This window comes from Coloeus monedula (genome assembly GCF_965178545.1).
Source record: "Coloeus monedula genome assembly, chromosome: 3".
Classification (NCBI taxonomy): domain Eukaryota; kingdom Metazoa; phylum Chordata; class Aves; order Passeriformes; family Corvidae; genus Coloeus; species Coloeus monedula.
Window position 1 is genome coordinate 117,219,154 of NC_138783.1, and position 142,819 is coordinate 117,361,972.

The following is a 142,819-nucleotide window of genomic DNA, read 5'->3' on the forward strand; positions in this document are numbered from 1 at the left end:
TTCTTTTTTAGTGATTTTTTGTTCTCTCTTTGTGTCAGCTTTGACTGATTTGCCAAAAATCTGCATGGCCATAAAAATATGACCTTTTAAGAGTATTTCTCGTTTTGTAACAAAGTCATTTATTTTAGGTCTTTAATTTTTAATTACTGAGGAAGCTGTGGATCAGAACTGATAATTACAAGATCAATCCAGTGAACTCTCTCAGAGAAAAAATTCCCAAAAATTACATCCCAGCACTTCACAGATCAGAACAGAATCTTCAATTCCCAGGGTTTTTTCCCCCTCACATTCCCAAAATAAATTAATGAAGCATTTTGCTATGAGAACAAATGTTTTGTTCATCTGGAGACTTCCTTGAAATGGGTTGAAAAAAACCATTTTTGCTCAACTTTGCAGATAATGAACAAATTCAGGCATCAAATTAAATCAGTTTTCCTACTGCAGAATGGAATAGGCATTAATTTTTGTTATTTTAATCAAATACTCTGCTGGAGATATCTGGAAATGAAGAAATTTGCCATCAGCTCACCCTTGCAATGAGTCAGTCATTGCCAGACTTCGATCACAGATAAAATTAAACTATTCCCAATCTGACATTCTGTACATTTTCATCCCAAAAAATGGGACTTGGGAAGGGTTTGGACCAAAATGTCAAGGACCCACTTGGGATTTAGGAAGTGCAGGCTCAATTTCCTGCTGGTACTGACTCAGAGAGACTTTTTAAATCTTGGATTATCTTAAATATGGAATTACAGAAGCTCAAACCACGTCTCCTTCCTCCCCTGGCAGGTTCTACCCAGCAGGGTAGAAATTCTCAAAGTGGAGGAGAAAAAAGGAGAAAAGAAGGAAAAATGGGGGCAAGGGGAAAGAGAGCAAAAAGGAAAGAGAAGAGGCAAAGGAGGGGGGAAAAGGAGGAAAATTTAAAAAGGGAGAAAATGAAAAAGGGGGAAAAAAAGGGGGGGAGGAGGGAAAAGGGGCAAAAAGGAAAATTCAAAAAGAGAAATATGAGAAAAAAGAAAAATTAAAACAAAGGAAAGGGAAAGAAGGGGGAAAAGAGGAAAAGTGCAAAGAGGGGGAAAAGAAAAAGAGGGGGGGGGAAGGGGAAAAGTAGGAAAAGAGGAGAAAAAGAAAAGGGAATAAGTGGGAAACAGGAGGAAGGGGGAAAGGGAAAAACGAAAATAGGCAAGAAAAGGGAAAAGAAAGAGGAGAAGAGAACAAAATGAAAAACTCATTCCCAGAAGAGTAAGAAATAATAACATCTAGCCAGATTTCAAACTCATTGTTTCTGCATTTCTGCCTGAATCCCAGAAGTTGAATATTAACAGGATTAGGTTAAAAAATGAGTAAATTGTATCTGCCTTAAAATACTCACAGAGAAGTTTAGGAATAAAGCAATAAAACAATATTTGCTCAAATCATCTCAGTAAATAAGCAGGAATGAGCAAAACCCTTCCAGGAAAGGTGTGGTCACCTCCTTGCTGTCCCAGCAGTGTCCCTGGCACTGAACAGCCAGGTAAGAGCAGATATGAGGCAGAAATAATTCCAACACACCTGGCAGTGGGTAAAGATCAGAGGATTTCATTTAAAAAGCACATAAAAATGTAATTAGAGAACCAATAAAAGAAAAAAATATATGAAAAGGTGTTCTAGGAAAAGAATTTACCCCCTTTAAAATGAGATGATCTCAGTCTCTGGGACACTTTGAAAGCTGCTTTTCCACAGTTTCAGGGAGCTTTTGCTCACATTTAATCAATGTTTATTTTCCTTCACACCTTCTCTAAATGTTACACCACCAGATTATCATGCAACACGCTGCAATCCGTTTCCAAACGAGGAGATATTTCTTTAAATGTGCTTTATAATTGGGAAAAATTTAATTTTAGTTTACTCATTTTCTCAGTGAGAACTCAGCCTTTTACTCTATCCCTTGGCCCTCGTCTCTCTGGTCCTTGTCCTACACTAAATCCTGTCCATCCTTTGGGCCACATCCCAAGGCCAATCCCTGCTCCTCATGGCTCAGATTCTTTAGAATTGACCTCTGAAAAGCCCATAAGAATGAACTCTAAACCTCATTTGATCATTATCTGGAGTGGAATAAACTGAATTGAAGCCATTTAAATTTTGAGTGAAGTGCCACAAACTGATTCTGTGCAATCAAACAAATCCACTTCAAATTACTCCAGCAGCTAATTTAGATAAATTTCCTAAGCAGACAAGTCTCAGCTACAAAGAGAGGCAGAGATTACAGAAAAATATGAAGAGAAAATGCAGTAATGCAGCATTTTGGTTAAATTAGATAAGGCTTCGGTATCAGTGAATACCATTATTTAGGGTTTTGTAACAGCCACCAAACAAGTAGAAGTTTCAAGGAGGAAAATTAAATCTATACATAAAACTATAATGTTTATTATTTGTGGAGAGTTACTCCCCAATGCAGAAGAGAAGCAGGAGGAAGAAAAGAAGACTTTGGATAATTTACACTTCAATTTATAACGTAGAAATTTGCACTTAAATATAAATTCAATTTAAATTTTCAGGCCATGAATCTGAGTGGAGCTGTAGGAACAGACAAGGCAGGGCTGGAAGAGAGAGAGGGAGTTGAGATTTTCCCGTGTCAAAGGATGGGATGGGACAGAAATGGGGACAGGTGGGGAGAAGAGAAGGGATCCAGGAGAACAAAGAAGCTCCCACAGCTCACTCTGGAGGGGGTGGGAGAAATCCTCTGCAGAAAAGCTGAAGGAGCAGCTGTGGAGGGAAGATCTCCAGGAGATCCCAGTGCAGCAATGCAGAGGGAGGGAGAATCCAGGTGGTTTGGTGTTCCAAAGGCTCCAAGGCGAGGCGGGGGCACACGGAGCACCATGCCAGGATCTTCCTGCAGGGAAAGCTCCCCACATCCCTCCTGCTCCGGGGGGAGCAGGGGACAAGGGACAGCACGGGGAGGAACAGGAGGAGGGAGATGCTGGAGAGCGCTTGTGCTGCGATGAAATGTCACAAATCCCACGCAGCTCAGAAGAAAAGGAGGGAACAGAACAAAAATGTGGCTGAGGGATCAGCCAGGAGCCCTTCCAGGGGCAAGGGAAGGAAGAGAAGCAAAGGAAGAGCACAAAAGCAAAGGTTCTTTTCCTTTTCTGTGAGCTGTTTCTTCTGTTCTCCAAAATTCTGGCTGCTTTTCAGCTTTTTCCTAACGTTGCAAATTGTGGGTTATTTGGAAGTTTGCTAGACATAAGAATTGTAGGGGAGTGTTGGGCAAGGCAGAGATGGACTGGGGAGAAACCTGGAGCTGACAGCCTGCTAACCAATAATTGTCAGAGCAGACAAAGCTGGGGGCTTAAATATTACTTAAGAAGTAACAACTGGAGAGAGTTGGAACTGGGTGATCTTTAAGGTCTTTTCCAACCCAAACCATTCTGTGATTCTGTAGGAGTGGGGGTCAAACTCCTACACAGCACCATATCCCCTCTACACTGAATATTCAGATTGAAGGATTGGATTCAAACTGTTCTTGATAAAAATCATGAAGAATAGGCAAGAATTTAAACAAATCCTATGTACCAAAGATCCCCTCAATCCTGGGATTGTGAATCATTTAAACACAAACCAAACCCCACACCTGAGGTCTAACACACATAAAATATAAAAACCTGAAAATCAGGCTCTGAGATTTATTTTTTTGGGGGGGCAAAAAGAAGAGGAGAAACAGCATTTTTTTATTATTCAGTCCCCTGCTGATTTTAAAGAACTGAGAGCACTCAGATATAGTTTTATATTATGCCAACAGATTATTAATCCCTTCACACCGAATTTGACATCACGTAAATTAACTCCTGGGAAAGGACCAAGGATAGCAAAAAGAATTTTTAAATCTTCATGGAAAATTTATTATCTTGCACAAAACTCAGGGAAAAGTTGCCTTTATACAAAGAAATCATGAACCCACACCCTCCAAACAACAGGAATGTGTTCTTTGCATGAACACAGGGATGTTGCTGTTCAATGTTTTGCTAAAATGTGCTGGAAGAAGAACAAGAAAGCAACATTTTTTTATCAGCATTTTATTTCTGCTTTGGGTTGGGGGGGGGGTGCCTTTTTTTTTTTTTTTTCTCTGGGAATTGGAGTTCTCATGACACCAAATCAGGCAATTTGGTGTTCAGGATCAGGAGCGGAGTCGTGCGTTGAGGTCAGGGGTGTGCACGGATTCCTTTCCCAAATTAGAGCCTGGGAGTGCTACCAGAGCTGCTCAGCACTTTGTGGGATGGCCTCAAACCCTTCTGGTTTGGTGAATGACACATCCCTGAATTCCATGGAGTAGGGTGGGCTGCAGAGCTGCTCTGTGTGCTCCCCTCTGAGCAATTCCAGCCTCATTCCAGGGCCAGGCTGCTCCCTGTGCCCACGGGATCAGCCAGGGCAGCCCCTGAGGGAGGAGGTTATGCAAGGAGCAGGATCCACCAGCAGAGGTGGCTGAAATAAATCCGGGTAAAATTGGTTTATTTGGAGCAACAGCAACAAAAAAAGAAGGAAATTGTGCTGGTTTGGGAAAGTCCTGGTGGTTCTCAGTGAGCAGCAGAAAATCCAAGGAGATTTTAAGTGGAACAATTTATTTCTTGGGGGATTTTTTTAATGTTTGGTGTTGTCCTGATCCATGAAAATCAATGTTTTCCTCTAAATGTCTTAAGATTTGGAGTACCTGGAAGTGACCATGCTGCCACTGGTTCATAATTTACCATTTTCACATGGAACCATCAAGGCTGGCAGAGCCCTCCAGGATCACCCAGTGCCACCCCAGCAGCACCAGCAGCACCCCAAAGCCTGTCCCCAAGGGCCACATCCAGACTCCTCCTGAGCACTCCCAGAGACAGTGACTCCACCACCTCTGTGACATCCTGGATTTTTATATGAACACTGAAAAGGAGAGAACAGTGGGGTTTTTTGGTAAATCTTTCTCCTATAAAGTGCAAATCAGGTCAGAGAGGCTCAAATCATGCGAAGAGATTTAACTCTGACTGTGAAGAAAAGAGGGAGATCTCAGCCCAGCACTTTTCCTTCAGCTGCACTTCATGGAAAAATCCCTGCTACCACCCAGGCCAGCCACATGTTACCTTTTCCACTCCTTTTCTTCCCCCCATATTCTTGTCCTGTCTCAAAGACAGGAAAACCCCTGTCCTTGCCTATTAGAAATCACAATTGCATGAGAAGAGGAGACGAATTTCATGAGGGTTTTATTCCTTTCTTTTTTGTGGCTCCCTTACACTCTTTACTTTCTTTGAGCTTTATCCCCTCCGCTCTCTTCCCATCACATTCCACTCTTGACTGACATGTCCAAGTGCTCCTGCTTTCCATCCTGGATCAAATCCAGTCATCTGATCCAGCAGCTCAGCTGTTTCTCCAAGGTTTTTCCTCTGCTGTGGATTTGGTCAGCTCCAGAAATCTTCACTTGCTAAGGGACCTCCAGCTCTAGAAAGTTGCATTTTATATTCCATTCCTGCAGTGGCACGACTGAGAAGCATCCCCTGCAAAGATGCCTTTGCTATTTTTGCAAATCCTTCCAGCAGCATTTGTGCTCTCAGGTTTCCCCCCCGGGCGGCTGCAGGATTTTTTCGATGTCTCCTCATTATTAATAGCTGCTCCTCCTTCATATCCCTTACCTCAAATCCACTCTCAGTTATTTCTGTGTTGACAGTTGCAGCCTCTGCACTTTATCTGATCCATCACGTGTGGCTTCCCCTTCTGGAACTCTGTTCTGCTGCAGCATCGTGGTCTCAGTTAGAACTTTTGCCTTCCTGCCCCCAGAAACAGCACAGATTCCACCTTCGCTGCATTGGAGCTTTTTGAATCCCCTAATGAACATCAAAACATCCTTTTGGTTTTCTCAAGTTGTGGAATCCAGCCTTGTGAAGTTTCTCTGCCCATGGTACACCCAGACAAAGAACTGCTGAACTCCAGCTTTCCTGTTCTTCGGCAGAGGCTTGCGAGCTTTTCCTTTGTCTCTATACTTGAGACAAATCACAAACTCCTCAGTAGTTCCCTGTTTCCACAGGGAATGAGTAGGGACACCCATCTAGCAGAACTAAAATATTTTGCCTTATTTGCTGGGTCAGTTTGTGCCCATAAATCATTCCAACACAACCAAGAAGATGCAAGGCTGAAACAACCTTCTATGAAAAGCTCCCTTATCACAGATTTTCACAGCAGGGTTGGTAACTCAGGATGGGAGAAGTGAAGGAGTTTGTCTGAAGCTTCATTGTCAAGAATCAGCTCAGAGCCTTGACCCTCCTCCCACACACACAAATAAAAATCAGGGGTCAGCATCGCTCCAGAGCAGAGGGAAGGGGCTGCACACCCTGAATTTACTCTCCCCTGGCAGAATGATGAGGGGATGTGTCCCAGGACATTTCCTTTCATAGAATCCCAGAATGGTTTGGGTTGGAAGGAACCTTGAAGGTCATCAAATTCACCCCTGCCATGGGCAGGGACACCTCCCACTGTGCCAGGCTGCTCCAAGCCCCAATGTCCAGCCTGGCCTTGGGCACTGCCAGGGATCCAGGGGCAGCCCCAGCTGCTCTGGGCACCCTGGGCCAGGGCCTGCCCACCCTGCCAGGGAACAATTCCTGCCCAATCTCCCATCCAGCCCTGCCCTCTGGCACTGGGAAGCCATTCCCTGGCTCCTGGCCCTCCAGCCCTTGGGAATTGTCTCTCTCCAGGTTTCCTGCAGCTCCTTCAGGCCCTGCAAGGCCACCCTGAGCTCAGCCCAAAGCTTCTCCTCTCCAGGCTGAACAATCCCAGCTCTCGCAGCCTTTCCTCCCAGCAGAGCTGCTCCATCCCTCTGCTCATCCTGCTGCCTCCTCTGGCCTCTCTCCAGCAGCTCCACGGCCTCCCTGTGCTGGTCCCAGGGCTGGGGCAGCTCTGCAGGTGGGCTCTCACCTGGGCACAGGGGCACAGGGGCACCATCCCAATCCCTTCCCTGCTGCCCACGCTGCTGGGGATGAAGGCACAGGTAAGAAATATTCTCTCCTCCTGAATTAATACTTGAGGGGAACTCACACGAGGTGTGTGCTGGACCAAACACCACCCACGTTAATAAAAGCACCGTCAGTGTCCCAGGCCAAAACAGATTTCATTAAAATCTCCCCTTAAGAGAACACCTTAAAGTGAAGTTCAACCAACTAAAAGTGAAAAGAATCAAATGCTGAGGCACTTGTTTTAATTGGCCTTAACTCCTGCAGCCTCAATGCAAAGCCTGAGGCCCATTAGTGTTTGGAAAGCTGCTGCTTCTAAACTTAGGGTCAGAATTTGGGAGTGATGAGGGCTGGCAGAGCAGCAGCTAAAATTAGCCACGGACAGCCCACGTCAGATGCGTCAAGAACCCACTGCAACTGAAATATTTTTGATCTCTTTCAAGAAGGCCCTTCCACCCAGCCAGACTGAAGTTTATTTCAGATAATGGTGAAGAGTTTCTGGTCAGAATTTTTCCAAACTCGAGGGAAAACAAGTCAGGAGAAATGTGCCTGCTCAGATCTGCTTTTCCCTGCTTCTCCTGTTACCCCTCCTAAATCCTGCTCTCCCTTGGCTGGATTTTAAAACACTCCTGCTCAAGCTCCCAGCTGTGGGATTTTGGCCAAAAAAAGAGAGACAAGGAGCTTTTTCTGTGATCCAGCTGAGGCTGGAGGTGGATTTGGGATGAGGGAGAAGCTGCAGCACGGGCAGGCCTCAGTAAGCCCCACATGGCCACAGAACAGGATCATCTGAGGATCTTCTCCCCAGCCACAGCAGCACCCAAATTCTCAAGGGAGCAAGGATGGCTTAAGCAGCTTTTAATGATCTTTTTGTGCCTGGAAGTAGCCAGGAAGTTTCTCCTAACCTCCAATAATTAGGATTGATGCCTCTAGGGCTGAGGGTGCCTGGTCTCTTCAGTGTGTTCATTTTGATTTACCATTATCCATCAGCTCTCCGATGCTTTTCCAACCCTTGGATCCAGTGGGACTCACAGGAAAGTTACATCACATGGAAAAGTTTTGATTTTCCCACTCTCAAATTCGATTCCATTTCAACTTTTCAAGCAAAACCATTTCACCTCACAGAGAGCAAGGTGTGTAGAAGGTCTGACTACACCACACCAGGTGGATTTTTGATTTCTCCATGGGTTTTTTTTTTCTCTTTTCTCATTAATCAGCCTGAGTCTTTCCAGTCTTCATCCAGGAGAGCTTTTCCCATTCCCTTCATCCTTTCTTCTCCCCCCCCCCAGGCCTTTCCATGGAGCTGCAGATAGCTCATGTGCCATTCCCTGGATTCCAGCCTTGGGGAGGTGCCTCTAGGGTTTCTCACAGCTTTCATGAACTTTGTCCCAGTTTGCCACGTCATTTATGGGATTTGCCATCACCCACTTCCCAAATGTCTGGTAAGGATGCAGAAAATGAGAAAAGTCTGGATTTTATCCCTTCCCAGGAGAGAAAATTCCAGCTCTGCTTTGCACCAGAACAGGTTGTGTCTCAAGTTTTTTTCCCTGGGCAACCCTTTTTGCTTAGGAAATTTCCCTTAGGAAATTTAGGGAGAAAAGCTCTCTCAGCCATTTTCACAGCTGTAAAACAAAATGTTATAAAGACAAAAAACTAAACAGAAAATGGGGAAACAGTTGAAAGAGAACTAAAAAGAATTAATGGAGCATTTATAGGTTTGGTAGAATCTAATTAGAATTATATAGGGGAAAAAAAGGCACCAAAAAAAAAGGATGCTCCTTCCTTCCTCAGAAGTGAGAATAAAGAAAAGGGTGGGGGGAGAGAAAGACCTGTAAAGGAGTGAAAATAAATAGAGTTACAAGGATTGAAAAGAGAGAGGAAAAAGAAAATCAAGGAAAGCAGGGAAAGATCAAGAAGGGAATCAAGAGGGTTTCAAAAAGGAATCTTTTTATGAGGGGAGAAGAAAGAAAATACCTGAAAAATCAGTGAGAGTGAAGTCAAAGCACTGCAGGCAGTGGGAATGGGAAAGGAAAAGTAGGGAAAAGAGAAGAGAAGAGCAAAGAAAGGACCTGAAAAGCAGAGAAAAGTCTCTTTAAGTACTGAAAAGGATGGAGGGCATGGGAATAACAGCATGAAAAGAAAGGAAAATATGAGAATAGAAAAGCAAGGAAAAGGCAAGAAGGAAAAGAAGAGGGAAAAATGAAATTACCCAGAAAAAGCATGAAAAAGATGGGAGAAAAATGGGAAAGAAGTCAAACCAGGGAAAAGCAAGGAGGGGATGGAAAAATGAGCAAAGGGAAGAAGAAATACACCTGGAAAGCATTTGGAAAAAAGCAGAGAAAGAAGGGGGAAGAAACTTGAAAGGAAGCACAGAAGCACCTCAAAAGTATTGAAATAATGGGGAAAAAAGAGGGGGGAAACGGAAAAGATTGGAAAGAGGGGGAAAAGAAGGAAAAGCAAAGGGGGAAAAGCAAATGCAAATCAAGGTGGAAAAGTGGGGAAAGACAGGCAGTGAAAATATAGGGAAGAATAATGAAAATAAAGGGGGACGGTGTTGAAGGATCCTGAAAAAATAATGGAAGAAAAGAGAACTCAAAGGAAGGGGGGGAAAGTCAAAGCAGGGGAAAAAATGAAAGCACCAAGAAGAAAAAGGGGAAAAAGGAAAGACTTGGGAGGAAGCCAAAAGGGGAAGAAGGAGGGAGAGGAAGGGAAGAGCAGGGGAGGGGGAGCAAGGAAAACAGGGAAAGAATGGCAGGAAAACAAAAGCAAGGAAAAAAGCAGGGAAAACAAGAAAAGGGAAAGGGAAAGGGAAAGGGAAAGGGAAAGGGAAAGGGAAAGGGAAAGGGAAAGGGAAAGGGAAAGGGAAAGGGAAAGGGAAAGGGAAAGGGAAAGGGAAAGGGAAAAGGAAAAGGAAAGGAGGAGAAGGGGAAGGGGAAGGGGAAGGGGAAGGGGAAGGGAAGGGAAGGGAAGGGAAGGGAAGGGAAGGGAAGGGAAGGGAAGGGAAGGGAAGGGAAGGGAAGGGAAGGGAAGGGAAGGGAAGGGAAGGGAAGGGAAGGGAAGGGAAGGGAAGGGAAGGGAAGGGAAGGGAAGGGAAGGGAAGGGAAGGGAAGGGAAGGGAAGGGAAGGGAAGGGAAGGGAAGGGAAGGGAAGGGAAGGGAAGGGAAGGGAAGGGAAGGGAAGGGAAGGGAAGGGAAGGGATACAGTGAGAAGAGCAGAAAGACTGGGAAAGCAACAGGGGAGAGAAAGCAGGGAAAAGCAGTGGGGAAAGCAGGGAAATACAGACATAGAAGCAGAGGGAAAATTCAAAGCAGAAAGATGGGAAAAGGAGAAAAAAGCAAAATGTGAAAAGGGAGAAAAAAGTGTAGGAAGGGGGAGAAGGGTCAGAGTGGAAAGCAGGGAAAGGGAAAGGGAGGAGCACTAAGAAAGGACAGGAATTTGGCAAGGAGGTGAAAAGGCCTTGAAATGTTCCTGAAGAGGGAAATGAACCAAAGCTTCAACCTAAAAGCAAACGCAAAGAGCATTCAATTCCTTTAGCCAAGGTTACAGTGTTGGACTTTTTCTTCAGACAAAACTCTCGCTGTCCCCGTGAAGGAACCCTGTGACATCTCTGCTTTTCCAAGCCCTGGCTCCTGAGATCCCTGGATTTGTCCTCACTGAGGTTGTGACACTCAAGCCTTGAAAATTCCCAGGGAATGGGCACGGCCCCGAGGCTGCCAGAGCTCCAGGAGCGTTTGGACAGCGCTGCCAGGGATGCCCAGGCTGGGATTGCTGGGGGGTCTGGGCAGGGCCAGGGGTGGGACTGGGTGATCCCTGTGGATTCTTCCCAGCCAGGATATTCCATGAGTCTATGATTGAATTCCCCCAGCTCATTCCGGACTCCAAAGGTCTCCAAAATGGGAATTTCCTTCCAGCACAAATTACAAAAGGCTTTGTTGAGTTCAGCTCAATGTGCTCCATTCAGGACGAGCTTTTCTTCCTGCCTTGGGTAAAGGGAACTCCAGCATCATCAGCATCATCCTCCTCCTCCTCATCCCCGCAGCCTCAGAATTATTAGTTCCATCTGCCAGCTGTTGATACTGATGGGAAGGAGTCCTGGATTCCTGCCTGAGCTGGTTGGCAGGAATATCTGAAGGGAAAGAGAGCTTGGAAACACAACAGGAAGTGGGAAAGATGTCCCCAGCTGGGGATGGGGAAGAGAGATCCTGAAAAAAGATTTTTTGGGGATTTTCTGCTTGAGATCTTCTATAAGTTTCTTTAGAACAAACAAATTCTGTATTGAATTTTCTATCTATCATTTTCCAGTCATTAACTCCCTGGTTTTTGACAATCACCATCCATCAAATCCATCTCCTTTCTCAAGGGGAGGCCTGCGGGAGGGGGATTTGGTTATTAATTTCTCCTGCCTTAGCCACGCTACTCTTTTATTACTCAACACCACAAGCTGTACCCATAAAACCTGAAGTTTCAAGAAATTGTTACAATTCCTGAGATTTTTCAAGAGATTCATAAGCCAGGGCTCAGCAGGACTCAGTGATCACACAACACTGGATTTGAGAAGTTTTTAACCCATTCTTAACATAATCAAAGAAAGTTTGGGGTTGGAAGGGACCTTAAAAATCATCCAGTGCCACCCCTGCCATGGGCAGGGACACCTCCCACTGTGCCAGGCTGCTCCAAGCCCCAATGTCCAGCCTGGCCTTGGGCACTGCCAGGGATCCAGGGGCAGCCCCAGCTGCTCTGGGCACCCTGTGCCAGGGCCTGCCCACCCTGCCAGGGAACAATTCCTGCCCAATCTCCCATCCAGCCCTGCCCTCTGGCACTGGGAAGCCATTCCCTGGCTCCTGGCCCTCCATGCCTTGTCCCCAGTCCCTCTGCAGCTCTCCTGGAGCCCCTTTAGGCCCTGCAAGGGGCTCTGAGGTCTCTCTGGATCCTTCTCCAGGCTGAACAACCCCAGCTTGTGATTAACTCCGATGCTCCAGGACATCAACCATAAAACATCATGAATAGCAACTCCAAACCCCCTCAGGTTTAGGCAGATCCCATAAATTTCACAGGGCTCCTGTGGAGAACTGCTGAAATCAAATCAAGGCATCTTCATCAGTGAGGAACAGCTCAACAGTTGCCAGAAGGTGGAGAACTAAAAACAAGCTGGAAATTTCTGACATGGAGTTGTTTCTGTAGAACCCCACAAAAACAGGGATATAGAACAGAAAACCACTGAGCAGGTGCCTTCCCTTGCTGGGCAAGTATTGTGCAGTTTAAAGGGAATCATTCAAAGTAAAATATCACAGAATCCCAGGATCCCTGAGGCTGGAAAAGCCCTCCCAGCCCATCCAGTCCCAGCTGTGCCCCATGCCCACCTTGTCCCCAGCCCAGAGCACTGAGTGCCACCTCCAGCCCTTCCTGGGACACCTCCAGGGATGGGCACTCCAAACCTCCCTGGGCAGCCCCTGACAAGGCCTGAGCTCCCTTTCCATGGGGAAATTCCTGCTGCTGTCCACCCTGAGCCTGCCCTGGCCCAGCCTGAGGCCGTTCCCTCTCCTCCTGTCCCTGTTCCCTGGGAGCAGAGCCCGACCCCCCCGGCTGCCCCCTCCTGTCAGGGACTTGTGCAGAGCCACAAGGTCCCCCCTGAGAGAATTCCAATAAATAAATTATCCAAAAATCAGCCTAACACAATCCACCCTCAGGAGACCAACTCTCACAGTAACTCTACTCTGCAGCCACTTCCCCATGGAATTTTGACCAGAAAGACACTTCCTTTCTATCCACAAGTTCCAGACTGATCCTACTGGGTTGCATTTGTTCTAAAAACCAACACAACACATTCTGTGTCACCAGGCTGGAGTTCTCACTCACTCCCTCATTAAAAAGGATGTTCCTGATGGTTTTCAACAGGAATTCTTCCACAGAGGATCTTCAAGTCTTTTTTTCAGTTGTCCAGAATAAAATGCAAGCACATAGATGGTGTGATGAAGACAGGGATGGCAGAGTGATAAACAGTGGAGATGAGTCACATTTCCAGGTGAATCCAACCCTTCTGGCATCCAGGCCCCTCCAGACACCACTGTACTTACGGGATGGAAGCCTAAATCCTGGCAGGGCAGCCATTCCCAAAGGACTGAGCAATCAGGATGGAGAATCATCTAAATTTACAATCTTTTAATGCAGAACTGAGACTGAAAGGTTGAAAACTGCAATCCTTGGAGGGATAAACAGACAAGGAACTGAGTGAGAGGTTCAAGCATGTACCTGCACCTCCCTGCCTGCACACAGCAGGACTGGCACCAATCCCAGGGGCTGGGTGCAGCAATTCCAGCTTTTAGAATGGGTTTGAAAACACCTGAAGTTCCAGAAGAGCCATAAGAGCTTTACAGTTAACATTCTGACATGGAATAGTTTCAAACTGGAGTTGTTACCCATCGTTCTGCCAGGCTCTGGCGGCCACCAGCTGTAACTAAACAGTCCTAGAACCAAAGGAGGGCTGGGAGCATGGAAATAACCTGGCTGAATCACTCCAGAGACATGGAAAAGTCCTCCCACTTGGCACAATCTAGAGGAAAATCAGCTTTTTCAGAACTATGTCCTACTGCACCCAAAGACCGGGAGCTGGTGATGCAGGAGGATCTAGGCTGGGTTCTAGGGATGATGGCATGCCAGTCCCAAAATCCCATTCCATGGCCTCAAAACCAGCTCGTCTGGGATAAGGAGGAAGCTGCAGAGCACGTAAGAACACTCAGACTAACAGATGAGGATTAAAGAACTCAAACTACAAGCACAGTCCATGAGAACCAAGCAGAGCTGTGTTCACACATCAGGGATTTGCAGACCTCGCTGGTTTTCAATTAAAAACTCCAAATTAGCTGTTACGCCTCCAACTTTTACTTTCATATTTTTAAGTCTGTTTCAATGTATCTGCTATTTACATATTATAGTATAATTATACCTACCATACCATGGCTTGGAGTAGGTTAATTGCATAGGAAGATTTACTACGTTTACATTTTTTTTGTTGTTTGGTTTTGGTTTTTTTCCTTAAATTACTTTTTTTTTTTTCTCTCTCTTTTTTTTTCTTTTTAAAAAGCACAGTAAAGAGTCTGAGGACAAATTATTCAACTGTTTATCATACATAAGACTGCATGACTATAATACAAAGGGCTTGTCTTTTCATTTAACGTTACAATATACACAGCAAGTCCGGACTAGATCTTACAATCTGAACACAGGTATTTAACCTTTTCCATGCTGTTTATGTTTACAATGCACAGAAGTCCTGTAACCAAACTGTGTAGTAAAGCACACAAAACTGGACTGTAACATAACACAGTATGCAGAAGCACTGGATTTTATGATGGTTTTTTTTTGTTGTTTTTTTCTTCTTGATGTAGAGGTTATTTCTTTGAACTGCTTTAGGTTTGGTGGGGTTTTTTTTGGCGCTTGCTAAGGGGTGGCAACCGGCGCGCTCGGTGTTACCCAGATTCCATATTACCCTTATATTCCTAGACAGCAGTAAGAACTGGATTCCTTTTTTGATATTGCTAAACTCAGCATCCTTTTCTAAGGTGACAGCCTTCCAAATCCTGTAAACTTCTCTGAATTACTGAGCTTTGAAAGAAAACCAAAAAAAAAAAAAAAAAAGAAAAAAAGCGGGGGGGGGGAAAAATCAATCCACTTTCATCCACAGGGTTGATGTGTCGGTACAAAAAGAAATATTTGATTAAGAGAACCATGATTTACAAAAAAATGATAATCCCAAGGATTCGTTCCCATTTACATGGTAGTCAGCTGCTGTGTTGCCACTGTGAGTATAAAAAATTCCACCTTTCCGGCTGAAAAAATGGACTTGGCCGCATGGAATTGACCATTTGCTGCTAAAATTAACTTTTCCAAGGGCTTACTGGCAGAGGTAGATCACTGCTTCTGTAAGAGAGGATGGGCAACACTGTTCATCTGGGATGGGCAATCAAGGAATTCACCTTCATTCTTTCACCAAGGGGTTTTTTTTTCTCACGCAGCTTTCGGGTTTGTTTTTTTTCCTTTTCCCACAAAAAAAAAAAGATCTCTTGGATGGGCCCATAAATTTTGCAACTGCCAAGCTGACTGTGTTATATTAAGGCAGCGTTACCCAAAAATTAGGCACCTGTTAAATACAGCCTGCTAACCTCAGGTCTCCCGTGAGGGTTTTGCTTTACTCAGCCTATTATTTTTGGACCTGTTTCATGCAATCAAGGTCTTGCCTTCAAGTTTACAATTATGTTAATAAGGAATACAAGAATCAACTGCTGGTTTCATAGCTTCTGGATCTAGTGTCCCTTTTAACCTTCAGAAGCCTGAACACATTGATAATGTAACAGATGTTATAGTCTCCAAGTAGATGTCAATCTATTATCTTCAGTACACAGATTGCTGTAAATGTATTGGCTATGAATTCAACAACAGTTCCAGTTTTGTTTAAGCAATAGTACAGCCATAATTTTTCAACTGACATTTAAAAATGGTCTAGTTACACCTTGTGTCAAAGTGCAGAACTGCTACATTATTGGTTACAGACATCTATGTGCTATAAAAACAGCTTTGGTACAATAAATTATCAAAAAAGAAAATAAATTTTTGTAAAATTCACAGCATAATTGTGAGGCAAAAAAGCAGTCACATAAAATTCTGCATTTTTTTTTTTTTTAAAAATGTTCAGGATGAACAGAAGACGTCTTTGTGCAGAAGTAATGGTGGAGAAAACCACGTGCTGAGAAAAAGCAAAAGAAAAAAGTAAAAAGCAGGAAGGGACACAGTTGTAGCTATTTCCATCAAACGCAAACCACTACTCCTGTGACCTTCAACCAATAAGGAAGTCAACTTTATGACACACGCAAAGTGACCTTGCAATACCTTACAATAAGTGGGTCACAAAAGTCTATTTTTAAAAGAAAGGCCTCTTGAATTACCCATTCTCTGTGTTTTCAGCATTAAGGACTGTCTGCAAAAGCATGTCCAAAAGTGATTGCATCTGAAATGGTAGGCTCTTCTAACTTAAGAGTCCAAATCCATAAGGCCAAAGGTTATCCCAAAGACCACCACTTAGACCTCCCCAGGACTGGCCAGGACCGACCCGTTGATTGCTTCTCAGTGCACCTCAGTTATGAAACCAGTCAGATTTCCATCCTAACTGCCCGTGGGCTCCAAAAGGTGGCACCCACAGAATTCCCATCACAATTGCTGCTTTGATCCTCAGTAGATTCAGAAAAGGAGAGTTCTGCTCACCGCCACTTCGCATGCTCAATGTGCCTCACAAACTCCGTCACAACCGTCCCTTTTTACAGCTGAAGAATAATATATTTGTGTAATCTGAAGGTCCCTCTTTCTTACAGTACTGCATTTCTGTGCCCATGGTTGTTTGGGGAACTAAAAAAAATATATATATTACTCACTCCCCCTCCCACCCCAAAAACTTCAAAGGGCCTTTTTTTAGAAATCATGTGCAATGCCTTTAAAAAGAAACTAGCTTGCAACTATGACTAACATTTGAACAATAACCCCTGTTGAATGAGAGCAAAAAAAAAAAAAAAATTAAAAAAAAAAAAACCAAAACAAAACCCCGCCCCAAAAAAACCAAACTATGACTAGGTTGTGGCAAGTTAAAATGGGGGAAGCAAAAGGTGAACACCACTAAGCTATCCGTTAAGGTGGGTCCAGACATGGCTCTTAAAAAAAAAACCAACCAAAAAACCTCCCCCCAGCAAAAAACCAACAACAACAAAAAAAAAACTTCATTGTCCCTTTGCAATCTTTTCAAGTTTAAAAAAATAGTCAACTTTGCCCTCCTGTAGCGGTTCAGTGAGTTTATCTCCTTCTGATTCAAGCAGCTTTGCACTTTGTTTTTGGAAAAACACCACTTCTATAAAAACACACAAGAAACAAACTTAGTTTCAGTTTAGTCACGAGCTAGCCACAGGACTTTGCTGAACACAAACTCCTGTCATGGGAGACTCTTCTCTATCAATGCCTTGCCTCATGGCAAGGTGTCCTTCAGTCATGTAATGAGCAGGACCTGTATTAGCAGAAAACTGGTACGTGGGATGTCCAGCTATGCCAGTTTCTTGGCGCGGATTAGAGTAGACTGTTAAATTCATGTCCATAGCTCCGTTCTGTCCAAAGTCCAAGGTATTAGCAGCCACTGGGCGGTTCTGATAGGCCTGATTGCCTTGGTTACCAGTAGAGGAGGAAGATGTAGAGGAAGAAGTAGTTGAGGAAGACAGGGATGTCATGGAGTGGTGACTGTGGCCCACCTCCATAGAATCCTGGGTGGAGGAGCTGTTTGTTGGAGAATTGTAGACTCTCGGCCTGGTCCGGCTGCCCAAGGCTTGCTGTCCATGGTGGTGGTGGTGGTGGTGGTGATGGTGGTGGTGGTGGGAGCTGTTGCCGTGGTGATGGTGTAATGCATTCTGTTGTTGAGGGTTTACATGGAAGGTGGTTTCTTGAACCGGGTGGTTCTCGACAGTGACCTGGGTGGGAGCTTCGGTGGCTGTCCAACCGATCGGAGGAGGAAACTGTTGTCGAACCTGCGGTCAGGAGCAAAGTTACAATTAAAATGCTGACTCAAAGCTGTGATTTCACTGAATCAGAGAATCATAAAGGTTGGAAAATACTTCCAAGAGCATCCAGTCCAACCTTTGACCACCCTGTCAACTGAGTGTCACATCCAGCTGGTTCTCGAACAATACATGAGAGATTAAGTTATTCGTTATTTTGAAATGTTACCCAGGCCTTGCAGTTGCACAATTTTTCTAGAAATGCAGGCATGTAGTTAAGAGTCATTTCCAATAGTTTTCTATATTTGCCTTAAGAAAAATGAATGCACATCCTGGATGTTTTTCTCAAACAATTTAAGAAAGTCTGGTAAGTGACTCAGCTGTCAAAATTATAGGAGCAGCTTTACATTACAGTAATAATAACAGCATTTGTACAACACTTAGAAAAATAAAGCCCTGACCTCTGGCTGAGGAGCCTGGAGACAATAAGCAAAGCAAATTAAATTAAAATGTTGTAGCTCATACCTTGAAAGGTGCCAACAGCATTAGAGGAACCTCTGGAACAACACAGCTGATTAAAGGTTACTAAAAGAGCAAAATCTATCTCCACATCAATTTATAGTCACATTTATAGGGGGAATTGACAGTTTTATCTGTTGTATGCTAAGATATCACTGCCTCAGCCCCACTGGAGCATTACCTGTGGGCTGTGTGTTTCACAGTCCATAGCTTGAACAGCAGCAGTGAAGTGCCCACCACTGTGTCGATGCTGGTGTGTGGGGTCCGACCGCGCCCTTCCGCTGTTGCTCGTGCCGGAAGATCCACCTGGAAAACCCCAACATGACAATAACTAAAGGGACAAGGAATTTACAGCTATGAAACAATGGCAGCATCAAGATTTATGAAGTGCTGCAAGGGAAAAGTATAAGATCTGTGGTAATCACTCACATTTTTGCTCATCTAGTTGAGTTTTGGGGTTTTTCTGTTTACCTGCTCCAGCTGATTAAAATAATTGTTTAGTGATCATGATTGATACATTTTTTAACAGGAGAGGAAAAAAAAAATCAACATTTCACAGAATCATGCAATATTCTGAGTTGGAAGGGACCCACAAGGATCATCCAGTCCACCTGCCCAGACCCCCCAGCAATCCCAGCCTGGGCATCCCTGGCAGCGCTGTCCAAACGCTCCTGGAGCTCTGGCAGCCTCGGGGCCGTGCCCATTCCCTGGGGAGCCTGGGCAGCGCCCAACATTAGAAAGCAGAATTTTGTCATCTGTTCATGACCAAAACCCACCTGAGCTTGAAGATGTACTAGAGGTGGTTCCTGAAGACTGGGACTGCTCCATGGCAGGACTCGTGGACACGCTGTTACTCGTGTTGGTACCTTCGTCCGCTGTTTTCTTGAAGAAACTGTGCTGCAGGGCGTAGTAGGGCTGGATTCGTGTCTTGGGGTCATAGTCAAGCATCCTTAAGATGAGGTCTTTGAACTTCAAGTAGTCAGCTACAGTATGACCTGACTCCCCAGCACGGCGCCCACCCGGTCCTCCTGTCTCAACTCCCAGGATATTGTGGAGTTTGCGAGTTGCCGGTGGTTTGTATTCCTGTGGGAAGGGAGGAATTGCTTGGAATCAATGGGTGAAGCCTTGGGTGTGCACAGATTCTATATCAGAAGTCAAATCAAGTAAGGAAACTATTCAACACTAAAGGAAATGTTATTTAATTGACAAGATAGAATGCTAACAAACAACAAAGCTGCATTTTCAGTAAGACAAGATGTAAAACAAAGTAACAACTCACCATTTTATGTATTTTGATATATGTATTATCATCCTAATTATTTAACCTACCCTTTTTCCATCTTTGGTCTTCTTCAAGTTCCAAGTGCTATCTGGCAACTTCTCAAAGAACTTTCTTGCTTTGGGTGCTTGGTCGAGGATGTGGGTTGGTGGTATCCCCAAAACTTCCACTATTTTATTCATCTGATCCACCTGTCCCAAATAAAATGTGTTTGTGAAGGACAAGTGACAGCCAGCCCAGCTGGGGCACAAATGTCAGCAACTCACACAAGTTCTAAATTAATTAATTTAAGAAAAACTTAATATGTAGAAAACAAGGAGTAAGAGGGAGACAGAGAAAATTATGAACAGGCAATTTTGTGTCCTGACAAAAATCATGATATTGATGTTTAATCCTTTCAGAATTACCAGACTTCCCTCATTTATGCATTCCAATTAAACAGATGAAAATCACGATGGTAATTAACAAGAGAAAAACCCAATTACTGGTACATAACTTACCTCATTTGCCCCACTAAAGAGAGGCTCTCCAGTGTGCATCTCGACTAAAATACACCCAAGGGACCACATATCAATTGCAAGGTCATAAGGCATTCCCAGTAGCACCTCTGGTGATCGATAAAAACGACTCTGGATATATTGGTATATCTGGAATAAAAGCATCTCAAGGTCACAATCACACACAGCATCCAAAGGGAAAGAATGACAATTCCACGTGACAAAATACAACTGCCATAAACATTTCGGTGGAGGAAAAGACAAGGTATCAGAGATACTAAAATCTACACATTCATGACAGTAATAAAAATATCTTATTGTTGATTTTTAGGAAAATATTATGCTCACAAAAAAAAAAAAGCAGGAAGTTCAGCAATGTTTTCGTAATTGTGATTCTTAACACTTCAAAATTATCGTATTATTGATGAATAATGGATTTGGATAAATAATCCAGATGTGATTTCACCTCCTGCTGTCTGCCTTCAGCCCTTCCTTTTAGTTTATAGCAAAAAGTCCTTTTATACATCTAAATCTGTGTCTCATTGCTGCTTTCAATACAATATTCAATACTGTGATCTGCTTTTCCTAAGTTCATTATGGGAAAAAGCAATGGGGTGCTACTGGCCAGTCCCAACTCCTCAAGAGAGAACTGGGGCACTTTTGGTGAAGTTAGTTCCTGAGTTCCTGAATTCTTTTCCTAATGACCCAAACTGCAGTGTCACTAATTGTGAACAGGGAGCATGCTAAAGGAGTGCTCGTGGAAGGAAGAGTTAGGTGGAATAAGATAATAATAAAGGAGTATTTTATTAATTAGTACTGCAGATTTCTACAACCAAGTGTTGATACATTCTCTACTGACAAGGCACAAAAACACAGCCAAAAAGAAATAAAAACCATGGAAAATTTATCATGTGGTGGATTTTTATCTACTGGGGCACTAAAGGGAAGTGGTGGAGTGTCAAAGTGTTCAAAGAATGTGTGGATGTGGCACTTGAGGACTTGGTTTAGTGGTGAATGTGGTGCTGCTGGTTCATGGCTGGACTTGATCTCAAAGGTCTTTTCCAACCTTGACAACTCTGGGATTCTGAAACTCATATTTAAAGCTCTTGTGGACTGTGGATCTCTATTTAAATGATTGTTTTAAAATCACCATGAATGAAGTTCCAATGAGCTAGATGAGTACTATGACTTAAAAATCTCGCATTTTCCAGCAGCACGAACAGAATTTTCGCCGATTTTCCCCCAAACTCACCCTCTGCCCAAGCTGACACGAACTGCCAAAATCCACAATCTTGATGGCGCTCCTTTTGGGGTTGCAGAGCAGGATGTTCTCTGGTTTTAGGTCACAGTGAATGATGCTGAGCTCGGGGGTGGCCAGGAAGAGCAGGGCCGTGCACATCTGCTGCGCGAACTTGCGCGTCAGGTTGAGGGACACGCCGCGGAAGTTGGTGTTCCTCAGCAGGTCGTACAGGTTGTAGGACAGCATCTCAAACACCAAGCACAGGTGGTTCCTGAACATGAAGTGGCGCTTCAAATGCACTGGGGAAAAGGGGAAAATATCACTAACGAACGCTAAGAATTATGGGTTAATTACAACAGAGTACGTAGGAAGCAGGACTATCATTAAATAATAGAGCATCATTTATTTTTTCCTAGTTCTGTCTTATTTACAAAATATTTCTGCCATGCTTGGAGGACAAGAGGACATTTTACACATCCTCAGGTGCACCTCAGTAAAAAACTGCAAAAACCTGTGGAATCTTTTAAATATTTCAAGCAATGTGTGAAATAAGAGCATTTTTTTTCCTAGTTCTGTGTTATTTACAAAATATTTCTGCCATGCCTGGGGTACAGGGGGGCATTTTACACATCCTCAGTAAAGCTGCATTAACCAAAACCTTACAAAATGATAAGATTACCAAAATAAGTTATCACTCCCTTACATTGACAGAGGAAATATTTAATAGTGAGAATAATTTAAAATACACAATGACATCAAGGCAATTAATAAGCTGTGACTTCAATTGATTACTTGAATTAATAAAACTGATCGATATCCCATAGGAATTGGATTTCCTATTCATTTCCTTCAGGTACAATGTCAGTTTATGAAAGGAACCAATCCAAACCTTTTTTTTCATTAAATACGTGAAATATTTATCACATTGCTCTGTTCAGAGGCCAGCAGGGTTTGCCACTGTCAAACCTTCAGGCTGCCACAAGAAAACTGAAATAGGGAAAACATTCCAGAGAAAAAGCAGCACTCTCCCCTTTCTGGCAGAATAAAATCTTGAATATGAGCACCATGAGAATTCAGACTTTTAATTAAGGTGGATTTTTGGTCAACTTAGTGTCCATGGATTTGTTTTCTCTGTTATCCCAGACCAGTTCCTTCTGTGTCCTTTACAACTTACCTGAGATGCAACCTTCTGCTCCCCCCCTGCTGCCATTTCCTGCCACACATCCTTGTCCAAATTCCTGTTCTCTCACCTTTGGAACTCTCCTCCCACCATTCCATGTCCTGGTGGGCTTCCTACACTTGATTCCAACTCCTCCCCACCCTACCTGAGCTCGCTGGACCCACCAGCTTGGCAAGAACCACCAAATATCATCACAAATGTTCCCAAATAGATGTGGAAATCAGCTGAAAGCAGCCTAAGCTCTACAGCAAGATCTAAACCATTCATAATAAAATAAAAATAAAGTAGAATTATTTCCATACCTATGTAGTACTTCATCTCAGTGTCATGTTTGTTCATCAGCTCGAGCAGTCTCACTTCAATCTGGGCCTGGTTTAAGAAAGCCTTCTTGTTTTTGATGATTTTGATGGCCACCCACTCCTGCTCTACTCGGTCATAAGCCTTCACAACCTGCAGGAGAAGCCAAATCCATCAGGAAACTCCCTCCAGTTTTCAAAAAAACCCACCCAGACTCCCTTTCTCACCTTTCTGAATTCGGAGGAAATGTTCTCCTTTTTAACTCTATACAACAATAAAGCTACAACTGACTGTGTGATGTTCATTGCAGCAATGTCACTTTATATGCAAATAAAATTATCTAAACCAACACTGTAAAAGGACTGCTAAGTCTGAGAAAAACTAAAAACTACAAAATAAAAGCTCCATCCTCCTTCCACCCTTGGCTAAAGCTGCAACCAGTCAAAACAAATGTTGCTAATGACATTTATAAGAGGTAAGATCCAGCACTAATTATTGTTTTAATTTAAAAACCCTGTTCCAACTAAAAAGCTAACTCAAACCAAAACTAAACTCAAGCTAAAAATGTGAACTGATGGCAAAAGGTGGAGGACTTCTCATTATAAAATGCAACACACACTGAAACATAATTAAAAGTTTTCTGTAGTAACACGAAATAGCACAAAAATATGTGTCTGAACAGGAACTCAGGATAACAGGACTGAGAAAAAAGAGTTTTAATTTCAAAATGAAACAGCAATAGCACTTCCAATTAAATACAAATGTGATCCACATAAATTACATAAATACATAATGAGCCATTACCTGTCCAAAGGATCCTTTGCCTATTAAAGAGTCGATTTCATAGCGGTCCATCCACTTCTCCCCATTTTTCACGATGTAGTCGTAGTTGTCATCATCATAACCATCATTGTAAACTTTCCTCTCCTTTTTGTGACTGGAATCATCTCCCTGGCCCTGCTGATGCCGCCGTTTTTTTTTTGCATAGTAAACCTGGAGGGGAAAAGGAGCTTCCTTAAGAGCCCTGCTTAGAACAGCAGCTCAAGAAAGAGGAGAATCAACTTTTATTCAGCATCCTGTGGCTTTAAAGTCAACTTCTCCAAGTGGAAAACCAAGCAATCCTCTCCTCCTATTGCTCTGTTTGAAGTCAGGCCATTATTCCAAAGGAAACTCTGGGTGAATAATTGAAGAACTGGGAAAGCAGAGCTAAAGGAATGTACTAACACTAATAAATAATAGTAATAACACTGATCAGTGTACTAACACTAATAAATAATAATAATAACAACACTAATAAATGCAGTAACACTGATCTCTGGAGTTCACAGGTGCAAAAGGAACAGACACATCCCAGCACACGGTGCACACAGCAAAACTCAAAATGCTAAGGAGCCTGGAAACAAGAATTATCATTTGATCTTCCCACAAGACTGGGAAAGAATTCCAAGGAAGTCATTAATCACCATAAAAATCCCTTCACATTCCCTATAATTTTCCAAGTTTGAAACCAACTGATGCTTTCCTGTATCAACCACAACAATTTTACATTTTACATTTGTCAATAATACTGAAATAATTTAGGGGAAACACTTCAGCACTTTCCTTAAAAGATCTTAGAAATATTAATAAAGTTTTATTGAGCTCAAAGTGTGCTTGTGGCACTCAGGTTTCCTCATCCTGCAAGCTCAACATTTGTTTATAAAACAACAGAAAATAAATCCCAGCATGAGAGAGTTCCTGTGTGCTGGGCAGAAAGCAGGACCATGACACCCATGACCTCAAACAAGATGTGAACAACTGAGAAAAAACTTGATTTTTTGGATCTCTTGATGAGATTATTCGTAGAAAATACATTTAAATCATGTATTGTAACAAACATCAGAGCACATTAAAGACATCTGGAGCCATTACCTCATTAATATGCTTGTATGTTTTGATCAAATCTACAGAGAGTTTCCTCAATGGAGCAGTGGCTGGATCACGAAAAGTTTGGGGCATCCGCCTCTGGAATAGGAAGATGGCAGAAATCAGAACAAAAACCAGGAATTTAACGGTATAGTTACTAAATCAAATTGTGATATTCCTCACAGAAGTGAGTTCTTTAAATGCAAGGGGGTTTTTTTAACTGGTAGTAAAAACCCCCCACACCTAGTTTAGTTAAGTTACTTTTTAATATATTGATAATTTTTAATTTTTTTTTTTTTTTTAAGGAGTAAATTCTAAGATTCCTACTCTCCTCCCACTACACCCAACAGGTTTCATCGAAATCTCCTCTCATAACAAAGACTCTCCTCCATCACTCCTCCACCTCAGGGCTGACACATGGATTGTCACCATATTTAAGGTACAGTTCCAAAGGAACTTTACAGGAGGTTCCAACGGAAGTTCACAGGAACTGCTGGACAACTGGGCCAGCTCAAAACATTCAACTGCATTAAATTCCAAAAAAAACCAAAATCCAGGACTACCAAGAGACAAACCATCTCCAAAGGCCCAGTACTGCTGCCCTGCTTGACAAACTCTGGGAATTCCCTGTCCCACCCAACCAGAGCCCAAAAAAGGAGTTTGGAGAGTGGCCAGTCCTTCAGTCTGCTCCTCTCTCCATCCCCTCACACAGATGGCTCTGGAATATCCCCAGGGAGGAGAGCCCAGAGCCTCTGTGGCCAATGTGCTCAGGGCTGGCCCTGCCCAGGGCAGCAGTTCTGCCTCCTGTGCAGGGCAATTGCCGGGCTCAGGCCCTGCCCGTGGCTCTGGGGCCGCTGCTGGGCCCCGGAGCAGAGCCCGGGCCCTGCCCTGAGCCCTCCCTGCAGCCAGGGACACCCAGGGCTGAGGGCCCCTCTCAGCTGGGGCTCCTCTCGAGGCTGAGCAGCCCCGGCTCCCTCAGCCTGTGCTGGGCACGGAGCTGCTCCAGGCCCTTCCTCAGCTGCGCAGCCTCCGCCGGCCCCGCTCCAGGAGCTCCCTGGCCCTGCTGGGCTGAGGAGCCAGAGCTGGGCACGGCACCCCAGAGGTGCCCCCAGGGCTGGGCACAGGGGCAGGATAACCCTGACCTGCTGGGAATGCTCTTCCCAATGCACCCCAGGATCCCATTGGCATTCCTGTCCCCCAGGACACTCTGCTGGCTCAGGGACAGCTCATTGTCCCTCAGGTCCTTCCCCAGCAGGTCACCCCCAGCCTGTGCTGCTGCCTGGGGTTGTTCCCCTCCAGGAGCAGGACAGAAAACCTCAGAGTGAGTTTAAGCAATTCCATTGGAGAAAAGCTTGTTCCATGTATGTTTTCCACCAGTATTACTTAACTAATAAATGAGCTGGAAAAGTCTAACTGCTCCTCTATTTTTTATAGGATAACTTAATACTTATAATGGTTGCTGTACAAATAACTCTTTTTTTTTTTTCTCCGCAATGACAAAATAAAAAGAATCACATCAAAGTGACCCAAAAAAAGAAATTATAGAGAGTTTGTGATTCTGAAACAGAACCTGCACTGAGGTACCTGAGGGACCACCCTAGAAAGCCAAACTCCCCTTCTCCTCCTGTGTGGGCAGGGGTAAAGACATTAATTCTATTTTATTACAAGGACAAGCACTTTGTAAACATCAGGAAACTGTTGGAAAGTTTCCTAAACAAACTATCAGACATTTACAAAACATTTTTGTTTCTTCCTTTCATCTGGCAAACAAATGTGGCCCATGAAATAAACCCCACCTAAAGAGGATCTCTTTTGGTTCCCTCCCACAGCTCTGAGCAGCAGCAAGTCCTGATCCAGCTGTCACTGTTACAGCTCTTCAAATCCAAGGATTTCCTTCAAATTCCTTAATCTGACTTAAAGAAGGTACTGGAATATGGGAACACTGGTGGGTTTTGCTGGTAAAAGAAACCAGGGTGTGGCACAGGAATATCAGGAATATTGGCAGGGCCCCGTCTCTGAGCTGGATCATCAGCACAGGGACTTAAGTTCTGAGGGAAGAGTCTCAATATGGAAGAATTCCATACTTCAGACCAATTATTCCCACAAAAAATTGCTCTAATTTGGAAAGGGAGTTTGTAGGACAAGTCTTCATATTAGTTTTCTACTTTGTAAGTCAAATTTCTACTCTGAAATAAATAGCCTGATGAAAAAAAATTATAATCTGATTTGCTGCCATTCCCTAATTGTAAATAATTTAAATTCTGCAGACTACTGCAGCCAGTCCCTTATTTAAAAACTGCATTTTGGCAGTCACACACCTCTGGGCACACTCTTGAACCTGTATGAACCTTTCCACAAGTTCTGTTTTGCTCTCCTGGGTTCATAAAGTTTTGGGTTGAATTTTTTTCCTCACACTTTTATATCGAAAAATTTTTAATATTCTCTTCTGTTTCCCAGAGAGATTCTTACTCCCTTCTTCCTGATGATGGAAGACCATGGAACAAAGTGGTCTTTATCCATTTTATACAATCTGGAATTCTTTATTGTTGGGGTAACACTGATTCCTGTCTTGGCTTCAAGGAATGCTCAAGCACCAAAGAAAAAAAGGGAAGGGGAAGGAGAGGAGAGGGGAAGGGAAGGGAAGGAGAGGGGAAGGGAAGGGAAGGGAAGGGAAAGGGAAAGGGAAAGGGAAAGGGAAAGGGAAAGGGAAAGGGAAAGGGAAAGGGAAAGGGAAAGGGAAAGGGAAAGGGAAAGGGAAAGGGAAAGGGAAAGGGAAAGGGAAAGGGAAAGGGAAAGGTCCTATTTCACAAGCTTCAGTCTCTATCTGGTGGCCAGACTGCAACACTGCAAGCTCAGATAAATCTCCCTAAAAACACAACACAAATCAGAGATGCTGCATCTCAGGTCTGAGAGACCAGAAACTAATTTAATTACAATTATAAATGTCAGGGAATACCCACAGAAAAGGCCCCATTTACGTATCCTCAACACACTGGTGACAAAACACATTTTATGGGAACTGTGACTTTTAACTCAGGTGTGCTGTTTGAACTCCCAGCCTTTGGGGGTGGAACACACAACAAATGTCACTCTTTTTGGACATTTTCTTTTTTGTCCAACCAGATGGCATTGTTCCTTTTTAAATGATTTTTATTTTGATTATGGAGAATCTTGAGCTGTTTATGGGATGCTTTAATTCAGATTTTATGAAAAAAACAACCAAGATCCACCACCATCCATTATCCACATTGATTAAAAGAAGAGAGAGAAAAAAAATAAATTCAGCATGTGTGTAGCACATGTTCCACTTGACAAACAGAATAAATAATGAAGATTTTATTGTGTAAGGGCAATTTTAGCAAGAATTCCAAGTGTAAGACCTTATTTAATTGACCTGCATGGCCACACTGATGACAGGGACTGCTGAAGTTAAACCATCATTAACAGTAATGTTGATCAGGTAGTGGGAATACCTGAATTAAGGATTTTTAACTGGTGCTGCAGCGTGAACTTGGCAATGATCTTGATGTGATCAATAAAATCTCTGGCCAAGATCTGGTCAGTAAAACCTCAAATTATGCAGAGTGATCTTAGATAAACAGAGATAGAAAGGTGTCTAGCAGTCAGCCTGACCTTCCCATTCCAGGTGTTTCATGAAAGCTGAACTGCTGGAATTTGTTACCAAAATCTCACCTCAGCTCCTTTATCAAGTACATCAATTTTCTAAGCATTTCGTTATTAACTGAAAAGAGTTCCAGGCAATCTGAGCATCCACAATGGAGATAAACAGAGCCTCAAAAAAAAGAGACTTTGAAGTTGTGACAACTTTTAAGCTCTTATCTTGTATTCCCATCAGGCTGCATTGAACTCACAGGATGGAACCAGTTAAAACTGGACAGAGAAGTATTAATTTGTTACTGGTACAGGAGAAAGATCCCAGAGATCCCAACTTTTCTGTTCACCCTGGACCATGTGCTCCCAGACTTCCCTGAAACTGAAGCACTCAGCAGCCACAGCCAAGATGAGGACCCATCCTGCCAGCACTTTTTGGGGAAAAAAAGCCCTAAAACCAACTCCTGAAGGAAAAAAAAATTTAAAACAGAGCTGGAAGTTTTAAACTGTGATTTAAAACCTCATAAATAAGTGAAAAACAAAACAATCTGGCTGGTCTTGGAGTATCTTCCTAGAATTCTTTGATCCTTGTCAGTGACGGGTTTAGGGACCACAGCCAGAAAGCACTAAGTGCAAGAGAAGATTGTAAATAATCTTTTAAGAGCAACTTATATGTAATTATTTATATTATTTACATGTAACATAAATACATATATTTTATATCATTTTCATATAAATTGTCCTTATTGTTTCCTAAGCTTTAATCTGAAGCTGGGAATGATTCCCAAAATAACAGAATATGGCCTGCGAGCCACTACAACCCCAAATCCTAGCAGGACAGAGCAGGAATAAAAGCAATAAATTCACATTCAAGGCCTGGCTTCCCCTTTGTGGTTATGAATTAAAATCATTGCAGGAACCTGAACCAGACACTCCATAAAAAAAAAAAAAAAGGAGTCAGTGTGCAGCAAAGACGCAAAAATAACCTGAAGAACATCATCAGGTAATTACTGAAGCTCAGGGAGTTGGAGGCAAGGATGGCATATTTGGGAGAGGAGCTTTCCCGGCAGCAGCACCGCGGCGCTGCGGCCAGCAGAGGGGGGCTGGAGCTCGGGAAAGGCTCCACCTGGAATCCCGGCAGCGCCGAGTTGGGAAAATCCCGATTTCCTGATCGCTCTGGCTGCTCAATCCACCAGGGAACGGGAGCAAAGGGGCTGCAACTCGCTGTCAATCAGCTGCTGGGTACTCACACCCAAACAGGTCGCTTCTAGGGCACCCAAATGGGGTATTTTAGGGCACCCAAATGGGGTATTTTAGAGCACCCAAATGGGGTATTTTAGGGCACCCAAATGGGGTATTTTAGAGCACCCAAATGGGGTATTTTAGGGCACCCAAATGGGGTATTTTAGGGCACCCAAAGAAGCTGCTTTTACGGTACCTAAATGGGTTACTTTTAGGGTACCCAAACAGGTTATTTTAGGGCAACCAAACAGGTTATTTTAGGGCACCCAATTAGGTTACTTTTAGGGCACCCAAATAGGTTACTTTTAGGGCACCCAAGCAGGTTATTTTTAGGGTACCCAAGCAGGTCAGTTTTAGGGCACCCAGACAGTTACTTTTAGGCTGTGGAAGGCTGTAGCACCCAAGCAATCCCAATGGTCCAGGCTGCTGATATCAGGCAATTCCAGGAAACTGAAGCTCCTAGACCCAATCCTTGTCTGTTTGACTGCATGTGAGCCACTGCATTGAAAGGATCCACTTAAAAAAATTTAAAAACTTCCTGAATCTGCCTGAAGTCACCTTTTCCCTCCTCCTGTTTTTATGGCTATGTTAAGATCAAACTATGAAACCATCTCCAACAGCCAATTCTTTTTGCTGCACGTTAAAAACAGGATCTTCTGGAAGATAACCACTGGAGCAAAGGAGGCTCAGGGGGGACCTTGTGGCTCTGCACAAGTCCCTGACAGGAGGGGGCAGCCGGGGGGGTCGGGCTCTGCTGCCAGGGAACAGGGACAGGAGGAGAGGGAACGGCCTCAGGCTGGGCCAGGGCAGGCTCAGGGTGGACAGCAGCAGGAATTTCCCCATGGAAAGGGAGCTCAGGCCTTGGAAAGAGCTGCCCAGGGAGCTTTGGAGTGCCCATCCCTGGAGGTGTCCCAGGAAGGGCTGGATGTGGTGGGCATCGGGCACAGCTGGGACTCGTCTTGGAGATCTTTTCCAACCTAAATGATCCTGGAATTCTGTGATATGAACTTACAAAGGCAGAAATTACCTTTTGTGACCAAAGAGAGTTTGCCATTATTAAAGACTGGTCTGTGGGGCAAGACTTTTGTAAGAAAAAAAAAAAGTTATTTTTTAATCAAGATGAACAAGAGCTGAACAAGATGAACCAGAGCCGTAGAAGGGCAACTCCAAGAGAAAGATCAGCAAATTTGTTTAGCACAGAGACCAGGTCTAGAGCAGATGATCTGAGCCACCAGCATGAAGATCTCAGCTGGATCTGGCTGTGCAGATAAAATCGGAATTGCAGTGCAAAGACAAAAAGCCACTGAGTCCCAACAGAGGCTCGCAGAGAACTTCCACTCCAAGGAGGAACCTGGTGAGGAGAACTCTTGGTGGGACTGGGTGATGGGAGAAGCACAAGAACTCGAGGGAGGAAAGAGGCACAGGAGGCAAGTACTCAGAAGACTTCAGAAAGCTGGCCACCATCAAAGCCAAGAACATTGATTCAGTAGGATTGTGCTGGTGCTGCAAAGACTGCTCGATTGCCATGATGAAGGTGGCCAGCTGATCATTTCCTCACATGGATAATGTCCATACAATCTAAAATTCCTTGAGTTTGTTTCTAAAGTGCCTTAAAAGGTTTAAGGTGCAGCTTTTCTTGACTGACCAACCTCATTGTAGAAGTTCTGGGAGACCTTTAACCCAAAAAAAACTCGCATAAAATGCCTTTGAAGATCCTCAAGCTAAGTATTGTTATATAGGAGCAGATTTCCTCTTCCAATTGGATTGGCTCTCAGGAAAGGAAACCCATCCTTGGCCAGCTCTATTCACTTTGCCCCTGTCACTGGAGATCTCCAAATCCTGGCATCCAACATCCCAGCACTTGGTTTGACCATTCTCATTCTCTCTAATCCTTTCCTCTTCCTGCAAAAGTGTCTCCCTACAGCACCAGAGCATCTCTTGATAGTACTGAAGAGTTTTCTACCTAAAACATCTTGAGCAGCAAAACACTTCACCTCCATCCTCTTTAGTGAAACATTCCTCATTCCTCATCAATCTAAACCAAATTTTCAAGTTCTGACTTAGGGGCTTTGTTGGAACCAATCTGCCCTTTTGTTTCCACAACTGGACTGCGGAATTTTTAAAAACCAAGAGAATTCCCAGTTATCCAGAGCAACAGCAGCTCTTGTGGCTCCCGGCACTCTGAATTAGGGAGCTCTTTCAGCAGTTCTACCTACTCAAGTAAATTATCTTCTGTGCAAACTATATTCCATTTACACCAACCAGTGACTCGGCAGTAAAAAACTGTCCATTAGAATAAAAAAGCAATCAGATAGTAACAAACAGCACAAAAGTTTAAAGAAATAGTTATTAAAGAGCTTTTTACAGCTGTCCACTTGGCCAATCTTTTTCTCCCCCAATTTCAAAAAATGTTACAAGCAGAATAAGCATAATAAATAAGTTCCAGAAGTTTAGAAACAACTACAAAAACTTACTTTTGAAGTTAGAGTGTATAATATATATAAAATATGTGTTTCTGAGTATGTAGTTGTATATTAACTCCTTCCTTACAGAGTCAGGAGTTAATTAGTTTAAAAAACCCCAAACCTACAAGAATAAATGCCCTGATCCTGTAATTTATGGTTGTATAACATATGGATGGAGATGGACTTTTCACAAAGGGTTTAGAGTGACAGGATATGGGGAAAACTACCTTAAACTGACAGAGAGCAGAGTTAGATGAGATATTAGGAGGGAATTTTTCCCTGAGGGTGGGCAGGCCCTGGCACAGGGTGCCCAGAGCAGCTGGGGCTGCCCCTGGATCCCTGGCAGTGCCCAAGGCCAGGCTGGACATTGGGGCTTGGAGCAGCCTGGCACAGTGGAAGGTGTCCCTGCCCATGGCAGGGGATGGAACTCAATCTTTACAGGTCCCTTCCAACCCAAATGATTGCACAGTTCGACATTTCAAGAATTCCCAGATGTAAAAGGAGCTTTCCCCCCATACCTGGTTTGTTAATGGGAGTGGCTGCTCGAGCTGGTCAGCGTAGGATAAGGCCGAGACCTGCTGGTCACTGATGTTCTGCTGCCGCCGGTCACTGTACTGCTGATGCGAATGGGACATCTGTCCAGCCATCTGAAGGCCAGCAGCATGGAATGAAAACGATGGTGCAAGCCGAACAGATGAAGGTTTGCATGCTGAAGTCTCTCCTCCTGCAAAGACAAGGTGAGGGTTAAGCAGGTGATGGGTTGAAAATACTGCCCTGTGGTCAGGATCCCAGAGCTCATCAGCACCGAGTGCTTGTCACACACGGGAGATTCCATAGGGAGTGATCCCAGATACCATCCTCAGGGAAAGGTTATCTACAGGGCTGGACAGGAAGGCTGGACAGGGACTTCTCCCAAGGACATGGGGGAATGGCCTTAAGCTGAGGGAGGACAGGGCTGGATGGGATCTTGGGCAGGAATTGTTCCCTGGGAGGGTGGGGAGGCCCTGGCACAGGGTGCCCAGAGCAGCTGGGGCTGCCTCACCCCTGGAGGTGTCCAAGGCCAGGCTGGAGCAACCTGGTCTGGTGGAAGGTGTCCCTGACAGTCAGAACTCAATACTGAAAAGTCCCTTCCAACCCAGACCATTCCATGATTCTAATCCTGAGCGTCCCATTTCTCACATCCCCACCTGGGTGTCATAACTCAGTCAGAATTTGACAGGGTTTATTCCAAACACACTAATTCCATGCATGGATTCCACAAAAGCCAGAAAAACACACAGGTTCTGCCTTTCTGGGTTGCTCCCAGCAACTTTCTTGACTGATTGTACCAAAAGAAAGGAAAATCCTGTGTCCAGCCTCAGCAGCTCATCTTCGTTTGGGGATAAGGTTTAGGGGTGATGGTGGGACTGGATGATCCCAAAGGGCTCTTCCAACCCTGGTGATTCTGTGAATCCCTGATTCCCTGTTCTCTGTGTTTATGCCTCCCTAAAAAGTGCAGCAAACAAAGAGCAGCTGCAACATGAACGCAAAATTATCACTAAAGATTAAATTTAGAAGGAAGGTGTTAAACAGCCAGGCACCTGACCAGCAAAGGGAAATCCCCATTTCCTTTACAGTCCAAACCTTGCAAGAAAATACAAGCACTAGAAAACAGTAGATTAGTACAGCCAAGATTTGGCTTTCTTAAAAATAACTATGTTAAAAGAAAATTAAAATATTGACATTGATATTGCACCATTGACTCAACATCTATCAGGGCAAGAGAAGAACTGCATGGATGAAATCAAACACCATTTTACATTGGTTATATTAAAATATTAACCATTTTAAGTTAACATTGCACAGAAAATTACTTTTAACTCTTCTACAAAATGTCCATTAAAAACTGAGAATCAGAGTTAATCTCCCAACTCTGCAACTTGGTGAAGTTAGTGAACATTTCCTTTTCAAGATTCACTGAACACTCCTGTAAGAATGGCTGAACATATGTAAGACATCATCCAGTATCTCTACTTTCTGCTCTTTTAATTTCTGAGGTTCTGCTTACCCTGAAAAAAAATCATAATCTCACTTAGCAACATCACGGTGACTGAAGTAAAAGTCAAAACAATATTTAAATCAGAGAGTCAAAAATACCACTAATTCTAAAGTGTAGAGCCAGTTACTTTCAAAGGTTTCTATCTTGTACTTTTTTGCCTCAGGCCACAGGTTTCCAATAGACAGATACCTGGACAATTACAGAACTTAATAAAAACAGATTTTATTTTTAAAAAATTCTGCCCTTCCACAAGTTCCTAAAAAAGCAGAAAGCTCAAATATATAAAGCCAAAAATCCTGGCACTGTGGGGTTCTCATTTACAGTTTGACTTCATAGGATCTTCTGACACTCCAAAAATCACAACAAATCTGAGCATAAACTGAATAATGCACTACACACATTTAAGATGAAGTCAAAAAGTAAAGTAAAAGAGTGTTAGAAGTATAATTATCCCACAAAACAAGAGTTGTAATTTGATGTTTTGGTTCAGCTTCAAACTTTCCATATTTGTAGACCTTTTCCTCCCAAGCCCACCTGCATCCAAATCCATGAATTTTATTCTTTTAGTTAAACATTTTTTGGAATTTGTTGTTTGTGACTAACAAAGAGGTCCCTGTTGGCTTGGAGGGGAGTCCCACAACAAATGTGATGCCACGAATCCAAACTGTGTCCAACAAGAACCTTCTTAAACCAGGAACACAAATGGTTGCACAGCAAATCTCAGAAAAAAGGACAAGATTAGAGCCTGACCAGCCCGATGACGTGAAGAATGACAAGGAGATGGATGGGAATTGGCTAACTCATCCCCATGTTCCCATCCCAAATGGAAAAGCACTTTAGTCATCTCCTAAATGGGACCGACGTCACCCACGAGCAACAACCACCTGGGTCAGAAGTTCAGGATCTGTAACCACAAGGATCAGCAGCCAAGTAATTCCATCTTTCCAACTTGTCCCTGTCCCTGCAAGGAAGGCACTGGAGTTCACAGCCTCGTGCTGGAAGCAGTCCTGGCCACCAACACAAACAAGTCACGCTCAGCTCTGGGCCCTGATGAAATCCCTGCCCTTGCCACATCCCAGACTTTGCTCCTGGCACCTGCAATCCAACCCCAGGACATCTAATCCCAAGAGAACACTCCTAGAAACACCCAGTGACACGTTAGGAAGAAAGCAAGGGGGAAAGAAGGACTGGTTAGAATAGAAATCTTGACCTCCTTTAGTTTTAGGTCGAGGAGTCGCTCCAGAAATAGGGACATTTGTGCACACCCATTAACTGAGGCTCACAAAGCCTCTGGTGGCTCAGAGATTGCTTTTTGGCTCATTTGGAGAGCTCCAGACATCCAAAAACATCAGAGATCTGCTGACCACCAGAGCAGGACTAAAATCCACCGGCACTTGTTACCACAACACATCCAGAACTTCCACAGGACATAAATATCTATGAACAAGGTGTAGTCAATCATCGATTTTCCTTTTTAACCACTACAAGTTCAAGTGCTCACACCTCATAAAGCACCTTGGGAAGAAAATAAAGTAAAAAACCCCAAAACATATGCCAAGATCTCTAAGCATGAAGCCCATTAAGGGAAGAGATTATGGATTGGAAGTGGGGTAGAATTATCTTACAAATAGGCCTTACCTAATGTTAGTTCGGGGAAGGCATAAAAATACCCACCTTGCTGTGTATTTGCACTCAAAAGAGTCTCACAGCTCAGAACTACCTGAAAATAGACACACTGCAGAAATGGATTCCCTCATCATAAAGGAGAAGGTTTATTTCTTTAAAGCATCATCTCAACACAGTGGAAGAAGAATAAATTTATTTCTTTGGTGAGGATGGAAAATGCTTTTCTCATTCAAAATAGCTGTGTTTTAAATGGATTTTTTTTTTCATGGATGTTTTGGGGCCTCCCCACCCCAAGTGTCCAAGCCCAGGCTGGATGGGGCTTGAGCACTCTGGGACAGTGGAAGGTGTGCCTGCCCGTGGCAGGGAGTGGAACTGGATGATTTTAAGGTCCCTTCCAACCCAAACCATTCTGGGATTTTATGATTTTTTCCAAGCAACAAAGAAATTATTAACTCCAAGCAGAAGTAATATTTGAGATGCTGGTTACCGAGGAGTCTATAAATGAAAGACAATTGGTGTAATATTGGAAAAGTTGGTGTAAACTTTTGCATCAATCTTTAAGAACTCAATGTATTTTTTCAAGATTCAATTCCCTCCCTCATCCATTTGAGCTCCTATTATTCCCATTTTGACATCAGTCCACATAACTCATTTAGACATTAAACCTCCTCCCAGATAAAGTACCTTAAGGTCAGGTGGTGAAACACATCCGTGGCCCTCTCCTTTCCGCTACAGCGAGGCACAAACATTCACTGACTGATGGGGAAGAGCTGCAGGTGACTGAGTGACCCCAACAGTGGATCACCAATCCAGAAAAAATGTGTGGATTGTGGCCAAAGCCCAACTGGCCACAGGACTGGGCAACCTCCAAAGGTCTCTTCCAGCCTCAGTGTTTCCGTATTTCTGTGCCACAAAGTCAGCACAAAGTGAGATTTCTCCCCGAATCAGGAGTTGTTAGAGCATCTCCTCTGTTGGGTAAGACTGCACCTGCAAATCCCACCAGTAATTCCAAGGTTTCTTTGCATTCCTGCCATCCAGCTCATTAAAGATCTACTTTGCTTTTCAAAGTATCTTTGTGATTCTCTTTGTCCCTCTGTCACACTTCTACCCAAGTGTTCTACTGAGGTGCATTCATAGTGAAAGATAATAAAGGAGGCACAGTCAGACAAAAAATCATTAGAGCATTAAAAAAGGTGACATTTCCTTAATACATCTTCCTACTTCTCACCTCACAATTAAAAATTAGCCCCCAAAAAGAACCACTGTGACAGTTTGAACCCTGTGAGTGATGCAAGTTTGCCTTCAGGACTCACAAAAGCATCTCCCAAGTGCAGCAACAGATCTTGGTTCCATGACACTGGGAGATAAAGAGTTATCTTGCTGATAACAGAACCTTTGCAACAGCCTTAAAAACACTTCCCTGCCTGCTGATTCTCGTGCAAGATGAAGCAGGTAAGAGCAGTCGAAGTCCCATCAGCATTTATTCCATACTTCTAAAAGTTTAAATGCAGCAATTCCCCAATTTTGGAATGTTCAAAGACAGGTTGGACAGGGCTTGGAGCAACTTGGGGTAGTGGAAGGTGTTCCTGCCCACGGCAAGGGGTTGGAATTAGATGATCTTTATGGTCCCTTCCAACCCAAACCACTCCATGATCTCAGGCTGAAGTGTGAAACCTCCTCTGCACAATTCACTTTCCATTCTCTTTGCCTTGCTAGACCTTTTCTTCCTTTTCTTCAACACTTTCCCTCTAAAGATTCTTGCTTGACACAAAATGTTTTAAGCTTCTTTCCCCTCATCTCCCTCCTGTCCCACCCTCCCTTCCTGTGTTTGGGTTGCTCAGCCATGTGCAGATATTCCCCCTATTCCCTCTCAGGGCTATGCTGGCAGCTGAGTGAGAAGCTGCCAGAAAACACGACCCGAGAATAAAAGCGAGAAGTGTCTTGCTCCCCACAAAGGCTGTTCTCCTTTCCACACTCAGAGTTCAAGAGCTTGTGGGCCCACACCACAGACCAAGTACGGGTCTTACTGCACAGGACTGGTTCAGACTTCAAATCTTTTTATTTCCAACCCCTGGTAAGCTACCACAGGCGAAGGCAAGCACTTCTTGTTGCTTTATTCTGTATTTAAATTAGTGAATGTGAAAGCAGCCCAGTGTCCCTTCTAAGAACATCCTGTGTTAGCTGAGGAACTGTACAGCTCTCTTCCTTCATGTGAGATCCTTCTCCTTTTTTTGCAAAGTTAATTGTTCTGCGAAGTTCTGGTGTACTTTATTTTTCAAAATTTCTGCTTGGAAAAGCTCTGGGCATCCATGAGCAGTGATGCCTCAGCTATTGAAGAGTGTCTGGAAAAGGGAGACTGATCCCTGCACTGCTCTAGCATCCAACCACCTCTGTGCTGTATTAGCACATCCCAAAACAGACAGTGAGCAATTAGCAACAAGCACTTGTACCTGACAACTCTCTGTTCAAATAAACCCACACTGAAGACGAGTCAGACCTACCAGAGTTCTGCCTGAGCATCACGGATGTCAACCACAGGGGACTGGAGAGTTTAGAACAATCATCTTTCAGGCAATCAGCAAATGCCAACCTGAACTCTGAGTGAACTTCTGCAACCCTGCTCTGCCCATTGTCCCCATGCACGGGGTTTGAAGTGACTGCATGAGAACGTGGGGGTACAGGGACCTCACTCAGCTTGGTCTGGAATGGGAAAAGCTGAGAGAACCCAGGGAAAAGCTGAGAGAACTCAGGGAACAAAGGGAAATTACCTGCGGCAGCTACCGGAGAACAATCCTGTTATAAATATCCCACACGAGTTCCTCCTCTGGAGGAACTTTATTATTGTGGGGGAATTATTAAGAATGGCTGCTTCAGAAGTTATCCTACAATAACTATTCAGCCAACTTCCCTGTACAGAAATGTCAAACACTGCTTTCCCTCAGAGCAGAATGAAGCCCTAAACTAAGAAACAACCCCCCTGTCCAATCCCATTCATGGGTCAACACTCCCATGGATTCTTCCTGCTCCCAGCTCCTGCTGTTCCCCACTGGATGGAGCTGCAGGGAGGACACAGTGCTCAGGAGGTGACATCAAACTCCATGGGTGCCATCTTTTCCCAGACTGGAGAAAAACTAGGCCAAGAGCAGGTTCATGAACTGCTGGGCCTGTCTTGGCTGGTTTCTTCCCTGGATGACCTGCAGCAGGAGGTGGACTCTGGGCAGGACTTGTGGTCTGTGGCTTTTGTGCAATCAGAGGACACCAGTTCCCCTCTCCTGGAGAAAAACTGGGGCTCAGACCTGTGACAGGGAAAGATTGGGGGAAATATCTTCCCAAAAAAAGCCACTTCAAAAATCTGGTACCAGAAGGACTGAATGCCGCTACTACGTTGTAATTCTCCCACTACAAGAGAAAGAAGTTTCTAAAACTCATTCAATCCACTGGCAACACTATATAAATCTGTGTTTCATTAACTTACAAATATGACTTTGAGTACACTCCAGAGAATCTTAGAACTGAGAAAATGTTGTGAAAGTGAAACCACTTTTTTTTAATACATGAAGCCCAAGATTGCCAAAATTCTCAGCTAAAATCTACAGGAAACACAAGCACTCTTAACTTTCAAAGTCAAAATTAAGCTCTGTGAGACCTCTGCTCTTCCATTTCTGCCCTGGAGAAGCACAGCTAAAAAACACCTGGAATTCCACAAGAAAACAGGGAGAACTGAACCTACGGACAGGCCTACAAAGGACTGAATGGACTGAAAAACTACTAAAATGAAAAGTACTGTGCCCAGAAATTAGGAAAGCCCAGAATCTTTCCCCAGCTTTAATTTAGTGCCTCCATGTGAATAAGTTATGATTCTGTTTAGCTCCATGAATGCCCTGTTTGTTTTAGGGGGCAGAATGGAAGCAGCGCTCCCTGAATAGGTGGCCATACAATAGATCTTTTTATTTTCATTGTGTTTAACATAATATCCCTTGACGCTCTTCAGACTGTGCTCCAAATAAAATTATTCCTGGCTGCATATATATTCTATAGAGTGGTCATTGTTTTTGCATCCTTGGAATTCACAAACAATCATTTCCTTCTGCAGCGTTCTGCATTTTCTCCTGTTCTGCAGAAAAACAGCAAGGCATGGGATAAACACCAAAGGGCTCCATGATTTAAATTTTTGTATCTTCAGGACTTTGCAAAGACAAGGAACTCATCCTAGCAGGTAAATCTGTTTTACAGAGCTCCACAGCTTTACAGGTGAGGTAAAAAAAGCTCCTTTTTGACACACTGCCCCCATGTGATCCTCCAAGAGAGGATATCCCAGGATTTAGAGAGGAAACATTCTCAACTGTGCATCTGTACACACTCCAACAGAGTTATTACTGAGGGTTTTCCCCTCTCCTAATACATGGTTAAAATTCTTCCCAAGTTTTACTGGTCAAACTCAAGTACTTTGGCTGGTGATTCACCCCAACGTGTATTTATGTATTTTATGACAAATGAGTGGGTGAAACAATATCTCAACAGTCAATACTTTATTATTGAATATTTAATAACCTGTATTTCAAGAAGAGGCCTAACATTTACTTTAAAACTGACAAATAAAAATGGTCCAAATCCTCCTTTTCCAGAGGTCACCGATGCTGGTGAAAATGTGTCACAGCTGAGGATCTGAGGCTTCTTTTTTTCCTCTCCCCCTACAAACTTATGTGCATTTAAAGATTTTATGCAGTTATTCTAAGGTTTACAATTTTTCTAATTGAATGAAAAGTCTGACACTTAAAAAGAGAAAATATAAAGGAGAGGAAAAATGGACAAACTCTTTTATGATCATGGTGAAAGTTCAAAGAAATACAGAAACAATAATGTTGGAAAATACCTCAAAGATCATCAAGTCCAACCTTTGACCAAACAAACATTACAGCTTTAAAGCAGAAACAAAGACTGAAGTGTGAATATTATTCCCTAATAGGTTTTCCAATGATTACTTAACTCCAACTACGTCTGCATATTTAATCTTGCTCAAAGACCCACACCTGTCCCTCAATTACAAGTGAAAATCACAAATACAATCAGAAAACAGAAACTTCTGTCAAATTCATTAAATAAGGAGAAAAACCTTTATAATCCATGGTAATCTCCTAATACAGCAGAAGTTTAGTGACACGAAGTTTAAATTGACATTATTTTATCCCTTAAACATGCTACAAAAGAACCTCTAAACTTACTCTTCAGGAGGCTTCAAGCAAACTCCAAGTACACACAATTTATATTAAATCTAAGTTTTTGGTTCTAGAAATCACTAAGTTTCTCTATGAAAAGGTTGGCTTTATTCAAGAGAAATTACATTTCCCTCTGCTGAACCTGAAGTTTCCTGAATGGTTTAGAAAACAGCCAGAAAATTAAAATTCCACCAAAGTAAAAATCAGATTTAATCAAAAATCTGCTGGTGACAGGAATTTCCACCATTACTAGTAAATGCCGTGTAGTATCAAACCATAGATACACATTGATACTTATGGTAAAGGGAAGGGCAAAAAAAGGGAAAAAATAGCATGGAATGTAGCTGGATTTACTCAATTAAATAATTTAATAACCTTACAGTCAATTTTACTGAGTTGGAAGGAGAGAATGTGAGCAGTTATGGAAAGAAAACCCAGGAACTGGACACTAAGGAAGACAGAGGGAAGCAGTGGGGAACAGGACTGAGGAAGGTAAAGTGATCCATGACTGAACAGGAGAAAAAGCTCGTTGGGAAAGCAGGGAAAGGGGGGGGGGGGAGGGGAAGGGACAGATACAGATGCAGATTTAAGCAACAGAATATATTTTAAGCTTAGATTCCCCAATATTCTTAGGCAGGAATTATATTTAGGACAGAAAAAAACCAGGACTCAACTTACAGCTGAGGAGGGGCTTGGGTTTTGGTGGCTTTTTTTTTGTCGGGGGGAGGGCGGGCGGGGATTGGGATGTGAATACACCATTTTTGAAAGGTGAGTGTGTGTTCCAGAAATTATGCTAAAGAATTATCAGATTCAGATCCTGATCTCGGACAGCGAGAAGGGGCTGATATGAGAGGTGAGTGTACCAGCGTTCCACAGCCGCGCTTTCTGCGGGAATCTGGCTACTTTAAGGCATTTAAAAAAAAAAAAAAAAGATAAAATAGTAAAAAAACTAGCACCAAGGTTAGTTGCGGGTGCCCCATGGCTGGGCGCGCTCAGGGGCTCGGAGCAGCCCGGTGTGAGGCGCCGAGGGTGCCCCGCACCGCCCAGGCCCGCGCGCCGTGTGTGAGGGGGAAGCCGATGCCGGCGCTCCCCTCAGCGCATCCCCGGCTGCCGCAGCGCGCCCCAGCAACAGCGCCTCATTAGCATAGCCCACCCCGGGCCGCGCCGCGCCATTGGCCCGCAGCGCCGCGGCGGCGGCCAATGGCGGCGCGCTATGCAAATGCCGGCGCGCAGTTGCCAGGGCAGAGCTGGCGCGCGGCGGCCAATGGGCGCGGGCTCCATAAACAAGGAGCGCGATTGAGCTTTGTCACATTCGCCGGGCGCTGTTAACACTTTCCAGTTTAGGGCGAAATTAGCTCCATCTCCCGAGGATCAGGCTCATGTTCTACATTTCACCCCCACAGCAAGGGCAGGGCGGCGCAGCCATGATACACGGGATTACAGATAAACGCGCCCGCGTTAGGATTTCGCCTGCCCGGCTCCGGGACGCCTTCTCCAGGGCTGGGATGCTAAAGATCCCCCAGTGCTGCCGGGTGGGAGCTCGCCCGGCTGGAATTCTTCCCGGGGCTTTAAAAAGCTCTAAAGTTCCCGGTCGCTGCCTTAGGCAGGTCACCTCCTAAAATTACTGTGTCAGGCTACTCCTGTCCTTCCCTTTTTCCTTCCCTTTTTCCAAGGATCTGAATTTATGTTTCACTGGTTTGGGTTTAACCCTAAAGACACAACATTCTTTATTGTTATTATTATTATAATTCACACCCCCCCCCCCCACCCCCCGACAGATTTTAAGCAAATGAAATTTCAGCTCATTCCACCGCCGCTAACGACTGAACATGAGCGCAGCTGAAGCATCCTACGAGAAAATAAGCAGATTTTTTTTTTCTTTTGACCGATTTTAAAGAAAAAAAAAAAAAAAAAACCAAGATTATCTGACAGCATATTGGTGTCTCTGTGCCTGTGACGGTGTGAATCCATCACTGACCACCACCGCTTGCAGGGCTGCTGGGGAGATCCCCTTCCCACGCGCACGGATGCGGATGTGGAAAACCGGCGCCTGGAAATGCAAAGAGTGACAGACTTACTCTGGAAGCCCCCGGCTGTCCCTGGAGCGGCACTGTCCCCTCTACGCCGTGGCGGCCGCAGCGATGCCGGGCATGTTTTACTGCACTTTGCCGAGCCCGGCAGCGATGTGCCAGCGCCGCTGCGAGTCACTCACCTGCGGAGGGGGTGGGGGGTGCTTCCTGTTCTCCGGGGCTCCGGGAAGGTGCCCGGCGCTGCCACCGGCCAGGACACGGGGCACGGAGCGCCGGGACCCGCCGGGACCCGCCGGGGCGGCCACGCCGCTCTGGGACAGCACCTGCGCTCGGCCGCTCGCCTGGGCCACGGGTAAAGAGGGGACAAGATCCCTGTTTTCTAGGGGGTGGTTAGGACAGCCAAACTTTTCAGCCCTGAAGCAGAGAATCTGCTTTTTTCCAAAATGTCAGTTCCAACAGAGCTTAAAAGTTTTACCGGCTCCCTCATTCAACAACTTCATTTTGGACGTTTTACCAGTAGTGAAACTACTGCAGTATCTCCTTACATGCCCCAAAACACAAGCGACTACCTCAGTGCGTGTGCATTACACACCCCAAAAAATCGGTGCCACCTATTCTGTATCTCGTGTCAGCTTTTTGAACTCAAATCTTGCATTTATTTCGTGCTCGTCTCACAGACCCTGCAGCAGTGCAGCAGCAGCAGCGTTACCTGACCAGGGGCTTACAAGATTTTCCAAGCAATCCAGGCTGGGCCAGGACTTTGCAGCACTAATCCTTCTCCTGGTCTGTTCCGCTGTCCTTTCAGGGAAATACTTTTATCAGCACTTAACCGAGAGTTCCTCGTGCTGGTGCAGCGCCTCCTCCTTCCCCCACCTCCAAAGAACATTACTCACAATTTGCAGTTTGCAGCGCAAAACTAATTAAAGATGGAATAAATTACCTGCTACATGGCAGCACGTCAAACCACACGAGAGGTGAAAAACACCCAATATTTTATCCCGAATCAATACCTGGCCTGATGTGTCAGGCATTTCCAGCTGAACATAAAGTTAGCATAAATATCGGCATAATTTTTCAAGTTCTCCTTTAATCTATTGTGCAAACAAGATATATGTTAAAAAAAAATTAAAAGAAATCTTTTCCTACGCATAAAACCCATCAAGGGAAATTACTTGAATTATTCTATTTCCCATTTGTAGTTACTGAGGCACAAGATATATTTAAACAGTTGGTAGAGAAAAAAATGGGAAGCATCTCCCATATCAATGTACAGCCAGCATGCCAAACCATGAATGTAAGAGCTAAACAAGGGATGAATACATCATGTGCAAGAGTCTCACATGATATAAATTATTCAATACCTGACCAAAGAGAACAGCTTTCAGGAGAGAGGGGGAGGATCTCAAAGTACTTTTGCAGTTTGAATACAGACAGGGCTCGGAATTGATGCAAAATCTTTTTAACTCAGTTAAATAATCCCATGTATTTTTGAACTATTTCACTGGGTGACATCCATCCAGCTCTGGTGTCTACCATAAATAAAGGTGGATTTCATCTAACCCAGTGATGACAATTTTAAAATAAAACCAACTGCAAAAATAAAATAACTTGGCATGTGGGCAAGTGTGTATTTTCAGAATTTGGGCTGTCCCCTCCTTCCACTTGCAGGATTTGCACAGCCCTATTGATATTAAAAGTCTTTTTTCCTTTACTAATTCCAAACTGCCTGTACAGTTTGGGATTTTTGGGATTGGATTCGGGATTGCTATTAACCTATCACACACCTTTAAGGACCAACACACACAGAAGCTTTTTAAGTGAAAAAGTGAACTACAAAAGAAATATCAACCATTATAAATGACCCCTCGATTATGGGGAAGCTGCTGGTGTGATGATTCCAGGGAATTCCCTCAGTGGCTGATTTCATGTATGATTTTGAACCAGTTCATGTCACTCCAAGGGAAGTTTACAGCACATAAATTGTGGCAACAAACTGAGGGTTCTGTTGCATTTGGAGACATTGCACTGCTTTGATACTCTGTATTAGTAACACAAATTCTGACAAAGTTCCTAAAAACCAGAACACTTTGTATTAATAACACCGATTCTGATGGAGTTTCTAAAAACCAGAATACTTTAAAACTCTTAGGCATGCTGTCCTTATTAATCCATATCACAGATCATAAAATAATAACATTCCAGGTTCTTTCCTCACTCCAAAGTAGCCTGGAAGCACCAGAACTATTCCATAAAATCCTCACAGGTCATGAACTGTACCTAAACCATTTTTCTGCTGCATTCTCAGTGATTTGATAACTGGTATTCTGACACCTGCATTTTACAGCAGGAATCTGAAGCCAGTCCTGACAAACTCCACTCAGACTTCTTAAGTCACTAAACAATAAATCATTCCTCAGTAAAAAGTTTCAATTATTTCCATATCCAGCCTAGTGCTCATCACAGAAAAGCCCAAAAAAATCAGAAATAAACCCAGGCAAGGGGGTTGACAAGTCCAGTCAAACCTCACAATTCCAAAGCACTCATTTGAAAGCCCAATTTCCTCCTGCCTTTGTAATAATTCCTGTATTTAGTACACACACTTTAAAGTTGAAGCAATTACTTCTTTTGATTTGTCTCACCTTGAAGTTGCAGCTTTTAAGGAGAAAAAAAACTTAAGTGTGGTTGAATCCGTACTTCCAGCTGGAAACCACCAAAACCCAGGCATGCCAGACTTCACTAATCCAAACGATACGACCCCAAAGTGGAGCTCACTGTCAACTTTATTAATTTCTCTCAAGTAACAAATTTCAACCCAGAAAAATTTAAAACAAAACAACAAAAATACCATCCCCAAAACAAACAAAAAGTATCGTTATTCCTTTAGGAGAATACTGTGATTTAAGAAAATCATCTTTGAAGTTTAACTCGCATTTTTCCTTCTAAGCTTTTACTGTTTCTAGCATAAACTAAGAACTATTAAAGCTAACTATAAAAAATGGGGTTTTTTCACAGTAATAATAATGATGAGAGCAACACTACCCAAGTATCAGAGTTGTGCAAATTAAAAAACTTTAAATTTTGTCTGCATCTTACAGAATCCTAGAATGGTTTGGGTTGGAAGGAACCTCAAAAATTATCCAGTCCCACCCCTGCCATGGCAGGGACACCTTCCACTGCCCCAGGCTGCTCCAAGCCCCAATGTCCAGCCTGGCCTTGGGCACTGCCAGGGATCCAGGGGCAGCCCCAGCTGCTCTGGGCACCCTGTGCCAGGGCCTGCCCACCCTGCCAGGGAACAATTCCTGCCCAATCTCCCATCCAGCCCTGCCCTCCTTCAGCTGATCTCCATTCATAAATCTGATTCCCAGCTTACAAAATCTCCCATTTGCCACGACTGGGGTCCCCCTTTCCAAGAAGTGCCAGCTGTTGCCCGCAGAGACACCATGGAAGATGCATAAACCAAAGACATCGTGTTCCAGCTGTAACATTTGAGCCTCTCCTTCCATCAGTCCCTGGTTTTTCTGGAAAGCCAATTCCCAGAACAAGCTGCTGAGAGCTGCCTGTCACCTGCACTTGCAGCATCCATGAGGGAAGAGATGTATCCAGGCCACCAAAAAAAGCAGGTGACTTCCAAGGGGTGCAGAAATGGGGTAGGGAGGGAAGGAATCATTGCAGCATTTCCTGAAGGATCTATAAACTACACCAAGGAAAACCTGACCGGATAATTTGCCATGGTTTGGTGTTGGGTTTGGTGCAGAGAGGTGCAGAGGGAGCATTTCACCTGAGGTAAGAGATGTTTCTAAGGAAAAGTGATGATGGAAAATTATTGACAGGATCCGAACACCAAACACACAAGGAGTTCTTCAAGGTTCAGCAAACAACTGTGTTCTGAGGAAAGATCACCCCAAGTCCAGTTCATAGCAGAAATGTTAATGACATTCAAACCCCTGAAGGCTTTTAATTGAAACAAAACTGTGCCCTGGTCTGGTCAGGGAATATTCCCAGTTCCTAAGGACATTGTGAACATGACACGACTGTCCTGCAATGCACAGGAACCACGACCTCCTACAAAGTCATGTCACCAAGGGTGAAGTGGCTGCAAGTCAAGAAAAGTGAAATAATAGCACACAAACTCTTTATTTAGACGTTTAGGTATCAGTGAGCTTCAAAGCTTCAGCACTGGGGTTTTAGAAGTGTTCTCAGGGAACAGAACACCCGGCTTCATGTATGGCACAGTCAGGAGGACTCTGGCAAACACACCCGTGAGGATGAGTCTTTGAACAGCCTGACTCTTCCCTGGCAGGCAGATGCTGAAAGAAGAGGGAAGAAGTTGGAAGTGCCCTCCTGCCATGAGTGAAAACCCACTGGAGTGAGGGCTGTGTCAGGCTGTGGTGGGAGGAGATGCTCGAGAAGGGGTGCAAAGAAACGTTACCCCAAAGAAACGTTACCCCAAAGAAACGTTACCCCAAAGAAATGTTACCCCCAGCAGGACATCAGTGAGGGCAGTTATCAAACAGTGCTCAAGGTAATGGGACTTTCTGTTACTACAATGCTGAATTAGGCTGCCCACAGAGGTTATGGCTGCTCCATCCCTAGAAGTGTCCAAGGCCAGGTTGGACATTGGGGCTTGGAGCAGCCTGGGACAGTGGGAGGTGTCCCTGCCCATGGCAGGGGTGGCACTGGATGAACTTTAAGGTTCCTCCCAACCCAAACCATTCCATGACTCCATGAATTTGGAGGAGAAAGTATAAAACAAGCACAGAATCTGCCACCTTTAAGATGTTTGAAAAGACAAGGGCCACATAACTCATCATTCTCATGACTGCCATGGAGCCCAACTTTTTACCAAGTCCATCTCAGAGTTTAAAAGCCTTACCAGAAAAGAAGAGCAATAGTGTTTCTTGTGCTCCAAAACCCCTGCAAAAAGCAGGGCCTTGGTGCAGAAGGAGCAGAAAAAGCCCAAACCACCTGCTCCTGCTTTGCAGCACCAGTTGTTCTGCCAAGCAGTGGCGACACTCGAGGCTGTGCTCTGCCAAAGCATCTGGGTTGAAAGCACCACGGTGTTGTTCTCTGGCACTGCTGGCCAAGTGAGCACAGAGCTGCTTCCAAATGTCACTCAATCTCACACAGCTCCTCAAGACTTCTTCAGAAATCTGCGGAATTGCTACGATTTCTTAGCAGTTCCAGAGAGCCCGACCGTGTCCGAACTGAAGGTGCCAGAGAGGACTTCCTTTCTTTTTCTGCCCCACAGGAGGGTAAGGGGAGACTTCCCACATCTCTGCAAACAAAAGGGAGTGGACAGACGTGGAAAAATTGCCATCATTTGTGAGAGGAAAACATGGCAGACTCTTCAGAGGGTCACAGCATTGGCCACCTTTAGCCAACACTCCAGTGTTTCAAAACATCAAGGATTAAATGATTTTGCCAGGGGAGGTTCTGACTGGATATTAGGAAAAACTTTCCATGCAAGACTGGTCAGGCATTTGAATGAGGTGCCCAGGGAGTGCTGGAGTCACTGTCTCTGGGAGTGCTCAGGAGGAGTCTGGATGTGGCCCTTGGGGACAGGCTTTGGGGTGATGCTGGTGCTGCTGGGGTGAGGTGGGACTGGATGATCCTGAATACCAATGTCTAACAACCCCTTCAGTGGAGAAATTCCTCCACTCCTGAAATTCCTCAGGTTTCCAACCTGACCCTCCCCTGGCACAGCTTGAGGCCTCCTTCTCTTGTTCCCTGGGAGCAGAGCCTCCTGTTCCACAGAAAGCTCAGACACCACGGTAATTCTGTGTTCCTACTCATAGGATCTCATTCCCGAGGACCATGTTAGGCACAGAGTCACACCTGGAATTTCCTGTGCCTGTCCCTTCCCTTGTAACTGTGCTGAGGACCCCAGAATGACTGGAAGGAAAGAGACTCCCTGACTCTCCAAACCTGAGCGCAGCGATGCTTCTGCATGGAGCACCTTGTCCAGATGCTTCCAAAAACTTCCTGAGGCATTTCTTGTTCTCCAAAACGGATCAGTTCCTATCTCTGAATGGGGAAGCCAGGCCTCTGTCAGAGGTGCCATTAATGCAAAGGTGCAGTACCTGTCTAATTACCTGGTCTTTGATGAAATTCCGACGATTCATTAGGAGCTGATGTTGAAAGGAGCCCAAATCGCTTTGTTTAAGTAGCTGCTACCCAGACTTGCTCAGAAGACACCAACTCACTTTTCTCTAAATTGATCAAAAGGCTTATCCAGGAGGGAGATTAACCATCTTCCTAATGGGTTACTGCAGCTTCTTGAGAAGACGAAGCTACTGCTAATCTGTTATTGAGGATAATGTGGATTTTTGATAGCAAAAAGATACTGCTAATAAACTGGGATCCACAGGAGACAGCATCACACAAACAACAGAATACTGTAACCAATCTGTAAATACTGAGCAAGTGTATCTGTGCAAAGTGTATTTGTAGGGAATGAGTTGTTCCCTGGGAGGATGGGAAGGCCCTGGCACAGGTTGCTCAGGAAGGCTGTGGATGTCCCATCCCTGCAAGTGCCCAAGGCCAGCTTGGATGGGGCTTGGAACAAGCTGGGACAGTGGAAGGTGTCCCTGCCCATGGCAGGGGGTGGGAATGGGATGAGCTTTAAGGTCCCTTTCAACCCAAATCATTCTGGGATTCTATGAAAGCAAGAATTCCCCTCTCCTCTTTACCAACCCCTTCCCAGAAAAAAAACAGTGAAGCAGATTTTTCATTCAGGTTATAAATGCTGTAATTCATGGAATTACAGGACACAAATGATTCCTCAGGTGTCTGAATACCTACTGAGTGTTTACTCAAATACCTGTAGCCAGAGTGAAAGACTTCAAGTGCAAAGACGTCACTACGGATCTGGAAGTGTTTTGAACCCAAATCCCTGCTCCAGACGAAGTTAGCTCCCAAGTTCTATTTAAGGAAACTGCCTTCTATTGAAGAAGTGGAGTATTCAGCTGGCTCCGTTTTGGTGGCACTTTTTCTGAGCAGGGAAGTGTCAGAATTTTTGCATTTGGATGGCAGCCTATAGAGCCTGGATTTCTCCCAAGAAAAAATGAAGTTGCGCTTCTTGCCTTCCCCTGGAGCTCCACATGCCTCCAGACATAAAAGAAAACACCAACCAAACAAAAAACACAACAACTACTTTTTGCCTTTCTCAGGATCCAAACAGTCATTGCCTGGGGCCTTTTGCTACCAGAATCTTTGTAGGGAAACAAAGCTGAACACAGAATTTAAGCTGAAGGTGCAGAATCCTAACTTGAAAGCTGACCCATTGATTTGGGTGTGAAACAGCCTCTTTTTTTCCTGAGGAAAATCTCTTTTCTTCACAAGAGAAGTCATGAAGACTCCTGAAGTCCATGAAGTCAGCCCAAGCCAGAGGACAAGAACAACTTTACAGATAAAATTTCTCAGAAGATGGAAGAAAAGCTGAACTTTCGATGGAAATCTATAGGAAAGCAACACAAAATTCTCTCAGGCTTTGTAAGTGAGAAGGAAGCAAAGGAATATTCCTGCAGCTGCAGGTCAGGAATAAAGAAGTTATATTTCTATATATATATTTATATATTATGTATATATAACAAAAGATAGAACAACCCTGGGGTTTTTTGCTTTGACAATGGGAAAAAAAGCAATTTTCTCCTGAGACATCCTAAGTCCAAAGAGAAAGGGAAAAGGATTTAAGGACAACAGTGGAATGAATAGCTGAGGAAGCATGGAAGCAGCAGCTGTGTAGCCCTGGATCCAGCTGGGCTGAGGAAGATCCCAAACAGGGCCGTGATCCGCGGGATCCACAGCATCCCTGTGTGCAGCGCTCTTCCCAGCAACTCCTGGGAATGTGTGGCAGTCAGCATGTTCAGGAATCCTTCCCAGCAGGCAGCCAGGACAGGGAACTAGCACAGATGTGTGCTGCTCCATGTGATCGGCTCCCGAGGCTGGGAATGCTCCGTGTACTAACAGGGAAACAGCTCTTTTTGTCTGGGAATTTATGTTCTGAAATCTCCTCTGACCACATCTGCTCCTGCAGCTCTCTGCTGGCACAGTTTACAAATCAAGGCTCTTACTTGACACAGCTTCCTTCCAATTAGTGAAAATGGCAAACCAGGAGAGCCTCAGTTGTGAACTGGATTTTGGAAAATCCTGGGATGTAAAGAAAGGAAAACACCTCAAAACCATCGGCCAATAACTGCGCTGCTCACACCAAGATTTTGGGCTGTGACCCCGTTTCTTTGCAAGGTTTAAAAGAGTTGCTCTTATCAAGCAACTGCCCAGGGGCATGAAAGGTGAGGAATTATCAGCTGATTTTGAGGATCACCAATGACAAAACACAAGATCTTCACGAACTGGTCTAAATTAAAGCACACAAGACCAACTTGGTGGTTTTTTTCATTTATTTATCGTCATCATGGTAATGCTGGGATCAGAGTTTTTCTTCAACATCTCAGCTTCTACAGAGCAGCTGGGGCTGCCCCTGGATCCCTGGCAGTGCCCAAGGCCAGGCTGGACATTGGGGCTTGGAGCAGCCTGGCACAGTGGAAGGTGTCCCTGCCCATGGCAGGGGTGGCACTGGATGGGCTTTAAGGTCCTTCCAACAAAACCATTCTGGGATTCCATGATCTCAACAAGCCAATTTTGTAAAATTGAATTTTGGAGAAAACTCAGAGATGTGAACATTTAAACCTAAAAAGAAACACTGCCTTATTTATATCCCCTTCTGAGCTTAAGCACCAGAAATACACTTCAACTCCACACCGTGGATATATCACTGGACTCAGGGAAGTGTCCTGGAATCACTCAGCACTGTGAAATGATTACTTGATTTTAAATCTGGAAGTTTTAGAAAGGTCTAACTTAAGAAGCAAGAATAAATCAATTACCAGATTACTGCTTTTTTTACAGTCTTTAAGGACCTGACACAGAGCCTCCCATGAACATCTGGAACACACCTAAAGTAAAGCTGTAAATGGAATTACGATGGACATCTGCTCCTTTTCAGATATTTTGCTAAACTTTAGTAAGTGAAATATTTCAAAGGGCTAATTCTCACTTTTATTCCAAACTAGCACAATGCCTCTGGATGGTACAAAACTTATAAGTTAAACATAATATAAATATTTATATAAATAATATAATCTAAATCTAAATCTAAATATATAAGGTAAATATATCCGGGGGGGGTTTAATTTATTTTCTATTTTATAAGCTAATATAATATATGTAAGCCATTATTCCATACCTACATGAAGATAAAAACAGTTTCATATTCAACCCAATTTGTGGAGAAGGATCTGATCCACTGAGAGGCAAGAACAGCAAGTCAGAACTCACATTAAAATGGCAGGTGAAATCAGAGATAGTTTTACCTATATACAAAAACTTGGAGAACCAGTTCATTCCATTCAGGCATCTTCAGGACCTTGGAGGAGCATGAAGATGTCAGTCCTATCACAGCTAAGCTAAAAAACCATGTCTGGATCTCCATGTATTGCCAGAAACAGTTTATTTTTCTGGAGTGGTGAGACAGTCCTGAGGAACTGTGGATTTTAATCACAGTATTATAATATTTTTCTCTATTTAAAGGCCTCACAAAGCCAGGTAAAAATGAAACCAACCTCCCCCACCTTTACAAACATCATCCTTCTGTTTATTTCCTGGCACAGCACATCTGCTGATCCCTCTCCATCACATCTGAGGGAGCACAAACAAGTACCAAGTTCACCCCAAAATACTGAGCTCAAATAGGCAAGATGCACAAATTTGAAATTTTCTGTGATTTTAGTAAAGAAAAGGCAAAGTGTTGGATTGGTTTAGCAAACTTGAGGTTGGATTCTCTGTTCACAAAGTGGATTCAATGAAATGAAAGAGAAGTTAAGAATATGCAGAAAAAGAAACCACTTAGAAGATCCAGAATTAACCAGTAAAAACTCAATGCTCTGCTTGTATGCCCAGGTTTTTAAGGGATCTGTAATAACCACTTTGTTAGGAAAATGCCAGCACCAACAGATTCCCACAGGGAAGGAGGAAATCAAGAACAAATCTCTCTCTCTTCCCTGTCTGGAACAGAACTGTTGCCACCTGTTCCACCTTTCCAGCAAAGATGTTCAACAGCTGGCTCTGTGTGCAATACACTCAAATCTAGATCCCCAGAGATATTTTGGGATTTAAGTCAGCCAAATGTCACCAGGGGTTAGGTGGGAGTGTCAGGGAGTGCTGAGCCTCAGGAACCAGGCTCTTCCCTTGGGTTGATGGATCCATGCTGGGCTGGGTATTTCCTGCTCTTCCCAGGACAACTGGAAGGTCAGAACCTTAAATCTGATGTGTCACTCCTAAAAACAAATTATGTTTCTTGCTCTCTAATCTAATCCCTGTCTTTAACATCTTAGCAACAAGTGTGTTTCTGAGACTGTGGCATCACAATGGAAATCTGAGAGTGAAACATTCTCAGTTTTACATTTTCCAAGCTTAATTGTGTTCCTAAATCCAGCAGGGTTTAACCAGACCCACTCAGATGACGTCTGAGCTGCTCCCAGTGACATCAGAGGGCTGACAAATGTGTCCTGAAGCTGCCTTATGGAAATATCCAAGCTATCCATGGATAGCTGACTGCATATTGAGGCATGGAAACTCTGGTAAAACCTGGTGACAGGAACCTACTCCTCAATGTATAACCTGGAAAAAACTCTGTCATCAAGCTGAGCATATCCTGTGTTGCTCTGTAAAGTTGGGAATCCACCAGTTTGATCCCAGTCAGGCATCAAGCAAACACAACATCTGAGCACCACTGCCTGCAAGAGCATTTGATAGAAACATTAAAAGCCACACATGAAGGGATGAATTGAATAGAACAGGAAGCAGCAGCCTGACTAGAAAAAGAGAAATACAAATCTTAAGAAGTCAGAATGTCCAGTTTCATCAAGATTTAGGAACAATATTTGCCCAGTTCTTGCCTCCACCTGCCTGATAAAGTATTATAAATGGGATTCTTACCAAGAACTATTCAGGCCTGGCTGTTGAGAGACATCCTATGGTGTCTCTGTGTATTGTAAAACCTAACCCCAAAGGAACAGAACTTCCAAGGATGGGGGGAGAGGTCATTTCTGCCTGGCTCCATGATGCAGGATGCCTCCTACAGACATTTGCTGCCCTGTTTATGGATGCAACCCAGAATATGCTCAGAACTGAAGTGGCACCAGTTTAAGTTAAGGCACTGTCAAGCTCATCTAGTGATGATGAATTTAGGGTGTTGTGTCCCCAGAAAGGGAGCTCAGGCCTTGGAAAGAGCTGCCCAGGGAGGTTTGGAGTGCCCATCCCTGGAGGTGTCCCAGGAAGGGCTGGAGGTGGCACTCAGTGCTCTGGGCTGGGGACAAGGTGGGCATGGGGCACAGCTGGGCCTCCATGGGCTGGGAGGGCTTTTCCAACCTCAGGAATTCCATGAAATACCCACAAAGTACTGCTGGGTGCAGATTTGCACCCTGGGAGGTCCTTCAGGAGCACCAGATTTCAGGTGGGATTCCTGGAAAGCTGCAAATGCTTCCGAACTGGTGCTGCCCGTGCCAAGTCCATGGGAAGAAACTCCCTCTGGATCTGAACCTATGGCTTTTCCCTGGAGCACAGGGCTGGGATTCCCTCCAACACCCATCCTCACTCCAAGCTTCACTCCAAACCCACCCAGCCCAGGCCAGCAGGATCAATCCAGGAACATCTGCTTCCTAAACAGTGGAAACAGGACACAAAAGGGGATGCACAAGACAGGGCCACTCCCAGCAGCAGCCACCTGAGCCAGTCAGTCCCTGGGACAGGGCACAGTTCCCAGACTCCATGGGCAGCTCCAAACTCAGTCTCATCACCCCATTGCTGCCTTGCCCAAGTGAACCTTTCCTTTTTGCTCCCACACTGAACACTGGCTTTAAAGGCTGCAAGAAGGACTCTGTACTTGCAGTGTTATGTTCATTATACACCTCAGGCATTCTCGGTGCACTGACCAATCATTCAGGAATCAGGAAATAATTTTTATAGTTATTATTGCAATTTTTAATCTGAATTTTAATTTTTGTTCAAAACCTAATTTTTCTCAAGCCTAAGTGAGTCCTTGCTCTTAGAAATCGGCAACAGAAATAAATTTCAGCCTTGCAATAAAGAAATCTCCTCACAACTTAAAACTTCATTGAAAGTTACCTCAAAAGGTTTTTAAAGAGGGTCACATGTATTGGGAGGCAAAATGAATAGAAATTACTTTTCCAGAGTATTAAAACTATATATAAGAACAGCAGCATCTTAAGATTTTCTGGTTTAGATGCTCTGGTCTGTTCCTGGATAAGGAAAGCAGCATCCTCCACCAGGCTGTAATTCCATGCCAAAACCCTGGAACAGGATTTTTGTTTCCTCTTAGATGCGGGCTGAGGCTGAAAACTTCAATTTTCAATATCACAGGTACTGAGCCATTCTGGAGGAGGGGTAAAAAAAAACCCTTTTCTTTTAAATAGGCAACTTCTTTTTAAATATGGATGCACAAATCTAACTTTAGCTGTCCAGGTTTTCACATTCCTGCTCTCAAATCCAGAAAGTAGAGCATTAATTTAGTCTGTTGACTTCAAGGTTATCATTCATTGAGGTCAATGACTCCATCTCTGAAAAGCAGAACTTCCACTTTCAGTCTGAGGAGCGCTGCCCTTCCCGACTGCTTTCTCACAAAAACTCCCAGGCAAACCAGCACCACCCCCTGCTGCAAAGGGATTTATCCATGGAAAATCAGGGGTTAACCCTGGGAACATCCAAGCCCTCATTAGCTGCTTGTATTTCAAACTTCCCCTCCTAATGAGCAGCTCTGTCTCGGACATGATTTTCCCGGTATCTTCTGTTTATGGCAAACTTGTGTTGATCTGCTCAGCCAGGACCTGAATATCCACCAAAAACTCCCTGGGAGGATCCAGATGGACAGAATCCAACTGGAACCAGTCCCCCACCGGAAACAAAACCAGTGGGAGCCACACTGTGCCCCAGTAGGGACCCAGCACATGGAGCAGAGGTTTTCTCTGCCCAAGCCAGGTCTGGTTTTCTGCCACCAACTTTCACCTCCAGGCGTGCCATCACCACCGTGGGACCAGGGACAGCATCTTCACTGCCACAGGAAGATCCAGGGACATGGTGCTGGCCCAGGAAGGTTCTGGATTTCCCTGATGAAACTTCCAGTGGCTGTGACTGAAGCAGTTCAGGTAACACAGATGAACTCCAAACACAGAGCAGCACCATGGACACACTTTGTTCTAGCTGCAGAACAACAGAGGGGTTTTTCTGCTTTGGTTTGTGTTTTTTTTACTACTGACATATAAAAACATCCTTTAAAATAGCTACAGGCTCAATGAAACCAGCAACTAAAACATCAGAAATAGGAGATGTGAGAGGCATGGCCCAATTCTACATTTTCATTCTGTTCTTCCATAAAAGTAACACCTGGACACTTGCAGGCTCTAAACTCAACTCCATCCAGGAACTTCCCAGAAGTCTTTCATCTGGATTTGTTCTATTTTAATAAGGAATACAGCTGGGGGAAGACAGGTATCTGTGGGAGAATTGGCTATTTCATTGCTCTTGCACTATCCTTATCGAGAAGTATTGGAGTGGCTTTTTTTCTTTTCCAAAAATGACCTTTTTTTTTTTAAAGTTAAGAGCAATTTGTGCACCTCCAATGTCTTATCAAACTTGACTACACCATTATCACATTTCCTTGGTTCTCTACATCTCTGGTGCATCCAAGATAATTCCATGTTGATGAGAATAATTTGCTGTAACCATTATGTTACTCTGTTTTCTTACAAAGGTTACAAAAAGAGGCTTTGAGATCTTCAAAAGCTTCAAAATCAGACAACTCAGTATTTTTAGACACATATTCCTCAGGCTCCAGCTAACTAGAAAAGTCAAAAGCAGAAAGCTGTTATGAACCCAGAAGATTTTTATAAGGAATCTCCATTAAAAAGAGGAAAAAAAAGAACAGCCAACCACTGAGTTATGCAGGAGCAGGACAAGGTGTAGCAGTAACTCTGGAAACACCAACTTTTAAACCCAAGATGAATCCTTGCTTGTAAGAACCCAGCACAACCCCAAATTTGATGCTACCACACCATGAAAAGTGAATATGGGTAGGATGATTGACCACCAGCCTAACTATACCCAGAACTGTTTGGTTCCTTCCTTTCCCAAAAAGTCCTGGAGAGACTTGCAAAGGACAAAAAAGTGAAAAATTCACATTCTGAAAACACTTTTTTATCACAAACCACATTCTAAGGCATTGCCTGTGTCGCCACAACATGACTGAAATACGAACTTGGCTTTTCCTGTAAGGAGCTGAACCCCAGCTTTGCTTACTGCAGAGTGGTTCAGGGAAAAGCAGAACAGATCCCAAAAAATCCACAAATAAACATGGAATCAGAGAATCACTAAGGCTGGAAAAGATCTCTAAGACCATAAAAGCCCAAGCATTAACCCAACTCTGCCCAGTCCATCACTAAACCTTGAACTCAACTGCCACATCCACAGGTTTCTGAACATTCCCCAGGGGGGTGATTCCAGCACTTCCCTGGAAAGTCCCTTCCAAGGCCTGAGCTCCCTTTCCATGGGGAAATTCCTGCTGCTGTCCACCCTGAGCCTGCCCTGGCCCAGCCTGAGGCCGTTCCCTCTCCTCCTGTCCCTGTTCCCTGGCAGCAGAGCCCGACCCCCCCGGCTGCCCCCTCCTGTCAGGGACTTGTGCAGAGCCACAAGGTCCCCCCTGAGCCTCCTTTGCTCCAGCCTGAGCCCCTTTCCCAGCTCCCTCAGCCGCTCCTGGGGCTCCAGCCCCTTCCCAGCTCCCTTCCCTGCCCTGGACACGCTCCAGCCCCTCCAGGGCTCTCCTGCAGGAGCCAGAACTGGGCACAGCCCTCGAGGGGCCTCTCAGTGCCCAGCACAGAGGGACAATCCCTGCCCTGCTCCTGCTGGACACACAATTCCTGACCCAGCCCAGGGGCCAGTGGCCTCCTTGCCCACCTGGGCACCCCTGGGCTCGTGTCCAGCCGCTGGCACCAGCACCCCCAGGGCCTTTCCCAGCTTTCCAGCCCCTCTGCCCAGCCTGGAGCTCCACGGGGTTGTTGTGACCCAAGGGCAGGACCTGGCCCTTGGCCTGGTTGGCCCTCACACCATTGGCCTCAGTCCATGGATCCAGCCTGTCCTGATCCCTCTACAGCACCTTCCCACTCTCCAGATCCACACTCCTGCCCAAATTGGGGTTGCCCACAAACTGACTGAGAGGGCACTCAATCCCCTGCTCCAGATCATCGATAAAATTATTGAAAATCTTTTGGTTCTCCAAACAGCATCTTAAAGTGCCCTTCTGCTGGGTGCCCTACATATTACACACGGCATAAAGAGAAGTTAAACATGCTGCAAGTTTGTTTTCTTGGTGAGTCAAATTGCAAAAAAACATTTAATATCCCCATTTCTTCAAATTTTCACTTTTTTTTTTAAAGCAGTGGACCTTAACACATTCCTGGGTTTTCAGCTTAAGTGGTGATCTAAAATTAAAGTATTCCATGGTAGAAGAAGTGAAAAAATCCACTTCTTTAGGGGATTGTTTCCCCAGTTGTGGTTGATTGTAGGGGTTTAGAGCAGGTCAGCTTCCCCGACAGTGAAGTGATGCCCATTGTAACAAAGAATTTGTTGGCCCTATAGAAGCTTTCCCCCTTTAACCAAAGACAGTTTAGACATTACCAGGCACCTTTGATCAATCACCCTCAAGAAACCTTCTTGAAAACGTACAAGGAACCATCCTCAAGCACCACAAAACCTTTCAGTTTCAGGCCTGAGCTCTCCCCAGCTACTTTGAACTTGAGATCGAGGTCAGCAGAGTCACCAAATGACTCTGGCTGTTACTGCACCACAAAATAATCACAGGGCAGGTTCTCATTTTAAAGCCTGCAAATCTTGTTCATGCTCAGAACCTCAGCACACCAAGCCTGGCTCTCCTATCTCCTAATAAAAAGAAAAGGCAAATAAATCTGACTTTTCTAACTTCCAACACATCAGAGGACATGAAGGTCTTTGTCCTGTTTTCTGATGTGTATTTATCAAGGGACTTGTAAATAAAGAATTTGGGCTGCAGAAGACAGAATTACCACTTAAATTTCAAAATCTTGTATCCATTTCTATTCTGCAAGCTCCTAATCCTACAAGCTCAACATCATCAGGAATTCTGACCAAAACTGAAAGTGCTTAAGTTGGAAGTTTTAAATCAGATTAATGTATTGCAATACGAAACTGAATTCTCCCAAACACTGTCATACATAAGGTACTATTCCATAACATCATCTCTCCTTTCAGTTGTGGGATGAATATTTTTAAAGCTTTCAAAACATTTTCTCAATATTTAAGTTCTATTTTAATCTGTCACTGCCTACTAGACAGAGCTCCCCGAATCTGATGGGACATCAATTTTGAGACTTCTAATGCCGTTCCTCTAGATGTAGATATTTAAAACCAATGAAATATCCCTTTGGAGTAGTTTTCCCTTCTCCTCTTCTTTGCCCAACCTAATTTTAGAATTCTTTGGACCCACTTTGACTTGAGCTTTCAGCACACGACTCACAAACATCGGAGTGGAATGAACGATGTTTGGTTTTCACGGAATGAAATCTCCACTTCCAGCATCTTGGTCCTAATCCAAAGGCTCCATGTAAATATACCCTCCAAAGCTGTTTATGCATGAACAGCTGATGCAACTGAAAACTGTCAATCAGGAGATGAGCTGGATGCACACGGAAATCTACCCAGACTTTTTTTTTCCAGCCCCAAGGATTCCTGGGGTTTAAAGCTGAAAAAGCAAACCAAAGATCTGGTTTGCATCTACTACACCTTTACAGGCCCCAAAACTGCTAAAATAAGGGCATTTGGGTATAAAAAATTAGACCAACCCTCTTGGACAAGCTCAGTTTTATTCTATTTCTACTGCTCATGATTTTCTATGTCAAAATATGAACTCTATTTCCAACAAAACTAAAAATCAGCTATTCAATCTGCAAATACATTTGGCACTTCCAGGATTTTTGATTAGCCAAAAAATGGAAGAACTTCCTAAAATATCAATCAGTCCATTAAATTGGCACCTTTAAAAGCATTCCCATGAAAACTTTGAAAACAATATTTCCATTCAGGAAAACCATTTTCTTCCTGGAAGAAGGAGAGTTTTCCAAGCTGCGGAAGAGTTTTCAAAGGGCAAAGAAGGATTTCAGAATTCTGCAGGTTCTTAAATATTCTGCTAAGTTGGAACAACATCATTTGAGGGGGACAGACAATGGAACAGCAACAAAAAGCACATCAAGAATATACACAATTTTTCATTGTAAAAATCCTAAATATAAAATCACCTGTATGCATCGTCTTCTTTCAAGTCTCATATCATCCTGCGGGGTTGTGGGGACAGGGGGAGTCCAGCAGCAAACAACACTGAAAAAGGAAAAGTAAAATAAGAATAAACTTCTTAAACTGCAGCCACAACTGCTCAGTTCAACCCCGAGCTAAACCAAGGAAATCCAAACAGAAACTGAAGTTTTCCAACAGGAAAAGCAGAGACAGGCATTACAAAGACTTATCTTCCACTGATACCTGGTTTTAGAAAAACTTTCTAAGTGTCAAAATGTCAAGGATTAACTTAAATTTCAACTGGGCATTGAATAGTTCTGAAAATTAAGGTCATCCCAAAAAATTGACAGTTACCCATCTTTGCCAGGCCCTTAAATGTGTGGATTTTTACAGAAATTCCAGGCAGTATTTCTAAAACACAACTGAACTTGTGGGATTTTCCCCTATCAACAAGCTACAGAACTATAAACATATATAAATTCCTAAATGTTAAAGTTCATTTCTCCTCATAGCCCGATGAAATTGAATTAGGTTCACCTTGCTGCAAAAAATTAAAATATGCTCAGAAAAATAAAATTATACTTTCCATAAGACAGAGAGATATAAAGACAGGAGTTTCTAGGAAGAAAACTCCAAGAGAAGTTAAGAAGAACAGTAGGATTATGAACAAAAAAAAATAGAATTAAAACCCAAAACACAACATCCAGCAACTAAGACTGGTCAAAGTATTTCTCAAGCATTTGTTTTTCACTTGTTCTCCAACAAACAATCATTGGTACTCTACAACCTATGGAAATATCAAACCCACTTAGAATTACTGAGAATTTTAGAGAACTCTGCAAATTACTGACCAGCTGGAATTGGAGAGTTATTATTATTTAAACACCTCCTGAAATATGTAACTTCAGGCAAGTGTGAGCAGTCTAAAATGCACTCAGACCCTGCGATCTGAGCAGCAACCGGCGCCGTTCGCTCCATTTCCCCCCGACAATGAGAGTTCAAACCCTGCCCAGCCCACCCTGGGCCCAGCCTGCCCTCCTGCCACCACGCTGGGCTTGTCCCTGTGCCACTCAAATGTCAAACACACCAAAGGGAAGGGGGCAGGAAGACAAGGAGCAACTTTTTGGATCCATGTAGGAGCAGGTGTTGCAGTGGTAGTGTCGGTGTTTTAGGAGCAGGTGAATTCTTGCTGTTGTGCCTCCAAAAAAAAAGGGGGAAACCCCTCAAAGTGGCCATCCCGTATCTTGAATCCACAGCCTTTTTATGGCCGCAGTTCCACAGAGCCCTGGAATGTCACTGCCACGTGCACAGCTGCCATGAGCACTGCTGAAGCTACACCAAGTCCTACAAGCTGGGCACTCTCGTGCCTAAATCACTTCAGTTTGGGTGAAAGGCTCGGTCTGGTCCAGGTGCTGAGTGAACACCTCCCACCCTGAGCTGAGCCCCACTGACCCAGCACAGGCAGCCCTGGGACTCAACAAGAAAAAAGAAAGGAAGAGCAAACTCCTACTTAAACAAACAAACAAGAGAATCCCAGAGTGGTTTGGGTGGGGAGGGACCTGAAAGCTCATCCCATTCCAACCCCTGCCATGGGCAGGGACACCTCCCACTGTGCCAGGCTGCTCCAAGCCCCAATGTCCAGCCTGGCCTTGGGCACTGCCAGGGATCCAGGGGCAGCCCCAGCTGCTCTGGGCACCCTGTGCCAGGGCCTGCCCACCCTGCCAGGGAACAATTCCTGCCCAATCTCCCATCCAGCCCTGCCCTCTGGCACTGGGAAGCCATTCCCTGGCTCCTGGCTCTCCATGCCTTGGGAATTGTCTCTCTCCAGCTTTCCTGCAGCTCCTTCAGGCCCTGCAAGGCCACCCTGAGCTCAGCCCAAAGCTTCTCCTCTCCAGGCTGAACAATCCCAGCTCTCGCAGCCTTTCCTCCCAGCAGAGCTGCTCCATCCCTCTGCTCATCCTGCTGCCTCCTCTGGCCTCTCTCCAGCAGCTCCAAGTCCCGGGGCACCAGGCCTGTCCATCCCACACAGGTGCCCTAAGGCTACAGAACCTCAGTTCTATTTCTGAAATCTCTCTCTGGCCAATATCCTTTTATTCCTTTTAACTGCAGCACCTCTGGGTTTACACCAGGATTACAGGAAGCTTTTGCCAGCAGCAGCTCAAGGACTGAAGGCATCACTCTCTCTTCTTTACCACCCTGCAGCTCAACCACAGCCTGATCCCCTCCCAGTGCCACCAGTGCAAGACCAGTTTCAATACCAAACCAGCTTAATTCAAACTATCACCAGAGTTTGAGCAATTTTCAGCCAAAATATCGTGGAGTGTTCAAACACTGCCTCCTGCCCATTCCACAATGGGATTGGTCAGCTCCCAAAGAGCTGGAGCGGTACCCACAGAGCCCTGAGCTATTGTAGAATTTAGAAGACACTTTAAGAGCTACCAACACTACAAAGAGCTGCTGATGTGAGAAAGTCATTAACAGGTTATTACCAGGAATCAACACATCTGTGCATTCCAGAGCTAACCAGGAACACAGATCCACCCCAATTTCAGTCTCCTTCCAACTCTCCAACAATCAGCCCATCCTGGAGAACTGGAGAACTCATGTGGAATTCCAGAGTGGAAAAGCAGGTGCAGCCCTGTTTTCCAAGGAGGGGGTTAAAACCTTAGCAGAGCCCAAAGCTGGTGAGTCCCTGGGACAGCATCAGTGTCACAGACACACAACACAAAAGGGTAACGATTTGGGGTTTTTTTTAAATAGATACAACCAAATTGCACCAAATGACTGCAGGGGCAGCACCTTAAACTCAGTCACTGAATGTCTTTGCTGTGTCTGCATTGCCAAGTTCTTAAACCAAAAGGCCCTTCAGCCAGCCTGTACAAAGGCTTCCTGGTTTAGATAATAAATTGATGATAAGAGGAGGCAAGAGCAAATCCTACTCATCATACAGTCTGTAAGATCATTATGAGAAGAATCCCCTCAGTAATAACATTTACTGGGCTTCAAGAACCCAGTTTGATCTACTTAGCAGTATAGAACAGAAGTGAATTGGAAATAAAGGAGGAGAGGAAGGAGCAGATGACAGGAAAGGTGTTAAAAAGCAAATTATTGAAAGTAGTAGAGCAAAGAGAAGAATAAAAGCTGAAGTCTTTTATTTAAACAAAGAGAGCAGTTCTTAGAAATCAACTGTGCTAAACTTTACCTCGTGCTTTTGTTTCCTCTTTCAATCACTGTTGCTTTCTACTCTTCCTCTTCCCTAGCCAAACGAGGCTCCTCTGATCTCCTCAAACACAGGGAATGGGATCCCCTATCCAGAGCCACTCCCTGCTCATGAGCAATTCCGGAGTGGAGTTACACAAGGCTTAGTCAGATACACAGAGGATGCTGAGCACGTTCTATTCCAGGTTATATCCACAATGTTATGAAGATGGTGACACCGAATAACAAAACTTCGTCACGTCTCTGACTTTTCCTCACACCCCAAGCCTGGTTTCCCTGCTGGCCTCTTTGAGAATTCAAGCTTTATTCCCTGTATTCCATAGGAGTATCCATCCCTTCCTTCAAAACACTCAATACCCAACTCACGTCAATAGGTCCACTGCAGATCAAAGTTGGGTTCAGAGCAATCAGACTTCTAAACCCCTAAAAGTTAAAGTGCAAAAACCATTATTAACATGAAAATTTAATTAAAAGAGAAGCCTGATGGGGAGGGGTTTACTTTTTACATTTTACTAATTAAAACACTTCATAGAGGAATTTGTTTTCCTTATTCGGGATCACTGTATTGTAAGATTCAACATGGAATGTTTCTGCAAAGCCAGATTCAAGTTTTTCCTCTGTGAAAAGATTATTTTGTAATTTTTAAAGTCATACTCGTGGAATACAGAGAAACCCCTGCATTTCTCATGGCTACACACACTGCTGGCAGAGCTGAACATAATTCAGGTCACTGACCTTCGGTGAACACAGGCAGGCCTGTTGCTAGCAACATAAAATATAAATACTTACTTAGAAACCGAATTTTTTTTAAATTTATTTAGTAAGAGAATTATCCTGAGGTATCCACCATGAAATTGGGGTTATTAGCATACTGGAATATAATGGATTTAGACATCTGAACTATGCAGAGGCAACCAGTGATGAGGTTTGATGTCAGACAAACTGAGCAAAGGATTCCTCAAACACACCAGGATTTGGTGTTTTGTTTCAAATACTGCACAGTGAAATGTGAAGTACAATCAACCCAACTGGAATTAGATGAATAAATCTTACCGGGTGCTCGGTGATTGACAGCTTCCCAGAGGGACAAAGCTGAGGAATTCCAGAATCATTGTTTTCCCAGCACCCAGCACATGCAATGTGCATTGTTACCAGGGAAATCCCATGTGTTTAATGTCCAAATTAACACAGATCTGAGAGCTAAACACACACGAATTCAGTGCTGCTGTTCTCCTTGTGACCAACATATGGGATGATCTATCTATGGAATAATTCACGAGAACGAAAAGGAAAAAAAAGATGGACAAGTTGGTACTGAGTTCTGCTTTGTACAACGACTCAGGTTCACCTGCAAAATCACAGGAGAAAATTAAGAGCAGATTATGATTCCAGCATGAAAAGCCAATATGTCCCTTCCCCTTTCTGGGCACCTGCAGATTCCTGTGTGCCCCACAGCAAATATATTGAGCACTAAAACACAGGTAATTAATTTGCCATCAGCATCACAGCTGTCCTGTTCCCAAAGAAGTCACAGATTCCCTTCTGCAGGTTTAAGTTCTATGGGATTGTGGAACGCTTATTAGCTGAACGTTTTCACTGAAACAGCAACTACGTTAAAACTGCACAATCAGGGAATCATGGAATGGTTTGGCATGGAAGGGACCTTAAAGATCATCCATGGACAGTGACACCTTCCACTATCCCAGGTTGCTCCAAGTCCCGTCCAGCCTGGCCTGGGACACTTCCAGGGACAGGGCAGCCACAGCTTCTCTGGGCAAGATTTTAAAGCTCATAATTCAGTAAAAATAAAATACCTCTTTTCAGGTGACTTTGTGTATTCTACAGAACCATGAGCAGAGTCACCTTCTGATGGCAGTTCACCCTCATGCGTGGGGTGCACGTTTTTCCTTCTTAAACATGGAAAGAGAACGTTAAAAATTTGGGAATTGGGTATTTTCATACATCACTGGGGAAAATTCACCAACAAGCAAAACTGAGTTTCTAGCAGACTTCCCCAACACAGCCCTCATCCTCCTGAGGAGCTGCAACGTGACTTTCCACATCAGGACTTATGAGGTGCTTGTGAACCAAGCACAGCTCAACCAAAACATGCCCAACCATTATTTTCTGTGTGCTGCAAGTGATTTTCAGAGTTCCAAAAAGCACTTGTTCCTCTGAAGAGAAGATGCTGTGAATGACTGGCTTCACTCTTAAGCTAAATTTACACCACGTGATGCAAGAAGCCATCCTCGAGGTGTGAAAGCTTGTGGAAGCAGCTTTCCTGAAATCACAGAGTTTCTCACCCAATTTCAGACCTGGCACAGGCAGAACTGCAGTTGCAGCAGAGCAGGAATTTCTTTCCAGCAGCAGCAGAAGTGAAGCAGCCTCTGCCCTTCCCACTGCTGCTGCTGGAATGGGGCTGGGGCACGCAGCAAACTGCACTGGGGGTAAAAACCAAGGCCACTGTTATTAATCCCCTTCCAGTCCTCTGAGCTGGGCTGCTGCAGATGTGCAGCAGCAGGAACAAACAGCTGGGACAAAACGGGGCTGGTCAGGCCAGTAGTGGTGTCAAAAAACCCTCAAATGCACCTAAAATACATCTAAGTGTGATTTTATCACCCATAGACCAGTGGTGTCACACCAGTACTAATTCAGGCAGACTTGGGAGTGCAATTTGAGTCTCTGAAATACCTGATCTATTAACACACCATTTTTTTATAATACACAATTTTTTACAATCTATTTGTGAAGTGCATCCCTTCTAAATGTGTACTGCTTCCAGGTGCCTGCAGAAACTGAAATGTCAAATTTATAACTGACCCATCCAGCCAGAGAAGTCAGGATTTGTTTTTTAAAATATTCATTAATTCATGTGAACCCCAGAATAAAGCCTGTGGTTTTAGGAAGAATTTAACTGACACAGTGAGGGGGGAAAGGAGGGAAGAAAAGCCCCGCAATAAAGGCTGAAATACTTGAGATTTTTTAGATAATTTGCATGTGATGCTTTACTTACTTAATGACTACAAATATTAATTTTAGCAGCACAAACTTCAAATATTTTCAGTCCACTGACCTTATAAGGAACCTCCAATTAGAGGAGGGAGTGGCTCTTTTTTCCACCCACTTAATGGTGTCAGACAAAAGTCAAACCACTGGATTTGCATTCCCCTCCCTCAACCAAACAAAAGGAAAAGATGGTACAGCTGGAATTGCCCATCCTCTGCAACATCAGAACATGGGAATGAAGTCATATTCCAAAGTGGAACATACATGATGTAAATTAGTTTATCCAGCACGATATGAAATGTTTTTCAGAGCTGAGATTTTTCTGCAGGTATTTTTTTCCTACAGATGTCCTCAACAAGGCTGATAATTTCATGTACAAAAACTGTTTCTGTTCCTTGTGGTTGGGAAAAGAACTTGAGAAATGCAAAGCCAAACATGTCCTACTATAGAATTGCATTCATCATTTCAGAACTTCAGACCCAGAAGTCTCAGGGGAGCACAACCTTCCTACTTCTCCCTGAATTTCTGAGCCATAAAGGAAGAAGAATTACAGGAACACCTAAAGCTGCCTCAAGTTTCCACAGAACGTGGCCAAACCACTCAATTTACAGATTTTTATTACAACCTTGATTTTACTACAGGTTATTATTCTTCCAATTGAGTGGTCACTAACTACAACTTCCACTCTTGGTTGTGTTCTTTATTTACAAACTGGGCTCTGTTTCTCAGTGGCCTGGCTCAGGTGCAGCAACCTGAACTTCTTCCTTCAGGACTAGAGCTGGAAAAATCAAAATCAACCTTACTCAGACCACAACAAACAGAAATACTTTATGTATTTAGGAAGATTCTGTGCGGCTGCTATCCCATGATTAAATGAAATAAAACTACTGCTCCAGCTGAATTTTGGCAGCAGACAGTTCTGGTGTTGCTCTCAAAGATTTAGTTTCATATTTCAAGTATAACAATGTAGATGTTTGTTGCCCTGATAAAGCAGTACCTTTAATCTTGAAGGCTTCCAAAATATTTTAATACATGGAGATAGGCACAGATTTAGTCTCCCAAATTAAAAAAAAGAACACAAAAAAACCCAACCCAAAACAAAAACAAAAACCACAATAAAATAACCAAACACACAAAACCAAACACACCAAGGTGTTAACTGCTGGCTGACTCTGTACAGAAATGATGCTAATTTGTAAGGTTTTGGGTTAGTGGCTTTTCTTAGCCATTTATTGGTTTGTGAGCATCTGTAAGGACTTTTGGACCTTTTCAAAACCACCAGGAACTGCTGTTTAAGTTACACCCTTCTGACAGCTCCCATTGACAAGTGCAATGCCACAACCTTTGCCTTTCATTATTCAGATTTAGACTGGACAGACATAGCTGGGTCCTCTCACAACTGCTCTTGCAGTTCCTTTGAACTTGGAAAACACCACACCAGCTCCAGCTTTCTCCAGGCATGTCAGGATAGAAGCACTAGGTTTAAAATCCTTGCTCAACACCTTTTAAAACAGCAGTTCCAATGAAATTCATTCGCTTTGAAAACTGACAGCGGTCAGGTTCAGGCTCCAAGACAATCAGATGCATTCAAATCCGTGGGAATAAACGGGATTATTTCATTAAAATGGGAATTTTTAGGCTGAAGTGCCCCAAAAGCCAAAGTGATGCTGATTTGGCCGCAGTGTTCCCAGAGCCCTCCCTGTCCCCAGCCCAGGTCTTGCGCCACATCTGGCACCTGCCCCGGCCGTGAGTCACGGCCGCAGTTCAGCAGCACAGAAACGCTCACTCCTGTTTGGTTACTTTTGTGCTGACTCTGCACAGCTCCACAGCCCCAGCCTGACTGACACTCCTGGAATTCTTGGGTTCCAAGGGACCTGAAAGCTCATCCAGTGCCACCCCTGCCATGGGCAGGGACACCTCCCACTGTGCCAGGCTGCCCCAATGTCCAGCCTGGCCTTGGGCACTGCCAGGGATCCAGGGGCAGCCCCAGCTGCTCTGGGCACCCTGTGCCAGGGCCTGCCCACTCTCCCAGGGAACAATTCCTGCCCAATCTCCCATCCAGCCCTGCCCTCTGGCACTGGGAAGCCATTCCCTGGCTCCTGGCCCTCCATCTCTTGTCCCAAGCCCCTCTCCAGCTCTCCTGGAGCCCCTTTAGGCCCTGGAAGGGGCTCTGAGGTCTCCCCGGAGCCTTCTCTTCTCCAGGTGAACACCCCCAGCTCTCCCAGCCTGTCCCCAGAGCAGAGGGGCTCGGACCATCTTTATGTCCCTCCTCTGGACTCGTTCCAGCAGCTCCACCCCCTGATGCTGGGGGCCCTGGAGCTGGAAGCAGCATTCCAGGTGGGATCTTACGAGAGCAGAGGGGGAGATTCACCATACATGAAAGACATGAATAAATAAAGCTCCCACATTTTCCTCACACTGTTCACTCCAAGCCCTTCCATGTCTCAGAATACATATCCTTGTCAGCTCCAAACAGTTTTCACTAGATATGAATCATCCCTAGGATAATATTTTTTAACTTCCCATAATTCAGGATGGGTTTACGTTCCATCTGCAGCGCATTTGCCATGGCCTTATTCCCCGGTTAAGGAACCGCTGACCTAGAAAACTCTCACTGAAGAAGGAGATAAACTAACGAACTTCAGGAAATTTTCATATCAGCTGGGGATGGAGTCAAAACACCTTTTTCAGACTCAGAATTCCAAGGTCTTGTTGCATTCTCTTTTCAGCCTCCATCCCTGCTGTTAAGCATAATATTAAAGCAAATCTTGGTATATCACAAGGTATACTGAGATATAGGCAGGGGGAGGTAATAAGCTGCAAATTCCTCTGTTTTACATGGTATTATAATCCATAAGAATAATTCAGGCATCCTATCCAAGTGATAAAAGCACGTGGATGCAAGGGAGAAAAGCCAATACAGACACTGGGTGCAGATCAAGCAGCAAGAGCTTTCCTGGTAGATTTATCATCACACCAAATAGAGATTTCATCAAACATTCACCCCCAAAAATACAGTTACTGGTAACTCACTGGGGACTCCAGAATATTTGTTCTCCTAGATAAAGCCGTTGTCTTTAATGTTAAAAAAAATAAGCCCAGAATGTCCTCATCATAATCTGATATGTACCCAAAGTCTTTAGAATTTCATCCAGGAATTCCTCATCAAGCCTTCGTCCATGTATGGATACCTCCCAAAAAAGAATGTATCATTTATAAAGACTTCAGTGACCAAAAAGCCATGACATTCTTTCAAGTGAACTGACTGCCAATCATCCCCAGAAGTTTATTATTTCCTGCTTATTAATATGGAAAACAATGACTTTCTGAGCTTCAGGAATCCAACAAGAGGTTGGAGCTACCCTGCCGTGAGGTGACTCAATCCAGAGTGGAGAGGTTCTGGATGTGCAGTCCAAGCTCAGCATGTAAATTTGGGATAACATTGGCTTGAATCCCTTTTTGAGTACAGGCACTATGGAGAAGCATGGAATTCACTTTTGAATATTCCCTGATGGCAACTGTAAGATAAAAGTCTAAGAGACATCTCTCAGTGAGATAAAAGCCCAGGAAAAGTCTCTCTACCAGAGGCCTCTCAGGTTCATTTGGTCTAACTCGACTTTTATGAGGAGAAATTGAAAAACCTTTGGGACAAGTTTACGTGAACTTCAGCAATTCCAGCATCCCGATATGGAGTTGACACTAATCAGTCTGATGCTCTCCAAGATACTTCTCATTTGCTCAAGAAGTAGACACTGCACTAAATCTTTGACAAAATTATCCATTTAAGTATTTAGGTCATGGTAAGGCTATACAATTTTTATTAAATAACAGTATCTTTGCCGGCATCAGAAGTTGATAAGGGCCTTACCAGAGAAGTTTGGTTTCCTGTAGCATTTTTTTCCCTGATAAAAATTCCTAAAATGGTTTTAATAAGGCAGGTTGCAGGAAGGAAATGAGGACAAATTAAAAAAAAAAAAAAAGGCTTTTAAATGCTGACCTTATGGTCCTCCAAAGGGTACTCAGGATCCCCACGTCCAAGGTATCCAGGAAATAAAAAGGCAAGAAAAACTTTAGTATCCCACTGAAGTTCACACTCCCAAGAATAGCTTGGGATGGATGGAAAGACTCCAAAACAAAGCCACTTTTCCAGTAGGTTTTTTCTTTACTTTTGTACTAATGATACTGAACCAATGTATTCCATGGAATGATATGCTGTGCTTTTTAGGAAAGACTGCTGTAAAAAAGGAACTTTTGATATAGTTCTGCTCCTGTTCCCATGTTGTGAAATAGCTCAACAAGAGGGTCCTAAGTGTGCTCTAACACATTCCATGGGCTGCCCAGGGAGGTTTGGAGTGCCCATCCCTGGAGGTGTCCAAGGAAGGCCCGGATGTGGCACTCAGTGCTCTGGGCTGGGGACAAGGTGGGCATCGGGCACAGGTTGGACTCTGTGATACTGGAGGGCTTCCCCAACTATTTTCCAAATGATTCTGTGATTCTCTGATCCAGCAGCCAAGGCCTAGAACTTGCCCTTTTTTGTTCAGTCAACTCAAAGCAACTTTGGGAAAAGAGAAATTTGGCTTTAGGAAAAGTGCAATGGTATGCCAAAGAAGGGGATGGGAGGGGGAAAGACAAGCACCAAACACCAAAGCAGCTACAGAATTCTGTGCCTAAGGAACCTCAGCTACTCATAGAGCTGAGCAGTGCCACGTTGTTCAGCACAAGACAAAAGTCTTTAGCCACGAAAAAGCCACACAGAAACCAACAAGGATGGACAGAGTTCACTGGGAAAAGACTCAAAGGGATTAAGAAAGAAAATAATGAGACAAGCTGCAAGTCACCAGAGATACAGCATTTATGAGTAAGACTTTTATTTACTGACTAAGAGGGAACCACTGAACATCTCCACAGACAACCATCGTAATCCACACTCTCACTTATGTTATCATATAAGAATTCCAAAGATGTTGCCAATCCCATCTGGCATGGAGAAAGCAGGTCTTGCTGGGTATTTTCCAGAGCTCCTGCCCTCAGTCCACCCAAAGACTCAGAGAAGCAAAGGGGATGAGCAGAGAAGATTTGTTGCTTTTTTCCTGCTATAAAGAGTAAGTGTATTGCCTAATCTTCCACATTTTTATTTGAAGTCACTTTGGATTGTTAAAATATGGATGGATATTAAATGGATGGATTCGGATATTAAAGCATGAGCACTTCTGTCTACTTTCCCAACTAACAGGTAAATAATTATCAACAATATTGAAATAATTTGGGCTAAAATATTGGGTATCTGAATACACAGATGTGAAACTGGTCACTTATTTAAGAGGACAAGCAAGCATGGAATTTCCAAAAGAGTTTGGGTTGGTTTTTAATGTAACTGGCCCAGCTGGTGGCTGTGTGGGATAGAAACATTTTTTAATGTCTCCTTTGTAGAGCAGGAAGAACAAAACGAAGCATCTTCACTCCACAGTTCAGCATCCGGTATCAGTAGGTTCTGCTCACAGCTCATACAGACAGTGAAAATACCTTTTATTAGAAGTTAACTTTGGGAACTTCAATTCATCTTTCAGTTTGTCCAAAAGGGAACAGCACATATTTTGTGCTATCTTAAGGCAACACAGAATTGAAGTGAAAATTCAAAAGTGAATCAGACGGAGAAGAAACCTGTATGTTGCATTAGTCTGTGGTAATGTTTGGGGGGGAATGCACAGGAAATGAAAAACTTGAGGGTTCTTAAGAGGTTTTAGTGTTTAAAATGGGGTTTTCCTACTGGGGAAGAGAAAGGAGAAAGAACAAGCAACTGAGCAAGTGACAATAAGAGAGGTGCTGGAAGTGACCTGGGAGAAAAAGGGCACAAGCAGAAGTTAGAAAATTTTTTAAAAGGAGAGGAAGAACTCGATGACAAGCACAAGGGAAAAGAGAGAAAGAAGCATCAGGAGCAAGGAGGAGAGCTGGAGCCAGAACTCATTCCCAAGTTACAGCTGTGGTAGCTCGTGCTGGGAGCGCACACGCAGGGCAGCATCCGAGTGGGAATGCCGAGCGGAGAGCTCAGAAGTTTGAGACAGCAGAAAGTCAGAGAGGCAGAGCGAGGAGGGGAGAGAGACTGACAGAAAGATGATTTACTACAGGAGGGGGGGGCAAGAATTCCTGCGAATGATGTTTCCCATTAAGTGACAGTGGTGTCAGGACCAGTTAACCAAGCCCTGCCTCTGCTCCTGTCCACCCACACAGCCCATTCCATGAGCCCGTGTGCCGGCTCTGGGACCCGAGCCGCTGCAGCGTAACCCGATTCCCCGCCCCCGCACACACCCCACTGGTAAAAATATAAAATTATGTATTTCAGCCAACTCACTCTGCAAGCCTGATTCACTGGTTGGGCTTACAAACAGCTGTGCCAACACAAAGCAGGTGGGAACAGGCAGCCCGAAGGGAGGGAAGGGGAGCTGCTCAAGGGGTCACTGCCTTCAAAGAACTCCTGGTTGCACTCTGCCTCGGAACAACTCTTCCAACAATTTCCCTCCAAGTGCTTCCATGATCTACACCCTGTGCAGGAACTTCCCATTGGTTTGCCAACACTTGCAACACATGCAGAACATCATCAAGTTCCCATGCCCCACACTAGTAGATGAAATACAAAACCAGTTCTTTCTTTTCATCTATATGCTTCTATTGTATCAATTATTTGAAGTCGGGCATAGGTACAGATTTGGGGAGAGCAAGGTCATTTTCACCAGCCCCAGAAAAACATGGATAGATCTGGGTGGGTGGAAGGAAAAAGGGGCAGAAAACCAATGATCCTTGTGTTTTTCTCTGAATATCCTGTTCTTGCTGGGCTGCCCTTCAGCAGCCTCTCAGCACTGGAATGATGTACCAGCCTATGGCCTTATCTCATTCTAGAAGACTGAACTGATCTGGGTGAAAAAGAGATAATGAAGTCTTCTCAAATTTCCCCCAAATTTAAGAGGGTGTAGCAGCAGAAGACCCGCAGTTCCAATCTCTATTTCCCAGCTCCAGTCACTTTGCTTCCCTCCACTGCCAGCACTACAGCAGTGTCTCAGGGCTCTGTCACAAGTTTGGTCAGCTGAAACTAGAACACGTTATTATTGTAAAAGTTTTATTTAAGACATTTAACCATTTTTCCCTCTAAAATCCAAGCAAACTCAAGCACAGAGAAGCGTGGATGGATCACACACCCTGTGGACACTGGCCCAGGTAATCCTTTGTTCCCCAAACTGGTCACTCCCTAAGGCTCAGAACTCAGCCCTGCCAGAAAGGTTGGAGATTCTGGACTGACAACATGGAGCTGTGGCTGTCTCATCCCTGGAAGTGTCCAAGGCCAGGTTGGATGGGGCATGGAACAACCTGGGATAGGGGAAGGTGTCCCTGCCATGGCAGGGGGTTGGAATGACACAATCTTTAAAGTCCCTTCCAATCCAAACCATTCCATGATTCCATATTTCAATCACAGAAAGTGGGCAAATCCCATAAATGCCTCCTTCCTTATGAAAGAAGTTGTATAAATGTCATTTCCACTCACATTCATGTTTATTCATTGCACAGATGCTTCTCATGTGCACCAGGAGGAGAGCACACAGAAAACAAGCTGTCCAGTCAATACCACTATCCCCAAAATGATACTATTTACTGAAATACCCCATCACTTTTCCCAAAATTGAGGTATGCAGATCAAATGGGAAAAGAGACTGCAAAATAAAAATCAGCATTTTTTTGATACAAACTCTGTTTGGGAGAAACGAGTTCAAAGTCTAATTCCCCCAAATTTCCAACCAAATCCTAAGTTCCTTGAGCAGACCTCTATGTGGATGTGCTGAGTCACTCTCCAACCTTAAGAGGCTGCTTCTCCAAGTTACAAAGCACTCGGAATACAAACTCCAGGCAAATGAAACTGCAAATGCAAAGAGCATCCTGCTATTAAAGCATCAGACACGGAAACCCTTCAGCTCAACTCCGCCCGCTGCGTCACCCGCTGACTTTGGGCTGTCACCCAGTGACTTTGGGCTGTCACCCAGTGACTCTGGACACTCACCAGGTGACTTTGGACACTCACTTCACCTTTTGGCTTTCACTCCCTTGCTGGAGAGCAGCTCAGGGAGTTCTTTATCTCATGCTGTCTGCATGGAAAGCACATGAAGCTCTACAAAATGCCAAAAATCCCTGAATCCCTTCTCTTCACCCTAAAGAACAGGAGCTCAGTGCCTTAGGTCAGGCTGTCAATAGGATACAGAAAGTTTGGGTGGATGGGGGTTTTCTGTATGTTAGATTCCAATCACTGAAAAACTTTACTCTTCCATGGGATGCTGGAAAAATCCATTAGATTTTACTTGATTCAGATACTAAAATGCAGTATGAGAAAACTCCCACACCTAAAACCAAGTGGGGGGTCTGGACAGCAAGCAATTACTAACCTAAAAAAATTAAATTTATATATTTACTACAGGATAAAAGATGATTCAGACCAACAAAAGCAAGAGATAATTCTCCCATTTTTGTCGGTTCTTGAGTGCTTGACTTAGTTTGGGATTTTTTATGGAAATAAATTAATAAAGTCAAGTGTAACTCCACAGAGATGACTGAAATGTTGGAAGGAAGACCATGCTTCCAACCTATGAAATATAATCCATACCGGTTTTCTCAAATACATCAAGGAAGTTTATGTATTTGGCACTGTCAAGTAGGGGGTTCAGAGGTTTCAGAACACACATAATGACTAACATGAAACTTAGAAATTGCATTCTGGGCCCACTGGGTGATTGCTAAAAATGTATCTTCAGCTTCAGCCTCACCTCAAACCACAGCCCTCAGATTCTTTTGTTTTATGCAAACAAAAATCATGCAAAGATGCAAATTAAGATTTGTTTTTTAAAGTAGCAGCGGTCCAGAGGAAGAAAATAACAGCAAAGCAGTTAAAGAAAACTATCAGAAAATATCAAGGGACCTTTTTTCAAATATGGAAGTCTGAACATTAAATTCTTCATCCCATATTCAGACTCTTGTATGGAAATAATCACATATTCTCACATTTCAATAAAATTAGGTAGGAACTACAAGACCCAAAATCTTAACAAAGGAGTGAGGCCAACACTATTACAAAATACTGGGTTATACTCCGCAGGCCTAGGATTATACTTCTGAGGTAGAAAAAAGAGAGCGATAAATATTTTAAAAATGAGGAATGACATAAGGAAGGTCAGTTAAGTCCCTCCTCTCTCTTAGCAGACTTTAGAAATACACATTAAAGGACAGTAAGCTGAGGAAATCTTTGTCACACACACAAAAAATTATTTACTGATCTCAATCAGAACATGCTCCTGATTTAAAAAAAATAAAAAAATAAGAGCTAGAAGTTATTACATTGGACAGAAAGGGGGGAATAAAAGAAAGGAAAAATAACCCAAAAGAACCACCCCAAGACCCAAAACCTTCTGTGCCTCAGAATGTAAGCCTACCATGAACTTCTCTGTACCAAGAGGAGACTTAATGACATGAACGACTCCAATGTGGTCCTTCTTTGAAATTTGTTTCAATAAACTTTTAGAGCGGACAGAGGTTCGGTTTTGTGCAGTGGAATCGCAGCCCCACACCCTGCCCCTGCCAGCCTGTCCCCACACAGATGAGGGCCCAGCCTGCTCAGAGGTCACTGCTCACCTCCCGTGTTTCCAAACCAGAGCACCACGTGTGTGCTGGCAGCACGTCAGGAGACCTTGGAAAAATGTCACTTTGTCACATATGGACATTCCTCCCTCCACACACAAAACACAGGGCTCAGTGGGCCTGTGGCACTCCATCTTTTAGATTTCACTTCATTATAACAGCAGCTAAACTGAAACAGATTTTAAAATAAATCCGTACAATTGAAGTGGCATTTTTGTAAGTTTTGCAGGAGGGGTGATTCCAAGATGCAACACTGGAACCTTGTGAACTGTAAGCAGAACTTGTTTTCTCATTTCTTGAAATAACTGGGTGCTGATTAAGAACATCCAGCAGAAAACTAGAATTAAATACTTGCTTTATGCAGGTGTAATACAACCATTATACAATAGTTACACAACTCTTTCTTTGCATAACAGGAAGAGAAAAAAGTGGGGTTTTTAAACCAGGTTTCAGAAGAGAGAACTTGATAACACCACAGCTTGGCCAACTGGTTTTCCTTGCTTTATTGGCTTCTGCAATAAATTAAATGGAAATATTCTAGCAAAAGCTTGGTTTTTGGTTTACTGTGTGGCAGTAATCAAGTAAATGGGCACTGAGTAGAACCTTCAAACCCACTTCTGGAAATCTGTGTCCAATTCTAAGAGTTCCTCACAGGAGAAAAGCATTCCATTAAGTTTCTGGTGCCCATCACATGAAGCAAAGACCTGTTGACTCCAGAATGAGACCCAAAGCAGTCAGAGTTGTCAACGAGCACCAAGGAAGGCAGTGCAGAGCCTGTGCTCCATCTGTCTCCACCTGTGCTACTGGATTTCTCAAGGTTTCAACACAGAGCTCATAAAGTTTTAAAATGTCCATGCTGTGAACATGACTCTGGCTAATTTAACTCCACAGAGATACATAAATGAATGTTGTGATGGGTCAAAGACTGTAAGGCTCACGTGGACACTGCACTGCAATCGTGGCCATGTGCTGTGGAAAACACTCAGCTGAGAACATCCCCAGACCAACCCTACTAGGACAAAAGATCAACCTTCCTGAAGGACCACACCAGAGAGATGATTTCCATTCACACCTCCAGATCATGAGGTTTTAGACCTTCTATCATTAAGTTTTTGTACAGCAGACTATCAAATTACAATAATTACCATAACTCACAACCTTTTTATTTACCAGAAGAAAACCCAAACCACAAACACACGGATTTCCTCAAAGCTGCACCAGAAATGCCGTAGAGGAGCATGTGAGGAATGGACAGGGATCTCCACATCAGGAAATCTGACACAGAAAGAATACTTACTCTGTGCTGCAAATACAAACCAAAACGGAAATCAAATCCCAAGAAAGGTCACTGATTAATACAACACAAACCCAAGCAATTCTTAATTGTATAAAAACTTCACCTGTATAACACAGTATTTTACAGTCTTCACTCAGACTTCAACTGACTCATTTGCGATGCTGTCTCTAGTAGAGATAGTTCACAAAAGACATCAATTCACTTCAAAATTAAGCTCTATAATTAAGTTTATAATTAAACTTTATAATTAATAAATATATACTAAGCTTATTAAAAATAATAAACCACCACAGAAAGTCTGAGGAGCTACAAGAGTCATTCCAAGTGAAGTTGTAGTAACTGGGTAGTTGCAGGGTAGTTACTGCTACCCCAGCATTGCACCTACTGCTGCCTCTCATTTTGGGGCAAAGAGCTGGGAAAGTCTGTAGCCTTTGGTTAGAGCTTGACTTCAGCAAAAGTTTAAAAAACCCTGCCAGTGACAGGGACAAGAGGACCAAGGACACCCTCAACAAGTGACAAGACACGGAGCTGTGTGGAGTAGACACACCCTGGAGAGGAGGGATGGCATCCAGAGGGAGGGACCTGGACAGGCTGGAGAGGTGGGGCTGTGAGAACCTCATGGAGTTCAGCAAGGCCAAGAGCCAAGGTCCTGCACCTGGGATGGGGAATCCCAAGCACAAACCATGCTGGGAGGGGAATGGATGGAGAGCAGCCGTGGAAAGGAGGACTGGGGATGTTGGTTGGTGAGAAGCTCAGTGTGTGTTCTTAGCCCAGAACCCCCCATGCCCTGGGCTGATCCCACAGCCTGGGCAGCAGGGAAGGGATTGGGATTCTGCCCCTGTGCCCAGGTGAGAGCCCACCTGCAGAGCTGCCCCAGCCCTGGGACCAGCACAGGGAGGCCGTGGAGCTGCTGGAGAGAGGCCAGAGGAGGCAGCAGGATGAGCAGAGGGATGGAGCAGCTCTGCTGGGAGGAAAGGCTGCGAGAGCTGGGATTGTTCAGCCTGGAGAGGAGAAGCTTTGGGCTGAGCTCAGGGTGGCCTTGCAGGGCCTGAAGGAGCTGCAGGAAAGCTGGAGAGAGACAATTCCCAAGGCATGGAGGGCCAGGAGCCAGGGAATGGCTTCCCAGTGCCAGAGGGCAGGGCTGGATGGGAGATTGGGCAGGAATTGTTCCCTGGCAGGGTGGGCAGGCCCTGGCACAGGGTGCCCAGAGCAGCTGGGGCTGCCCCTGGATCCCTGGCAGTGCCCAAGGCCAGGCTGGACATTGGGGCTTGGAGCAGCCTGGAACAGTGGAAGGTGTCCCTGCCCATGGCAGGGCTGGCAGTGGATGGGCTTTCAGGTCCCTTCCAGCCCAAACCATTCTGTGATTCCATGAAAAATCTGATTTTATTGGGAAGACAGAGATCCATAGGTGCAATCACACACACATCCAGCATTTGCAGGAATGCTCCTTTTCCTGCCCAGGGCCTGCCATAACAATCTCAGTTTCTGAATGCACACTCTGACATTGACAGGAAAGTCAACCGAAGTACAAGAGCACGGAATTCTAAGCTTACAAACATCTGATCATGGTAAAAAATGGGCATTAAGCTGTTATTCCACAACACTGACCCAATGTTTGTAGTATTTATGAGTAACTTCTATAGAAATGAAAACTACCGAGATCTTGTAACAGTAACAAAGAAATCAATGTATTTCAAACACTAACTCTGGCACAGCATTAAATTAATGCCTAATTATCCACAAGTTGGAAAGAATAACAGTAAAGAAGCCAGAATCAGACATGATCCTGGAAAGTTACTGAGCTTCCAGTATCAATCAGATTTTGAAAGAGTGTATGGAAGTTGATTTGTCTGTGACCACACACACCCCCTCTCTATGTATTTAATGTGTAAGTTCTGATAAAACTGCATTTAAAAACAAGAATATATGTGGTTATACAGCTGGAAGTAGGGAAAAAGCTGTTGTTACAACCAGACAGAGCAGAGATCAGTGTGAGGGAACTCACAGTGACCAGGAAAATACAGAACTGAGGAAGTAGCAACACATTCCCTTCCCTGACAATATTTCTCTCCTCTTTTAACCCCTTCCTCGAGTTTTAACTCAAACTGATATCAGGGGCACAAAACTCTATAAAGCACATGCTGGATGTTCCAACAGGCCCAAAGTTAATGAGTTATTAACAATTTATGGAGTTCACAGAAGCACAAATTACGAGCTGAACACATACAGGGAAAGGGGATTTGGACTGAAATGTGTTTGAAAGCAGGAAACCACAAAACCAGTGAACAGGTTTTTGGGACACGAGGATTTAAAAGTTTCACTGGCAAGTTCAATTTAAACATTAAAATTATTTAGCTATGATTTAGTCAAGTAGTCATCCTACTGACTTGATTTTTTTCCAGTAACTCAAGAAAATTCACTCTCAATTTTTTCCCATTGTATTTTGAAGGAACGACACTGCCATCAGAAATCAATTTGTACATTTCCATCCCTCTCTTATTTCACCATCCAAACAGTTACTAAAAAGAAAGAGGAAACTTTTCAACACAAAGAGGTATTAATGTATTATTAACTATTCCTTTAACTGACTCACAACACAGTCTATTTTTATTTGCCTCTGGGGGAAAAGAAAGGGGGGGGGGAAAGAATACTTGGAGGCTTTGGAACTTTATGTAACACATGTAACACATCAATTGAAAGCTTGGTCTCTCACAGCTGGAACAAAACTGACACTTAATAGAGTTAATTTTACTTTCATTTACTCAGTTTCACTTTCAGGTATTTGGTGCTAACCAGACCCTGGAAACTTTGCATGGAGAATGTTTACAAATAGGTGTCAGCTCGTGGTATTTCAGTTACAGAACCATTTCCCACTTTTGCAAAATTCAGAGCTGGGATTTAACTGATTTTGTCTTCACACAGGGGAACTGAACCAGCACCAGTTTTCCCACTGTATGGATGCAAGCAGAGCAGACTGGGAACTGTCTCCCACATTTCCCTGGCCCTTCAGTGGGGATTCTCCCTGAAAATCGTAAGGACAGGACACTTTGGAATAAATAAGGAGATGATAAAGCCAGTATCTTTCAAACTGAGCCATAACTAAGGGTTAGGACAAACCAGACGCCTGTTCTGAAGGAATTAAATCCATTAGTACCAGCAAAGGCAGTCCAGTTATTTTTCCAGTCATGCTTGGATAAATGAGAATCAAATGCAGAATTTTACTTTCCTTCCCCAAAAGAGGAAAAGACGGATAAAACCACGGATAATCACTGCAATTCTACTGGTACATTGTGTCACCTTGAAGAGCCAGCACTGGATAACCCCACATATGGAACATGTCTTTGTGGAAGTAACAATTCTTAATTTTCCAAAGTTTCTCTAGTGTTTTTAAGCCATCCCAAGACTACAGTTCCCATAAGCCTCCTCTTGAAGGACCCATGGAGGTGAGAAAGGAAAGGAAGAGCATCCCCTTCTCTTGATTACTTCTTTCTCCCCTCGGAAGCTCACAAGAAAAGCAGTTTACTCAGAGAGGTTTTTGGTATTATTTCAAATAGTCTTAGAGCAAAAAAGAACTCTCACTGCATAAACATCAGACTTCTTCAAGTCTGAGTAGCAAGAAAGTTATTACATAATTTTTTTTGTAACTACCAGCCTCTTAGTAAAGAAGAGATGAAACTGTAAACTCAACAAATAATGTATTGTACTCAGTCATAAAGACAAAAGCAGCAGTTCTCTGTAAATAATCCTATTCTACAACAACAGATCTATTTACAAAAGGATTTCAGAAGTTATACAAGTCTCCCGTGCTCCCATAAAACAAAGGTATCAGAAAGTTTTGTACTTCAGTGTGGGGAAAAGCTCTCCAAATGGCATTCAAAATTACCACAGAAAGGCTAAACAGATACCAGACTGCAGTTCTCACTCAACAACACAAGTTGTCACCATAACTTTCAACCTGCAGTCCCTCAGCCAGGGTTAAGAACACCTGACATGAAGAGGTTTTAAGAGGAATGCCCAAAAGATAATCTAATTATAGCAAGAAAAAGTGCTTTTTTTGGTACCAGTAGGTTTTAGTCTTCAAATCAGCACCCATCTGAGCTCAGATGAAGCTGTGAAATGCCTGCATGGCAAATAAAGGCTCCGTTTTTTGCATGTTTTTTCTTTTCACATACCATCTGAGCAGGTGGTCCAGTTTCAAGCATGACTTTAAGATGTGGTACATGTAAGGAAGTCTGTCCTAATTAAATGTCACTTGAAAAGCTCCGACAAGGCACAGTTTTTCCTGGACACCAGTGGTGTTCTGCTACTTTGTTTAAACTATCAACCAGTTTGCACAAGTCACTGATGGCCATCGTGTGCTAATTCCCAGTCTGCACAACCCCACAGACTTCCAAAATGGATAAATTCCCCGTCAGTCCCTCGTTATTTCACACAAGCTAGAGAATCCTGCCCATAAATCGGCACTGAAACAGAGAACTCTTAGCTGCTATTAGGTAAAATTATCCTTGTCACTGTCCAGCGTGGGGGAGGGGATGCCAATGACAAGTCCTAAATCCACCCAAGTATTGATCCAGGAACTGTAACACTTGGTGCTCCTGTAACCAACTGGCTTCCCTACCTGTGAGCCTGGAAACAATGTCAAACTATTGACCTATTGCCCTCCTGGCTTAAGAAAACCCTGCTCGCTCTTCCATTTTGAACAAGATATACTTGCCTTACCCAAGGAATATTCCAAACCCATGAATTAAACTCAATAAGCTTCATAAACTTGGACAGAATTTTTAATTCACAGCAGAAAATGTAAATTTAACACTTCACACACATATTCTACTTCAGACTGCAAATAAAAACAGTCTAGTTCTAAATAATTCATGTAAGCCAAAAACATGAAGCGTAGCCTACAAAAGTATCTATATATACACACACCAAATATATATAGATAATAGTTAACAAATACTAGCTCAGAGTTATTTTCAGTGTTATTATTCTAATTCTATAAAGTATAATTAATTTTCCAAAAATACCCAACCTACAGAGGTTGGGGGGAGGGAGGCGTGGAGAAAGAGAGAAACAAGTTTACCCAAACTTTTCAGGGCTACAGACTATTCCAAGGAGGGAAGTTAAATTCTGCTTGGTTACAAGCAAGGGATTAAACACTACCAGAAACTAAATGTTTGCTAATTTATCACCAGATATCATCTATGTGTTCTTCAACTTCACACACCTTTCTTAAGGAAAAGGTAAGGAAATACCAAGAAGATAATAAAAAAAAGTTGTTAACTTGTACAAATCCAGGCCCCCCTGAAACTCCATCCACCTCAGTGTGACTGCAAGCACCTCCTGGCAAAAGTTAACAGCACACTCTCATTCGGATTCAACCAGGATGGTTGTCAAAAACACGCTTGTCGATTTAGTTGGGAGTCGGTTACTCTGTCTTTGTTGATTTTAAATAACAATAAATGTTTACTTCCCCCGATGGCTGTGGAGTAATAGGAGAACTAAGAAACAGCAGCAATCTAGATACATGATCAAAGAACCCCTACGTGGTCTTTGGACGGGCTAAACCCAAAACTTCAAAGCCGACTGAAATTCAAAAACACGCCAATTTCTAAATTTCGAAATCCAGGACTTTTAAATGCGTTTTGTGATCCCGCGGCGGCGGGAGGGAACTCTGGCCACTCCAGAGGAGCACCCCGCGTATCCGAGGAGGGCTCCAGTTCCTCCCGCAACACAAAGCTGAATCCCTAAAAGGCTGCGGCTAGCTATTAAAATATGGAATCAGGGAATCATTAATGATGGAAAAGACCTCCGAGATCATTGAGTCCGACCTACGGCCACCTTGTCAACCAGACCATGGCACCGAGAGCCACGTCCAGCCTTTCCTTAAAGACCTCCAGGGACGGTGCCTCCACCACCTCCCTGGGGAGTGTCTGTGTGTCCCTGTCTGTCCCTGTGCCTGTGTGTCCCTGCGTGTCCCTGTGCCTATTCCCAACGCTGCTCCCTCCTCCTCCCCACCCCCACCGAAGGGATGACAGGCACCTCGCTCAGGTAACTCCTTCCCCATCTCCCTCCACCTTCCCCACCCGCCCCACCGGCCCCTCACAGGTGCCGGGGCATCCCAATCCTCCCCTACAACAGGTGATGCTCCAAGTCCTGCCGCCCTCCTCGCCGCCAGCCCGGCCCGAGCCCTCGCACCCGCCCACCGCAGGGCGTTGCGCATAACACCGAGAAGCTCCGGGCGAGCTCCCTTCCTCCATCGCCGCTCCCAAGGCCCGGGAAGCCACAGCCGCGCTCCAAGGGGAAAAAGGCCGCGGGCTGCGGAGGGGCGGGCGGGGATGGATCCCGGCCCTGCCGCCGCTCCCGCTCTAAGATGGCAGCGAAGCGCTGCGGCCCCTCCGCCGCGGGCCCGGGCGAGGCGGCCCCGGCTCGTCCCGCGGTGCAGCGTCTCACTCACCCGTGCGGCGGCTTCTCCCGGGGCGAGGCCTCTCCCTCCGCGGGGCGAGCGACGGGCGCGTCCTCCCGCTCTTCCCCGGGGGCCTCGGCGGCGGCGGCGCCTCCTCCTCCCTCGGGCCGCGGGTCTGCCCGCGGTGGGAAGGGGAGCCCGGGCGGCCCGGCGGGTCCCCGGCCGGGCTCTGGGTGTTCGCTGCCCTCACAAAATGGCGCGCGGTCCAAACCTGCGCAGCGCCCGGCGGCGGCTCGGCCTCGCCTCGGCTCGGCTGCGATCGGCGGCCTGAGCCCCGGCCGGGAGCGCGGGGACAGCGGCGGGGGGAGCGGGAGGAGCGGGAGGAGGAGGAGGAGGAGAAGGAGGAGGAGGAGGGGATGGGGGGAAGCGCAGCGCCGTACCGAGCCCCCGGGAACTCCTCGCTCCCTCCCTCCCTCCCCCGCCTGCCAGCCGCTACCTCCTCCCCCTCCCTCCCTCCCCACCCGCTCCTCCTTCCCTCCCTCCCTTCTTCCTCACGAACCGGCTTCGCTTCCCGCACTGCCGCCGCCGCCTCAAGCCCGGCCGCGCATCCCCGGCGGGACCCTCGGAGCGCACTTTTTTTGCGTCCCTTCTTTTCCTTTTCCTTTCGCGGTGGAGGTCGGAAGAAGGAGAAGGAAAAAAAAAAAAAACTTAAAAAAAAAAAACAAGCCCCGAGATTCTGGCGGAAATGGAGGGCTTTGCTCTTGTTTTTTTAATTATTATTTTATTTTATTTTAATCTTGAATATTTTTTTGAATTTAAAAAAAAAAAAAACCAACTGACAAAATGGCGGCGGGGCGAGCCTGTTGCCGTGGCAACTGTCAATCACCCGCGGCCGGGCGGGAGACGGCGCTGACGTGGGGAAAGCAAGGGCGGGCCGCGCTCGCCATGGCAACGGCTCCTTCCCCCTCCTTCCCGATCCATGCCCGCCCGCCCTCCGGCGTGTGACGGTGTCGGCGGCGCTGCGGGCCGGGATGGCCCCGGCGGGGCGGGGAAGGGGAGCGGCCGCCATTGCCGGTGAGGGGGAACCCGGCGGCTGAGGCGGTGCCGGCCCCGGCCCGCAGGGGGCGCCGGGAGCGCGAGGCCGAGCCCGCCGGGGCTTCCCGCCCGCCGCCTGTGGGGAGGGACGGGGCCCGGCACAGCCCCCTCGGAAGCCGAGCTGTTCCCGAAAAACCGTTCAAAAAAAAGGCACTGGAAGTAGCCCGGAGTGGAAGTCTCGATCTGGTGAGAGAAGGCTGCTTTCCTCTCCTCTCGGAATTGCGTCCACGGGTCTTTCTCGACCCGCTCAAAAATATCCCCCCTAAAAACGAGTTGGAAGATGTGCTAAAAGTCGTCCGGTGTGGGAGCCCCGACCTGCTGGGGGAGTCACAGAATTCTGGAAGGTTTCTTTCCCCTCAGAATTGCATCCAGGGGTCTTTCTCATCCCCTCAGAAAATCAATATATTATCCAAGTACAAGTTAAAAAACGTACTAAAAGTCACCCGGTGTGGGAGCCTCGAGCTGCTGAGGGAAGGCTCCTTTCCCCTTGGAATTGCGTCCAAGGTTTTTTCTCATTTCCTTCAGAAAAAAAAATATATACCCCCAGAAGTGGGCTAGGTGTGAGAGCCTCAAGCTGCTGAGGCAAAGCTCCTTTCCCCTCAGAATTGCATCCAGGGGTCTTTCTCATCCCCCTCTGAAAATCAATATATTCCCCCAAAATGAATTTTAAAATGCACTAAAAGTAGCTTGGTGTGGAAGCCTTGAGGTGCTGAGGGAATCAGAGAATAAAAGGCTCTTTTCCCCTTGGAATTGCATCCAGGGGTCTTCCTCATCCCCCTCAAAAAATCAATATATTCCCCAAAAAAATGAGTTAAAACATGCACTATAAGTAGCCCAGTGTGGGAGCCTCGAGCTGCTAGGGGAAGGCTCCTTTCCCCTCGGAATTGCCGTGTCGGTGCTTCCAGCCTAAATCTGTGACAGGGGGTTTTTAATGTAATTTTTTTTTTTTAATTTCTGGAATGCCCACAAAGATCAAAAAGTAGAGTCTGGCCTTTATCTAATACTTTAATTCTGACGTGTGATACTTTAATCTAGTCATTTTGGTTCCCAGCCAGCCTCCTTGGAGAAATTAGGACATGTTACTTGTTCCATTTGCTTTTTCTTCCTGTTTTAACATTTTTTTTATCTTGGCTTAAAAGGTGGAAATAAGCAGCCAAGGACTGGGAGACGGATGCAGCCACAGCCAAAGTCCCCCAAATAATTGAAGCGTTGAGAATTTTACTTAAATTCTGTGATCACAGAATCGCAGAGTGGGTTGGGATGGAAGGGACCTTAAAGATCAGCCCATCCCACCCCCTGCCATGGCAGGGACACCTCCCACTGTCCCAGGCTGCTCCAAGCCCCAATGTCCAGCCTGGCCTTGGGCACTGCCAGGGATCCAGGGGCAGCCCCAGCTGCTCTGGGCACCCTGTGCCAGGGCCTGCCCACCCTGCCAGGGAACAATTCCTGCCCAATCTCCCATCCAGCCCTGCTCTCTTTTTCAGCTTAAGGCCATTCCTCTTGTTACTCCAGGCCCCCGTGAGAAGTCCCTCTCCAGGGACATGGGTGCACAGGGAAGAGCAGGGGGATGGTGGGACCACCCCAGGAGTCACAGTGAGGTGTTAGGTGAGCTGAAATTAGCCATGGAATTGCACCTTACGGCGGTGGGAGGTGCTTGGGAGCACCATGACTTCAGCGATCCTTTCTCATTTCCCTCAGCCCCAGAAAGATTTGAGATCACTTGGAGCTGCTTTTGACACTTCCCTCATTGAGTCTGAGTGTGGCCAGAACGTGGTTCTTGTCCTGGGATGTGGAAAGCCAACACCTGAGGGAGCTGGGAAAGGGGCTCAGGCTGGAGCAAAGGAGGCTCAGGGGGGACCTCACTGCTCCCCACAAGTCCCTGACAGGAGGGGCAGTGAGGGGGGGTCGGGCTCTGCTGCCGTGTGCCAAGGGAAAGGAGGAGAGGAAATGGCCTCCAATGGCACCAGGGGAGGCTCAGGTTGGAGATTGGAAACAATTTTTCCCTGCCAGAGTGGTGAGGCCTTGGGATGAGGTGCCCAGGGAGTGCTGGAGTCACTGTCTCTGGGAGTGCTCAGGAGGAGTCTGGATGTGGCCCTTGGGGACAGGCTTTGGGGTGCTGCTGGTGCTGCTGGGTGGCACTGGGTGATCCTGAAGGGCTCTTCCAACATGAACAATTCCAAGATCTCAAAGGCCAACCTCTGCCCAGTCCCTCAGCCAGGAAGGACAGCTCCACTCTCGGAGAAGAGGGTGGGGGGGCATTCCCTGAGCATTTTTTCCACCTAAAATCTCTTTCTGGTCTGTGCAACTGCAGTGACAGAACAGTTTCTCTGCTGCTCAGTGTAGGTAACTACAAAGCTCACAGGAAGTTGTTACACTGTCACTGCACTGCTGTAACTTCTTTGGGTTTGGGGTTTTTGTCAGGTTTGAGTAGGTTTTTTTTGCTAACACTTAAAAATATTCCAGAGTTTTAAAGAGTTTGTGCATTTGTTCAGTCATCCTCTACTTTTATTTTGCTGGCTGTACCCAAGCTCTGGCGCCTTGAGCAGAGATAAAATGTCATTTAAAAGGTGATGGCATCTTTTTAAAATTTTATTTTCCAGCACAAACAACTAGATACTTTTGGCTTGTTAATTTTATTTTGCTAATGAATAACCTTCATGGTTCTTCCCTTGTACAAAAGTGTTCTCTTCAATGTCCATTTCATTAAAAAGCATGGGAAGGTTCAGGTTGGACATCAGGAGGAATTTCTTCATGGAAAGGGTTGTCAGGCATTGAACTCGTTCTCTGCTACAGGCAGGTTTAGGGCTTGGGTTAGGGATCTTCCAGGCTGGGATTCCACCAGAATCCTGCCTCACATGGAAACTTTGCACGTGAGGTGCCCTGGGAGCTGGGAATCCTCCTCTGTGCTGGAAATGCAGGTAAAGGTTTCCAGCATCTGGGAAGTGAGGGTCTGCCAGGCTGGCACTCAGCCAGAATTGTGCTCCATCCAGAGAAGGTTTGGGTGGATTTTAAAACCAGGTCAGCTTCCCGATCCATTATGTAAGACATCCCAAAAATGGATGTACTGGAGAAGCCAAGAAGTTGGCATTGCACGGATGTGGGGTGGGCGTGAGGGGCAGGAGGTGACGGGACACTGCAACTGGTTTGGCTGGGAACTCCACACAAGAGGCAAAGATAAATATGGCAGCAGGAAAGGTTCACTTCGGAGAGATCAGCTTTGGAGAGAAGCAGTTGAGATAACAGAGACTGAAGATGAAGAATGAGAAACAGTTGTGACCTGGATGAAGGAGATCCAAATCCTTGCTTATCAAGAATGATCAAATCTTACTCTTTTTTAATTTTCTTTAGGAAGGGAGGGACACCTAGACAGGAAAGATTGAGTGTCCTTTTTTTTGACTCTCCATCACAAACCACCTGGAGTAGGTTTGCAGTACTTGAAAATAGGAGTTTGTGTATATTCTATATGAGTTAGTAGACAGCCTTGTAAGAAATACTTGGGTTTCTCTTCCAAAGATACCGCCCCTCAGAAAGCAGAATATTTGGGGCCATTAAAAAAAATAATAAGTAGAAAAATTCAGAAAAAAATAAGAAAAAAACACATTAAAAATGAGGAGGAAAGAAAGTGGAGCAATGAAATCTAAGAGAGAAAATAATGAACAGCAGTCTAGAGAAATGCAACAGATGTAAGAGAAACAACAAAACAGCTGAATAGTTGGGGCTATTCAGCCTGGACAAGAGAAGGTTGTGTGGAGACCTCACAGCATCTTCCAGTGTCTGAAGGGGCTACAAGGAAACCAGAGAGGGAAAATTCGTCAGGAACTGGAGTGACAGGACAAAGGGGAACAGCTTCAGACTGAAAGAGGGGAAATTTAGATTAGATACACAGAAAACAAATTGTTCCCTGTGAGGGTGGGGAGGCCCTGGCACAGAATTCCCAGAGCAGCTGGGGCTGCCCCTGGATCCCTGGCAGTGCCCAAGGCCAGGCTGGACATTGGGGCTTGGAGCAGCCTGGGATAGTGGAAGGTGTCCCTGCCATGGCAGGGGTGGCACTGGATGGTTTTCAATGTCCCTTCCAACCCAAACTACAATTCTATGGTACTGGAGTGTGATTATGGGTAATATGTCCCAGTTTTTCCCTTTTCAGCCTTCCTACATGGAGTAGATGGGCCCATTTGCCTCTTCACTGCATGCTCTGGAAGGCTTCATTCCATGATCCAACCTGCCCTTGTAGCCCTGTTGTTTTCCTTCTGGAGTGTTTGCATCTCCACCTGAACTCTAGGCTTCCTTCACAGCAGCCACGGGCACCCTGACTTTTCCAGGGCTCAACATTTGTACTTTGGGTATAATTTTTGATGTAAATGTTGTGTTGTACCAGCAGCAATTCCAATAATCCTCTGTATCCAACACATCTGCTGCAAGAAGGGCCTTCTTAGGTCACCAGACCCAAGCTGAAAGATCTCCAGGAAGAATTCCATCGTAATACAGAAAAAAAGATGCTGCTGCTGTTGTGTTTCTCCACCAAAGCCACCACACAGCTCAATTCCTTTGGTACCAGGCCCCATCCTGAAGTGAAGTCCCAGCAGAAGTTCTCCTCCATGGGTTACATCACTAACACTTCCCAGAGCACCGTGGCAGCTCCCAGACAGCCTCAATTCTAAATGAAACCATCATCTGGAGGGAGCAGCTTGTGTTTCGCCTGTCAAAAAGGTGCTGCTAAGTAACTAATGTGGTCCAGCTCTTTTTAGGCCAGAGAGGTTGCCATGGTAACCCATTCGGATGGAGATAGATCGGCTTTTGAGTCATCATCAGAGCCGGCTTCGATAGTACCGGCTTTGGATTGACAGCCAGAGCTGCACATTGTGTAGGTTGGCACGCCTCTGGACCAGAAGGTCCTGGAATTGCTGCTGGATGAGGCTTGTTCTGAAAAAAAATGTGCATCTCACTGAGTTCTCCCTGATACTCTCTGGAATTGTGTTCCTTGGTGTTCTCATTCATGGTGAAGATCGTGCTCCTGAGTATGAAAAGTTTCTTCTCCGGTTTAAAACATCACGCAGAGATTCTGGACATCAGGAGGAATTTTTTTTTCATGGAAATGGTTGTCAAGTATTGGCAGGGGCTGCCCAGGGAGGTTTGGAGTGCCCATCCCTGGAGGTGTCCCAGGAAGGGCTGGAGGTGGCACTCAGTGCTCTGGGCTGGGGACAAGGTGGGCATGGGGCACAGCTGGGACTGGATGATCTTGGTGATCCTTTCCAACCTCAATAATTCTTTGATTCTGTGAAAAATCCCTCCCTAAAACCATGGAGTTTTCTGGGGAAGAAGTCTCTGGGAAAGAGGTCGTGTTAGTTATCCTAGGGAAAATGTATACTTGGAAGTTGTATCCCAGAAGTCCTCCTGAGACCACTTTCCATGATAAATACATTTGTAGGAGTGTAGAACAGTTCCTGTTAAAATCAGACATTCTGAAGGATTGTGATTCTTTAAAACTTTTGTAAATTAAGTGCTACAATGTCATGTATTTCCCATCTGGGAGCTTCTTTCAGCCCTTAATTCCAACTTTTAGAGGAATCTGGCTTCCCTGTGTTTGAAAGAAAAAAAAAAAAAAGGTTAATTTAATCATAAAGTTTCCCTCACATCCAAAAGGACCAGCACAATCCATGTCTCTAAAAATCTTTCTTTGGTTCTGCTGACTGTAACATCATTGGATCTACCTACACCTGTTCAATGCCCAGTTTTGTTTCTCTGTTGGAATTCCTGGAAGAGTCAAAAACTGTCCTCAGTTCCATTAAAATCAGGTCCTTCGTTGGCCCCTTCCCTTTTCAATACAAATCCCCTGCTCTCTTGTGCAGAAGGATGGGTGTCTTTGCTGGCCAAAAGGAAAACTTTGTTCTTGCTGTCAGGAGAAAGCTCCTTGTGCAGCTTCCACAGGGATGTTCTTGAAATTCCAGCACATGGTATTTGTGGTATCCTGACACAAATCCATTCAAGAAAGTTCTTAGAAGTATGTTCTGCTTGGTGTCCACTTGATCAACCTCCTGCTAGCTGAGAAAAAGAAATTGTGACAAGTTTTAAATAAATTTTTCTAAAATTGTCACATATGGAGCTTCATTAGGCTAAGAAGTCATTCTTCAAGCAGTAGGAGCGGGAATGCTTTGTTGTCTGTTCCTTTTTTCCTCCCAGATCCTCTATCCCATCCCAGTTCAACATACAAGAAAGATGGAAAGAAACTTTTTAGAAGAACATGGAGTGGCAGGACAAGGAGGAATGGCCTTAAACTGAAAAATAGTAAGTTTAAATTAGAGATTACAAAGAAATAATTCCCTGTGAGGGTGGTGAGGCCCTGGCACAGGTTGCCCAGAGAAGTCCAGTGCTCAGTCACTGCAGAGGAAAGTTCTTCCTGATGTTCAGGTGAAACTAACAGTTCAGCTTTTCCTAAAGTGAGAGATGGTTTAGTGATCAGCCAAGATCAATCCTCCACCCAGCCACCAGCTTTCACAGAACATCTCTGAACCTCTTTTTTCACCACCTGTGCCCAAGGTGGGTCTGTCAGAGGTGGCTGAGCACTGTGAGGAATAAAAAACCATTACAAGAGGTGAGGGTCTAATCAAGGGGTGATCCACTCACAGTTAGTAACCCAGAAAAGAAGAGTTTGTATTTTCTGCTGTGCACATAAACCAGAGGAGCTGTGCGTGCATTACCTCCCTGTGAGGTGCATTTGAGCCCCAGTTCCCTGGGTGTCCCCACTGCTGTGGCCCTGGAGCGTGTTCTGTGGCATCACTAATGTAGGCTAATTGCTCTGTGGGCCAGCACTCCTCTTTTGTAGGGCATCATTTTCGGGGCCTGCATTTCCCCTCCCTGAGCTATTCCAGGGAACTGGCAAGGCAAGGTCGGTGCTGACCTTATGCTGAGATCCCCTCTGCATTCCAGAGGGACCAGCCAGGCCTGCAGGGCCCAGTCCTGCCAGGATAGAGCTCCTAAAATAACTGCTGGGCAGGGCTGTGCTCCCAGGGCAGCTTCCCCAGGCTGGCTGAAACTCTGGAGAGGACACAACGCCACAGGCACCTGTGGGGAAGCACTGGGGACACCAGTCTGAAACTGGTGTGGGAAGGACAATGTCACACAAACCATTCGGTGCTGGGGCCAGCCTGCTCTGCCGTGTGTAAATCAGGCCCCAGTTCCCCCTGGAGGTGTAAAGGGGTGGAGGACTCCAGACCTTACAGTTCTCCATCCCCATCCTTTTAAAGAGGCTTCAGGGCTGTCTAGTCCCTGCTATCACTGTCAGTGATTCCCACCCACCTGCAGAACTGCCAGGATGAGTTAAAAAACAACCATGGAGAAGTCCTTCCTGGCTTTCAGGTCTCGAGACATCAGAAAACTTTGCAAAGAGTCAGCACCCCAAAAAAAGGAATCTGGCATAGAATCACAGACTGGTTTGGGTTGGAAGGGACTATAAATAAGTAACAGGACCCAGGGAATGGCTTCCCAGTGCCAGAGGGCAGGGCTGGATGGGAGATTGGGCAGGAATTGTTCCCTGGCAGGGTGGGCAGGCCCTGGCACAGGGTGCCCAGAGCAGCTGGGGCTGCCCCTGGATCCCTGGCAGTGCCCAAGGCCAGGCTGGACATTGGGGCTTGGAGCAGCCTGGCACAGTGGAAGGTGTCCCTGCCCATGGCAGGGGTAGGATGGGATGAGCTTTAAGGTCATTTCCAACCCAGGCCACTCTGGGATCTATGATTCTGTGATGTGAGAAATGGGGAAAAAAGTGGTTTAAATTGGGGACAATTGGCAAGCATTGGTAGCACAATGGAAGATGAGCTGTGTTGCTTGTTTAAGTGGTATTTCATAAATAGTTGAATTGTTTCCCAAGAAATCTGTCAGGTTTGAAACTGCCCAATGGCCTTGGTAAAGTTGGCAAATCTGTGGAGATGGAAAAGATTTCATTGAGCAGCAGCTGCACAAGAAACTCTCTGTGCCAGGGTTACACCAAACCACATCTGTGCTCTCTGCTAAGAGCATTGCCCATAAATTCTTTCCTTTCTGGGTAATAAAATTAACGTAACTCGAGGTATTTGATATTTTTGTGTGCAGGGCCCATCAGGTTTATGAATGCTCAGCCTGGTGCTGCTGAGCGCTCCCATCATGGAGCAGGACACACAACACTCGTGCTCCCAGCACAGAAAGTTTCTCTCTTGGTTTATAAAACCCAGTTATGAAAAACAAAAGCTGAAAAATCACCTCAATCACATTGTTTTTCCCTCTTCTAACCTCTGTGTCACAGCAAGTCTTTTCACAATAAACCTCACATGAATTTTGATATATTGACAGAGGAGGTTTTGAAAGGTGTTACCTCAAATAGGTAAAACTGGCCTGCTGAACCCAAATTTCAAGCAGAACATAAAGAATTCCAGTTAAAAATGCAAACAAAGCTAAATGAAAAGCATTGAGAAAATTCCAAGTAGCCAGATGCATCTATAATAGTATAAATATATTAAAAAAACCTTATTGTAATGTACCCACTCTATTTATTCTATTTATTCTGTTAGAATAAACTCTAGTCCATTCTAGGTGTAAGAGTATCAAATGTAAATCTCATTTTTGACACATAAAAGTCTGGATTCATACATTTTGGAAGAATTCTATTAATTAAATACTAATTAATGCCATTTATATACATGGGAGACGAATAAAAAGCAATGCTCAAATTTACACATGAACTTTATACCTGGGACGGACAAAGTTCACAGGGGGTTTTCCAGTGTGAAACATCAGGAACAGAACACTTCCTGACCTTATTTTGGAGGATTTAGGATAGTTTGGGAGGGTTTTTGTGTGTGTCCAGAACATTCAGGCTGAGACAAGCATTCAACCGATCCTTGTTTGTTTGTTTTCCATTGTTTGCAGGTTTGCCAAGCTGTAACTGCTTGGAAGAAGTTTTCTGTCCTGGGTGTTGCTTCAGGCTGATTTTTTATTCTTTAAAACTCCTCTCTCTCTCTCTTTTTTTTTTTTTCCCCTGTTTGAAGTGGAAGGAACAAGGAGAATTTGGGGGGGTTTTTTGGAAGGGTAATATTTTGGTCAGGGAAATTTATAGTTTCAAAGGCTGAAAACAGCAGCAAAAAAATATTTCTTACTTAGATTGTCACAAGAAACAACTTTTTGTTGTCTTTTTTATGTTGCTTTTCAAGGCAGTGAAATCAATGTGTAATAAATTATAGTAAATATGCCAACTCTGTGGTATTAATTTTTACCCAAATTCCAGATTCTAAGCATCACCTTCCTAGCCAAAGGGACAACAACACAAGGTTTTTACAGGCAACAAGGATCTGTTCCACAGGGGAAAAAACTGCTTCAAAGTTACTTCTGAAGTGGGAAACTTTTCCAAGCATTTGCTGTTCCTTTTCCCAACAATGTCATAAACTACAAACCCAGGCCTCTCTGCAGCAGCTCCCAGTTGTCCTTGAAGGCCACGGCTAAGGGTGTAAGGGAATGTTGGGATGAGAGGAATTTTCTCCAAAATTTGGTTTTTCAAAATTGGCATGTTGAGATCACGGAATCACAGAATCCAAAAACAGAAATCACAGAATCCCAGAATGGTTTGGGTGGGAAGGAACCTTAAAGCCCATCCAGTGCCACCCCTGCCATGGCAGGGACACCTCCCACTGTGCCAGGCTGCTCCAAGCCCCAATGTCCAGCCTGGCCTTGGGCACTGCCAGGGATCCAGGGGCAGCCCCAGCTGCTCTGGGCACCCTGTGCCAGGGCCTGCCCACCCTCCCAGGGAACAATTCCTGCCCAATCTCCCATCCAGCCCTGCCCTCTGGCACTGGGAAGCCATTCCCTGGCTCCTGGCCCTCCATGCCTTGGGAATTGTCTCTCTCCAGCTTTCCTGCAGCTCCTTCAGGTACTGGAAGCCTTTTTGAGATGTCAGGAAAAGAACTGCCCACACTGCTCAATATGCAGGGAACTATGGATTTATACCAGGGTGGGTGTGCTGCAATGATCTCTGTTTTGTTCTCTTAATAAGTCCAAATATTTGATTTGTTTCTCTCAGTAAAAGGGAACATTGTGCTGATATTTTCATGGAAATATTAATCAGAACCCAAAGATCTCATTTGTGAGTGGGGAAACAACTTACAGCCCATCCTTATGTACACAGAATTTCCCCCCCATGTGCATCACTTTACTACATCAGATTTTATCTGTCATTTTATTATCCAGTCACTCAGTCTTGAAAGGTTTTTCTTCAATTCTCCAAGCAGCCCTTTAACTGCATCACAATTTGTCCTCTACCTTTCCCTTACCTGAGTACCTCAATACCTTCAGCAATCTGTGGTGTCCCCCTGCTCATCCCCTTTCTCCAGATCATTGAGGAATACATTAAGCAGCATCAGTCCCAGCACAGCTCGCTGCAGACTCCTCCTGTGATCTCCCCTTCTCTGAAAACTGACCTTTGAGTTCTGTTTTATTTCTGTTTCCTCTCATCCAGCCAGTTTTTGATCCATTCTTCTCCTGCTTCTTTTGCATAAAGGCTTTTTTAAAAATTATTTCCCACATGATGCTTTGTCTAGGAAGCTCATTGTCCCTGGAAATCCTGAGAGCACTTAAACATGGAACTTCATGTTCGCCTTCCCCACCTGGTTAGTGGGGAACACACTGCAGGCAGTTCTTCAGCTCCTGGACAACATGGATTTTGGACAACATGGATTTCACACCTCAAGGGCTGTGCCCAGTTCTGGCTCCTGCAGGAGAGCCCTGGAGGGGCTGGAGCGTGTCCAGGGCAGGGAAGGGAGCTGGGAAGGGGCTGGAGCCCCAGGAGCGGCTGAGGGAGCTGGGAAAGGGGCTCAGGCTGGAGCAAAGGAGGCTCAGGGGGGACCTTGTGGCTCTGCACAAGTCCCTGACAGGAGGGGGCAGCCGGGGGGGTCGGGCTCTGCTGCCAGGGAACAGGGACAGGAGGAGAGGGAACGGCCTCAGGCTGGGCCAGGGGAGGCTCAGGGTGGACAGCAGCAGGAATTTCCCCATGGAAAGGGAGCTCAGGCCTTGGCAGGGGCTGCCCAGGGAGGTTTGGAGTGCCCATGCCTGGAGGTGTCCCAGGAAGGGCTGGAGGTGGCACTCAGTGCTCTGGGCTGGGGACAAGGTGGGCATGGGGCACAGCTGGGCCTGGCTGGGCTGGGAGGGCTTTTCCAGCCTCAGGGATCCTGGGGTTCTCTGGAACTGTTGCCCTGTGAACTCAGAGGCAAGAACAGGAATTTTCTTTGTGATTTTGCTTTCTCTGAGTGTCCCTTTTACACCCCAATGGTCTTCAGGCCCTGCCCACTCTGTTCCTGATCCTGACAGAAATTATTTGGGTTTGTGAGTCTTTCCTCAAGCTCAGGTCAAAATCATAGAATCATGGAGTGGTTTGGGTTGGAAAGGACCCTAAAGCACATCCAGTGCCACCCCTACCATGGGCAGGGACACCTTCCACCATCCCAGGTTGCTCCAAGCCCCATCCAGCCTTCTATGAAAGTTAAGAATAATTTCCATAGTGTCCCTTACCCCAGCTTAAAACACTGAAAATATATCATTAAAGTATATCATACCTATCACTCAACATTTTGGGTTGGTATCTCCTATCTATAGTGTACCAATGAAAAAAATCTATTTAAGGGACTGAGTTACACAGTTTTTCTTCTATTTGACAAGAAGAAAACTAAAAAACCTGTGTTCACTCCCTCAGTCGGGGTGGAAATATCCTGGCATTACCACACCTCACACTGCACTACCAGGAGAGAGAAACATCAGCAGATAAAAACTGAGCCATGAATTGTAATCTTACACTTGGGAGTTTCCAAAGCTATTTATGTCACAGGAAAATGTAAATAGCCAAGGGTGTGGAGATCAAATCCTGATATAATTTGGTTTTCCCCTTGTCCCAAATCAATATTTAAAAAATTTAAATTAAAAAAGTTCTGTTCCATTCCAGTCCCCTTTGAGGTCACTGCAAAACTTGGCTTCCACATAAATGTTGGGCACCACATTTTTTTGTTTAATACAACTGTCAATGTTTTCAATATCTGTATAAATCCCCCATTATTTTTCAAGTGCTATCAGCACTCAAAGAGTCAATTTTACACATTAATTTTTCATCATTATTTTAATATTATTTGAAAATCCTTTTAACAAAACACTTTTTTTTTTTTTTAACACTGCCTACTACAATTTATTGCTGCTGGCAGAATATACAAGTTTTAGCTGGAATGTGCATTTATTTTGTAGTGCTTTTATTCTACATACCTGTATCCTGCTGTAGGATATGCAAAATCTATCTGCCAAATTCCCAAACATTTCCTCCATATCCATCAGTTCTCACACACAAACCTGCCATATTCACTATTTTGTAACGTTTCTTTTTCCACAACATTTTTAAAGATACCAACTTGCCCATCATCCTTCAGGATATCACAATACAACCTTTTATTAGGAAAAAATACCTAATTAATACCTATTTATTTATTTATTTATTTATTTTTCTGATTCCTAAGTACTTTTTATTCAGGATATTCAGTCGTTATTTTCTTTGCCTGCCAGACTCTTCCATTATTTTTTTTTTTAATGTCTAAACCACTTGTTCTGTTTCATCCACTTTTTTTGTCACCCCCTACATGTTTCATAACATTATTTTCCTTATTTGCTAATCCTTCTGAGTGGCAAGTAAAGCTCAGTGCAATTTTCAGTCAGTTCAAGCCCTTTTTAAGGTATCTAATGGCAGTTACTCTGAGGGAATTCCCTTCAAACTGTGTATTTTGGCTGGAAAATTAGTTCATTCTTAAATACCTTTAAAAATCCTTGACCAATATTGTACTTTATGAGGGTTTTTTCTTTCATTGTACCTCTCTCAATTTAAACACTTTCTTTAGACTTTCTTTCTGGATTTTCCCCCAGCTTTGTTTCATCTCAATTAGCTTTTCTCACCTTGCTATGTGAATAAATAAGTTTATTTTGTTGCCCTCTGTAGTCTTTTCTCATTAGTTCTTTTAGGTCTGGTATATTTTAAACCATAATTTTTAATGAAAAGGAAATTTCTGTGCAGTGGGGAAATGTTTTAGAAAACATTGGTGAGATTTAATGTGTGTACAGTCCCTCTATGTGGTGCAGAGATTTTAATTTCTTTTTTATTACCTTCCTTCTTTCTGAGGCATTCAGGAACACCACCACTTGTGTGGTGCAGAGCTGGGATTTGCTGATTTCTCCACCAAAGATAATGGATTTCAATTTACTTCCTGTTGTTCAGGGCATCACTTATTTCTGCTGCTCCCTCCTCAGTGTTAAAGAACTGCCTTTCCACCCAGGTGCACTGAAAAACAGTTTGTCAAATGTGCTTATAGAAACCATGAAATGATCTCAAAATTGTCCAACACATGAGCAATATTTGAAATTACTGTTTTATTAGACTTAATCATCTCTGAGCTCTTCTGGTGGCAAGTAGCGAACTTACAAGTGTAGGATTTTGTCATGGCTTTGTATCAACTGTAGAACTTCTCCCACTGAATTCCTTAAATCAAATCCTTCCAACTCAAACCACTCTATGATTCTACACCACTGTCCTCTGAGCAAAGATTTTAAAACTATTAAAAAAAAAACAACAAAACAAAACAGAAAAAGAGGTTCTAGGTACCCAAAAGAGTTTGGGTAACTCCAACTTCCCTGTGATTATTCCAAATGAGGAATGTTGCCATTCTGTACCAACTAATCCATACATTTCAGCTCTGGGTTGAGGAAAATACAGAAACCTGATTACTCTAAACAATTTAAATATATTTGTTAAATAGTGTCCCATAAATAATCAGGCAGAAAAGTGGAAGGTGGTTGGAACTGGATGATCTTTAAGGTCCCTTCCAACCCAAACCATTCCACAAGGATTCTATGATAATCAGGAAGAAAAACAAATGTATGGATCATTCTACTGAAGTCCATACAATATTTCCCTTTGCTTTCAGTTTGGGTTCATTTGTTCCTGGAGTTCTTCCATTCAGTTCTGGCTCAGCAAAACTTAAAAACAACAACTGAAGAGCCAAGGGAAACGTGGGTTTGGTTGACTCCACAAGTGGAGTTACATCCAGGATGGATTGGAGCAAAACATCAACCCTCTTAGTTTAGTTCTTTGCGATAAACTCAGGAATAATCAGAATATATTTCTTTAATCCCATTCTTGCAGCTGAGCACAGCAATGCACAAAACAACAGCAGGAACAATTATAGAAATTAAGTAATTAAGAGCTGTCTTACCAGTAGCTACTGCATTTCTACATGAATTCAGAGCTCCTAAATCACAATATCATGGAATGGTTTGTATTGAAGGAACCTTAAAGCTCATCCCATTCCCACCCCTGCCATGGCAGGGACACCTCCCACTGTCCCAGGCTGCTCCAAGCCCCAATGTCCAGCCTGGCCTTGGGCACTGCCAGGGATCCAGGGGCAGCCCCAGCTGCTCTGGGCACCCTGTGCCAGGGCCTGCCCACCCTGCCAGGGAACAATTCCTGCCCAATCTCCCATCCAGCCCTGCCCTCTGTCAATTTAAAACCATTCCCCCTGTCCTTATGAAAATTCCCTCTCCAGTAACAGGATTTCTTTTGGTTGATGCAAATGATAAATTTGCAGGGTATCCACCTCCTACTGAACTATTTTGGAGGATTTCAGCAAAATCAGTGAAACAGTTCAAGCATCAGAGCAAAGGCTGGAATTTTTGGTACTGAGCCCTCTCATTGTCAGGAGCCTGCTGCATTCGTCCACTTAGAAAGTCCTTGCCAAATTTGGACAAAATGGTGAGACTGACAATTTTAAGCTTCATCTGGGAATGGGAATTCCTTCAGAAAATCAAAACTAAAGTGAAAAGGGGCTTCTCAGTGGAATACTGGTGATCCTGGAGGTGGGAATTCACCTGTCACTACATCTGTGCTGACAGTGATTACCTGTGCCACACGGGGATACTTCTGTCCCTTGAAGTACTTCTTCTATTCCTCCTGGTTCTCAGGGTTGAGGGGGCTCTTTGTGGAGTTCCTCTGGTGTGGGGGGGGGGTGTTTGTTTGTTTTTGTGGGTTTTCCCTTGTTTTTTTTTTTTAAACATAGTTTTATTTACTCCACCTGCAGAGCTGCCCCAGCCCTGGGACCAGCACAGGGAGGCCGTGGAGCTGCTGGAGAGAGGCCAGAGGAGGCAGCAGGATGAGCAGAGGGATGGAGCAGCTCTGCTGGGAGGAAAGGCTGCGAGAGCTGGGATTGTTCAGCCTGGAGAGGAGAAGCTTTGGGCTGAGCTCAGGGTGGCCTTGCAGGGCCTGAAGGAGCTGCAGGAAAGCTGGAGAGAGACAATTCCCAAGGCATGGAGGGCCAGGAGCCAGGGAATGGCTTCCCAGTGCCAGAGGGCAGGGCTGGATGGGAGATTGGGCAGGAATTGTTCCCTGGCAGGGTGGGCAGGCCCTGGCACAGGGTGCCCAGAGCAGCTGGGGCTGCCCCTGGATCCCTGGCAGTGCCCAAGGCCAGGCTGGACATTGGGGCTTGGAGCAGCCTGGCACAGTGGGAGGTGTCCCTGCCATGGCAGGGGATGGCACTGGATGGGCTTTAAGGTCCTTCCAACCCAAACCATTCTGGGATCCTTTCTTCAGAAGAACCACGCTGAGGGTGCTGAGCTCTCACTCCAGAGACTGGACTTGGACACAGATGCCTCAGGAAGCCGGGTGCTCCCTGGGTTTGTTTGTGGGATCTGTGTTGCCAGGCAGAGGGGCAGCTCCTGCCTGCACCAACAGGAGCTTTTTCTGGACATGAGGTTCCTAGAAATGAGTAACTGAAGTATCTTGGGAAAAGTTTCCCAAGAAAAACAGCTGATTGTGAAAGTGATGGCAAAATAATCAACATGCTCAAAAGCAACGGTGCTGTTCAGGCTTTTATTTTCCTCTTTCAAGTTCTCTTTGGATGGGGTAAAAAATAAAACATAAAGTTCCCTCTTTACCTGCCCCACAGTAATTAATGACAGTAATTAGATACCTGAGTCCTGCCAGTAATGTTCAGTAATTCCAGTTAAATGCTCCTTTCTTTTTACAATGACCACTTTCCCTATCTTCCCTGAAATGTGGGACAGCTTTGATATCTCACTTTTTTTCCCCAAAACAGGAGTGTGCACTGGGTTTTGCCAAGTTTTCCATAAGCACTGCAGGAGGAAGGGACATGGATGGGTTTCAGTACTGAAGGGGTGAGGAGGAAGAGGACAAAACCATCTTCCAGGTACTGCCAGCACTGATAAGGCTGGGCTTATTTTAATGATGTGAATCTGAATAAAATCTACTTTTAGTGAACAATGTGTGAAGAAAGAGGTGAAAATAATGACTTGGGAAAGCAATAAAATTCAGAACTCGACTAATGCTTTAGAGATTTCCTTCAGGACTTGCAATTCCACCGATGGACAACTCCTGGTTCCGCTGAGATCACGGGAATTCCGTCTGAGGCCACACATAGAAGAGATCGAAGCATTTCCCCTCAGCATTCGGACATTTCCTCACCGGGCGTTTCTGTGCCTCAGGTTTTTAAGGCGAAATTTCTCACTGCGTATTTTGCAAGGCATTGCCTTCCTGAATTTATCGGACAAGTAGCGGGGAACTCTGGGGACCGAGGCCGGGCCGTGTTTGGAAATCCAAAGCGATGAATCCCGTGCGGATTAAGAACACAGACAAGTTCGCTCGTCGTTTATATCGGTGCTTGGGGCTGCACAGTGTAGTCAGAGGGATAAATTTCAGTACAGCGAAGCCTTTCCCAGGCTCCCATCGCCACCACCCTGCTCCGAGCGCGGCCCCACAGTCCTGATAAGCGCCATTGGCGGGCTGCGTAACGCAGTGGCGGCCCTGCCTACAACTCCCATCAGCCAACACGGCGCCCCCCGCCCGCAGCGGGCGCTGCCGGCGCGCAAAGCACGCCGGGATCAGTAGTTCCCAATGGTTACGACCTTGCGTCATTCACCCCGCCCCGGCGTTGCTATGACAACCGGGACAGTGGGCGGGGCCGCGCGGGAAGTGGCGTCAGCGTCTGGGAAGTGACGAGAGAGGACCCGGATGTTCTGGGGGCGGGGCTCCCGCTCTCCCCACCGCCCGTCCCGGGTCACGTGATCGTGGCGGTCACGTGACGGGAGCGATGGGCACGGCGCTGGACGTGCGGGTGAAGCGGGCCGGGAAGGTCTATCGCGATGGGGTGCGTCTGTCGCGATAGTCACCGCGGGGAACAGCGGGGCACCGCGCGGGGCGAGCGGCCAAGGAGGCCAGTGGTGTCCTGGGGTGCACTGGGAAGAGCATTCCCAGCAGGTCAGGGTTATCCTGCCCCTGTGCCCAGCCCTGGAGGCACCTCTGGGGTGCCGTGCTCAGCTCTGGCTCCTCAGCCCAGCAGGGCCAGGGAGCTCCTGGAGCGGGGCCGGCGGAGGCTGCGCAGCTGAGGAAGGGCCTGGAGCAGCTCCGTGCCCAGCACAGGCTGAGGGAGCCGGGGCTGCTCAGCCTCGAGAGGAGCCCCAGCTGAGAGGGGCCCTCAGCCCTGGGTGTCCCTGGCTGCAGGGAGGGCTCAGGGCAGGGCCCGGGCTCTGCTCCGGGGCCCAGCAGCGGCACCAGAGCCACGGGCAGGGCCTGAGCCCGGCAATTGCCCTGCACAGGAGGCAGAACTTCCTTCCGTGGAGAAAAGGTGGCAGAGCCCTGAAACAGCTGCCGAGGGAGGGCGTGGAGTCTCCTCTGGGACATCCCAAACCCACCTGGATGTGCTCCTGTGTCACCTGCTCCAGGTGACCCTGCCTTGGCAGGGAGTTGGACTGGATCATCTCCAGCGGTCTCTTCCAACCCCACCTATTCTGGGATTCCGTGAGGGTCTATCGGGGACACTCGGGGTCTGTCGCGACCCGGCCCGGCCGCGGGTCCTCGCTGGGCTCCGGGGCCGTGTCCTGGCCCGGGTTTCCCGCTGGGAATGGCCCAGGACCGTCCTTGGCAGCGGGGATTGCTCGGGAAGCGGAGTCGTTCGCCCTCTCCTGTCTGTGCTGCCGCGGTGTCGGCGGCTTTCCCTGTGTCCCAGAGCTTTTTCCCTGTATCCCTTCCTGGAGCTTTTCCCCTGCTCCGAACTCTCGCTCTGTCCCTGCCCGGAGCTTTCCCGATCCCGGCACGGCTTCCCGGTGGCCTCCCGTAACCAGCAGGTGCTCAGCCCCGGGCTTTTGGGCGTTGCCTTTGGGATTAAGTGTTGTTTTTTGTGCTTCCCCTTTTCCTGGGTACCGCTGGAAGACCCCGACCCCGCTCTGCAGAGGCCGATGTGGCTTGAAAGGGAAGGAATATTTTTAATTTTTATCACTATTTATCTAGAAATCCTGTTCAGGTCTCTCTTTTTTCCTTACCATCCAGCCACACACTTGTATCACAAAAATTCTTTCCATCCACCGAAATTCCATTTACTGAATGATTTTAATGCTGGAAAACTGGATTTGAATGGAAGGGCATGCAGCATCTGTCCTACAATTGTCAGATTATCTAGAGAATGGCTTTGGCAAAGCTCAGTTATCTCCTTTAGGAATAGCTCCATAGTGATAAATACAGTCTGTGTCTCACTTTCACATCATTTTGTGCATAATAAAGTTATAAATTATTAGGATTTTGTTTATTTATCTATTTCAGTATCTCACTGCTGTGTTCATTTTCAGTTTGATGGAACTTGACTTGCTTTATATCACTTTTAGCTGGTTATAGTTTTTTTTTTTTAATATGGGAAAGGGATAGTCCCTCTGTTTTAAACTGAAATTAGGATACTTCTGGTCAGTCAATTTGTCAGTTTTGTTTGTAGCTTCCACTTCAACTCCATGTGGAAAGGTTTGTAATTTTAGTTCATTAAGTGGGCCTGGAATTTGTAAGTCTTGAGATGAAAACACAATGATGAAAGAGCTGTACACCAAGGAATCCAGCATGGATTTTTAGTAGGAATCTTGTAGGGACAGCAAGGAATGGAAGGGACCTTAAAGCTCATCCCATCCCACCCCCTGCCATGGGCAGGGACTGTCGCAATAGAGGGGAAACCCAGATGCTCAGTATGAGTGATCAGCAGGAATCTGATCTATTGATTGTACCAGAACTCCTTAGGTACTGACAATAATAGGCTTTATGCATATTCATAACGGCACATTCTAAGTGGTTCACGTTGATTAAGCTGATCCTAAACCCCTCCTTAGACCCCCTTTCGTGGTCAGCAGTTCTGCCTTTTTCCCTGGCCTTCTAACCACAGATGCCCATTGTTTTGCTGCCAAAACCTAACCTTGCTGGCTCTGCAAATGAACCCATAGTTCAGCAGTAAGGCTCAATGGTGGTTCAGTTACTGAGCAAGATACATGTAATATTCTGTAACTGCAGTTGTTACACAGGATGTGTGGTGCTTTGTCTTAGGAGACCTTGCTCAGCTAGCTGCAAGGGTCTATGTGCCCGTTCTCACGTAGCCAGCTTCTCAGATCAGTAAGCTGCAAGGAATCTGTATATCCCGAATCTATATGTCCCTTTTCACATAACCAATCTCTCACAAGGGACACCTTCCACTGTCCCAGGCTGCTCCAAGCCCCAATGTCCAGCCTGGCCTTGGGCACTGCCAGGGATCCAGGGGCAGCCCCAGCTGCTCTGGGCACCCTGTGCCAGGGCCTGCCCACCCTGCCAGGGAACAATTCCTGCCCAATCTCCCATCCAGCCCTGCCCTCTGGCACTGGGAAGCCATTCCCTGGCTCCTGGCCCTCCATGCCTTGGGAATTGTCTCTCTCCAGCTTTCCTGCAGCTCCTTCAGGCCCTGCAAGGCCACCCTGAGCTCAGCCCAAAGCTTCTCCTCTCCAGGCTGAACAATCCCAGCTCTCGCAGCCTTTCCTCCCAGCAGAGCTGCTCCATCCCTCTGCTCATCCTGCTGCCTCCTCTGGCCTCTCTCCAGCAGCTCCACGTCCTCCCTGTGCTGGGCCCAGGGCTGGGGCAGCTCTGCAGGTGGGCTCTCACCTGGGCACAGGGGCAGAATTTTCCGCTGGTTTTTGGTTTCTGAAGAAATACTGAAAAAAAAAAAGAATATTTAACTTCAAGTCATCCTTCCCCTTCCTGCTCCCAGGACGTGCACCCTTCCCACGTGGAGCTGTGTAGGCAGCAGCTCTGGAATGGGTTGTTGCTGTGTGACAGGAAACTTCTCCTTTGTTAAAGCAGTTCACACGTTCACAGTTGTCCTTGCTTCTCATAGTTGAGCTGGACTCATTTTTTAAAGCAATAACCTAATTGCTGGTGCTAATTAAGGCCCTTTAGCAGAGCAGTGCAGAATTTAGGTCAGCTTTTCTTCGCTGTCCTTTTGTGCTCGCGCCTCCTGTTCCGGCATTTCCCACTTGCTGCAGATCCTCTTTCCAGGCTCTCAGGATGTCAGCTTTGGTTGGGATGTGGATGTTTTCCTGCTCTTCAACCCCCCTGACCCATTTTTGCCATCCTGCACCACCAGGAAAGACAAAAATCTGCCAAAATTCCCAGTCTCCTGGAGAGATCCTGGTTTGAACTGGTCGGGTGCAGGGTGAGCAGTCGGGATTTTCCCATGGTTGGAGGGAGCTGTTCCTCAGGGCCTGTTTGCCTGGGGAAGGAGCAGGAGAGAAGGTTTATCCCCAGGGGACTCTCCAGTTCTCCATCACCTGCTGCCCTTTCCAGCTGGGAATATTTCAGGATTGAAGCAGATTCTCCAGTGCGGGAGAAGGGGAGGATAAAGCATGGAGTGTGTGAAGGGAGTTGTGTGTTGCTCTCCTGCAGTTCATCAGTTTTTCAGTGTTAAAAAGTCTGAGTTGACGCTTTGAGGAGGCAGCGTTTTTGTGCAGAGGATATTTTGTGGACAGCACATCCTTCATGGGATGAGTGACAACATTCCTGGAGTCACACAGCTCCTGCCTTTCATTCAGATTCACTTTGAAACTGTTTCTTTGTGTTCATTTTTGTATTTTAAATCTCTTCTGCTCCACTCTCGAGGTGGATCTCACCTTCAGCTGGGCCGTCCCTTTCCCAGTTGTGCCTTCTCTTCCCTCTCCCGTGGCCAACCATCCCAACTTTCATACAGCAATTCCTCCTCAGAGTTTATTCCAACACATCAAATGGAACTTGGCTGTTAGCAGCTGACCCAGCGAGACGGTTTTTCATCAGGAAAATCTTGAAACTTTGGGAAGAATTTGAAGCTCAGGTTAATACTTGTCAAGAGGAGGGTGATATTTTTGAGGAAAAACCGAAAATGCAGAGCTCTCATCCTAAATTCCTTCATCAGTGTTTGTCTATCCTGACAAGGTTACACCATTCTTTGGCAACAGGGTTTTTTTGAATTTGGAGATCAGTTCCACACTGTGTGGCTAACAGCTATGAAAAAATGGATTTAAACAGATGTTTTCCTCTTTCCTATTAGGAAATTCTTTCTGGAGTGGTGGTCATAACCAGTAAGGACACAGTGCAGCACCAAGGGATCTCCTTAACCATGGAGGGCTCGGTGAATCTGCAGCTCAGTGCCAAAAATGTGGGCGTGTTTGAGGCCTTCTGCAACACTGCCAAGGTAAGACCTGCACAGGTGAATATTCTTAACACAAAAACCTCTTTTTTTTTTTCTCAAGAAACCTTTCCTTAATGGCTCTAAGGTGGTCAGAGCTGTTCATGGTGTGGAAGTGATAGAAAGCACAGAAATGCTCAGCTTCGTCTGGAGATCACAGAATCCCAGGATGGGTGAGGGTGGAAGGACCCTGGTGCCACCTCCCTGCTCCAGCAGGGCCATCCCAGAGCACAGGGCCCAGGGTTGTGTCCAGATGGCTCTGGAATGTCCCCAGGGAGGGATATATGAGGACCTTTTGGGGAAGGAACTTGCACTGATGGGAGAATTTTCTTTCAGGCTGAAACGCACTGCCATAAATGGTTAAAAAGGGTTAGTGGATGATGCATTGAAGGGCTGGGATTTAAAGAAAAATAATGAATTGTGTGATGTTATTTAATCTGTGTTAAAGTGACCAGGTTTAACTGGACTTTTGTGCCAGCTCAGTCCCTAGCACAGTAATTCCTGTGGGGGCCATGGAGGGGTTCCTGGGCATGAGACAGGACTTACCCAGTTTCCTCTGCAGAGAGTGGGACTGCAGAGCTCCTGTGCTGCTCCCCAGGTTTGGAACTGTGAGGTTTGGATCCCAGCAGGGCAACTTATCCCAGGCTCCACAGGGACAGGGCTGTGCTGATGGGAGCAGGGCAGGCTGTGTCTGGAGGCAGCTACATTTGGAAAACAGTTTGGTTAAGTCAGGATGGCCTTGAATCAGGGAATCACAGAAGGTTTGGGTTGGAAGGGGACCTTAAAAATCATCCTTTCCCACTCCCTGCCATGGCAGGGACACCTCCCACTGTGCCAGGCTGCTCCAAGCCCCAATGTCCAGCCTGGCCTTGGGCACTGCCAGGGATCCAGGGGCAGCCCCAGCTGCTCTGGGCACCCTGTGCCAGGGCCTGCCCACCCTCCCAGGGAACAATTCCTGCCCAATCTCCCATCTAACCCTGTCTTCCTCCAGCTCAAGGCCATTCCCTGTGTCCTGTCTCTTCATCCTGTGTCCCAAGTCCCTCTGCAGCTCTCCTGGAGCCCCTTTAGGCCCTGCAAGGGGCTCTGAGCTCTCCCTGGAGCCTTCTCTTCTCCAGGTGAACACCCCCAGCTCTCCCAGCCTGGCTCCAGAGCAGAGGGGCTCCAACCCTGGGACCAACTTAGTGGCCTCCCCTGGACTGTCTCCAGCAGCTCCACTTCTTTCTTGTGTTGAGAGCCCCACAGTTGGGGAAAATAATGGTAAAACTGCAGAGAGAAAAGAAATGTCATCTCCAAGCCATGTCCCCAGTCAGAGCAGAGTTAACCCTCATTCCAGGGAGAGCTATCCTAAATAATAACAAAGTTTAGTGTGAGAAAGGGCCAGGTGGAGGTGAGAGCAGACAGCTCAGTGCTCAGCTGCACAGGTTTCGTCATTCCTGCTGCTGTTGAGGGTCATAATTTAGGAAATGAAGCTCCACTTCCCAAAGCTGGAGATGCTCCTGTTGAGCTCCCTGAATATGTTAGTGTGATGCACCCATAAAATATAAATTGTTCTCTTGAGCAAAGTAATAATATTTCTTTTCATTTGAAAGAAATATCCAGCACTGTGTGTTTAAAGAGGTCCCTGGGATTCTGGAAATCCAGGAATTCTGTTAGAGTTTAGATGTTGTTGGTTCTCTGTCTCAGCCTAAACCTCTTCAATATTTATCCTTGCAGCCTATTCAGATTATCAACAGCACCATTGAAATGGTGAAACCAGGGAAGCTCCCCAGTGGCAAGACAGAAATTCCCTTTGAATTCCCACTGCAAATGAAGGGCAACAAAGTTCTGTACGAGACATATCACGGAGTCTTTGTCAATATCCAGGTGAGGAAGCCCTGTCTGGAGAGAAAAGAGGACACACAATGTGTCCTAGAGCAACTCTCAACCATGGAAATGGAGGATGAAGTTTGGTGGTGGTTTCTTTTCACACTGACTGAGCCTTCCACGCTTTTATCCAGTAAATCTTTCAGGAATGATGGCACAAACCAGATGTTTTGCCTGAAATACCTCAGCAGAACAGTTGTAACCTAAATCTGAGCCATCCTGATGTTGTAGGCAACTATCCATTCCTTTCCTGAAAAAGGAAAAAAAACCAGCACCACAGTGTGGTTTTATTCCAAATAAAAGTGGAATTTCATAATGAAAACTCCAAGTGTTGAGAGCAAAACAAATCAGGAATTGTTTGCTGGGGAGAGAAGGAGTAACATTCTCTGCCCAGATCTGTATGAAATGCCTGCTTGGACACAATCTTGTGGAAATACAGTTTTGAAATTTGATCTTTTTTGGTTAAAAACTGCCTTACCATACGTGGGTTGGTTTGTTTGGGGGATTTTTGGTGGGGTTTTTTAGGGGGAAAGTCTTTCTTCAGCCATCTCTTGAAGGTAAATACTGTGTTAGACAATGAGCTTTTATGTCACTGGAATTAAAAAAACAACCTAATAAACTAAATCATCCCCCAGCAGCCTGTCAGAAGTAACTAAAAGAAAAAAAAATCCCTTGTTTTTTGTCTATATTTGGATATTTTTAAAATCCTTTCCATGTATTTGCTCAGTTTTGGCTTCCTCCCTCATGTAACAGCTGTTGTTTGTGGTAGGGATGTCAAAAATGGTGCAGCACTGGTTGAGTTATTTCCCATATCCCAAATAACTTACTGTGATCAATCAGTCACTTTGAGGTGCACTTTAATGGGGAATATTTGTTTTATTTTCTCATTCCCTCTCTCCTTTGTGTACCTTTTCTTGCATAAAATGCCATTAAAAACTAATGATTTAGATCTCAGCCAAACTTTGAGAGTCCTGCTCTCCTGAAGAGGGAAATGTAGCACTGAGGGGCTGGTTAAGAGACACTTCCTAAACCTCTGGGCAGTTTAACTGAGCCTCTCTTTCTTGATTTGGGGATTAGTTGTGGGTTCACACTCTCTTCTGATGCAGAGACCTTTAATCAGACACTGCTGGGGGGTCGTGGCCATGAACCACAAGTGAGGAGCCCAAATGCCTGGGCTGAGGGAGGAATTAAAAATCCAACAAACTAAACAAGAAATGCCCCCATCCCAGCAAATTCCCTGTCCTGTGAGGACACTGAGAGGCTTTGTTGGAGATGCTGAAGTGTAGGGTTACTGGGATAATCAAGGTCTTCCTATTTTTCAGCCACTGGTTTATGGCTCCCATTTTAGGGCAGGCACTTGGAAGCAAATTCACCTCATTGCCTGATTTTAGTGCAAGCTGCTGCTTTGAGCTCAGCTGTGTGGCTGAAGAAGTTCTGCATTAAATATCCCAACAACTGTTCCCACTGTAAATCCCACGATAAAATCAAAATTAGAAGGGCTGTGAATATGTCACATTAAAAATCCAAAGTAGGGTGAAAAGCAAGACCATGATCACCCTTAAGTGGATATAACAGCAACAACACTCTGCACAGAGGCAGAAAGGAGGTGAAAAGTTGGGAAAGATTGAAGAAATCTGAATTAAGGCTCTTGTTTTGTTTTTTCCTGTGTCATCCCATTCCCCCAGTACACCCTGCGCTGTGACATGAGACGCTCCCTGCTGGCAAAGGACCTCACCAAGACTTGTGAATTCATTGTCCACTCCCTGGTGAGTGTGGTTTGTGTTCATTTTGCAGATAATTCATTTATTTGGATTTTTCCCCCCCCCCCACTTCACTTAAAGCTTGGCAGTAAGGGAAAAAAACCCCAAATAAACCCATAGAAATTGGGATATCGAGATGAGGGATCATAGAAGTGTAGAATCAGAATATCTGAGAGGGAAAGGATCCACAAGGATCATCGAATCCAACTCCTGGCCCTGCACAGGACACCCCAAAATCCCCCCCTGTGCCTGAGAGCGTTGTCCAAAATGTAGGAGTAAAGGAAATCTGCCCCAAACCAAAACCACCCCGAAGAGCTGTTGCTTCTGATTAGAAAAACCCATCCCTGTTTCATTTTAAAGGACAAAGAGGAGTTTTTCAGATGTTTTTACAGTGCCCTGAGTTCTCTTTATTCATCCTTTCAGTTCTGAGACAATGGGGTGCTCACATAAATACGATGTCATTTCTCCAAACACTGTTTTGAATTATCCCAGGAGTTCTCAGCCAGAGGTTCCAAGCTCCCACAGTCCTGGAAATGGGAGTTGGGTGGTGAAAATACCTGATTTCTGTTCTTCACATGAGGAGTAATGAGTTAGAGCCCTGACTCAAAATACCACAGCTGGGTCTGCATCAAGGTGGAAATCATGGAATTTTTCAAGGTGGGAAGAGCCCTTCAGGACCACCCAGTCCCAGCATCACCCCAAAGCCTGTCCCCAAGGGCCACATCCAGACTCCTCCTGAGCACTCCCAGAGACTCTGCCACTTTCCTGAGCAACTCATTCCAATGCTTGACCATTCCTGCAGGGAAAAATTGCTTTTAATCCTGATCCTTGTGGGAGGAGGTTGGATTCTCAGAAATGCTTTGCTGGTTGTTACAGAAGTTCCTGTGTGGGGTTTGGGGTTGGTTTAGATTGACCTGTGCCTGTCCTGAGGACACACCTGATGAAATGTCCCTTTTTCCATCTACACCGTGCTGGAACATCCTGCTTGTATCATTCCTTTGAACTCTAACAGGACAGTAAATATCAAAACATTTAGTGTCACTCAGGACTAGTGGTGGAAATGTGACTTCAGTTTGAAAGGACCTTTCTAAAAGATTTAGTTTGGTGTTACAAACAAGTTTCCTGTTGGTAAGATTTCAATATTTTCTGAACTATGTGATGCTACATTTTATTGGGCCATTATTACATTTGTAAGTGAGCCACACTTGTCAGAGGAGTGACAAATCACATCTCATGCAGTTTTCCTGGGTTTATTTCTCATTCCCACTACAGCACTTCTGAGCTCACAAGTCAGTAAATCATGAATCTCTCAGTCAGGGTGAATTAATGAGGTTTTACTGAACATATCATTCTCACTGTCACTGCTCAATGTACCATTCCCTTAAGCTTGTTCTGTGCCAGAATTTGTCATTTTGGGAAAATGCAGCCAATCTTTTGCTAATCTCTTCCATCTTGCAGCTGGGCAGCAGCAGCTATTTGGAATTCTTGAACAGTGAGGGCAGATCCTCACTGAGAGTTCCAGATCAGCCCCTTGCTGGTGGAGAACAAGAGGGAGGCAGAGTTTTTATAAAGCAGGTTTGAAGCCATGGACACAAATTCATTTAGAATCTCCCCATCCCAAACTGAATGATGAAAGGAAACATTCCAAGGGATGTGTAAAATGAAGTTATTTGTACATACAGAAATGGGAAATTGAACTTTTTTTCCCTCTCTGCTTGAGATGGGGAGTGTATTCCTGCTTTTCCAGGTGGTTTAGGGCAGCCAACTGTTGTGGTTTCTAATATTGTCTCTGTGTTTTGGGGATCAGTTACAGTTTAACCCTTTCATTCCCTGCAGTCACAGAAAGGGAAGCTGCTGCCGAGCCCCGTGGACTTCACCATTACTCCTGAAACTCTGCAAAATGTTAAGGAGGTAAAAGGATTTGCTTATTATTTCATTTTAAAATGTAATGTTCGTGTGATTGAGTGAGACCAGAGGAGTGATTAAATTCTGCTTTGTAGATAATCAGCTCTTTTTTTTTTTACTTTTCCATTTTTTTTCCACTTTTATAAGCAATCAAGTGATTCTGCCTCTTCTCCTGTGCTGTGGTGACCAGTTGGAGGTGGAATTTTCCTCAGAAGTGGTTAAATATTTTTATCCCTTTGCTGAGTGAAGGATGGGAGTGGAGCAAGGGAAAACATTTCTATACCATGTACAGCCAAGAGCCTTTAAAAATGTATATTTTGAGCCTGGTTATGTCTTTTTTTACAGCCCCCTGTGGCTTTGGGAAGCCTCAAGGAGGGCAGGGTTAGATGGGAGATTGGGAAGGAATTGTTTCCTGGCAGGCCCTGGCACAGGGTGCCCAGAGCAGCTGGGGCTGCCCCTGGATCCCTGGCAGTGCCCAAGGCCAGGCTGGACATTGGGGCTTGGAGCAGCCTGGGATAGAGGAAGGTGTCCCCACCTCCTTCAGCACACGGTTCCAGCTCCTGGATGAATTCTAACAGCCAAGTTCTGTCAGTTCTTCCCAGGTGAAGTCCATCCATGGGGTGGATGGAGGAGCAGGAAGGAGGCATGTCAAGGGAGAAGATTGTAGGAGATAACCCTGACAGAGACAGAAAGAATTAAATTTAAGCTGCGTGAGGAATTTCTGAACTCTTGAGTTCTCAACTTTGGAACTTCTGGAGAATTTCCTACTTCTCTTGCTAATTTTCCATAAGGCTTTATTTTTGCTTAGTCTGCTCTTACAGTGGCATCTTCTCCTCCCTCCAATGTTTCCAGAGAGCCTCCCTTCCCAAATTCCTGATCAGAGGGCACCTGAATTCCACCAACTGTGTGATCACGCAGCCCCTGACGGGGGAGCTGGTGGTGGAGAGCGCCGAGGCGGCCGTCAAGAGCATCGAGCTGCAGCTCGTGCGTGTGGAGACCTGTGGTGAGCCTGTGTCCATGGGAAGGGCAGGGGACAGGCTGCAGGAATGCCCTCCATCCCTTCAGAGGGAAGCAGGGAAGAGCATTAAAGAAAGGCCAGAGCATTAAAGAAAGGCCAGAGCATTAAAGCCTCGCAGGGTTTGCACTCTGGAGCAACTCTGTTAATTTAAACCATCTCCATGATCCTTAACTCCGTGAAAACTTGCAGGGCACTTTTCCCCCCCTAATCCTGGTGTATCTCCATTGGAAATCGTGGCTGCTGCTTTCTCTCATCTCACCCCATTTCCCTCCTCTCCCTGTGCCCCTCCTGCCATGCCCAGGGTGTGCTGAAGGCTACGCCAGGGACGCCACGGAGATCCAGAACATCCAGATCGCCGACGGGGACGTGTGCAGGGGCCTCCCCATCCCCATCCACATGGTGTTCCCCAGGCTCTTCACCTGCCCCACCCTGGAAACAACAAACTTCAAAGTGGGTGAGTGGGGAGGCACTGTCATGGGAAATGAGTGTCCACATTCCCTTTAGATTGGCAGGTGAGGGGATAAATCTGCAGGAAGAGCCCTCTCCTTCCCTGAACCCTGCTGGATTTCAGACAGAGAAAATACAGCCCAAATACTTCCAATACAAACAGTTGTGCAGCCACTAATACTCCTAATAAAATTCCATGAGGAAGGGACAGGAGGAGCAGTGGGATGCAGGTCACGTGATTAAACCCTTGAGTAAAAGTCCAAGAACAAAATTCCTTCTTTTCCTCACCGGGGAGAACCCCTCTTCCCATTTCCTCTCCTTTTTGTTTCCCACTCTCCTGCTGAAAGCCCTGGAAGCAGCAGGGTCGGTGTGGGTGTGACTTTCCTTATCTGCACCACGTGCTCCTCCCTGCTGATTGTTGCCAAAACCCAACTTTTCTCTTAACAAAATCAGGGTTTTCCTCACTTGTTCAAATAAGTACTGCAAGAATCCACTTGGCTGGTTTGTATTTCTCCCCTTCATCCTGCTGGAATCTGTTGGCATGGAATCTGTGTGCAGTGATTTTCCCCAAAATAATAATATTCTTTATTTTTTTGCCATTTTTAGCTCTTGAATAGCAATTTGCTGTGAGATTTTCAGTTTATTTTGACTTCTGCTTCCCTTCATTTATTAACTTGGCCTGGCTTTTTGTTCTGTCTCCATTTAAGATTGGTTATTGATCTGACATAGATTTTGGCTTTGAAGGACACAATGGAATATCTAAGGAGTAGATTTGCCTCTGGAATTTTTGTTCCACAGTTTGCAGGCCTGTTGTATTCCAGTATTTCATTTCCTAAGGCTGTTACATGATGGAAACAGGGAACGGGTCTGTCCTGGAATTCTCCCATTCCATGCTTCTAAACACCATTGTGGTGGAGCTGTCTTTCCCAAAACATCTTGCTCTTTGATGTCTGAATCCTGTTTTCCAAAGGATTGTTTGCCACAATTTATCAGTGATAAACCAATCCAGAGGAATCCCAAAGATCAGAACAAAGCAGGAATTTCTAGGAATGGTTCAAGATCTGGGATGCCTGGGTGAGCTCCTGCCTCATCCTGCTCCTAGGATTGAGCTCCCTATGGAATTGGAGTGGGATTGCTGCTAGGATTCAGCTCCCTATGGAATTGGGGTAGGATTGCTGACAGGATTGTGCTTCCATGGAATTGGAGTGGGATTGCTGCTAGGATCGAGCTTCCTATGGAATTCTCTCCCCTTTTTTTCCCCCTTCTCCCAGAGTTTGAAGTGAACATCGTGGTCCTTCTGCACGACGACCATCTCATCACAGAGAACTTCCCACTGAAGCTCTGCAGGATGTGAACACCCCCAGGAGACCCAGGGAAGGATTTACTGGGAATTCCTCAGAGGGAAAGTGGAACTTTATCTGTGCCTGCCTTCTTGCTGTGGGTTCTTCTTGTGCTTTCACTTCCCTGTTAACCTGGCCAAGACTCTGCCCATCTGGATTTCCCAGTCCAGCAGCGTTGGCAGGATTTCCCAATCCTGCTGCCTTCAACAACCATGTTTTCCCCATTTTTTTCTTGGGGAAATCCTGAAGGAATCATTCTGTAGCTTCCTAAGGCCTGTAGGAGTATGTAGCAAGTTCCTCTCTTGATGTAATTTTGTAATACTCATTCCAAAGTCCTCTGAAGACTCCTTAAAACTCATTAATCCCATTACAGCCATACTGGGAAGAGTATGGGAATCGTGGTATAATGAGAAATAAGGTCTTGGAAGGTCTAAAAAAATGGTGCTACAACAGTGGAAGGTGGTGCTGTGGGATCTGTCCCAAGGTGGATGGGGAATGAGTGATGGCAAATCCCACCAAGGAAATTTTGGTCAGTTGGGAACAGGAGTTTGTGTTGGAGGAATAAATGAATGTTTGTGACTGTACAGCCTAAAGGAAGAGTAGTTCAGTAAGAAAGAACCTTCCCAACACAACCAGGTTGTGGGGTTTTGATGGTGTTTTAATGGAACAGCCACAACTTGCAGATTTTCTGTTAATTTTCCATGTGGGGTAGAGGCAGGCTCAGTCTGTATTATGGAAATTGGAAGTGTAAAGATGAGCACCTGAAAAGGCAGAATTAAGAGAACTAAGAAAAATCATTTCCTTTGGTTTATCCAGCTGCACTGCCAAGCAGGAGAATGTAATTCCAGTTTTGACCCTGGTGTTTTAGGGGAGAAACAGCTGAAATTTTTATTCCAATGTCTGAGAAGAGGGAGGAAAATGCTGTTGACTGAAACTTCCCACTTCTCCCTAAGACCAGGGGATGGTACAGGGGGATTTGGGGAAGTGAAAGCCACTCCTTGGACTTTCCAGTCTGCTCCAGGAGTGCCAGAAGCTGCCAGCTCCTGCTGTCCCAAGGGATGTGGAAAGAGGGGCTGGCCTTGGGAAGAGCTGCAACCCCCCCAAAATACTGGAGGCTGAAAAGGATTCCAGTGCTGGAATTTTTAGGCCTTAATTCTACAGCACAGAGTAGTTACTCACCCCTAACTCAGACTGAGCAGAAATACTACACACAAACAACTTGTTGGGCTGCAGCAGTGATTTTATTTTTTTATTCAAGTGGTAATTAATACACTGATAAACCACGAGTTTAAAATTTCAGCTGGAGGAGATGTGTGGGGAACAAGTGATCCCTGGACTTAGCCAAAAGCTCCTAATCCATATCATCCTGCCTGTGTTCAGATATTTGATTTTCACTTTAAGGTTCTCAGGCTCTGGCCCTCATCTTTTGGGTCTCTGGGAGAAACTTGTCACTGTTGAAGATGCTCTGGCCAGTTCAGACTCGGGAAACAGTGGGAGAAAATTCCCTGAGCTGTTGGAATTCTGCCCCTCCTGCTACTGGTGACCATTCCTGCACAAAATACAGAGGAAGTGTTGCTTAAAAATCCTTTAAAAAATCCTTTTTTAAAATCCTCCCCATTTCAACAGACCAGCTCTTCAACAAGGGGGGAAATTCAAATTTCAACCTTATTTTGAGATTAAAGAATTGATCCATACGAATAATTTAAAATTCCAGTTTCAAAATGTTACTAAAAGTTATTATTTAAATGATTTGAATTCTCAGCTGTGGATTTAGGAGAGAGAAGCTGCAGGGATGAACTGCAAAGACCAGAGCAGGCTTGAATCCTGAATTGTTTGTGCCAGTGGAAGGGAATGGTGTGGCTGGTCCAGTTCTGCTGGTCCATCCTTTGGGTCACCTACTTGTTTGATACTGGAATAAATCTGAGTGAAAAGCCCCCTCTTCACAGGAATTACACACTGGCCTTTCAGATGACATAATCTGGTACTTTCAGTGTCCCTTAGCCAAAAATCCACCAGTTTTGTGTGCTGCCAGCCCTGAACTCCACAGCTTTAGGCAGGAAGGAGAAATCCTTGATCTTGGAACGCTGTGGCTCAATGCCAAGGGCCAAATCCTGAGGCTGTTCCCCTTGCCAATAAACCCAGGGTTCTGTCCTGTCCCCCATCACTGGGGTTATGCTGCAGCCCTTTTGCATCTTAGTATATAAGTGTGGAGGTAAAAGCAGGTTCAGCTTTACTTGTTCCAGGCAGGAAGCTCAGGGAAATCCTCAGGAAGCAGAGCATGGACACGGCAGATGGGGCAGGTGCTGGAATGCTGCTTGAGCCACGTTCGGATGCACTGCGGGGACAGGGAGAGGGTGAGAGACAAAATCTGGGAAGAGGAGTCCAGCTGGAGGCTGGAAAGAATTTGCACTAATGGGGAAGCTCTTCAACAAGTTCTACACCACTGAAATTTGGGGTTGGAGAACTGTTCTCCTGCTCTAATCAAATTCGTTCTGCGAGAAGAAATCAGCGTTAAACAAAAAAGGTAAAGGGGAAAAGGCACAGACAGAAACGTGGAGTTACTCCAGCATAATCCTGACTTTTTCACTCCCTGAGTTTCCACTATCAGGTGGCAAAATGCAGGGTTTTTAGGGATAGCCCATTCCCTGAGTGTGCTGCCGACAGTCCTAACCAAATTCACCCTCTGAAGAATCAGCTTAAATTCACTGATGAATTATTTTACTTTTAAAAAAACCACCTGAAGCTTTCTGACGCAGTCAGGCTGGCTGTGGGGCACGTTTTGGGGGGCAAAGGCTGGAAAAGCAAATTGTGCCCCGCTGTTTAAGCACTGAAGGGTAAGGGGAGGGTAAAGGGGTGGTTTTTAGCAAGTGGAGATCAGGAACAAGACCAGAACTCACCTCCCTGTGGAAGTGATGCCCACACTCGAGCTCACAGGAGTCTCTGCTCAGCTCATCGTGACAGATCGTGCAGGGATCCTCACTGGAGGCCTGGCCAGGAAAGGAATGCTCAGTTATATAAAAACCATCAGCAATTAACCAGCACTTTCTACTCGATTAACAAGGTCACTGACTTTAACCAAGTCTATTTAGGTTTTTGTACACAAAATAAACGAAGCAGTTCTTTTTTTTTCCTGGATTATTTCGTGTCCTGTACAAAGCAACAACTCCATAGAAACAGTGGGAAACTTACAGCATTGTCCTGCTTTTTCCATTTGGCTTTAGGTATTGCTCCAGCATTTCCCCAGGGCTGCAGGTTTGGCTGAGGGGGGTTTTTACTGGAGCTGTTTTTAGGGGCAGGTGCTGCCCGGGGGGAGCCGGGGGCGATTCCTTCCGCAGGCACTTCCCGGCTCCGCGCTGCCGCCGGGGGAGCAGAGTCCAGGGAATGCACGGCCCTGCCTGCTGGAGGTGGTGCCTGCACAGGGATCAAAGGGAATTGTGTTCCTTGGGGCTGTGCTGCTCTGCTTTCCATGGGGGGAAGGGGAGCAGCTCCAGCCCCAGTACCTGGAGCCGCTGGTCCAGGATGAGCTCCGTGACCCGTCTGAGGATTTCCTCCGGGCTCAGGCCTGCCAGGGTGTTCCCATTTCTCCTCTGCGTGTCCCTGATGAAGCCAATGAAGTCTGAGCTGGAGGGACAGGAAAGGCAGGGTCAGAGATGGCATCTGGGGGGCACTGCAGGCTCTGTGATCCCAGCAGGATCAAAAGACACCAACTTTTCCCATGAACTGATGCAGGTTCCTGCTCCCAATAACTCTCAGTAACCAGGATCAAACCCCTAAACAATCATCAGAATCATGGAATGGTTTGGGTTGGGAGAGACTTTAAACCATCCAGTGCCACCCCTGCCATGGCAGGGACACCTCCCACTGTGCCAGGCTGCTCCAAGCCCCAATGTCCAGCCTGGCCTTGGGCACTGCCAGGGATCCAGGGGCAGCCCCAGCTGCTCTGGGCACCCTGTGCCAGGGCCTGCCCACCCTGCCAGGGAACAATTCCTGCCCAAGATCCCATCTAACCCCACTCTCTGGCAGTTAAAAGCCATTCCCCTTTTCCTGTCCCTCCACCCCTTGTCAGCAGAATAAAATCAATTCCTCTTGCACTTCATCCCTGGCTGTTCAGACCGTCTTTCACAGCACTCCTTCAATCCATACCTGCTGTAGTTTGGGAATATACTCTGGAGCTGGGCAATAATATTTTCAATGGCTTTTGGAAGCTTTTTGTTGTTTGGAATTCCAGAAGGCCTTGGCTGCAGAGCTGAGGGATCCTGGTGGCTCTGGCTGGCCTGGACATGCTGGGTGTTACTCCCAGAAATCCCTGACGGGCAGGATGGTGAGAGTTGATTGGAATGTGATCCCTCTGGAGCTTTGGGATGCATTTTCCCAGCTGCAGAAGAACCCTCAGAGGTGGCAGGTGCTGGCTTAGCTCCGGTCTGTGCTTGGAGTGAAGGCTGGGCTGGAGCTTTTCCATCAGAACTCAAAAATGCAGGAAGGGGACTGGGATGAGCAGGTGCCGAGCAGTAGGTGACAATGGCAGGATCACACATGGGAGGTCTGCCTGGTATCGTCTAGGAAACAAACACATTTCACAGGAAAAACAGTGATTGAAACCAATCAAGTTGAACTCTGGAGTATTTGCAGTCTGAATTGTGACAGGTTTGGCTGTGCCCAGGACCTGGAAGGTCACAGCAATTTATCTTAAGAACTCCCTAAGATCAGGGCAGGTGTCTGACCCCGTGATTATTTCTCTTCTAAAAGGTCACTCTGGTGTTACTGCAGGAAAAATAAATTCCAAATGCAGAACAAGGGGTTCAGGAGTTGCTTTTCCCCAATAAATTGGTGGTGATTAAGTTGTCTCCATATTCTGTGTCAATAAATAGAAAGGACAGACCTAAAAATAAGTGGGGAATTATGCAGGAGAGGAACTTGCAGAAGCCCAGAAAAAGTGCAATAACAAATATTAGAACAGAGCCCTGAATCTCAATTATACCCAGAACAAAAAAAAAAAAAAAAACCAAAAACACAAACAAACCAACAAACCCCAAGATTTTCTGCAGAGAAAAAAAAAATATATATTAAAAAAATAAATCTAAAAAGGACCAATCAGAGGGTTCAGAAGAAACTGCTGAGATTTGAGCAAGGCATTGGTGGAGCTGTTGGCCCATGAGAAAACATCTGTGAACAGCATTTCCTGGGGCTGCTCTCATTTCCCCATGGAAAGGGAGCTCAGACCTTGGAAAGAGCTGCCCAGGGAGGTTTGGAGTGCCCATGCCTGGAGGTGTCCCAGGAAGGGCTGGAGGTGGCACTCAGTGCTCTGGGCTGGGGACAAGGTGGGCATTGGGCACAGCTGGGCCTGGCTGGGCTGGGAGGGCTTTTCCAGCCTCAGGGATCCTGGGATTCTGCATAGTGGGGCTTGTCCTGATGGATTTTGGGGCTGTTCAACCTGGAGCAGAGAATGCTCCAGGGAGCCCCTTCCAGTGCCTGAAGAAGCTCCTGGAGAGCTGGAGAGGGACTTGGGACAAGGGATGGAGGGACAGGACACAGGGAATGGCTTTGAGCTGGAGGAAGACAGGGTTAGATGGGAGATTGGGCAGGAATTGTTCCCTGGCAGGGTGGGCAGGCCCTGGCACAGGGTGCCCAGAGCAGCTGGGGCTGCCCCTGGATCCCTGGCAGTGCCCAAGGCCAGGCTGGACATTGGGGCTTGGAGCAGCCTGGCACAGTGGGAGGTGTCCCTGCCCATGGAACTGGATGGGCTTTAAGGTCCCTCCCAACCCAACCCATTCTGGAATCCCAGGATTTTGGTGCTACAGGAACCCCACAAAGTACAAAACTCAGTGAGGAATCAACTTTGAACAGCTTGAGCCTCTCACAGGAGTTGGGAATGTGCTGCTCCCTGGCCTTCCCCAGGCTCATCTCCATCCCCTTTTCCTCTGGAGCTGGGATTTTGTGCGTCCAAGGCTGCACATTCCAGTTCTCCCTGGACACCTCCCACCACTGCCAGCCACGCTGAGGGAGATTCCAAGCACTGGACCTGCTGTGGAAGGTGGGATACTCACAAGAACTCCCTGAGGATAAGGAACATCCACGATTTCCACTTTACTGAGGCAGTTCCGGGCACCGTTTTTCACCAGCTCAATTTTTTTGTCATACTCAGCCTGCAGAAGGAAAACCAACCAAGCAACCATCATCTTCCTCCACATCAGCATCCACAGAGCTCCCTCTTCCTTAAAAATCACATTTTACATCAGAATTTCTCAGAGAGTTCCCTGCTGGGGTTTTTTTAAGAGGTTCCATGGATTTCTAAAGGTCACGAACCCAAAAAACCGGATTTCTTCATGTGGGATGCAATGTTGAAGCAAGGGTATAAAGGACAGATTTCTGCCTTTAAAAAATGAAATATATCCACTAGAAATTAACAACCTGGACTCCAAACTGTCTCTTTTGTAATTAAAAAAATTCCCCTCAGCATTTGGAGGACAAGCTGTTGGTGTTTTTAAAAGGAATGCAACGTTATTAAATGTTTTCATTTCCAAAGTTCAACTTAAAAGCTTGTGGAGAGAAATGAAGTTTTACCTCGACTTTTTCCAGTTGTTTCTTGACATTTGCAATAAATATTTCCCAGGAATCAATCTGGGACTTCAACACAGGAGCTGCTGAAGCCGAGCTGCTGAAATATTGAGGATTTGCAGTTAAACTCCAACATTCCCATAATTTTTGAGACCAGTGGTGTTGTCCCAATAGTTCCTCCCTCAGCAATTAATCCCAGTTAAAGTTTTCAACGGGTTTCAGGTTAAAATCAGTTACACTGCAGCCCTTTTCCAGGGATAACTGGAATTATTATTACCAAGATAATCTGATTTTCCCAGCTCAGAAAGACACAAGGATAAGGATGAGACTCAATTTCCAGCTGTATTTTGATTGGGGAAATACTATTTACCCCCAATCCTGTGCACATTTATATTATAATCTAGTACTTCTTATAAATATTGTAGATTTTACACAATTATGTAACAAAATAAAAATAATTTTAAATAATAATACAATATAAAATAATTAGAATAATTAGAAAATTAAATAATTAACAACCAGGAGTAGTGGAATTCCTGCTGGGAACTCCCAGTACCTGCTCAGTGCCTTCAGCATCCTGAGATTTCCTTCTGCCTTGGCAATGGTGCCTTTGAGCTTCCAGATTTCAGTTTCCTTCCAGGTCTGGAGCACTGAGACCTGGAACCAAACAAAAAATAACAAAAAAAAAAAAAGGGATAAAACCTTGAACTAGGATTTTAATAGGAATTTAAACAAGAGTTTGGTGGTTTGAAGTGCACACACAGTCCCTACAGTGAGGAATTTCAAGTGGAGTTTCCATCCCTGGCACTTCCAATATTTTTGGTATCATTTCTCCACCTCCAATCAGCACAAACAACCCCAGCTCTTGAAAAAAAAAAAGGTTTTAAGGATTTTTTTTGTTTGTACCTCTGCTTTAACAGCTCTTTTCTCACACTCCTGGCTGTTATCTTGACTCTTTTTTATCAGCTCTTCCAATTTTCCTTTCTCACTAGCAAATTTATTACTGTGAAAGAAACAGAAGGGAAGTATTTGAGTAACAGTCACAGCAAAGCACTATTTAAAATTTATGCCATTTTAGAGGTTTTTTACAGCTACTCAGTGTCATGTAATCAAGGGAAATATATGAGAATATGATTTTTATTCTTCTAAATATTAATATTTACTCACGGTAAGTAAAAGCAAATTAACTCAGAGTAAGAAATATGTGTTAAAGTGCTTATATTCCCCTAAGCCTTTACCCAGAGTGAAGCAGAAAAATGTAAATATTGCTGAAAGGGACATGAGTTTTACCTGGTCTCCAGAAATGTATTTAAACACTCATTATATTGCTTCTCCTTGTCATCAATGGTCTTCAAATACCTACAGGAATCAAACATTCATTAAGCTTGTTGTGACAAAGGTTGATTGGCAAATCTGGTTCCTCTATAACCACCAGGACAATCTGTAGCTTTTAGATGCTGTTTGATACCACAGGAATTATGGAATTCCCAGCCCTGGAAGTGCCCCAGGCCAGGTTGGAGCAGCCAAGGATAGTGGAAGGGGCTGGAATCAGATGGGTCTTTAAAGTCCCTTCCTACCCAAACTATTCAGGGATTCTATTCTAAATACATTTAAATTTATTCCTAACAAATCAGTCATTAATATAAAAACTGGCTGATGATTTTTTAAGAGAGATTTGGCCCAAACTACTTAAGACTAAAGAGAAAACAAAGGCATCCAAAGTCTGGGCTCTGTAAACTGAGAGGACATGAAAATACAGCAGGAATTGTCAAATCTGATTAGAAGAATTATTGCTAAGTGGGTTTCATCAGTTACCTAAAAGCTAGTTTAGATGTTTACCTGTAATTTGCCAAGAAATACAAAATAAGGAAGTGGCCATGTCCGTATTTCAGCCTAATCCTGGGAGAAAGTGTCTGGCTGGTTTCACAGCCAAGGATTAAATTTCCTTAAAGATTTCTGAAGTCTTTAGACTGTCAGAATGAGGGGATGCAAATCTATTTCCAATCATACCTCTCACTGGTGTCTGAGTGTTTTTTAGCTGTGCTCCTCAGGGCTTTTAAGTTCTCCCGACTTTCCTTCTTCTCCTGCTGCCATTTCTTCATTTGCGTTTCCGAGTCTTGGTGGAACCAATCCAGCTCATTCTGGGAGACCTGGAGGCAGGAAAGAACAGAACTTTTATTTCTGAAAATAGTGGTTTATTCAAATAAAAGTTGGAGCAGACTGAGGATGTTTATGAGCAATCAGGGAATCCTGGAATGCTTTGGGTGGGAAGGACACCTTTCACTGTCCCAGGCTGCTCCAGGCCCTGTCCAAGCTGCCCTTGGACACTTCCAGGGATCCAGGGGATTCCACAACCTCTGATCCATGGGGAAAAACTTTACCTCAGTCTCTTCAATACTTTTTTTCAGGAGCTCTTCCAAAGCACCAATTTCCTCCACGCTTCTGCTTTGTAACTGCTCAAATTTCTCCTCTGCTTCTTTAAGTTGTTCCTTTAATACCTGGTGCTCCTTCTCCATGCGCAGAAGATCTCCCTGAAAATTAATCAGTTACAAACACCAGTTTGATTTATACCTGTTACCAGTTCAAAGGCCACATTTTCTCACTTTTTATCTCCTGGTACAGACATAAACCTGCCACTGACACCACTCTGAGCTGTCTCTATGCCCAAAGGGAATACTGAAATCCAGGTTTTGAGAGAGGAAATAGCATTTCCCCGAAACATTCAACATCTGAAGAGCTACAGAACAAAGCCATCAGAACAAAGCTCAAAAATCATCTCCTTGTGGGGCTGGGTGATGTTTCCAAGAACATCACAGAACACAAACAGCCAAACAACCCAAACCACAAAATATCTGTTAAAACCTGTTGTTTTCAGAGAGTTTTTATTTCTTCACTATTCAGTTTCTGGGCATTCCTTTAACCTCCTTCAGGAGAAATGCAAACCAAGATGCAGGGAACTTACTTGTTGATTTTCATATGGATGGAAAGGCAAAGTATTGGTTTCCCTATCAGCAACTTCCTGGTTTACCTAGAACACAAAAAAAGATTATTAAGAGTTGATTAAAAAGCTTCTCTCAGTTCACAGATGAGCTGCCCTGGCTTGGAGCTTTTGCACCTCCCCTATGTTTTTACAAATCCAGCTCTAATCCAGGTCTATAAATGATGTAGGGAAACACTGGGGAGCTGTTTCTGCAAGGGGTTTTTTTTTTATCTTTCCCTGATTTCATTCACCACAAGCAATTCCAAGCAGTTCTGTCAGTCTTTAAACAAAGCCATGCTCTAAATGTCTGAAAATTCAAGATTTGCAGGAATTGTCTCACTCTCCTGTCAGGGAGTTGCAGAGTGAGAAGGTCCCCCCTGAGCCTCCTCTTCTCCACAAATCCAAATCCTCAGATGTTGTGGAAGTGAAAACAAATCCCTGAACTAATCACAAAAGGAAAAATAATGACACAGAAGAACTTGGTTTCCTCTCTAAAGTGAAGGTGAAACTGATGTGCAGCAGCTCCCTCTGAGACACCCAGGGAAAAGAGCTGCAAAAACTTCAGGCTGAACAAAATTCAGCAACCAGCTCTGAAGAATCACAAATGAAAAATGAGTCCTCACACAAAGTGGCAGCAACTTAAACAGAAAGTTCTCAGGAATCATGGAATGGTTTGGGTGGGGAGGGACCTTAAAGCCCATCCAGTGCCACCCCTGCACTGGCAGGGACACCTCCCACTGTCCCAGGCTGCTCCAAGCCCCAATGTCCAGCCTGGCCTTGGGCACTGCCAGGGATCCAGGGGCAGCCCCAGCTGCTCTGGGCACCCTGTGCCAGGGCCTGCCCACCCTGCCAGGGAACAATTCCTGCCCAATCTCCCATCCAGCCCTGCCCTCTGGCACTGGGAAGCCACTCCCTGGCTCCTGGCCCTCCATGCCTTGGGAATTGTCTCTCTCCAGCTTTCCTGCAGCTCCTTCAGGCCCTGCAAGGCCACCCTGAGCTCAGCCCAAAGCTTCTCCTCTCCAGGCTGAACAATCCCAGCTCTCGCAGCCTTTCCTCCCAGCAGAGCTGCTCCATCCCTCTGCTCATCCTGGTGGCCTTAAAATCTCTCCAGCATTGTTCTCTTCCCATTCCTTACCTGAACAGCCACCATCCTCGTGTGAGGATTGCTCGTCCTCCCAGATTTATTCCTCCTTCCCATTTCCTTCTTAACCCATTTACTCTGTTCAGCTTCACCAGAACCATTTGGAAAAGCAGAATCCTCCTTATCAGAGTTCTCCGAGTGGCCCCAAAGGCCTTTGTACTCCTGGATTTCAGCTGGCACAGAACCTCCAGGGATGTATTTCCTATGTGAAATTGCTGATTCCTGATTATCCTGACAAGCTGCAGGATCAGCATAAATATATCCAGGCTGAGCCAGGGCAGAAGGCACAGGCAATATTCCATATTGATAACCCCAGGAGCTCTGAGGCAAGAACACAGCAGGGCCTTGGGACTCAAAGCCCTTTAGTAAAACACCTGGAAACAGCGACTCGTTTTCCATGGAATAAACACCCTCGTTCTCCAGAGGACTCCCAGGTGTGCAGGAAGCAGGGAAAGAACAGGGCAAATGCTGTGGAGTCTCATAATCTGTTAAATTAGCAGGTGCTGATAAAGGGGGTTCCACAGGGTACGACAGCGGCTTGAATTCCTCAGCATAGGGATTCAACTGCAGCTTGCTCTGGGAGGAATTCCCTTGGAATTCCCCACCTATATAATTTTCCTCTTTATTTCCAGTCTCATTTCTGCTTGGATTTCCTTCCAAAAGGACTGAGTGCTTCCTTAATCCAATCAGATTATCCACCATAATGAAACGAAGGGATTTCAGCAGGAAGGGTTCCAGGCCCCCTTCATCTTCCACCACCTTCCGAGTTTCCTCAGGGAAATTTTCATATTCCCCAACCAGTAACTTATTATTAATTTCCAGAGGGCCATGTTCTTCCAAGATTTGAGAGAAATAACTTGGGGGAAAAAAAGAGAATTGTTATTATTAATTGAAGTTTTTCAATGTAATTCTGAAATTGTATTTCACAAAACATCAATCCACTCCTTCCTGGCCACACCAGACCCCCAGGATTCCAATTAATCCAAAAAATTATTCAAATGATGAAGTAAAATGTAACCCCCCGAAGCTGCTGAGCCCAGGAATTTATACTCACTCATATAAATTCTCACTGATTGGATCTGGATTATTATTAATTTGATAATTGTTACTATTTGAAACATTATAGAGAGCTTCAAATTCGGCCAGTTGCTCCTGGAGATAGTCTGGGATTACAAATGGTTCATTGGTAAAATCTCTGTACCTTAAAAATCAGCAGAAAAAAATAAAGTTAACCCAGCCTTGGTGTTTGTAAGGGATTCTTCTCCAGCACTCTGGAGTTTGGGCAAGAAAAGCAGAATAAAATACTCACAAATTATTTTCTTCTATAAATATCTTCTCTTCTTCTCGTGGTGCTGTACTAACTCCACTGGATAATACTAAAATAGACTAATTGAAAACAGATTTCTTTTAGCTTTTACCTCACAAAAAGCCTGTGGAAAATAATCCACTGCAAAGACCAGGAGTAAGTTATTTACACTGAATTTTGTCCTATAAATTCATCATGGCCACCATGAACTGCAAAATTCCCAGGTAAAATTATCCGTGCTAAGCCACAGCAAGAAAGTTTTTAATCTAAAATTACTCATTTCTTCTTCAGAACTTATTTAGGAAAAAGAAACTGGGATATTCAGCCCCAAATCCCTCTTTTTTTACCAATTTCATCAACATTTAATCAAACTTTCTTTTACATCTGAGGCTGTAACAACTTCACCACAAGCAGGAATTATCCCTAATTCCACATGCTTTGATGTGACATTGATTATTGTCCACACCACTACAGACATTTCAATTGTCTTAATTTTTATTATCTCATAATTCAGAAATACACAAATAAATGCACTTAATTCAGAAAAAAAGAAATCCTGGCTGACGAGAAGAGGAAAAAATCTAAAGTTTCCTCTTGAAATTGATTATAATGATTAAAAGTTGGGGGCACCAAGCTGGACCTGAGGCTTTCAATAAAGCAAAATCCTCCAAAAGGCAGTGTAAGACTCAGGCAGAATAATATTCCAATCAAATCTATAAAATAATGAATCATTAGTAACATTTCTGAGCATTACAGGGAACTTTGGCACTGAATTCACTTCTTCCCACTTGGCAAATTGAGATCACAACAATAATTCAGGATTAGGCCAGTGGAAGGTGACTCCAGTCAGAGCCAACCTGAGTCTAAATAAGTTTAAAAATAGCTTTATCCTGATGCATTTTAACAAAATTACACACTTGGAGTCCTCACAGCTTAATTTTACTTCAGGCAAAGCTACTTCCCTAAGGATTCTCCTCAAGGTATTGAGGAAAACAGCCCCTGTCCACCTGAATGCCAGAAATTCTCAAAAAAAAAAAGCAGTTTTTAGGATTTTTGGGCGGGTTTTTAGTATTACAAAGTGCTCTCTGCTTGGTAACATCTGTTTTAGCAGCTTCAAAAGCTACTGACCTTTGAATCTTTCAAATTCTTCTTCCTGTTTTTGTTTTTAACTTTGATTTCATTATTCTGAAACAGAAAAATGCAACAAAGTCACAGCAAACGTTGCTTCAGTTTTCCAAGCTACACAAAGCTGAAGGAACCAAAATTTGAATTAATTCTTATTAATTCTTATGTTATTGATGTGCACATTTTTAAAATCTGCATTTTATTAATGTGTGCATTAAAAAAATCTGCATTTTATTCATCTGTACATTTAAAATCTGCATTTTATTACTGTGCACATTTGAAATTCTGCATTTTACTAATGTGTACATTAAAAATCTTTATTTTATCAATGTGTACATTAAAAATCTGCATTTTATTAATGTGTGCATTAAAATCTGCACTTTATTAACGTGTGCATTAAAAATTCTGATTTTTATTAATGTGTACATTAAGAACTCTGCATTTTACTAATGTGTAACTTTTAAAAATCTGCATTTTATTAATATGTGCATTTAAAAAAATCTACATTTTATTAATGTTTACATTAAAAATCTGCATTTTATTAACATGTACATTAAAAATTTTGACTTTTATTAATATGTACATTAAGAATTCTGCATTTTACAATGTATACATTAAAAATCTGCATTTTATTAATGTTTACATTAAAAATATCTGATTTTTTATTAATATGTACATCAAAAATTCTGATTTTTATTAACATGTACATTAAGAATTCTGCATTTTATTACTGTGCACATTTTAAAAATCTGCATTTTATTAATGTGTGCATTTAAAATCTGCATTTTATTACTGTGCACATTTGAAATTCTGCATTTTACTAATGTGTACATTAAAAATCTTTATTTTATCAATGTGTACATTAAAAATCTGCATTTTATTAATGTGTGCATTTTAAAAATCTGCATTTTATTAACGTTTACATTAAAAAATCTATTTTTATTAATGTGTACATTTAAAATTCTGCATTTTATTAATGTTTACATAAAAAATCTGCATTTCATTAATGGGCACATTTAAAATTCTGCCTTTTATTAATGTGCACATTAAAAATTCTGCATTTTACTAATGTGTACATTAAAAAAATCTGCATTTTATTAATGTGTGCATTTAAAAAAATCTGCAGTTTATTAATATGTACATCAAAAATTCTGATTTTTATTAACATGTACATTTAAAATTCTGCATTTTATTAACATGTACATTATCAGTGCATGCATTAAATTCTGCATTTTACTAATGTGTACATTTAAAATTCTGCATTTTACTAATGTGTACATTTTTTAATTTGCATTTTTTTAACAAGTACATTTTAAAAATCTGCATTTTATTAACGTGTGCATTAAAAAATCTGATTTTTATTAATGTGTACATTAAATAATCTGCATTTTATTAATGTGTGCATTTAAAATTCTGCATTTCATTAACGTGTACATTTTTAAATTTGCATTTTATTAACGTTTTTAAAAGCTGCATTTTATTAGTATGTAAATTAATTGACTCTAAAGCTTTATTCTGAATCAAAAGTAAATCCTGGATTTGTAAAGGTAAATTTAACTGCAGACAAGAACTTTAAATGTGAGTGCCTCAAACCCAGAATTAACTGAAATACAGAATATATTTCTGCCAGTTGGGATGGATTTTAATGATGACACCAATCCCAAAGTGATTCAGAATGAGGAACACTTTAATAATTATTATTAACTAATGCAAATATCAAATAATTTAAGAAAAGGGAGCTACAAGAAGAGATGAAATCTCATATTAAGTCTGAAGGATGAGGCTGCAAAAGATTTCCTTTTCTAAAATACCAACAAACTTCTTTCTGAGCTGAGACCAAACACAAATGAAGTTCACTTACTGATAAATTTTCATTTCCTTGCTTCTTTAATATAATGGTTGGGTCAGCTGTTGGAAGGAGAAGAGTCATGGTGATTCATGGAAATAACAATATTTGATCTCATTTACCATTTAACTGGGAAATCACAGCAATTTTTGTGATAATCCTTCACCCACCACCACCACAGCAGCTCCAAAACCGCAGCTGCAGAACTTTTCTGTTCAAAACTGAGCAATAAACGTGAATTTTTATTGGCAATGTTTGATCCCTTTGCCTACTCACCCATTTTATCAAAGAATTCATCTAAAGCTTGATGGAGGCCTGGGAAATGTGCTCTGTTTTCTTCTAAAAGCCATATAAAACATCGGGTTTTCTCTAGGGGGGGTTTGAGGAAATAATCCCAAATCTCTTGCTTTTCACCATCAGCTGCCACATAATCAAATTTACTGCCATATTTCTGGTTCCACAGTGGGATTAAAATAGAAAGGTCAAGCTCTTGCAGAACTTGGCCATATTGTAGGAGGAAGTTTTTTGTAGCTGTCAGACCTGAAAGAGATGGAAAAATCCCAATGTTTCATTCCAGCTTTAAATTTTTAGTGCTTAAAATGCGATAGTCCTCTTCAAAAGGGGAAGAGTTTGGTCAAGAAATTAAAGATACAGAAGATGTCAAAGCTTTTGTGCCTCGAAAATGCAAACAAAAGAATGAGAAATGGGGTTGGTATAAATTCTGCTCTCACCAATTATCATTTGTATAATAATATTTGTATGTTATTATGAATTCTTGGAAGGACATGGATGTGACAGAGCAGAATGAAGAACCCCAAACCCAAAATTCCACCTTCCTGCAAGTACAAACCCAACAGGAAACTGCAGAGCACCAACGTGAAATTATTTCCAAGTCTAATGGCAAAACCCCACCATTATTCACTCTCCAAAACCAGATTAACTTCCAAATCTCAGCACTGAAGCCCGTTCTGGAATTTTAAGGCAATTAAAAAATTAAATCTGTTCCATTTTCTCCTTCCTGCATGGCCAAAGCCCTGCAGAGCCCCTGTGCCACCCAGGCTGGATCTCCCTCTCTAGAATGAGGGAAAGGAAAAGGAGGAGAAGTTTCATTCTGCTGTTTAAAAGAAGGGAAAGTGGAAAAGAGGGAATTCCTCCTCTCCTGTGCTGCTGCACAGGAACCCACCCAGGTTATCCAGGTGCTTCAGCCACTTGTGCACTTTGGGATCCACCTCTCCCAGCTGGCTCAGCACATGGAGAAACCCCCTGGTCTGCACCCGGGATTTTTCCTGGATTAAGGAGTTGATGAGCTGCTCCAGCACCTCCTGGGAAGTGCTGCTACTTCGGGAATAGGAGGTGACATCCTCCTGACTGACCACACCCCACAGCAGTAATTCCTTCAGCAACTTGGCAGCGTCGGGAACAGCAGCTTTGATCTGCTCCGAATTGCGACGGATGTGCTGCAGCACCTGGTCCCCAGCACACAGGTACTGCCCATAACCTGGGAAATTAAAAACAGGGAATTAAAAAAACCCACAAAACGAGCAGGAGTTCATGTCCCTGCCACCATCAAAACCAACTTTCAAAAACAGGTGATTTGGATTCAGTGGTGTTTTGAATGATTTGCTTTATCACAAGGCTGAAAATTACAGGATTTAAATAATTATAGGGATTTCTACCATAGAGCCTGAGCACTATGAATTTGATCCAACACTGATTTACATTTTTGTTTCAAGAAATAAACACCTTGCCCAGATTTTAGGATGAGCAGTCCCAATGCCACAGTGACCTGCAGTGGCTTCAAGGATCACAACTGCAGATGAGCCACAGAAAAGGAGAGAGCCAAGATTGAAAACAAAACAAACAGGGAATAAATGAAGGTGATTTTACAAATCCACAGGAAAGCCAAAATCTCCCAAATGATCAGGGTCTGCCATTGAACAGGGATCCAGAGAACTCTGAGTGTGACATGTATGGGGTAAAAAAAACTCCAAACCTCCCATTCCTGACGACTCTTTCCATGCAAAAATGAGAATAATCCACATTTCCACACACCCCTGTGCTGACTGTCCTGGGATTGCTCACTTCCCTCCTGGTTTTCCTCAGTTTTCTTTCTGGCAGAATTCCGGGCCTCTTCTCGCGCTCGTTTTCGCCGCAGTTTTTTTTCTTGCTTCAGTTTTATCTTCCTAAGACTGAAAAAACCAATTCAGCAGCGAGCCAGACATTAACTGAGATGAAAAGATCACACTGAAGAGTATAAATAGAATAAAAGTGGTCTTCATTTAGAAGCAGAGACCACAAAAGTTCATAAAAATATCCATGTCCTCAAGACGTAACGATTTTTACTCCCATTAAAGATGTCGGAATTAGGATTGGCTTCAAAACTCTTAGTCTAAAAGTCAGCATTTTGAGGCAAATAGTAACATTTTATTCCCTTCATTTTTAAAAACCTGTTGTTTGTCCTCTCAGCCCGATTCCTCATTATTTAAAGGTTACTTGACCAAAAAATTGCAAAATCAGTTATATGAAAGGTGTGGGTATCAATAACTGCAGCAGCAGCACTAAATACATTTTTATTTGCATTTTTGAAACAGTCACACCAAATAAATTCTGTGGAACAATTCAAATGCTTTTATAATGGGATCACAATGGATTTTACCAGATTTGTTTGGCTTCTCAGGCCAAGGGCAAGCATAACTTTCCAAAATCTCTGTACGAAGGCATGAAAACCCCTCCTGCTTTGCTCTGAAATGGACTCAAACAGTGCAGATCTTACCTTGAACATTTCTGTTTAATGCAGGCCCTTGGTGGCTCCTTGGGTTTTGGAATTTTTTGTTCAAACTACAAAACAAGGGATGAGACAGGAATAACACTTGGGTTGTGACACAACAAACCCAACACTCATTTCTGCTTCCCTCAGGTCCATTCTGCTCTGGGGAGAATTCTTTATTATTTCTCCATCTTCCTGTGGCTCTGGGGAGTTATTCCTGAAGGATTACTGAACTCCAGTGCCCACCCATGAGAATCTCACCAACACCACAAGGCAATTCCTGCTCCACTAGAACAGGAAATTAATATTCCTAAATAATCACCACATTCTGTAATTAAGGCAGCACTTTTTTTTTTTTTTTTGCAGTTGCATTCCCATCCTCCCTTTATCCCCTTAATATTCTAATTATTTTCATATAAAATATGACCATACTTACTTCACATTTTACCAGCCCAGAAGAACTGAAAATAACTATTTTGGAAATAAGGCCTTTACAATCAGGAGTAAAACACATTTCCTTAAGAAAATCCTGCAGGAGAAAAGGACACACAAAACAAAGGGATTGAAATCCACACACAATTTATGTCCTCACACAAATTCATTTCTTAATTTCAGGTGACCAAAGCAATTAAAGGAAGCACAATCCTAAACTCTTCCTGGACGCTGGCTGAGAGCTGACTTGGGAAGGGCTGAAAATCAAAAATCATGGAAAATCTGTTGCATCTTTTATCCCCAAAGCTCCCTCCTCCAGCTTCACACCCAAGAGCCAGCTTCCAGAATACTTTTAGGAGTTCCCATGGTGCCTGACGATTTCCCTTCATTTTATCCTGGCTGCTGAATTTTGTGAAATCCCTTCACAGATCTCAATACTGGAATCTTGACAAAAATTTTAAAAATTCTGGTCTGGGAGAGGCCTTACCTTATCATTTTTATCACTGTAGCTTGTTGTTTTCAGCTTTTTCCAGCAGCTGATGTGGAACTCCACTCTGCACTGCTGACAGCAAATAACACGTATAAAACCCTAAAAATGAGAAATGGCAGAAATGGAACCAAAAACAAATCAAAATCAAACCACAAGAGAAAGCAGAGCTCAGCTCAGCAGATGATATAAAAAGGGGCAGAAAACACATCAAGTTTTACTTCTCAAACCTTTTCCAACTGAAAATTTACCTTAAAGTCTGGGTCTGTAAAAAATATTTGGATTTTGGAGTAGCCATGGCACTGCTGATATCGACAAACAGCATCTGGCTCTGGAGGGAATTTACATTCCTCAATATAATTCCTTAAAGCCATCTGGAAAACACAGAACTACGTGAGACAAACTGCACAGAAATCAGGGAAAGATTCCACTTCTACTCACAAACTCCTGGGGACTGCAGTGAAACACAACTGTCTTGGAAAAGCAGTGACTGATCCCAAAAAAACCAACTCTTTCCTAGTGACAGCCATGGAAGATTGGCCTTTTATGGCCAAAATATTCCAGGGTTTGTTGGAAGTGCTGGAAGCTGTGAGCACTCAGCTCCACACACAGAGAAAAATGCAGGTTTATCCTGAACCAGTGCCCCACATCCTGAGCAATTCCAAAGGGTGGGAATTTTTCCATTGTCCACATGGTAAAACAGATTACTCAGATCATGGGACAAAAATGGGAGGTTTTGGCTCATTTCTGAAGATTCCCAACATTCCCAGAGTGTCTCACCAGAGATCTGGGCTAAGGATCAAGCTCAGACCCAGCCCTGGGGAGCCAGGGAGGTCTCCCAGGATAATTTCTGAGGGAAAAACTTCAGAGTGGCTTCATGTGGAGTCAGTACAGGGCTGGAATTGAGCCCAGATCAATAAAACATCACTAGGAACAGAGCCCTGACAAACCCTGGCAGGTATCTGCATTATCCAGAGTTCCCAGAGCACGGATTGCTGTATCCAGGTTGCTGGGGGAGGTCTGTGAGAAATCCTGAGGTGGGATTCTGGTAGGAAAAAGCCCAGAAGTGCTGCTTGTACCACAAACTCAGCAGCTCTGGGGACTTTGGCCAAGCTCATCCACTGAAAAACCTTCAGAGTTGTGCTGTGCCAAAAATGCCTCTGTGCAGAGCAGCTCCTGGTGCCAATTTTTCCAGTCAAACAGGGAATTTTACCATGGAAATCCCAATGTTTTATCCAGGAGCTACATGGCCAAAGTCTCCTATTTGGTTTTAAAAGCAGCAGCTACTGCAATTTTCAACTTCACATTTTTGCCAGTTCAGATTTCGAACCGCTCTCTCCAGGATTCTGCTTTGAATTGACACCTGAAAGTTTGGGAGCGTGCAAGGAAGAGAACCAAACCTTATCCCAAAATCACTGAGGCTGGAAAAGAGCTCCAAGATCCCACTGTGAACCATCCCCACCTTTGCCACTGAGTGCCACACCCAGGCCCTTCTTGGTCACCTCTGATCAATGATCAATGATCAATGTCTATGCCTGGTGAGCTCACACAATGCTTGTTCTCCCAAACCACTGGCCTGTGGGAACTGCACAATTCCCACTGTGGAAGAAGGAGAGCTGGAATTTCTCACTGAATCCTCAGCCAGGTCACCTTGGGGTCTCAGAGTGTGACACAGAGCTCCTGTCCACGGGGTGCTTCCCATCCTTCATTCAGCCACACCTTCCTTGGATCTTGGCAAGGAGGAGGAGCACAATTTTCTGTTTGGTTCCTTTTTTAGTAACATACCTGTAAATTCTCCATTCGTGTCTCCTCGATGACCTGAGTTGTTCCTGGCCAGGTTAAAACTCCAGGGATAATCTTGAAATCAATCATTAGCTTTGACCTCAGGAACTGGTCGAGGGCGTAGGCAAATCTGGAGTTTGGAACAGGTAAAGCACACTCAGATCTCCTGGGAGGATCTCCCTCACAACTTCCAGGAGTCATCTTATCCTCCCAGGAGCAAACAGTGGCAAGTGAGAGGATGTGGGATGAGAGAACACCTGGCTCCTTCAGTGCTCTGTTCATCTCCGAGATAAAACGCTCCAGGTGTGAGGCAGGAAGGGGCCCAGCACCCAGGCAGGGATGAGCCTGTGCTCCCAAGGGATCCATGGCTGTGGGAATTCGGGGTGAGGACATGGGGGACACGAGTGACCTTCAGCTGCTCAGCCAGGGAGGGGACACAGACTCTGCTGCCTGGATTTGGGTTTTCCCTGAGTTCAGGGAGTACAGGCATGGGAATGGCTCTGCCTGGATTAGCCTGGCTGGCCAGAGCTGCCGCCACCTGTGCAGGGACTTTTTTGGGGTCAAAACTGCCAAGGAAATGAGCCACAACCATGGGAATGGGATGCAGGCAGCTCCTGGGACAGAGACTTCAGCCAGGAAGGAGGAATTCCCTCTGAGCACCCAACACCCCCTGAGCTGGTGCTTTTAGACATCCCACAGGAGGAGGGGAGAAGGTTTAGTATGGAATATTATTTATTTGGCATTATTTTGGCATGGCAAGGGTGGGCAGGGAGGTGGGGACCATTCCCTGAGGAATGGGAGAGGCCCAGTTCCAGCTGGATCCAACAAACCCAGCCCAGGGCACAGCTGGGCAAGGCTCTGGCACCTCAGGGAAAAGCAGGGATAAAAGGACAAAACCTCCTGCACAGCTGTGAGGAGCAAGGAAAAAAGCTCCCCCATTCCCCATCCCTGTGGGCAGCTCAGAGGGAAAAGAGTCAGGAATGAGATAGCGAATTCCAGCCTGGGATAAAGGAGGGAAGGAAAAAGGAGGTTTCAGTTGTTTTACTTTGTTTCCCACTCTCCAATTCTATTTTAATGGACAAGAAGTTGGTTTTCCTCCCAGTGGCTCTGTTTCCTATAAGGGATTAGGAAGTGTCTCCCTGTCTTTACCTCGACCCCGCAGCTTTTCCATGGAATTTCTCCCCTCTCCTGCTGAGGAGCAGGAGCACAGCTGGATGAGGAACTCCCAGCCAGCCCAGCTCAGCCCACCACGAGCCTTTAGGGGGAATTTTGATCCCACAGAGCACCAGTGCCATCCTAAAATCCCTCCACAAGCTTCCCACTGCTCCTGCCCCCATGGCAGCTGGGATTTGCAGCCTCTCCGTGCTTCCCATGGGGAAGAAACTCCAGCAGGAATATCACTGGGAGCAGCTCCAGCCTTTTGTTCTCAGTTTGTTTCTTGGCCTGTCCCTGCATTCAGGCTCCCCCCATCCCTCTGGGATGTGGCCAGCTCAGGAAAACATCCCTCCTTATCTGCTCCAGGGAATTTGTGACTCCCTGGAGCCGCCTTATCTCAATCCAAGGTCACACTCCAGCTCCCCAGGGATGAGATAAATTCCTCTTTCTTCAGGATGCATTTTCCCCCCAGAACAAAGGGGTTTTGTTCTTCTCCCCCAAGCTCTCCCCCACTGCAGGGCTGTGCTGGGCAGGACTATCCCTGAATCCCAAATACTCCCTCAAATCAGCTCAGTTCAGCAGTTTCCATCAGATCCTGAGCAGGAACAAACTTCCAGCAGGACCAAATCCATCTGATGGATGAATTTAGTGATTCACACAGAACAATTAAAGCCTCACCACACACAACTCCTCAAATAAAAAGATGATTTTTTTTCCCCTCAAACCCTGAAATTTTCCATTAGACCAACCTGTTTTGCTTGAGGTAAACCCTTCCAAGCCCGTAGTGTGCCAAACAAAAACAACTTTCCTCTGGATAGTCCTCCATTATTTTCTTAAACTGAACTTCAGCGTTTGCCAATGCCTTAAAAGAAACGTGAGACACAAATACATGGAGTTTTGCCAGAGTATTTCCACTTTCCCTGGGTTTTTTCCTCCTTTAGAGTGGGTCAGTGTGTGCTATTTGTTGATCAGTCTGAGGAACAGTAAATGGAATTACACAGCCCTGTGATCACAGGCAAAGCTTCCCTCTCTTTTTCTAAAAAACCCAATTTATTCTGCACACACAGACTTGCTGTAAAATAAAGGAATTCAATGACTGAGCTCAGCTGTGTTTCAATTCCTTGTAAGGCACTGAAAATCACCAAGCACTGCAGGAAGAAACACCCAAAAAAACCCCTGACCCCCAGTGCTGATTTTTGCATTTTCCAGAACCCAAAGCAACCCCCACCTCTTGTTTTAGGAGCAGAGTATTTGGGTTCAAAACACCAGCTCAGAGCCACGTTACAAAGCAGAAATAAAAACTATTCCTATTTCTATAAAATTTTATGGAAGCTGTAATTTCTTAATACTTAGAATCTCACTTGAAAGCTTGAAAAGAAATTTTATCTGATAACCTAATTCATCAAAATCATCAAGGATTTAGTCCTAGATAATAAATTCTAAAATGTGGCACAAGGTTCCTTCCCCCCTCATTCTCTCTCAGTTAGGAAGACACAAAAATGGATGGGAAACTGCCCGAGCTAGGGCTTGGAATGAAAACAGTACTTAAATATAAAATAAATTAAAATAACCTTCATGTCCTACCTCAGGATGTCCCAGTCCCAGGAGGGCAGTGGCATGTCCATAGATAAGTATAACATAATTAATATTAAGAATATTCGCATACTGCAAAACAAAAAGAGTCAAATTATAGCAAAAGCACAGCAAAAACATGGTACAAATACTGTAAATTGATTTTTAAAAATCCAGGATGACCCTGGGGTTGGGGACTGACTGGGTACAGATACACAGACACCAAATTTCAAAGAATTTGCCATCAAAATCCTTTTTACCCTTCATTGTTACAAATCTGACAATCACAGAATCACTGAGGCTGGGAAACACCTTTAAGCCCAACCAACAATGGAGCTTTTCATTAAAGAAAAAAAAAATATTTGAGCCAAACATTTGGTATGACTCTTCTAAGAACATTATTCTGGAATATTTTGGAAACGCAGGTGTGTGTGGAACACTCCCAAAATATCTACCAACAATCCAACACAACAACGATTCTTTTGGGGGAAGGGAGGAGGGGCACAGGGTGTGGCAAGGCAGAAACCTCCATCACTGGCCCCAAGCAGGGAAGTGCTCCCAGTTTACCGTCAGTTTGGAGGTGTAGAGGAGGCTCAGGAGCTGGGAAAAGGCTCGTTCAGCTCTGTGGCACTGCTGCTCCAGCAGGGCTCTGCAGCCATCCCGAGCCAGGGACACCACATCCTCTGGCAGACTGTTGAAATCCACCTGGAATGTGCAGGGAAAAGGGGAAGTCAGCCCAGAAGAAAACTGCATTTTCCTTTTTTTTTTTTTTTCTTTTTTTCTTTTTTTTTTAATAAATAATAATATTTTGGCAAATATTTTTACACTGCACCTAAAACTATTTTTACACTGCCCCTCCCTCCCCCCCCCCAATACATCCTGTATTGCTGGGTTGGTTTTCCACCCTGTTCTCACAATTAGCAGGGAAACACTTGGCCCTGCAGCAGCAACTCGAGGATCAGCCTCATTCTGGGGGAAGGGAGGAGCTGAATGGATAAATGTGAATTTCTGTAAAAATAACCAGGTTATTTCTCACAGTTTACCAGGAATTCTGGAGTGTTCAAAGCTCTCAGCAGCGGTAATAAAATGGGTTTATCACTGTCCAGCAAGGCTGCACCACGCTCCAGCCCAAGGGATTTAACATCTGGCAAGGGACTGAAATCCACCTGGAATGTTTGGAAAGGCAGTAAGTTCAAAAGAAAACAATATTTTCTTTGGGGTTTTTTTTGCTTTCCAAAGCAAGCAAAATACTTGCTTTGGAAAATAAATATTTGCTAAAATACTTCTCTGACAGCCAAGTGGAAATTCTCTGCTTCCTCCTGAATTGTTTTACCACAATTTCACTTTTCAAGCAGCAAACGAGGTGCATTTTTACAAAACTCCTAAACTAGATTTTCATGGAGCTTCTAATCTCTTAAAAGTCCAGTTTTCATTCCAACTTTCTCTCCAGAAAGCTTCACCTTTAGTTCAAGCATCATTTTAATTCTTCAAAACCCCAAAGCACAACCCAGACTTCTGCTTTTCCTCACTTCCACACTCCCATTTTGCATCCAAATGTTTTTGGAAAAGCTGGGAATTGTTTCCTTCTGCAACACTCTGCATCCAGCTCAGCTCACACTGGAAGGCTGCAGAGTTCATGATTTTATTGTGTTATGTTGTTATTATGTTATCAAGTTATTATATTTTCACTACTGATACTTCCTGAAATCCGCAGGAATTTCCACCAGGGAGGCTGTAAATAATGCAGATTTATTTTAACTTCCTAAAACCACTGGGTTAACGCTGTCCCATGTAGTTACAGACCAGAATAAATTATATTAGTTAAATGGTAACTTGCACGACAGATGAAGCTGATTACATTAATTAAAATGCTCCTTCCAACACCAGTATTGAATTAAAAAACAAAAACAGGTATTTGATAGGAAATAAAGGGTCTTAGGGCAGGTAGAACCTGCACCTTCTGAATTCAGCTTTGTCCTGTGAGGTATTTAATCAGAATTGAGATTTCTGGTGTTTGCATCCCCAATTAACAGGGATGAAAGGATTAATTATGTGCATTCCCATGATTTCCTTCAAGAATTTATTGATGCTGAGCCCAGAGAAGGAGAATTCTCCCTCAGTGTATGAATTTTGCAGCGTTTCCCACAGCCATCCCACAAAATGCTCTGTGGTTATTCCCAAATGTATCCAGCACAGGAAAACATTTAGGCAGAATTTTGGGAAGGGCTTTATAAAGCCCTGAATGATTCCCAGGCAGGTTTTACAGCAGGAGAAGAAACAGGAACCAGAAGAGAACTCCAGAATAAATCAGTGTAACCACAGAGTTTCTGCCTCTGATCAGAGCCATGCAGAGCACAGAGCGTCCAATTTTGGAATAAACCGAGATTTTTTGCAACATTCCTGAAAAATGACAAATCATTTCCAGTTTAAGGCCACAAGCTGCTGAATTCCCATTACCTGTGGCACAGCACTGCAGCCTTTATCCTCCATGGCTTTAGGCTCTCTCTTCACATCCATGTCATCCCTACAAAAAGCAGGACAGGAGCACCAAGGGTTTGTAAAGTCCTTTAAATCTAAATTTATTTTTAATAAACTGTGTGATTTCCATCAACTCCCCAGTGGAGAAGCAATTCTGGAGCTGGTTCAGCTGCTTTAAAGAGGATTTGTTCCAGAGTAAATGAAAAAATTTCCTCTCCTTATAGTGAAAGGAAAAGGAAGCCAGTGCTAATTCAGCTGAATGACATCAGTGACCTCTCCTGTGGCAAAATTTCAATTTTCCTACCTACAGGGGTACTCAAATAATTATGGGGGAACAACAGGATCGCACTGCAATAAACACTGATTAAAAGATATTTGGGTTTGTGGTCACACTTAGATTAGGAGCAACCAGGTTTCCTAAAGGCTTGGGCTCTTCTGCACCAGAAATGTGCCTTGGAACAATTCTCTTTAATGGAAACGTCCCTATTTCCATGGGAAAATCTCATTGTGCTGCACCCTCATGTTTTGAGCCATCCTAAACACAACCAAGAATCTCTGGAGCGTGGCGGCCCCAGCACCACTGGCAGCAACGATTGCCTCTGTTAAACTTTGTTTTAAGAGGAAGCATAATCATCATCCAGAAAACCTACAGTGCTTTTCACCTCCACTAATTGAATTTCAGCCCCAAACCACCAAACACAACCATTCACACTCCTGTTCTACAGGAGGACCCCTGATTTAAAATCTGACTTTGATTGTGCTTTAAGTGAAAATTGGAGCCAACAATCAACCAAAGGATTCCAAGTGAAGTTCTTATAAGGACTTGTGTATCTTTGTAAGTATAAAACTTATAAAACCAAATTTCATCTTTTTCCTGAGCTCAGGAAGTGTCAGAGTTTGAAAAATGATTTGGTGCAAAGGAGGCCTTGGAAATGAGGTAAGAGTGAGTTGTGTCATGGTGTAACTTTGGATGTAACAACTGAGACAAAACTCCTGTTACCCCTCTGCTTTAACAGCAATTATTCAAATTATGCCTTCATTTATTAAAATTCAGCTGGGCATGGAACATGTTCAGTTTTCAAGTAGTAACTGTGGAAAAACTGGAATTTTGGGGACTTTACCCACTATCAGGACATAAAAAGATGTACACAAAGCCACAAGTAAGAGGCAAGCAGCACATCCAAGTGACATTAATCTTCCATAAAATAGCTCACAGTAATAACCAATTTTAAAATAAAGTCTTTTTTACCTCATCTTTTCATAGTCACAAGTTTTGGCTTTTGGCCTTCGTTTGTTTTGCTGACTTTGGTCTGTAACAAGGGAAAGGATTTTAAACAAAATGATCATTACCTAAAACAAGCAACCAAAAAAATGCACTGGGAACTCACCTTTTGCTCTAGAAATTGCAGATCTTAAAAACTGACCAGGTCAAAACTAACACAACCAAAAAGTGTTAATAATACCATGAATTTGGTTTTATTTTGGTTCAATAGTATAGGATTTTATGAAACCTAAAAAGGGGAAAGACTTCCAACAAATAGAAGAATCTAAAAATCCTGCAAGGTGTGATCTGACTCCACAAAATTGAAATTATTAAAGTGGACTCCAAGCTAAAGAAATCAATCTGTCCTACAAAAGCACAGTTGATATTATTGTATATATATAAAATAATCATCATTATTATATTATTATGTATTATTAAACATATAATACATTATATATTATAAATTATATGATAGTGAATAATACAGTATATTACAGTACATACCTTCTACATTATGTGATGTATTATAAAGTAACACTGTGCAATATTTTATACTAAAATTGTTTGGGGTTTGGTTTTGGTTTTTTTTTTGTTATACTATCAGTGAACAATCAGAATTTTCAAAGGGAATAACAGATCCCCACGGAAGTTCAAGTTTCTCTAGAAAAAAATGATGAGGAAGACTTTTTTACTTCAAAACCCCTGAGTTAAAATTCAGTTCAACCCTGTCAATCTCAAATGCAAACAACCAGAGGCAGATGGCCCTGGCTACAAAATAAATAAATGCGACAGTGTGGAAATGCTGGATGACAAAAACAAGGCAGGATTTATCATGTGAGACCAATTCGTTTTTAACTCCCAAATTTCACATCAAAGACCTCACACAAAGTTCACTGAGGCACTTCCCAACTCCAGAGATCCAACCCTGCTGTGGAACAGGGACTGAGGAAACAATTCCTGAGCAACGAGGAAGGAGAAAATGTGTTCTAATACTTTATTGTGATGGGCAAACGCAGGAATTCCTGCCATTAACTGCAAAATCATCTTTTTTACTGGACACAGCCATGGGAAAAACAATCCAGCACCTGGATTGTGACTTTTGGGTTTATTGTTATGCTCAGCTACCGGAAAGTCAAATTTGAAAACAGGAGAAGAAGATATAAATGTTATACATGAAGTTTTAGCAACCATCTGTGCTTAAAAATGATACTCAGAATATTTTAAACATGAAATACTGAAAGATATCAACCGTGGAAAGATCCAGCCCTGAGTGCTCTCCCTCCAGGCAGGGGAGGTGTCCCATAAACATTCCTCAGGTTAAATCCTATCCGTGGGCACTTAGTGCCTCATCCCAG

At 44.5% G+C, this 142,819-nt stretch overlaps 3 protein-coding genes across 4 annotated transcripts in view; 1 reads left to right on the plus strand and 2 right to left on the minus strand.

Moving 5' to 3' along the window:
• Positions 1-12,934: 12,934 nt before the first annotated feature.
• Positions 12,935-84,048, minus strand: DYRK1A (dual specificity tyrosine phosphorylation regulated kinase 1A). The gene is made up of 12 exons (XM_082278542.1): positions 83,656-84,048; positions 60,016-60,094; positions 32,228-32,433; positions 24,397-24,489; positions 23,290-23,478; positions 22,491-22,638; positions 21,021-21,307; positions 19,772-19,918; positions 19,322-19,462; positions 18,769-19,075; positions 18,174-18,298; positions 12,935-17,503 (listed from the first exon to the last, which is right to left on the minus strand). Exons 2-12 carry the CDS (start codon positions 60,023-60,025, stop codon positions 16,880-16,882), a joined length of 2,277 nt encoding a protein of 758 aa, XP_082134668.1. The 5' UTR covers positions 60,026-60,094; positions 83,656-84,048; the 3' UTR covers positions 12,935-16,879.
• Positions 84,049-101,762: 17,714 nt separating this feature from the next.
• Positions 101,763-114,641, plus strand: VPS26C (VPS26 endosomal protein sorting factor C). The gene is made up of 8 exons (XM_082278359.1): positions 101,763-101,894; positions 106,104-106,247; positions 107,955-108,104; positions 109,790-109,870; positions 111,701-111,775; positions 112,622-112,772; positions 113,089-113,241; positions 114,506-114,641. Exons 1-8 carry the CDS (start codon positions 101,838-101,840, stop codon positions 114,586-114,588), a joined length of 894 nt encoding a protein of 297 aa, XP_082134485.1. The 5' UTR covers positions 101,763-101,837; the 3' UTR covers positions 114,589-114,641.
• Positions 114,642-116,771: 2,130 nt separating this feature from the next.
• The window catches only part of TTC3 (tetratricopeptide repeat domain 3), a 42,182-nt gene continuing 16,134 nt past the window's right edge, over positions 116,772-142,819 (minus strand). The window contains exons 16-47 of one of the 2 annotated variants that reach the window (XM_082278358.1): positions 141,450-141,510; positions 140,180-140,246; positions 138,766-138,888; positions 138,290-138,427; positions 137,735-137,815; positions 136,900-137,012; positions 134,999-135,125; positions 133,465-133,587; positions 133,214-133,315; positions 132,731-132,823; positions 132,301-132,365; positions 131,580-131,716; positions 130,711-131,025; positions 129,804-130,067; positions 129,543-129,589; positions 127,685-127,741; positions 126,560-126,636; positions 126,305-126,451; positions 125,245-126,106; positions 124,092-124,157; positions 123,511-123,660; positions 123,140-123,279; positions 122,420-122,488; positions 122,036-122,132; positions 121,686-121,786; positions 121,136-121,229; positions 120,619-120,717; positions 118,718-119,130; positions 118,075-118,195; positions 117,764-117,985; positions 117,472-117,561; positions 116,772-116,909 (exon numbers count right to left, since the gene is read on the minus strand). In XM_082278358.1, the coding sequence (XP_082134484.1) occupies positions 116,805-116,909; positions 117,472-117,561; positions 117,764-117,985; positions 118,075-118,195; positions 118,718-119,130; positions 120,619-120,717; positions 121,136-121,229; positions 121,686-121,786; positions 122,036-122,132; positions 122,420-122,488; positions 123,140-123,279; positions 123,511-123,660; positions 124,092-124,157; positions 125,245-126,106; positions 126,305-126,451; positions 126,560-126,636; positions 127,685-127,741; positions 129,543-129,589; positions 129,804-130,067; positions 130,711-131,025; positions 131,580-131,716; positions 132,301-132,365; positions 132,731-132,823; positions 133,214-133,315; positions 133,465-133,587; positions 134,999-135,125; positions 136,900-137,012; positions 137,735-137,815; positions 138,290-138,427; positions 138,766-138,888; positions 140,180-140,246; positions 141,450-141,510 (4,766 nt within the window). In that variant the 3' untranslated portion in view covers positions 116,772-116,804. Of the gene's footprint in view, positions 116,910-117,320; positions 117,562-117,763; positions 117,986-118,074; positions 118,196-118,717; positions 119,131-120,618; positions 120,718-121,135; positions 121,230-121,685; positions 121,787-122,035; positions 122,133-122,419; positions 122,489-123,139; positions 123,280-123,510; positions 123,661-124,091; positions 124,158-125,244; positions 126,107-126,304; positions 126,452-126,559; positions 126,637-127,684; positions 127,742-129,542; positions 129,590-129,803; positions 130,068-130,710; positions 131,026-131,579; positions 131,717-132,300; positions 132,366-132,730; positions 132,824-133,213; positions 133,316-133,464; positions 133,588-134,998; positions 135,126-136,899; positions 137,013-137,734; positions 137,816-138,289; positions 138,428-138,765; positions 138,889-140,179; positions 140,247-141,449; positions 141,511-142,819 lie in introns of those variants that run through there. The other variant, XM_082278357.1, reaches the window with a different exon arrangement.

Bases quoted from the DNA above. Each gene is read 5' to 3' on its own strand.
- DYRK1A (XM_082278542.1), bottom strand. The intron at 19,076-19,321 runs GTAGGTTAAATA...CCCTTCCCACAG, and splicing joins AGACCAAAGATGGAAAAAGG to GAATACAAACCACCGGCAAC. The intron at 18,299-18,768 runs GTGGGTTTTGGT...GGGGTTTTCCAG, and splicing joins TAGTACATCTTCAAGCTCAG to GTGGATCTTCCGGCACGAGC.
- VPS26C (XM_082278359.1), top strand. From the start codon at position 101,838: ATGGGCACGGCGCTGGACGTGCGGGTGAAGCGGGCCGGGAAGGTCTAT. The intron at 112,773-113,088 runs GTGAGCCTGTGT...TGCCATGCCCAG, and splicing joins CGTGCGTGTGGAGACCTGTG to GGTGTGCTGAAGGCTACGCC. The intron at 113,242-114,505 runs GTGAGTGGGGAG...CCCTTCTCCCAG, and splicing joins AACAACAAACTTCAAAGTGG to AGTTTGAAGTGAACATCGTG.